Below are 144,179 nucleotides of genomic sequence, written 5' to 3'. Positions count from 1 at the left end.
ATATCATCAAGCACACCCTCCCAACAATAATAAAAAACTCCAGACAATGCAGGTACCCGGAGCTGGAAGGTCATTATACATATCACTGCCCCAGAAAGGTGCCGTTCCCCGCGACGTATACGGGGGGAGAGATAGAGAGAGAGCAAAACTTTTTTTTTTTAAAAAGACCCCAGAGGTGGCGCTCACCGAGACTGCGGGGAATAGGACTGTAACCCCCCCCCCCCCATATACTTAAAAAAAAACATAGGAGTTCCATTCCTCAGTGCTCGTGGCACCTTAAAAGCCCCCAATATGCCTAAAAATTGCCCCCGTAATTTGCCCCCCGGGACCTAACGAATAAAACAAACTTCTAGGTTTTTTTCACCTTTTCCACCGCGTACAAGTACTGCATGAGTACCCCGCCATGTTTTATTTAAAAAAAAAACAAATTGAGCCTAAAGATCCACATACCACCCCTTGACCAAGACTATAGGCTCAGAATGTTTCTACCCTGCCCCCTTTCCTTATTTCTCAACTTTGTTTTACTGTTTTCTCGTGACTCTACTCTCCCGTCAAACCACATGGCTGCCAACACTTCCTGGTTTGGAGTATTGATAGCCAATCAGCATGCAGCTCCTGCTCGTAATTGTAGGTATTTACATACGCGTACGCCGAGATTTTTCTTTAAAATAAATCAAATTAAAAATAGAACCTAAACATTCATGTACAACCCCCTGAGCAAGCCTAGAGGGTCAAAATGTCTCTACCCTACCCCCTTCCCTTATTTCTCATCTTTGTTTTACTGTTTTCTTGTGACTCAGTTATAGCGAGGCACAAGATGGCCGCCAACACTTCCTGGCTCGCGCTCCTATTTGAACATATTTCAGTATGCGTACTGAACTCCGACTCTAAATATCGCTATGATTTTACTTCCAATTTTCTCAGAAACTACTGAAGGGATTTACACCATTTAACAAAAAGCACAATCTGCGAACAGAACTCTACCTCTCTGCCGAATTTTGTGTAATTCCGTTCAGCCGTTTGGGTTGTAGCCCTGGCTAAAGGTCCCTATGGAAAATTGCATGGGGAAAACACGTTTTGGGACCCCCCTTTTTTCTCAGCCCCCTCTTGATGAATCACCCCCAAACTTTCAGGGAAGGAGCAAAACCAAGCATGCCATTTTCTTGGAGAAATTCACGAAGATTCGTAAACGGGGCCAAAGTTATTCCAAATAGAATGTTGTGGATTTCCTATGGAAACTAGGTCCTAACTATAACTACCAACTGGCGACCGCCAGTAGGTAATATATATATATATATATATATATATATATATATATATATATATATATATATATGTATATATATATATTACCTACTGGCGGTCGCCAGTAGGTATATATAGTTAGGATTTTTTCTCTATGGGTTTTTTGAAAATTCTATGTCTAATAACTTTGGCGTTTGTGGACGGAATCGGCTGAAATTTTCAGGAAAATGGCACATTTTGTTTCTGAGCAGCCCTTGAAAATTTGGGGGGGGTTCGTCCAGTGGGGGCCGAGAAAAAAGGGGGGTCCCAAAACGTGTTTTTAACATTGAGTTTTCCATAGGGCGGTTGGCCTCACTTTTAGCCCGAACGGCTGAATGGATTTGCACGAAACTTGGCAAAATTGTAGGGACTGGTAGCCCGATGTGCCTTTTGTAGGTCTCAATATATGTGCTCCAGTGGATTTTGAGAAATTAACGTTTAAAAAAAGATATATATCTGTAACAGCGGACCGGTTAGCGCTCTGGTTCGCGGACTTTTCGCGCAACGGAGCTTTGTGAAGCGAAGCTGATTGGTTCTCCGGCGTCTGTCAACATTCCAAACAGTCCGTAGCGGCCGCCATCTTGTCTCTCGGTAGGATCGAGAGACAAGAGGAGGTCAAAACAAAGGGGGAAATAACTATAAGGGGGCATAGTAGATCCTCGCTGACCCCCTAGGTTTGATGTGGAGGTTTTAAAAGGGCCCCGCGGGGCAAAAAAAAAACAAAATAATAATAATCGAACGGCTGAATGGATTTGCACGAAACTTGGCAAAATATTAGGGACTGGTAGCCCGATGTGCCTTTGCTAGGTCTCAATATATGTGCTCCAGTGGATTTTGAGAAATTAACGTTGAAAAAAAGATATATATCTGTAACAGCGCTCCGCTTCGCGTACTTTTCGCGTTACGGAGCTTTGCGAAGCTGATTGGTTCTCCGGCGTCTGTCAACATTCCAAACAGTCCGTAGCGGCCGCCATCTTGTCCCTCGGTAGGATTGAGAGACAAGAGGAGGCCAAAGCGAAGGGGGAAATGACCATAAGGGGGCATAGTAGATCATTCCTGACCTCTTAGGTTTGATGTACCATTTTGCCAAGTTTGGTGTAATTCCGTTCAGCCATTCAGGCTGTAGACGTATGTAAATGTCCTATGGAAAATTGCATGGGGAAAACACATTTGAAAGTGTTGAAATTTAGAACCAATTAAAATGTTACTTTGGTTTTGTATTTGTGTGTGATGAAAGTTAATTGGTTATGTATATATGTCAAATGAGAGGAAACCACAGCCATTTTGTGATACTACTGTCTGAGGTACATTTGTGAGGAATTTTTGGTGGTGAATTTCTGGTGTTTGATTTACACAGTACTAACACTTCTGCTACTTTTAAAAAGGTGAGTTGTTAATTTGTAAGGGGAACTATGTTGTACACTTGAAGATAATTTGAAAAATGTTTTCTGTTATTTATTTGCAGTCCTTCTGTTATACTAAATACTTGATGAAGTTAGTTTTATATTATGTATTACTAAAAACGATAAATGAAAGTGATTATTTTTTTCTGCAATTTACAGCAAGCAATTTCAAAATAAAATGGCTCACAATGAAGAGACCGTGGCAATTTCTTTTGAATTGTCCACTACATTGATTGAAATTGAGAGCACCAATAATGAAATATTGTCACAAGGAGGACATGACTTGTATGATTCCATTAGATTGATTGAAATGGACAGCACCAAGAATGAAATATTGTCACAAGGAGATGACTTGAATGATTCCACTACATTGATTGAAATTGAGAGCACCAATAATGAAATATTGTCACAAGGAGGAGATGGCTTGTATGATTCCATTAGATTGATTGAAATGGACAGCACCAATAATGAAATATTGTCACAAGGAGGAGATGACTTGAATGATTCCACTACATTGATTGAAATTGAGAGCACCAATAATGAAATATTGTCACGAGGAGATGACTTGAATGATTCCACTACATTGATTGAAATGGACAGCACCAATAATGAAATATTGTCAGAAGGAGGAGATGACTTGAATGATTTTTTTGATCAATCTCTTGATGGCGAATTTATCGAGTGTTTGGAGACCATAGAGTTACAAGAATCATCATTGCAGACTTTTAATGAGGAGATTCCAGATGAGATGATTGAAGAGGAAATTACTGATGAGGACATGTTACTAGTTGTTTCAAATTTAGAAAATTCTGAAGAATAAATTTATATTTAGAAATCAAAAATTGTTTGAGACATTATTTATTTTTATTTTTAATTTATGAGGTTGTAGCGAAGTGATTGTAGTATAAAATGAGACTTATAGTATAGAGTGCAACATTTTTATGTTACATGGTAAGTTTACTCATATTTACTTCCCTTCTGCCACTATATTATCTCCAATGTGTATTTGACATGTCTTCTTCATCTCCGGCCTCCTTTCTCTCACTGTGTGTCTCCGATGCATCTTATCGCTGGTATTTTGTGTAATTACAGAAGAGAGTAAAATAAAATAGTTCGGAACGTGAAAAGGGGGCAAAGTAGAGTACTCCTCACCCCCTAGGCCTTTTTAGGCGGTCCCAAAAGGATCAGTTTCTGCTTTCCTGAGAGATTATGGTATGAGTTCCATATACCACAATAACTTGCATTACAACATGCAAGATATCTATCTCCTATTACCAACTTTTGGAGATATTCGCGCTAAGCGCGAATATCTCCAAAAAGTAACACCTGCCCTGAGCAGTTCTTAGCCATGTTATCCAATGGGAGGTGGATAACATGGCTAAGAGTATTAGCTCGGTAATGCATGAATATCGCTGACTTTTTAGCGATATTCATGCATTGCGGCCGTTTATTATCGCATTTGCGATAAACCTTGATAATAGTAAGGTTTATCTTCGATAATTTCTGACGATGCTTAGTGGTAAAAAATTGGTTGGTAAGCATCGTTAGCGATAAATATCGCTTAACTTTGGTAATATGCCCCAACGTCTGTTAACGTTCGATTCGAAGGAAATGAGGAAGTGTTGAAAAACATTGTCTGCGCCATCTTGCCTTTTTTGAAATGCCACACTTTTGTCGTGCACGGCAGCCATTTTAGATGTCTTGACCAGACCCACTCTCTGCACGCTGTCGATTCGTAGCATGGCTCCTCACCCTCGTAAGCATCTCCCCCAGGCACTGGTCACCACCGCTCTCTGTCTTATGCATGGGCAATAAACCTTCCCCCATCTGCGCTGCTCTTCCCTGAGAATCACACTCTGTGCCCGCCCGACACCTCCCTTTCGCCCTATTCACTACCGCACCCTCTGACACTCCTCTTCCTCTGTGTCCGAATGTCCAGGCCGGTCCTAGGCTATCAGCTAGCCCTGCAGATGTAGTTTATGGCCCCAGCTGTAAAGAATCACCCCTCTTCAAAGGAGTTATAGTAGATCAAGGCCCACACCCGATGTGATCCGTCACAGCACACGCGTTCCTACTATCTGAAAACCATCCTGTATTGTGATTGGGGAGGGGACCGAGCCTGAAGCGGAAGATTCCAGGAATGACTCTTTGTACATCAAAGTTTTTACAATTATGTGTCACATTAAAAATATATAGCACTCCAACAAAGTAGTAGGAATATAAAACTTTAATAACATATAAATATATACAACAAAACAAAAACAGTAAAAACATTTAAACAACGAAGAGACCGTGGCAATTTCTTTTTAATTATCCAATAGATTTATTGAAATTGACAGCACCAATAATGAAATATTCTTGTCAGTAGCGGTCTGTTGTGCGAATAGTTCCAAGGCAGCAGAACGCGCTGAAATCTAGATGGCACGAAAGTGATGTCTAGTAAGTTGCCGCCCAGCAAAAAACGGCGTGGGGCGCCGCGGGGGTGAGTGAGTCCAGTAGGCACCACAGCTATTCTTACCGGCATTGCAGAATTACTGCTGGGGACAATGCCTGTGCTGTAGCAGGGTCACAGCAGAAACAAAAAGGATTCTGTTGAAGATGTTGTTGGTTTTCAATTTGAAAACAGTTCTGGTGTCAACTGCTATGCTAATGTAGTGGTTAATGTTTTGTTTTCTCTAGAAAATGTAAAAGAGGGGGAGGCAGTCCAAAGTTCCGTTAAAAGGGCAAAGGAAAGGATCGGTGGTTTGAACTATCAGTCAAAAAGGGGAGGGGGTGCAATAATTTTTCCTACCGGGTCACACTGTGCTTTCACCGGAAGTAAGGTCTGCAGGATTGTAGTAATTCAAAGTGAGGCTGGCGCCAGCATGGGAGCGCCGACGTCCCGCGGATACAGTTTCGTCACTCCACGGGCGATCATGGCAGTCATTCCCCATCGGGGGTCGGAGACTCCCGCGGCTCCTCTAGAATCTTCAAGGTCGTGGAGGACTACGGTGGTGGAGTCAACCAGTGACCGGGCCATTTCTTTATGTTGGGCCCGCTCTTGCCAGGTCGACCGCCATTTTGAGAGTTCGGCAGCTACCGGCGATCGCGGGGTCACATGAGCGGACGGGCTCCACCCTGCCGGGCGAGACGTTGCAGCATGGCCACAGTGGAAGAACCGTTATCTAGGTCGTTCCGAAACTGTGCAGCACTGTAGTTGTTAGGATGCCACCGCCTGGAGCGCTGAGGGTGCAGCTGGGAAGCCTCCACCTGGGGAGGCGGGAGAGGCCTGTTCGCACCGTCTCTCCCTCCCAGTGCACCCCACGGCGTCTCGCTTGAGATTTGTTATGGCCGGACCAGGCGATGAGGACGAGGGGGGGGTCGGAGGCATGTGCAAGACATCCCCCTCCAGTGTTGTCGCAGCCATTATAAAAGAAAGAAGTGTCCCGTCCGTCTTCGGGCCGGGCTTCCGGTGGATGTCGGCCGGACGCCCCTGGCTCTGGCCCCATGAACGGGTTTCTTGGTTTATCGGCTGCAGCCGGATCCCGTCGGCCTCGGCCCCCCGACCGTTGGTGGTCGGACCGGAAGAGCATGTGGCGGGACTACCTGCAACTCTCAAGGGCCACCGCGGCCGGACTGGGAGAGAGAGGGGAGGGTCGAGGAGACATTCCCCCCCCCTGCAACTGTTCAGCGTTGTAAAGGCAATCCCCTGGCCGGGTCCCGCTGGTCTCGGCCTCTCCTCCGGCTACACCCTACGTTAGGATCTCCTGGCCGAGGCGTGGCAGCAGGACCTGCCTTATATGGGCTGCTCCCGGCTGGGCGTAGCCGGAACCCTGCCCCACCTTGGAAGTTTCCAGAGTGGGGGTGGATGTTCTACTGACTTGCATTTTCCCTAGTCTATCGATTTTTTTGGCGTGGCAGGCGGTGGGACAGCGAGGGGTGATTTGGTTTCTCTTACTGTTTTTCTGGTCTCTCACCACTGGCATATTTTAACGTTTTCTTGTTTCTAGGACATTAATAGGTTTTATCATTACGTTATGTTATCGTTTCTTTGTTCGTTGTTTAATAAAAGTTCATGTTCATCAGTGGCCTACTGATTTTCGTTTTCCTATTTTTTTCTTTCCAGGTTGTTTCATGGTAAAGTTTCTGTTAACAGGATACAGTGATCACTTCGTTATTATTGCATATGTCCTTTTCACTAGGGGTGCTCTCTGGTCGGGCCAGATGACGTATCTCTAGTAAATGGTCCGGGTGAAAAAGGTGCATCAATCAGTGGGGAGTAGATAGGCATGACAGATTACAACGGGGGAGAACGGTCCGCATTACGTACCCTTTCACTACTTGCAAAGATTTTCCTACGTTTATTTGCAAACAGGGAATACCTCCAAAAAGAACTAATTCCCAAACAGTCAATGTTCGGACAATCAATCAATCAATGAGGAATGAAATAGGTACGACGTGTTAAAGGCTTGCGTTACCTACCCTTCACTATCTGCAAAGGGAGATAGAATATTCCTATTCTTCCTCGTTTGCAGGTAGAGAAGATCGTTAAGAGAATTAACTTCGAACAATTCAATGCTCGATTGAAACAATCAACAAGGGGTACTGTGAACACAAATGAACGCCGCTTATATACATACGCATTGCTATTTTCAACAGGTTGTTCCTAATGTTTCTATTTTAGCGAGGTCAAAAGAGATCCCATTAGTGGCCTACTGATTTTGCTCGATTCCTTTTGTTTTTTTACACGATTTTTCGCTATCTGCAAAGACTAAACAGAGTATTGCGACTCTGTGCTTGTTTGTAAATAGAGAATGAACCAAAGAGAACAATCAATCAAATGGAGAGAGAAGCAGGCACGACGGATTACAAAGGGGGAAAGGGCTGCGTTAACTACCCTTCACTATCTGCAAAGAGAGAGTACTCCTAATAGAAATGAGGGGTGGGGGGCAGCAATCAAAGCAGATCAGTGTGCATAAACATGAAAAAAAAAATTCTTACCACGTACTTGACATTCGACAGCTTATGATATTTGCTATTAAAAAACCATTGAAATTCACTGAAAAAACCATAGGTTATAGACCATATATAGTTAGGAATTAGCATTTACAAAACCTTGAAAATTCACTGAAAAAACCATAGGTTATAGACCATATATAGTTAGGAATTAGCATTTAAAAAACCTTATTTTACTCACACAAAACCATTGAAATTCCATATATAGTTAGTTGCACTAACTATATATTGCGCACCCGCAATCCACTGCTGATGATGTCACATATTACATCATTCATGACATGGTCAGTGACATCACTGATGACATCACTGATGACATCTCAAATGACATCACTGATGACATCACTGATGACAACATCCAGTGACTATGTTTCTGTAAAGTTAAAATATGTCTTACATATTGAAGAATGAGTGGATGTATAAGTGTCTGGACGAAGGATTTAGTAGGTGCATGACTGAATGTATGAGTGAGTGATTAAATGTGTCTCACTGAGTGCATGGGTTAGTGACTAAACTGTCTTAATTTGTGCATCATTATGTCTGTTGTTCTGTAAACTGCTGCATGTGTTGATCAGTAGCTATATGAGTAACTATATGGGTTATTGATTGATTGCCCAAGTATTTGCATGGGAGACTGAGTGTGTGTGTGGCTGGATGGGAGGTGTGTGACTCTGTACAGATCAATGTGTACTTGTATCAATGATTGTATAAGAGAGTAAGTATGTGTTAGTATATGGTTGAAAACGTAAGGTGCTCTATGTTTAACTGTATAGAGTAGAAAATGGAAGTGTGATTGATTCTTTACAGGACTGACTAGGTGTGTGAGTAACTCCATGGATGAGTGGCAGAGTGTGAGTGTCTGTATAGGTGTATGAGTGCATATGATTGTGTTGTAAACATGAGTGATTGTATGTATGAATGATTGTATGGGTGAATGAGTGAATGTGTGTGTAGACGTAGGAATCAGTGAGTACGTATGTAGTAACTAGTATTGGTGTGTCAATGGTTTCAAAAATTATACTCTGTTTTTAACACTGGGTGAAACAGAGGTTATATTAAAATGTGAGGAGATGCATTGTATTGTCACATGAATGATATCATCAGTGATGTGATCATTGATGTCAAGTGAGATGTCATCAGTGATGTCATTTGAGATGTCATCAGTGATGTCATCAGTGATGTCACTGACCATGTCATGAATGATGTAATATGTGACATCATCAGCAGTGGATTGCGGGTGCGCAATATATAGTTAGTGCAACTAACTATATATGGAATTTCAATGGTTTTGTGTGAGTAAAATAAGGTTTTTTAAATGCTAATTCCTAACTATATATGGTCTATAACCTATGGTTTTTTCAGTGAATTTTCAAGGTTTTGTAAATGCTAATTCCTAACTATATATGGTCTATAACCTATGGTTTTTTCAGTGAATATATATATATATATATATATATTCACAAATCCGGCTCAGTTTCCCAGTCCAATGGCGCACAATTTTAGGTTTTTTTCTCACCTTTTTTTGTTTTACTCCTATAATAGTGCACTAAGGGCTGACCACAACGCAAAGGGCAGTGTGGACGCAGTTGTCTCAGTACTATATACTAAAAAAGCCCACTTGGGCAGAATTGTAGCTACCACCTATAAACCCCCATCCTCTTGAAAACGTTTGCACTTATCCAAATGCGAATTTTGCACATAATTAGCAGATGTGCACAAATAATTAGTAGAATTTACAATATCAAACCAGGACTTTACATTTAAGGTACAATGAATATTTATTGGTTTTAATGATATTTATTTATTTATATGCGGATATTTGCACACTAACTGTTTTTGGTAACAGAGGAATCTACCAGGAAAAACTTATAATATGTTTTTGTATGAGGGAGATGGGATGGGTGATGAAAATTATACGACAGTGACAATTTTTTAACAACATTATGTGTATATATTATCAATGTGTCACCCTTTGGAGTCATCGATATTGAGACAAGGCAGCAGTATGTTTTTTATGTCTACATGCCCGGTAGTCAGATGACCTGTTTTTACACTATAAAAATTGTGGTGATTGGCTAACCATGTCATGTGATCAAGGGCTCAAGGGCCCGAAACGCGTCATGGCGGAGAGTGAAATGCACAAATAAATATTGCAAACTCACCTGAATGGGTCCGGTTCGTTCTTTATCCTGGTTGAAGCGGATGACATAACGAAGTTCCCGGAATATATATATATATATATATATATATATATATATATATATATATATATATATATCTATATCACCTACTGGCGGTCGCCAGTAGGTAGTTATAGTTAGGACCTATTTTCAATGGGAAATCCGCAACATTCTATTTGGAATAACTTTGGCGCCGATTGGCGAATCTTCACAAAACGTTTTAACTTGGTGGGGCGCTTTGGTCTGCTCCTATCCTGAAAGTCTTGGGGTGATTCGTGATGCAGGGGCTGAGAAAAAAGGGGGTCCCAAAACACGTTTTCCCCATGCAATTTCCCATAGGACCTTTAGCCGCAGCTACAGCCCGAACTGCAGAATGGAATTACTCCAAATTTGGCAAGGAGGTAGTCCTCAGTTCAGACTAGTGCCTTTTGCATAAATGGTATCAATTTGTTCAGTAGTTACTGAGAAAATGATAGTTAAATGTACATATATATCTATGGCCACGGTGAATCCATGCACCCTGCGCGCACCATGAGCGCACCCACCCGATCACGCGATGAATGCAAATTGGCTGTCAAGTGCTTGTCAACATTTGAAACCAGGAAGTGTTGGCAGCCATTTTGTGCCTCGGTAGAAGTGAGGCTGAAGAAGTCAGTGGACCAAGTGTGCAATACGTATAAAGGGGTCAGGGTAGAAATACCCTGACCCTCTAGACCTGCTTAGGTGGTCCCGGGAGGACTCCCTGGCCCCCCAAATGTTGTTGTTATTTTTAAATGCAAAGTGCGCGCAGGGTGCGCGGATCCTGCCATAAAAAATTATTAAATAGAATGGCGCTTCTTTTTTATTTAGCCCCCTCTCATAGCAAATGCCGGGGGCAAAATTATTAAACCCCGGGGACCGCCACCCCCGGGGCTATAAAATAAATATTTGGGAGGGGCTCAAAAGCCCCTCCCAGTATAATTTGTGTGGGGGCTGCATGGCCCTACTCCTGGATACCTCGAGGGCCCCGGGGACCACCGCCCCCGGGGCTTTCTGTATTGTGGGCAGGGGCTGCATGGCCCTACTCCTGGAGACCTCGAGAGCCCTGGGGATCACCACCCCCCAGGGCCGGCTCCTGCAGTGTCCTGTGGTGCCCACCCCCAGGACACAGTTGTTTGCTTTGAGATAGCGGGAGACTCCCACCCTCCCATAGCAAACATGGTTTGGATTTTGAAAGAGAGAGCAGGGAAACCTGCTGTCTCTTTCAAAAGCCAAACCATATTGCTTTTCCATACGGTGAGCTGCATGTTAGCAGCTCCCTATGTGGAAAAACAATGCCGGCTCCCGAAGGACGCGGGGAGCCTGCTAGGACCGTGGGGGCATTGGGGCTCCCCCCACGGTCCCCAACATTATTTATGAGCCCCAGGGGATGGGGTCCCTGGGGATAATAGTAATTAGTGATAGGGGTTTTGTTTTTTTTACGGTAAAATTAGGAGTCGCGCACCCAGCGTGGAGCCCAGTGCGGCCCCCTAGAGTGCACGCATTGGATGCACGACTACTAACGTGTAGGGTGCGCGACTCCAACGCGTTTGGTGCAGGACTTCTACGCGTTGGGTGCACGACTCCAAGCAAAAAAAAAAGATTTTTTCAGATATGCGTCAAGTTTATGTGTTTAGTACTCAGGTGTCTCTAAAAAGAGCCCTTGTGTTTATTGAGAGATTTCTGTACCTATGCAGAGTCTAAAGTTCAAGAGGAAGACTCTGTTACCTTCATCTGTAAAATGTACACCATCTCTCCTATAGAGGCCATCCATATTGAAACGCAGACTGTTGTGGTAAATGGACCCCATCCTATAATCTCGGAGAAAAGCAGAAACAGATTTATTCACATGTTTCATAGCTTTCTCAATCTGTGGACAAAATTGATTGGACCAGTTCCATTTCTGCCTTTGGCATATGTTAGAATAGACAAAGGCAGTTTGGGGGAAAAGTGACATCAATTCTTCAAAGGTGTCCTTCATAAACATTTACAGACCTACCCCAGTCAAAGTGCCTAGGTCATTGCCATCACAATGCACAATTATGAGGTCAGGGTGTTGGAGATGCAAAAAGGATGTAACCAATGGCATCAATTGGTGCCACTTTAACCCTCTCTGTCCAATCTATTAAATGTCTACATTTGGTAAACCTAGGTCTTTGTGAATTCCTTTGTTTTCTGCATACCTTTGGCTCCAGAAAATATAGCTGTGTCCCACAATCCACACTCTAAGCATTTGAAGGGAGATCTGGATGCAGTCAGATGGTCTCTGTAAATGAAATGGCAGTTTGAAAACTAAGATTTTTCTAGAATGGTGGATAGGATGCAGTTTTGAAAAAAGAAAAGAAATTATTGGTTGTTTGACAACATTCTACACTGAAAAGTAGGGTGTATTTTTCTGTTTTTTAAAAGGATGATTCTTATTAGTTAACAGAAACTGATTGAAAGGAATATTACATAATATAAGATGATATGTTTAAAAGTCAAGCACACTTGCTGTTTTGATTAGCAAAATTGTGTGCTCAGTTAAGTATTCCATGAACTGTTTCTATGGTAACCGGCAGTAAGCAGATTTGGGGGTAGGGTTCAAATTTATGTGAATTGGAAAGGGTTGAAATGTGTAACCAATAGAAATGTGTGTTTGCTTTTGAATTAATGTGGGAAGCAATGTGAGTTGATGTTTGGGTGTATATGTGTTCAAAATGAGATGGAAAATTTGCCATTCTTTGGTTCTGGTGAGAGGTGTACAGAACAGAGATTATGTATAAGAAAATCTTGTGTGTGACTGACATACTTCTTAATGTTCAAAACAATTTGAAAGGTGAGTTATTAATTTATTAGGGGATGTGTGTGGTGCATTTTCATTTTAATCAGACTAATGTGTTTCTTCTGCTAAAGTGCAGGGAATACTTTTTTTGGATGTATGACATTACAACGCATACTTTTACAATGCCTACCTTAACATCGCAAGTTTTACAACGCATACCTTTACAAAGCATTATGCTTTTAGGAGCTGGATAGTGAATAGTTTAATTTACTATTCCAACTCCAGTCCCAGTGGATAGTAGGGAAGGTGTTGGATAGTACATTAAACCTATCCCCTATCCTAGAGCGCCCCCCAGCGCTATGCGTTGTAATAGTTTGCGTTGTAAAAGTTGCGTCATAAAGGCACTGCGTGGTAAAAGTTGCGTTGTAAAGGATGTTTACCACTTTTTTCTCTAGAATCTTATTGTGAGTGTGTGTGCATTTAGAAAGCATTCTGAGATAAGCATTTGTGTATTTCATGTGTTTGCAGACAGATAACTGTGCTGTTCTCATGTTTTGGTAGAATTAGAAACCAGTCATTGTTTATGTATTTGCAAAATGAGTCAAGTTTCTACACTAACATGTAGTACTCCTTCTAGACTATGAAATGTGTTTTGGTAAAATGCAAGGGATAGTGTTGTTTGTCTAGAATCACACAGTGAGTCTTGTGTGCATTTCGGAATCATTCTGGCAGACGCACTGTATACTAATGTGTAGTAGAAAATGTTGTGCAATGTGTAAAGTCACCTTATGTTTTGTAGACTAGTAAATGTGTTTTGGTAAAATGCAAGGGATAGTCTTGCTTGTCTAGAATCTGTGTCTAGTCTGTGTGCATTCAGGAATCACTCTGAGAGAAGCATTTTGGTACTTCATGTGTTTGCTGACGTGTAACTGATTAAAAGCCTATTGTGCTCTCACATTTTGGTACAATTAGAAAATAGTCATTGGTTATGCATTTGCAAAATGAGTTTTGCTTTAATAGTAAAATGCAGTAATGAAATATGTGGAATGGATGCTTAATGTGTTTACTGTTATTTGTCTAGAATCACACTGTGAGTCGGTGTCCATTTGGGAAAATTGAGAGAGATATTGATTTGGTTTGTTGCTGTGTTTGCAGACATATAAGTACATGTACTGTTGCTGTGAGCCAGGCTTTAGGGCATGCAGTGCTTGAAACTCCTATGCATTATGCAAGTAGTAGTCTAAGCATCTTCACACTTGTTTTTCAGGCCTACATTTCCCCTGTCAGCATCTAGACACTCCATTTATAAAAAATACTGTTATTTGTCTAGAATCACACTGTGAGTCGGTGTCGATTTGGGAAAATTGAGAGAGAATAATTTGGTTGGTTGCTGTGTTTGCAAACATATAAGTACATGTGCTATTGCTGTGAGCCAGGCTTTAGGGCATGCAGTGCTTGAAACTCTTATGCACTATGCAAGTAGTAGTCTATGCATCTTCACACTTGTTTTCGGGCCTACATTTCCCCTGTCGGCATCTATACACTCCATTTATAAGAAATACTGGTATTTGCCTAGAATCACACTGTGAGTCAGTGTCCATTTGGGAAAATGGAGAGAGAATGATTTGGTTGGTTAATGTGTTTGCAGACTTATAAGTACATGTACTGTTGCAGTGAGCCAGGATTTAGGGCATGCAGTGCCTGAAACTCCTATGCACTATGCAAGTAGTAGTCTAAGCATCTTTACACTTGTGTTTCAGGCCTAATCCGTATCTATACACTCCATTTATAAGAAATACTGTTATTTGTTTAGAATCACACTGTGAGTCAGTGTCCATTTGGGAAAATTGAGAGAGAATGATTTGGTTGGTTGGTGTGTTTGCAGACATTAAAGTACATGTACTGTTGCAGTGAGCCAGGCTGTAGGTCATGCAGTGCTTGAAACTCCTATGCACTATGCAAGTAGTAGTCTAAGCATCTTCACATGTGTGCTTCAGGCCTACATTTACCCAGTGCTTAATTTGTAAAAAATTAAGTGCAGGGGCTATATATTTGCTCTGAAACTGCTGTCGCCAGCGCTGCAGAAAGTCGTGGTGCCGAGTACCAGGGCGAGGTAGGTTTGAGCACCCTTCATGCATCTTTAACACACCACCAGACACTCCCTGCCCCTCTATTTCACTCCTGTATGTTCTTTTCATCTTTGCTTCTAATAGCAGCACACCAGGAGTTAGCTACCATTTTCCTAACTCAAAACAACAACACAGTGGTATTGATTTTTTAAAGAGTTTTGGCAGAGAACAAGAAGAACAACAAAAACAAATTTGTCACCAGGCAGGCTGTGCAAAAAACACAAAAAAGAATTGCATTTCAACTTCCATGAAACTCAAGCATGATAGAATATGTAACGCAACGTCGTTTTTGGGAAACAGATCATTCATATCCGGTAATCAGTCAGTGATGCATAGTTATCAATTTCTACAAATGCACAAATGTTTGCAGTTGCTAAAATATTACAAAATGTTTTAATAGTGTTGTCTTGTCAGTTCACACCTTCACTTACTCTTTTAGGATTTTAGCGTTAAGCCTTATTATAAAAATCTCTGTGATTTCTCCCATTCTGTAATCTTAATATTTTAAATTGTTTCTTTCCCATGGGTCTGACGTGGACAAAGTAGTTGTGAAGCACTGCAAAGAAGTTCTCTCAAAATAACAGCGAATTATAGACCACTTCCATGCTAATGACAAGGTCAGCTCGTCATGCAGTGCCCATTCATTTGAATGGAAATTAGATTATATTGCTGGAATTGCCTTAGCACCAAAGGGGTTAATAACTGTGAATAGCTGGGATGTTTTTCAGAAGGGGCTCTGAATGACATGCTGGAGTTGTCACGATGCTTTGATGAAATTCAGAACCCAAAGGCTAACAACATCTCTTTCATTCACAGTTATCCATCTCCATTTCATCTCTCACTGCTCTCATCTGCTGTTCAGGAGCATAGGAGACATAGGAAGGCTTATACACAACATGGCCACATGTGTGCCCTCTCCTGCACAATAGTGAACGTGGTGTCTGTCACCCATCACTCTCTGACAATCTCTCCCCTACACCCTCCACATTTTAAAAACAGTATTTCTCTTCCTGCCACCCTCACACACAACCTTCGGCATTACTCACCTCTGTTCAGTTCCTCTCCACTGAAATGTTAAAATAAAATTATCCCTGGTTTTCTGCCACACCCCCTATCATCCTCTCCTGTTATCTTACCTCCTCTCCTAAATTGGAAATAAAACCTAGTGTCCTCGACCTGCCCATACTACCTCTCTTCAATCCACTCCTTCCACTGCTCAAACATGTAGAAATAAGCCCAGCACGCACCCTCTTTGAATCCCTCTCCAGCGCCCAGCCAGAAGATGTGTTCTCTACTATCAATGGCGCAGAGCCAGCCCAACACTGAAAGGTTGTCCCAGAGTCCAGTCAGTCCATCCTGGAATTCGTTTACAACATCACAGTGTGTGAGTCTTAACCCCGGCAGGTCCGTACTGCGAGACGAGAGTCTGACAGTACAGACAGACACACGGTAGTCAGGACTAGGATGGCATGGTGAGAGGGAGAATAGATGGAAGGGTGAAAGAATCAGTGGGTGGAAGGTTTAATAAATGGGAGGGTGGAAGAGTGGGCAGATGGGAGAAAGGATGGAGGAAGGGAGTGTGAAAGGATGATTAGGTGAAAAAATAGGTGGATGATGGGAAGGTGAAGGCATGGACAGATGGGTGTAGGAATAGGATGTATGCCTAGATAAAGGCTGAGAGGATGGAAGTATGGATTGATGGACGGAGCGCTTCTAATGAAGGTTGGGGTTGCTCTCTTCCTGTGCTCGTGTGATTAAGGTGGGCTTCATTTGGGGGATATTTTAATTTGATGGCTACTCCCTTACCTGTCAGTTTAAATCCCTGTCAATACTTCATGAGTAAGCCCAGGACATACCTGCAGCGAGGTGCCTCGGCTGAGCCCTCTGTCAGCCACCATAAATCCAGAAGTGAACGCACGCACAATAAACCTCCACTGAGGTTTTTTGCCCTCTGTCAGCCCTCATTAATTCGGAAGTGAAAGCAGAATCAACCTCCGACAGAGACAGGTACCTCCGCCGTGTCCTGAAGGAGCCCTCATTAATCCAGAAGTGAGCCCAGCACATACCTCCACCAAGGTACCTCAGCCGTGCCCCGCAGCATCCCTTGATATGCCAGCAGGTAAGCTTCGCTGTCTAATTCCCCCATCCCACCCTAGCGCCCCCAACCCAACCCTGCCATGCCACACTCTCTACTGTTACTGCAATGAATCCAGAGGCAGCACTTCCAATCCACAGCAATCCGCCTTTCCAGCATCCCAAATAAGTAAGCCCTGCATTTAGTTCTGCCAATGTGCCTCGGTCTGTATTCCAAAGCACCTCGATGATGTCTTGTATCCATTCAGCGCCAAACCTTTTCAAGGCACACAGCTCTCCAAATGCAGCTCCGGCCTGTGGCACCCACCTGCACTTAGAGAAGCCCCGCATACAGCTCTACCAATGCACCTCACCCACATCCTAGAAGTGACGGGTTTTTCTTTTTTGCACTTTTTATATGGCTTGAATTAGAACCAAAGGTAATAGGGCGCTTTGCACCAGCACAGTTTCATTACACATATGCTCACCCTGAACTACAGCGCTACGATGCATGCATGGGTGGGACGCACACAGTAGTGTGAGTTAAATTGAAAAACTTGATGTGCGCCTGGTGCGCACAGTGCAGCAGATGCGTGTCGAGTGTAGACCCGGCCTTGTCATATAAGTGCCAGTGCTAAGCACCGGAAAGCACCGGCACAAATTAAGCCCTGCATTTACCCTGTCAGCATCTAGACACTCCATTTGTAAGAAATACTGTTATTTGTCTAGAATCACACTGTGAGTCAGTGTCCATTTGGGAAAATTGAGAGAGAATGATTTGGTTGGTTGCTGTGTTTGCAGACATATGAGTATATGTACTGTTGCAGTGAGCCAGGCTTTAGGGCATGCAGTCCTTGAAACTCCTATGCACTATGCAAGTAGTAGTCTAAGCATCTTCACACTTGTGTTTCAGGCCTACATTTCACCAGTCAGTATGTCTACACTCCATATATAGGAAATACTGTTATTTGTCTAGAATCAGACTGTGAGTCAGTGTCCATTTGAGAAAATTGAGACAATTGGTTGATGGGTTTGCAGACAAATAAGTACATGTACTGTTGCAGTGAGCCAGGCTTTAGGGCATGTAGTACTTGAAACTCCTATGCACTATTCAAACAGCAGTCTAAGCATCTTTACACTTGTCTTTCAGGTCTATATTTTCCCAGTCAGTATCTATACGCTCAATTTATAAGAAATACTGTTTTTTGTCTAGAATCACACTGTGAGTCAGTGTCCATTTGGGAACATGGAGAGAGAATGATTTGGTTGGTTGCTGTGTTTGCAGACATTTAAGAACATTTTCTGTTGCAGTGAGCCAGGCTTTAGGCCATGCAGTGCTTGAAACTCCTCTGCACTATGCAAGTAGTAGTCTAAGCATCTTCACACTTGTGTTTCAGGCCTAAATTCCCCAGTCAGTATCTATACACTCCATGTATAAGAAATACTGTTATTTGTCTAGAATCACACTGTGAGTCTGTGTCCACTTGGGAAAATTGAGAGAGAAGGATTTGGTTGGTACATGTACTCCAGCAAAGAGCCAGGCTTTAGGGTATGCAGTATTTCAAACTCCTATGAACTATGCATGTAGTAGTAACTACTACCCCTACACTACACAAACACCAGTGCACTACCCTAAACCCTAAAATACTACCCCAGCATGACCCCCTACACTACACAAACACCACTGTACTACCCTATAACCCTAAATCTACCCTCAGCACAACCACCTACATCACCCATTGACCAGTGCATTACCCTAAACCCTAAAATACTACCCCAGCACGACCCCTATACTACCCAAACACCATTGCACTACCTTAACCCTTAAATCTACCCCAGCAGAACCTCCTTTACTACCTAAACACCACTACACTACCCTAGAACACTATCCCAGCATAACTCCATTCACTGCCCAAACACCATTGCACTACCCTAAATCTTAAGTCTACCCCAGCACGGCCTTCTATACTACCCAAAGCCCACTGCACTACGCTAGCACACTACCCCAGCACGCCTCCCTGCACTACTCAAACACCACTGCAGTACTCTAAACTCTAAAACACTACTCCCAGCATGACCCCCTACACTAGGCAAACACCACTGCACTAGCTAAACCCTAACACACTACCCCAGCACAACGTCCTACACTACACAAACCTCACTGTATTACCCTAAACCCTAAATCTACCCCAGCACGACCACCTACATTACCCATTGACCACTGCACTACCCTGAACCCTAAAACAGTAGCCCAGCAGGACCCCCTTCACTACCCAAACACCATTGCCCTACCTTAAACCTTAAATCAACCCCAACAGAACCTCCTACACTACGCAAAGACCACTGCACTACCCTAGAACGCTACCCCCAGCACGACCCCCTATACTACTCAAACACCACTGCAGTACTCTAAACTCTAAAACACTACTACCAGCATGACCCCCTACACTACACAAACACCACTGCACTACCCTAGACCCTAAAACTCTACCCCAGCACGACCCCCTACACTACACAAACACCACTGTAGTACCCTAAACCCTAAATCTACCCCCAGCACGACCATCTACATTACCCATTGACCACTGCACTGCCCTAAACCCTAAAACAGTACCCCAGAATGACCCCCTACACTACCCAAACACCATTACACTAAATTAAACCTTAAATCTACCACAGCATAACCTCCTACACTACCCAAACACCACTGCAGTACCCTGGAACACTACCCCCAGCACGACCCCCTACACTACTCAAACACCACTGCAGTACTCTAAACTCTAAAACACTACTCCCAGCACCACCCCCTACACAACGCAAACACCACTGCACTACCCTAAACCCTAAATCTATCCCCACCATGACCCCCTACAGTACCCATTCACCACTGCACTACCCAAAACCCTAAAGCACTACCCTGCCACGACCCCCTACACTAACAAAACACCATTGCATTACCCTAAACCTTAAATCTACCCCAGCACAATTCCCTACACTATCCAAACACCACTGCAGTACTTTAAAACAGTACCCCAGAATGACCCCCTACACTACATGAACACCATTGCACTACCCTAAACACTAAATCTACCCCCAGCACGACCCTCTACACTACACAAACACCATTGCACTACTCAACACCCTAAAACACAACTCCCAGCATGACCCTTACATTACAAAAACACCACTGCACTTCTCTAAACCCTAAAACAGTACCCAAAGCAAGACTCCCAACACTAGCCAACCCCTACTGCACTACCCTTACCCTTAACCCTAAAACACTACCCCAACACAACCCCCTACACTACCCAAACACCATTGCACTACCCTAAACGGTGAATATATCCCAGCACGATCCCAAACAGCACTGCACTACCCTAGAACACTACCTCAGTACAAACCCCTACACTACACAACCACCACTGCACTACCCTAAACTCTAAATATGTACTGTTTCAAAACCAAATGACTGTTTTTGTACCATGTACTAATCTATTCTCTAAAGTAAAGTGAACCAATTATGAATTCACTCAGTGTCTCTCCTTATAGTATTGTAATCATGTAGCTAATATGCATGTACTTATACAGTGAGCCAGGTTTTAGGGTTATGGAGTGCTTCAAACTGCTATACACTATGCACGTATTGGTCTAATCAATTTCACACTTGTGCTTGTGCTTCAGGCCTACAATTTCTTAGTCAGAATGTATATGAAATGTATTTGTACAATAATCAAAAAGTATAATTTATACAGTTATTAATATAGATATACAGTTATTTATGATTTTTTTCCACAGATACTGTTTATCATCATTAAAATAAAGTTATCATGCTGGAGAAAGAAAGAAGAAGAAAAGGTCAGAAAAAGGACACTTACTTGAAAAAAAACTCAACCACAAGTATTGAATGATCAACATAATGTGGCTAAAAATAGAAACATTCCTGGTAAGACCACAAAAGACTTTATTAAAAATATTACTAGATTCAGAAATAAAACTGAAAATGTTGAAAGTTCTGAAAATGTTCCAAGCAAAAAAAAGTGCAAAGAATAGGAAAGGAAAAAAAAGGCAATATACATACAAAGGATACAACTTGTAGTAAAAGAAGAGAAAATCAGTATGAAGAAATCCGCAAAAAAAAAAAATATAATAGAGTAGTACATAATTTGATGGGAGATACAAAGAAATATAAAAGAGAGCACTATTTTATAAAAAGAAGAAGCATATCGAATCCATTGTTGAAAAGACTTTTGAAGTAAAAAGGAAACTATTAATTTTAGTATTAAACAGAATTCAATCACTAGATAAACCAATCCATTTAACGAAAGCCAAAAATAGGAAGAAAAGAGTAATTAACAGAAGTCATTTTTGTGATTTATTTTGGGTGATTGGAAACACAGTTGAAGTTCAGAGCCTTTCTTTAATAAAGAGAGTTATTTACAGACCAATGATTTGTTGCATGCAGTTGACACCAGTGATCGAGCTTATGAGGTTAGAAATGGTTGTCCAATTGAGAAAGAGAAAAATGCCCCCCAGAAATGCATAAGAAGTAATAGCTGATGAAGTTCTAGGCAGACGTTCTAAAGCCCCAGTGTTCACTTGGGATTGCAGTAGTATGTTTAGTGTACGACAAGAATCTATTGATCATTTACGCAATTTCTTACGAGAATATACTAAAAAAAGTGTTAAACTAAAGATTAAGATTTTGCAAGGCCCAGACCCTTGTAGAGTAAGAAAAAATACTGGTTTGCAAGGTCATTCTCTGGCTTATCTTTCTAGGAAAGTTTGTCAAAGTGTTTTTCACCATTTCAGGATGTTGACAGTACATCATACTCAAATGCGGAAGTTAGTTAGAAGATCATATTATGCAAAAAGTTCCGCACTAAAATTAAATGGGTTGAACAGTGCTCTTTTGCGTGGGTCAGTATCAGATGTGAAAAAGGTTTGTGATGATATTGAGTTTTGTTACTTTGGTCCTGAACAAGAGAGTGAAGAAACTCAGACATTAATATTAGAAAATGTTGTAGAGAATGTTGAACATAGTTGTACAAACATTTTTGAAAGTGAACTTACAAAGTTTAAGGTGATTTCAGGTGAAATGCCACATTTTTTTGTTGTCAGTGAACTCACTATAAAAATCAGACTAGGAGTGTTGATCTGTATTTAAAAACTGAAAAAGAAAATAATGATAAGTGGAAGGAATTTACAACTTATTTGTTGGTAGAGAATTGTTTTGATTTGCGTTCTGACCAGCGTATTTGCAAATATTGTTATAACAAATTAGATGAGAATAAAATGCCCGCTAGAGCTGTGCATAATAATTTAGAGTTAGTTCCTATTCCTCCAGAATTGATAGATTTAAACACCTATGAGTCTATTCTAATTCAATGTGTGTACCCGTTTCAGGCTATTGTTCTTATGGAGCCTAAAACAGGTAAATGTTCTCATTCAGATTTACAAAGAGGATTAAAAGGAAGAGTTGTGTATTTACCGTTAGATTTAAAGAAAAATATTGAAAAACTACACTGTCTATCTAAAATGTGACAAAGGCTGGACACTACGTAATGATGCTCAGTTGGTTTTTAAACGTTTGCCTATCGAATTACCAAATTCCTACTTAATATTTGTAAAGCCAAAGTTTTAGGAAGATAATTCAGCCTCTGAGGAATTTATTATTATAATGTAATAGGATTACCATTGGACAATTTACATAAAATGGAGTGCAAAAATACGATTTGGCCTAAAGGAAAAGTATATCTTTGAATTATGGAGTTTTTCTTGCACATTGTCTCGGTGTATATTTTTAACCGACAACATTTACAGTGTTTATAAATTTAAGTTATAACATTTTCTTAGCAGTAACCATTTTATATATGTGTGATTTTTATTATCCGCTATTTTACTGAGGATGGATTGTTATTTTTTTTTAAACAATCTAATTGATTGTTTTTTTTTTGGCCCGCTGTTATGTGATGAGTACGATTGAAATCTCTGTTTCTAGTGAAATTCAATATATTCTGAGAACAGCAAAAAAGGCCAAGAAATTACTTTGTAAAACGTTCAAATTATGCTGTGCTGTTAAAAATGTATTATTATATGTTATAACTATTTTGTCTTTTCTTTTACAGATCCTAATTTTAAAATATGGAATTTACAATATTTTACATTATAAAAAAACAAGTGAATAAAATGTGTAGCGTTTTTTAGATGTGTTACTGCTGAGGTAAGTTTAAGTAAGTCCTAAAATGCACAATGGACTGTGTTTCCACACAGTTGCAAAAAAGGATGGATTAGATTTGTTCCACATAATTCTAATGCAGACAGGTATCAAATAGGAGACAGTTTCAGAGCACCTGTCTGCAAGATGCTTGGTCTAGTACACAATAGAGTCATATGGTGGTCTTGTAGGTCCTGGTAATTTTAGAATGATAAGAAATAAAACTATTTAACTCAAAGCACGTCACTAAGGGGCAGATTTAGAAGTCTCCACCACTACATCACTTTTCATGATGTACTGGTGGCGCAGGGGGCTCCTCCATATTTACAAGGAGAGAAAATGCCACCCTGCGTGACTTTTCCTCTCCTTGTAAATATCCCTTCACACGCAGCACAGTGCGTTGGAGGGGTGTTTCATGGGTGTTGCTGTGGGTGTTCCCATGCAACACCCATTGAACAAGACACATCTCCATATTTACAAAAAATCGTAAATCTGGAGATGCGTGTGAATGCTACGCCACAAATGCTACAAGAAATGTTTTCATTTCTCCTTGTTTTTTCCTCTTTCAATGCGGGCTGCATTCTACAGCATGCATTGAAAGAGGAAAAATCCTCTTGTGATTGTTTTTGTGCAGGAAGGTGTCCCTTCCTGCACAAAAAAAAATCTCCCCACAACGCAGGCATCCTTACACCATGGTGCAAGGATGCCTGCGCCAGCGCATGGCTGCAGTTTAAGCAGCTGTGCAGAGAGAAGCACAGACCTGCAACATATTTATATACATATGTTGCATCCCTTTGCTTCGGAAGTACCACGGCATGCTGTAGTTAAATAGTTTACAGTGCATTGCTGCAGCACTTCCTTATAGTTCTGCAGTTATCAATTTACCACACATCACAAATGCATTCTTAAAGTCAATTATACACTACACATACATTAATCTAAACTTTCACACACTAGCATACAAGTTTAGCTCTTTTTTTAACTAGAGTAGGTAGTTCTGAAAAGTTTTTTTTTTTTTTTTGTTTTGTATTTTTTTTGTTTGTTTTGAACAATGTATTTTATTTTTTTGGTTTTTTTTAAACAGGGAAACAGGATGAACAGAAACAAAAACTATGAGAAGAAAAACAAAACTAACGGTTGTCGATAGCCCAACAAAGGTAAACTGATTGTTCTCCATAAGCAATTAGATGTCCGTATTTTACGCAATTCATCCTGACTCGTGCAAATTGGGGACGTATATCTGGTGGTGAACTTGAAGTAGACCGTGCTGTCCCAGATGTGCTTGGAACAGCTGGTGGTGCAGGAGCATTTTGTTGTAGCCTTCTCATCTCCTCTTGTGCAATGTTGATAGGATGGCTTGTCTGCAAATGCTTCCTCGTGCTCGCTGTCCTACACAAATATTTTTTGTTGGGGTCTGCTCTAGAGAGTACTGCCTTGTAGATTTTTTCATGTTACCTTTGTCGCATTCACCTTTTTTAGTCCAGGTGGGAATGTGAAAAACTTCCACACAATAGATGAATATCTCTCTGGAGGGGGAGGTTCTGGAAGAAATTCCTCAGTGGTTGGATGTTCTGAGTCTGAGGAAGAAGGTGACTTTGTAGCCATTTTTAAAATGATCAGGACAATGAGGTCTTTAATAAAAAAAGACAGCAGTTCTTCTCAGCAGGTCTTTTCCTAAGAAAAGGTCTAAGAAGAGTGATTGAAATGGGTGGGGTCCTTCAATACTTAGAATAGGATGTCTAATGAACCAATCAAACTGTTTTTTTGTGGTCACATGGGGTACGCGTAGGGTGCGCGTACCCAGCACGCACCCAGCTCGCACCCAACACGACTTCGCAAACTTGCATTTAAAAGTAATGTAATTTTTTCGAAAGTTAAAGAATATTATTTTTATAATTACCTCAGATAATGTCTTGTCTTAATATGTATATTAAATACATATATACGTTTTTGAACATTAAAACATTTTGCGCGAGTCGGGCACCCACTGCGTCCAATATGCATATGACGTCATGCGCTACCGCGCGTCCGTCACGTCGCGTAATACGTACATCTCGCGTATGCGCCAGAAGTCATGTATCAGTCGCATAGCGTCTGCGTTGGAAAAGTCGTACTCATCGCACACCATATGTGGATCCTACACACCAATCCTAAAATGGCGGACACGTTCCACGCAGTGAACGGGCAGGGTGTGCTTTGGGTGCGCGACTCCCAAAAAAAAGGAAAAGAAATAATTGAAAAAATTATTTAAGCATATTTTATAGAATATAAAATAATTAAAAAAACATTTTTATTAAATAAATGTTTTAGAAAATATGTGTAATGTATTCTAAAAAATAAGATATCTAACAATAAAAGTAGTAAATCAGTATCAAAGAAATATTATAACAATTAATACATTTAAAAATTGACATTGAAAAAATCTTTCAAAATAACTGAAAAAACCATAGGTTTCAGGCAGGTTATACTAATGAAGTACCTTTAAAAAAAACTTCCAAATTCACTGAAAAAACAATAGGTTTCAGGCATGTTATAGTTAGGAAATAGCATTTAAAAAACCTTAGAAATTCACTGAGAAAACCATAAGTTTCAGAGGTGTTATAGTGAGCTGGACATTTCACTCGTACAAAACCACTGAAATTTCTCCATTATAGTTAGTTGTACTGACTATAACTCGCGCGCCCGCAATCCACTGCTGATGATGTCTCCTATTACATCATTCATAACATGGTCAGTGACATCACTGATGACATCACTGATGACATCTCAAATGACATCACTGATGATGACATCATCTATGTGACAATCTGATACACATCATCATACACTAGTATAACCTATCAACACTAATTATAAAATATGGAATACCATATTTCAAACCATTGACACACCAATGCAAGTCTCTAAAAATGTACTCACTGATTTCTACATCTACACACACATCTAAATACTTACCTGTAGATTCACTGATACATGCTAACAAAGATCAATATAAAACTATTAAATATACTTATACACGTACATCGACATTACACACCAGCACACATCCTATTCTCTTATGCAGTCATCCTACTCACTTATGCAAACAATAGATCATACTTACATTTACTCAGCTACACACTTATACAAACACCACTTTATTTGTTGACATAAATAGTAACTCATACTTAGTGTGTTATAAAATCACTGTTACAAGTATACAGTTTTCTATACGGTCACTGATACAATCACTGAGTCTTATATATAGTTATTTATAAACAACAAATGTCACATACAGTACCTTTTATCTTTCTACTTTGTTGGATATTTATCATTGAGAAGTATATTTAGTCATCACCACACCCATAAAGAGATTCAGTCAACCAAACAAGTGTTTCCACTTTCAGTCTTAGCCTCATATACCTACTAAATCAACTATTTACACATCTTTGGACAGTCACACATCTCCCAATTAACCACACCCACATTCACTTTGCCATACCAATACTCACTTAACTAATTAATACAAACATAAACTTTCAAACACCTAGTAATCAACGTATGTAGTAGTTTACACAACAACAGATCAAGTGAAACAGAGATCCACACAATTGAATCACTATCCCATATATTTAGTGAGACACTTTAAATTAGTCACCTAGACAGCAAATCACAGTACTACTAAATCCTCCTTCAAGACACTTGTACATCCACTCATTCTTCAATGCAGATTGTTATATATATAGTACTTATTTAAATATCGAACTATACCACATTCTTTGGATAATGTCATCAATGATATCATTAGTGATGTCGTTTAAGATGTCATCAGTGATGTCATCAGTGATGTCACTGACCATGTCATGAATGATGTAATATGTGACATCCTCAGCAGTGGATTGCGAGCGCACAAGTTATAGCTAGCAGAACTAACTCTAATGGAGGAATTTCATTAGTTTTGCATAAGTGAAATGTCCAGCTAACTATAACAGCCCTGAAACCTATGTTTTTTTCAGTGAATTTCTAAGGTTTTATAAATGCTAATTCCTAACTATAACATGTCTGAAACCTATGGTTTTTCAGTCAATTTCAAAGGTTTTTTAAATGATAATTTTTAAATGTAATAATAGTTATGTGTATATTTTATACTGATTTTGTACAATTTTTTACATTTTATTTTTTAAATTACATTATATATTTTTAATATAAATGGAAATAATAATGTTTTTTTAAATATTGAAACTGAAATATGTTTTTTTGTTGAATGTGTAAGTGCAGAACTATAAGTGTGTTGGTTAGTTAGGGGACTGCATGCATAGTGGAAAGGGGTTTGAAGCAGTCCATGTGCTAAGGCCTGGCTCAGTGCATGAGTACTTGGGTACTGACAGAATAATTAGAGTACTGCAAGGAGAATGCCTGGGTGAATTTATAAGTGTTCGGGTTTTGGCACAGTGAATGAATTAGTACATTCTACTGAATGGGTCACTAGAGGAGTGCAAGGCGAGCGACAAGGTGTTTGCTGGAAGTATATGGATACTGACTGGGGAATTGAAGGTGTGAAAAACAAGTGTGTAGGTCAGTGGTTCCCAAACTTTTGACTCCTGAGGACCCCCACTGAATCATTACTGGAAGCCGGGAACCCCAAGCAATTTGTATAATTAAAATTTCTTTAAAAAAATACCTTTTGAAGCAGAGGCAATTTCAAGATGGAGACAGCCTGAAGTGGGTCTATTGGCAAGGACATGTATGCATACAGCAATGTATTATTTAGTGGTACAAGTGTCCTGCTCTCAGCCATAGCAGCACCTCTACATTCTCATTCCAGAGCCTTGGAGTGGTGACCCTTCCTTACAGCAACAGGTTGAATGATTGTGAATTATTAGCATTTTTACCTATTCACAGTTTAAGAAGGTCTAAAATATTATACAGTTATGAAGCATTTTATAATAAAGACATGCCCCAAGGATCAACGAATATTGTGAAAATTCTAACAAGATAGTGCACAAAGCGATGAGTGCAGTGTACAGAGCGAATTCAAGGTCAATATTAGGAGTTCATCATGGAAGTGCAAGAGATGGCAAGAAGGTATCTGCACAGGAGGCATATTGTTTCAGCAAGATCATGGGACAATGCTAAGCCAATTGCCATTTCCCCCTGCTAGACATAATCTTTAGTCACAGACAGCAGAACGACATTTTACCACCAAGGTGTGAGCAGTGCAGTAAAGGCATATTCCAGAGAGGCCTCGCATGGCACGGCAACTGACATTACCCTCTCCTGTTAGGATGCCCACTGCCCCATCCCTTGCCAACAACAGACTGCAAAGACTACACAGAATAAGAGCTTGATATGTCTGAATATGAAAGCTTGACAGCACACATAATTCACCCAAAGGCTTGTGGAAAGTGAGCAATCAGACAACAGCACGAAAATCATACTGCTGATCCTGGCTGCATCTATTTTTACCAGCCTGCCAAGTTATGGTTACCTATACACATGTGCCTTTCAACGCTTTATTGCTTTTATTGTATTGCCTGTATTTTCATTGTTGTGTCTGTGACTGCTGTTGTCTGTCTTCCCCCGCTGCCTGTACATGGTCTGTGCCCCTTTTTCTTCCCTCTGTTCCCCTCACTGTCTGGTCTTTCCTTCTGTACCGCTCGCTGCCCTGTGTCTCTACCCGGTTTTCCCTTCTGTTCCCCTCACTGTTCTCTAGTTTTTGTGCCTTTCTACCCTCTGTTCCACTCGTTTTTCCATCGTTTTTTGTGCCTCTCTGCCCTCTGTTCCACTCGTTTTTCCCTCGTTTTTTGTGCCCTTCTGCCCTCTGTTCCACTCTTTTTTGTGCCTTCCTGCCCTCTGTTCCACTCGTTTTTTGTGCCTTTCTGCACTCTGTTCCAATCGTTTTTCCATAATTTTTGGGTGCCCTTCTGCCCTCTCATTTTTGTGCCTTTCTGCCCTCTGTGCCACTCATTTTTCCCTTGTTTTTTTACCTTTCTGCCCTCTGTTCCACTTGCTTTTCCCTCGTTTTTTGTGCCCTTCTGCCCTCTGTTCCACTCGTTTTTTGTGCCTTTCTGCCCTCTGTTCTACTCGTTTTTCCCTTGATTTTTGTGTCCTTCTGCCCTCTGTTCCACTCGTTTTGTGTGCCTTTCTGCTCTCTGTTCCACTTATTTTTCCCTCGTTTTATGTGCCCTTCTGCCCTCTGTTCCACTCATTTTTGTGTGCCCTTCTGCCTTCTGTGCCACTTGTCTTTTCCTTGCTTCTGTGCCCCTTTTGCCTTCTATTCCACTCGTTTCCCCAGACACTGTGCCCCCTGTGGCCCCGCCCACCTGACTGCTCACTGCCCATTCACTGCCCTGCCACCCCATTTTATTGTTGTGGTCTCGCCGCCCCTGCGCCAACATTCACAGCTCTTGTGTGCTGTGAGGAGGCATGGGCGTTTCATTTTTCACTACGACAACAGGCACTCGAGTCCTGCGGACCCCCTGTGAATGTCTCATGGACCACTGGGGGCCCGCGGACCAAAGGAAGGAAATTGAATTTGCAGGTAAAGTATGTTCAGGTTACTTTTGTAATCCAGTGCTGGACTCCTAGGTTCAGCACTGAGACCTCTATCTAAAATAGGCAAGTAATTACGTTTTTATCATTGTCACAATTTTTAGAGAATATTTGTAAGTTTAAAAAATCGACACTTAAAAACTTTTTCAACAAAAAGCAGCCAATGATATCCTATGGAATGAAATTCAAGTTACTGGTAAGTATGGTTAGAATTACATTTCAGGATCAGTACTGGGCTCAAAGATGCAGCACTGAGGTCTCTCCTGATAACAGGTGAGTAAATCTGAATTCGTAGTTCAGTTGATTTTAGAGGAATATTTGTAAGTTTCAAAACTCGACACTTAGAAACTTTTTCAGCAAAAAGTACGCAATGATATCCTATGGAAGGAAATTCAAGTTACTGGTAAGTACGGTTAGAATTACTTTTCAGGATCAGTACTGGGATCAAAGATGCAGCACTGATGTCTCTCCTGATAGCAGGTGAGTAAATTGGAATTCATAATTTGGCTGATTTTAGAGGAATATTTGTAAGTTCCAAAACTCCACACTTTGAAGAATTTCCAAGTGAAACCAGTCAATGTTAGCCTATGGAAGGAAATTCAAGTTATTGGTAAGTACAGTTAGAATTACTTTTCAGGGTCAGTACTGGGCTCAAAGATGCAGCACTGAGGTCTTTCCTGATAACAGGTGAGTAAATTGGAATTCTTCGTTTGGCTGATTTTACTTTGGTCCAGTATATATAAACGCGCCCTGTGTCTGTTTTAAGTAGGGCGATTAAGTCCCCTTCAATCCTGAGGGTCCCTGGGGGCCAACTAGCCCACCAGGTACCTCCAGTAAGCGCCACAGAGCTGCAATGTTGAGATGTGTAAAAAGGGGCGTGGCTTCTGAACACCTCTCTGCAACGCAGCTCCCTGGCGCATACTGGAAGTACCTGGTGGGCTAATTGGCCACCAGGGACCCCCAAGATTGAAGAGGAATTAATTTCTCAACTTAAAATGCACCACAGGGTGTGTTTGCACAATGGTAAAGGAAGGGGGCAGGGCGTGAGGTGACATGGCCGCAAACATGCCCTGTGGTGCATTTTAAGTTGGAAAATTAATTCCTCCTCAATCCCGAGGGTCCAACTAGCCCAGCAGGTACCTCCAGTACGCGCCAAAGAGCTGTGTTGCAGAGAGGTGTTCAGAGGCCACGCCCCTTCGTACAACACTCTGCAACGCATCTCCGTGGCACTTACTGGAGGTACCTGGTGGGCTAGTTAGCCCCCAGGGACTCTCAGGATTAAAGAGGAATTAGTTCCTGAACATAAAACTCGCCATAGGGCGTGTTTACACACATATAACCTCAGGCCCTGCCCCCTCCCTTCACAACTGTGCAAATGTGCCCTGTGGCATGTTTTAAGTTGGAGGATTACCTCCTCATGAATCCTGAGGGTCCCTGGGGTGCAACTAGCCCACCAGCTACCTCCATTAATCACCACAGAGCTGTGTTTCAGAGAGGTGTAAAAAGGGGAGCAGCCTCAGAACACCTCTCTATAACGCAGCCCCCTGGTGCATACTGGAGGTTCCTGGTGGGCTAGTTGGCCCCCAGTGACTCCCAGTATTCAGGGGGAATTTGTTCCCCATCTGCAAATGGGGGGCGCGTTTGCATAGTACTGCAGTAAGGGGGCGGGACTCCGTGCGATGCCGTTTTTTTCTGTTTTGTTTAAGAAGTAGGGCTGTGTGGCCCCCCTTCTTTTCCTATTTTTTGGGCCCTGGAGACACCATCCCCCAGGGCCTGACCCCTTTTTTAATAAAAAATATATATATATTGGAAGCGGGCTGCCTGGCCCCCCTCCCAATGCCTTAATCGGCCCTGGGGACCCCATTCCCCATGGCATGGCCTTAATTTTTTTTTTTATCTTTTGGAGGGGGGCTGTGTTGCCCCGCTCCTCAGGCCACTGATGGCCCTGGGGACCTCATCCCCCAGGGCCGGAAATATTTTATTGTTTTTTTAATTTAGTTTGGGGAGGGGGGCCACGTGGCCCCCCTCCCGGGCAACCTATGGCCCCGGGGAACTCATCCCCCGGGGCCTTGCCTCTCGTTGGACACTGTGGAGGGGTCTCAAATCCCCCCCCCCCCACAGTCCCAGCCGGCTCCAAACCTCCTGCGGGAGCCGGCAATGCTTTTCCACATGGGGAGCTGCTAAGATGCAGCTCGCCGTGTGGAAAAGCAATTTGGTTTGCATTTTGAAAGTGAGAGCAGGTTTTCGAGCTCTCTCTTTTAAAATGCAAACCAAGTTTGCTATGGCAGGGTGGGAGCCGCAAGGCGCACCCTGAAACACTGCAGGAGCCAGCCCTGGGGGAGGCGGTCACCTGGGCCACCACAAGGCTCCAGGAGGGGGGCCGCTCGGCCCGCCTCCCACAACCTACAAAGCCCAGGGGGTGGTGGTCCCCGGGGCTGGGGGGGTCCCCCAATTTACATATTTAGAACCCCGGGGAGGTGGCGGTCCCTGGGGTGTGTGGGGGGGCTTGAGCCCCCCACACAGGGTATTTAAAAAAAACATGGGTGGTGTTCCCAGGGGATGCGGGGGCATGAGCCCCCACCATTCTTTTCTAAAAGCCCCGGGGGTGGTGGCAGTGCTCGGGGCTAGGGGGCCTGAGAGCCCCCCACAACTAACTATGAGAAGCCCTGGGGGTGGTGGTCCCCGGGGCTGGGTGGGCAGAGAGCTCCCACCTAATTGAAAGAAGCCCCGGGGTGGCGGTCCCCGGGGTTAATTTTGCATGAGAGCCCCCAGCACATAATTAGAAAAAGCACCAGGGGTGGCGGTCTGTGGGGCTGGGGGGCCCCTCTGGGCCCCCTCCACCTAATTTAAAAAAGCCCTTCGTGGTGGCCGTCCCTGGGGCTGGGCGGCCTGAGAGCCCCCACCTAATTGAAAGAAGCCCTAGGTGGTGGTGGTTCCCAGGGCTGGGTGGGCCTGAGAGCCCCCCACACAATTAAAAGAAGCCGGGGGTGGCGGTCCCCGGGGCTAGGGGGCCTGAGAGCCCCCGAACATAATTAAAAAAAGCACTGGGGTGACGGTTCCTGGGGCTTGGGGGCGATTTAAAAAAAATAACATTTTTGTGGGCCTTGGGGGTCCTTGTGGGACCCCCTGAGCAGACCTAGGGGGTCAGGGTGTTTCTACCCTGCTCCTTTTTGTGTTTTGTGCTCAAGATGGCTGCCAACACTTTCGAGTGTTGACTGCCAATTAGAACACAGCTTGTGCTCTGCATGGTGCGCTTAGGGTGCTCGGCCACAGATAAATATGTGATTTTAATTTTGATTTTCCCAGGAACTATTGAACGGCGTTACACCATTTAATCAAAAGGCACGACTCTGAACGATGGGCTACCTTTTTGCCAAATTTGGTGTAATTCCGATCAGCAGTTCAGGCTGTAGCTGCGACTAAAGGTTCCTATGGAAAATTGCATGGGGAAAACACTATATGGGACCCCCCTTTTTTCTAGAAGTTGTTAAATGCACAACGCATTTCGGCTGCCCGCAGCCATGATCACGTGCATTGAAAAAATCAATCAGTTTCTCTTAAGTAAAGGGAAGTAGGACCAAAAGACAGTTTTTGAATCTGAAATCACAATGCTTGAATGATAAGTTAATGGTGGCCATCTTTGAATGTATATGCACTTAATCTAGTGAGGAGTTACCCTGGTGGTACAATCATAAGACATGCATATTAACAATTATATCATTGTAACATGTAACATGGGTAAAGATTGTGAAACACCTTATCATCAAAACAATGAGATAAAACATAGAAAATAAAAAATAAATATCGTTCATACTTCGTTCATGAAGTATCTTAACAAGGGAAACCGACATATCAGTGGGCATGACTGTAGGATCCAGGGAGAAGTAAGCGCGAGTGCGCTGAGACCTGTCCAAAATAGTAACTGAAAATGTACACAATTTTTAACACATGGTCAAGACCGTGTATGGCAGACCTAACATGGACGCTTAATACGAACCCGCACTGGTCATGATACTACATCCCAAAGGGGGGGAAACCTGCACCCGCCTGAGATAGTCCGCGCATGATGGTCTGTTGTAGAAGGGTTTCAACTCTGTGCATTCCGCAAAAAATTTGACACTGTGTTGCAGTTTACCGTGAGGCATGAAGATTGTTAGAAATATATGATCTGGGGTTGCTTCCAGTGACTGTCTTGTTCTGTTTCTGAGCCACAAAGACTGATCAGGCTCCTCACTGTCAGTAATACTGACACGGCAGAAAGAACCTGTTCACTGAGACATGGGAGTGAAGTACCCAGCGCATATCAGCCCATTTGGGGAAGTTGTTGTGCAAATATGGAGGAAGAAGCTGGATGGAGAGTGGCTGCTCTTACTCTGTTCAATAGGAAACCAGGACTCGGGACATCTAAGGAAACGAAGACCAACCGAATACAACCAGTAGAAGAAAAATTTAAAAAAATTGGAAAAACTTAAAAGAATGGAATTGCAAAATGGTGGGAAGCAATTTCTCTACAGATCTATGTAGATATCAACATAGTGCTAAGAGGCTTAAGAATTTTTACCACGCCATCTTACGAATCCAAGGATGCTTGAGGAGTGGTCCGATAATTCCTCCACCAGTTCGAGAATTATGTAAGAAATATTGGTTAAATATGCCAGAATCGATCGTGAAGCAGTATTGATTCAAATTAAGAGCATTCTAGAGGACCTCACTAGCAATGTGGAACCTGGCACCCTCAAGAGATCTCTTAATGCCATAAAAGAGAGGCTCAAAAAAACACGAAGAAGACATTAAAGATCGCAAACAGCATAAACTAGATTGCGACTACAGCGACTACGAGAGCGGAAGAATACTAATCTTCAGTAAAAAAATATGATCATTTATATAGAGATCAAAGCCTAAACAAATACCAGTGACAACAATAGAAAGTTCCATTTCGGACTTATCTGCTACTAGTGATATTAAATCAGAGACAACAGTAAGCAACATGTCGGACAATGAACGTAGTACATGCCCAGTCACTTTTTTAGATGACTACTGGCTGTTACACCGGCGACGTCAGACCACAAGAAACTCTACAACACCCAAGATATGAGGTCAGAGAGGTCGGGGTCGAGGAAAAGGACGAGGAACCACAGAAACAGAAGAAAGCAAATCCAACAGAGGTGGAAAAAGAGGCAGAGGACGGGCTCTATGGGAAGCAACAACGCTTGCTTCAAAAAGGCATACTGATGGATACACAAATGGTAAATAAAACTATTGTTAATCTTTCCAAAAGACCATTGAATGACACTGAAAAACAAACTCTTTTGTTGCAAGGATCCTGCTCATACTCAGAACTGTGCACAGAGACCTAGGACATCAGTGGATTGTGGTGTACCAGAAACTCACCTCAGTACCTAGAAAAACCCCAACCAGCTAGCATCAGTGTCACATTAGCTATTCGTACTATAGGAAAGCAACCAATGATTAGACAACCTAGAACATGCAACTTAGTACCAACTCAGGAATATACCAGTCCACAACAGGAGTAAATTAGAGACAAGCGTAAGCTTAAAATATTTATTTTAACGACGTGATCTCAGGTGCAGTATCTTAGCCAACATAAGCAGGCATATGATTAGAAATAATATGGTCATCCTTGTTACAATTCCATAAAATACAAAAGGAGAAATCATGTTACAATGTTGGTGAAAACAGGTCTTACAGCGCCTAGTTTTAACACCTTCCCTACATAGGAACTATGCATTATAAACTAAAGTAGGTCTCTTAGGCTTGTTTGGGGGACCCCATTACCTTTCCTCTCAGAGTAAATCACATCAGGATCAGCTAAAGCTCTCTGTATCCCTGGATACGGAAAATCTTTCAAGTGTGTGAAATCATGGCAACTGTGCAATATTAAGGGCGCCAGATTCTCAGTTGGCTCGCAGCTGCCTAATTGTTGTGTCTAAAAAGCGTTACTCGATCATGTCGAACAACAGCTACCATGTTATGATAACCTTGACGGCTTCAGCACTCACTGTGCAGACTAGGGGCAGGATGTAAGTCTAGAGATGTCGAAAACAAACCTTTTCTCATGTGTTGGCCTTCACGCAGCCCAACTTACAACAACAGCTACATGCAGTGTTGTGTGCAAAAGCTTCAAAAGGTAAAATGACGTTTAAACTTCTAATAAGCCATGCTAACAAAACATGCCTGCAAAGCAGGCCTTAGGCCACATTGCAGTTTGTCTAGGCCTATCCTTCTGTCCCTCCTTAACTTTTGATTACACCAACACTCGTATCGAAACTCAAAAAGTGGTAGAAACTGAAAAGTACAGGTCCTAAGAGAAGGGAGACAGATATGTATGCTAATAACGATAACAACATTGACATAGGTGATATAGATACCGTAGTCACCATGATAATACTCCAACAAGATCTAGATATAGGCAGAGGTGGGGATGATACACAGGGCATATTAGACAAGCTAGACACATGACGCAGCAGCCAATACCAATTTCAGACCCCACTCCACATTTTTCCCTACACTGCCACACAACAGTATTGACACGCTTCATGAGAATGTAACACGATCTCCCATAGATCATCGCCAAAAGCCTTACTACAGAAACAAAAAAAACTAGCAATCTGGCTTTTGGTCAAAGGCAAGCTCTGGTGTCCTTAGCTGAAGATAAAAAGATTGTCATCCAGTTAGCGGATAAGGGTGGTAATGTTGTGCTTCTAGACACGGATCTGTACATCATAGAAGCGATGAGACAATTACAAGATACGAAATTCTACACCCCTATCACCAGAGACACATACAACTACAGCATCACTGAGATCTGGGACCAATTGATTTTATGGAGAGACAACGGGTCTGTCGAATGGGAAGAGTATTGTGACGTAAATAATGACCACCCTAGACTCCCTGTCCTCTATTTACTGCCCAAAGCTCACCCTCTTTCCCCTCCTGGGCGTCCCATTGTGTCATCCAGGGGCCGAACATATTTCCAAAACTTTTGATCATTTCTGAGGGAATATGTTTCGAATCTTCTCTCTTATGTCTGTGACACCAAGGACTTCCTATGGAAGGTACAGGATATTGTACGGGAGGAGGATGATCTATTGATCACCTTGGATGTTCACTCCCTATACACTATCATAGACCACAAACAGGGATTAAAGGCGTGCAGACACTTTCTACTCAAAAGGCCTGGCAGGTTCAAAGAACACACGGGATGATCTTAGAGATTATGGAGTACTGTGTTGATAATAACATCTTTGTCTTTGATGGTACTCTTTACAAACAGATCACTGGGACTGTGATGGGTTCATGCTTCGCTCCCGGTTTTGTGAACCTATTCGTGGGTCTCTGGGAGGAGGAGGTATTCTCTGATGCTAGCTACATTCCAGATATTGGGCAGGTTAAAATATGACTCAGGTACATAGATGACCTGTTCATCATCTGGAGGGGCTCGGAGAATTCAGCCAAGGTGTTCATCAACAAATCAATGTTAATGATAACAATATTTTGCTCACAGGTAACATAGCAGCACCATGGCCGAGTATTTAGACTTGAGGCTCACTATCAAACAGAACAAGATTTGCACTGAACTATTTTGCAAAACCACAGCAGGTAACAGTGTTCTTCATGCCCTCAACAGCCATCCAGAAGTCCTTAAATGCAGCATCCCTTATGGAGAGCTGCTGAGGGCAAAAATAAACTGCAATAGTGAAACTGCTAATTAAACTGATGCAGGAACATGATTGAAAGGTTTAAGGAGAGGTTATCCCTCATGTGTGCTGACGAAAGCCAGTGATAGAGCCGAGGGTGTGGACAGACAGGACACTCTCTCCAACAATCAATCAATCAATCAATCAAATCATTTGTATAGCGCACTACTCACCCGGGGGGTCTCAAGTCGCTGGGGGGGGGGAGGGTCCGCTACTGCTCGAACAGCCAGGTCTTGAGCTGCTTCCTGAAGGCCAGGTGGTCTTGGGTCAGGCGGAGGTGGGTCGGGAGGGAGTTCCAAGTCTTGGCGGCCAGGTAGGAGAAGGACCTTCCTCCCGTGGTGGCTCTTCGGATGCGGGGGACGGCGGCGAGGGCGTGGCTGGTCGATCGAAGCTGGCGTTTGGGAGCGTAGAAGTTGAGGCGGCTGTTGAGGTATCCTGGGCCTTGGTTGTGTAGGGCTTTGTGTGCGTGGGTGAGGAGCCGGAAGGTGATTCTCTTGTTGACCGGGAGCCAGTGCAGGTCTCTCAGGTGTCCGGAGATGTGGCTGCGGCGGGGGATGTCCAGGATGAATCGTGCTGAGGTGTTCTGGATCCGCTGGAGTCTCTTCTGGAGTTTGGCGGTGGTTCCGGCATAGAGGGAGTTGCAGCAGAGGGACATGGACAACGAACCCACAAGAATGAGTCTCACATACAATAGTGATGCTGTCAACATCAAGAGGATCATAGTTAAAAACTGGGATATTCTCAAGAGTGATACCATCATAGGTCCCAGCCTTCAAGACAGACATAGCATCACTTATAGATGCAGCAGAAATATCAGAGACCACAGTGACTTCACTGAGCAATCCACCAGAAAAGACCTTGGGCTACCGGGATTCTTTCCTTGTGGTAACTCTAAGGCCTGTAAAAACAGCCGCCTAATCAAAGAAATCACCCATGGTAGGTACACCATGCAGTACCTCGTTTGTGATTTGCATTATCCAATGTCCTTGGAAACTGTCCTTGGAGATCCCTGATATCCTGTGGCTCGTCACTACCAAAATAAACACTTTTCAGACTCTACACAACTTAGCTGTTTCGCCTTAGAACAAATCACATGTGACCTGAGAGTAGCAGACAGAGTCCTGAAATTGAGACAGGGAGAGTCTAAATATATCATAGACTTTCAAACTAAGATTCCTGGGGTAATAAATCAGGACTAAGAGCTAGCAATCCATCTTAAAGATTCCTAAACACAGTTGTTCTCTTTTTTCAGTCCAACATGTGAAGTCTACCTCCATTACATAAGAATCTCATGTGCAACACATACTTTTATGACTTTCACTTTGATTGATTTTATTGGCATTCCATTGGCACTCTTTATATGTATTTATTTGTTCTGAACTTGACTTTTTCTATTTCCTTTTGCGATTGCGATTGAATAGCTTTATTTCGATATATTTGCATATCATAAAAGCATTACAATACAGAAATAGATAAAAATGCATAAAAAATTAACAATGTGCATTATATAAAATCTACAGAGTCAATAATAAAATCATAAGATAGAATATTTGCCCAGACATAAGAACAGGTTAGGGGCTGGTTCCACCAAAACATATTACTGGAGCAGGAGTTTCCTTGCAGATCTTATCCGCCATGCCCAGCCCAGAAATTTTGCCAGGCAACAGGCGAACAAGGGACGAGCATCAGATCGTAGTATACCTAGAGCCTCCAGATGCGATCTAGTGCCGAGGCTCCTGCATAATGGTTTCAGCCATCTAGACCTGGGCACTACATATGCGGGACACTCGAACAACAGGTGGGCGGTAGACTCAACCTTTAATTCACAGAAAGGGCAGTATGGTATCGTTTGCAACGGAGGCTTCCAACTAGAAGTTAACTGCCCTAAAGGAAGGACTCCCACTCTAAATCTAAAATACAACGATCTGTCCCACGAATTAGGGATCGAGTCCAGATAGGGTTCTCTATAAGGCAGCTCCTTAATTGATAGAAACTCTACAGCTGATCTACAAAGATTGGAGTTGCTCGTTCTCACATTAGACGCCCATGACCAATAAATTTTCTTGAGCATCTGTTTTGGTGGAGCTGTTCTATTAACCCAAGCATCTCCTAGACCTAATTCATAGAGAAGCCACTTGACTTCCCTAAACCAGCCGACCTTATGCCAGCCAGGTAAAGCAAGGAGTTCTCTTAGGGCATCAGCATAACTGCACAATTCTGGTACGTTCCATATCCGGGCCCATAGTAACAGGGGACGTAGCCTAACTTGCTCACTTATTGGGCGTATACCTGCATCAAGCAAGAGAGGGAGTGTAGGGGTGCTATGTGGCAACTTCATAAGATCTTTATGGAAGTTGTTTTCGAGGTAGGTTAAGGTATTAACTGTCTGTACTCCCCACAGTTCCGCACCATACAATGCCGCGCACACCGCCCTTGCCCTGTAGATATCTAATAATGCCCCAATAGGTTTAAGGGATGAGGCACGTTGTTCTTTTAGCAGGGCCCCTGTAACCCTCTTATGGATCAAAAAGACTTTTTGATGATGGGCCTTCCAATTCATGGAGTCACAGAGTCTTATGCCCAAATAGTCGAACTCCTTGACCCTTTCAAGTGGGACTAAGTCTAGAACAGGGGGAATTACAGTTTTCCTAGGGGGGTTTAGAACAAGGAATTTGGTTTTGCTTATATTAATAGCTAGGCACTTGGTGTCACAAAAGTCCTTAAAGCTAGAAAGCAACTTTTGAATGCCTACAGGCGTTTTTGAGATTAGGAGGGTGTCATCTGCAAATAGGAGCGTGGGTATTTTTCTGCCCGCCAGGGAAGGTGCATCTGTTGGTTGTTGGAGAAGATGCTCCACCACTCCGTTTACATAGAGTGAAAACAGAGTGGGGGCTAGCACACAACCCTGGCGGACGCCCCTATCTACAGGAATGCGAGATGTTTTTTGCCCCTGGTCACCCCACCTAATCTGAGCAAAGTTGCGTTCATGGAACTTGATAAGCAATCCCAGCAAGTATGGGGGGATGCCCAACCCTTCTAAGACATTCCACAGTTGGGCTCGTGGGACCAGGTCAAAGGCAGTCCGTAAATCTATGAAAACTAGATACAGACTGCCCTTGCCTAATACAACCACTTTCCAATACAGCATTAGTAGGCGGAATGTCTGTTCGATGGTGCCTATTCCTGATCTAAATCCAGCCTGGAAATCTGATAATACCTGGTTTTCTTCAGCCCAATGGAGGATCCTACCTAGGACTACTTTGCCCGCTACCTTTTGGGTTGAGTCGAGCAGACTGATTGGACGGTAGTTGGCTGGGTCGTCCCGACAGCCTTTCTTAAAGATCGGGACGACCTCAGCACCCCTCCAAGAGTCAGGTAGGCAGCCTCCTAAAACAGCCTCATTCAGGAGTGAGGCAATTAATCTACTCCACACACATACATTTTCCTTCAACAGATCGCCTGGAATGCCATCCGGGCCAGCAGCTTTGTTGGTAACAAGGCACCTAATTGCCCCTTCTACTTCCTTAACGCTAAAGGGGCAATCATTGATTGTGGTGGCAACCGGCAGTCTGAGTAGGAAATCCGTGTTAGATTAGATTTCCTTTTGCAGGAAGAAAGGAAGGGGCCCTTTTCTTCATCAGCACAGCGAGCATAACAACAAGCTAAGTACCTTTTTAGTTTTCTCTGAGATTTTTGTGGATATGCCATGGGACTTTCAGTGATATTTACACCTGGTATTCATTCTTTCTGTTAATTAAGGGGAACTGGTCACTTTTCCAGTTTTATTTTGGTCCATTTATCTGCTTAAGCAGGATCAGGCACCATGCCAAGCAGAGCCCCCGCAGACCTCCGTTCTCACTAGGTCAGGACCCCCTTTTTGAGAACAGACAAGCAACCATACATTGATCATCTCAGGCAGACGCAGGCCCCCAGAGAGATAATACCATGACCCACGGAGTGCTCGCATTTTGCGCTCATGTTAGCTCTGCCTTATCCTGGGCTCCAGTTTGTGTATATTTCCAGACACAATTCCAGACAGGTCCCAGCAAAGAGGAACTGGAAATTATCCAGTTCCACCTATGTCCAGCCATCTACTGCTGCAGGGTCAGGCACTATGCCAAGCAAACCCTCTTACAGGCCCATGGGCATACCAGGTCAGGACCCTTCTAAAACAGTCCATCATGCTCACTACCTTAGGTGGGTGCTGGTTTCACCCTCCCCCCGGAATGTAGTATCATGACCAGTGGCGCATTCGTATTTAGCGTCCATATTAGCTCTGCCATACACGGTCTTGACCATGTGTTATACATTGTGTAAATTTTCAGTTACTATTTTGGACAGGTCCCAGCACACTAGTGCTTACTTCTCCCTGGGTCCTACAGTCATTCCCACTGACATGTCAGTTTCCCTTGTTGCCGTACGTCATAAGGTGTTTGACAATCTTTACACATGTTACATGTTACAATTAGAGCTGGGCGTAGTTTGCGAAGTAGTGCTTCACGAAGCGACGCAAAGTGCACTTCGCACTACGCGAGCTACACGTAGCACTATGGTGTAGTACCCTGCTCGCACTGTGCAAGATGCCGTTTTCAATAATTGCACAGTGCAGACAGGCATCCGGCACTGTGCAATTATTGAAAACGGCATCTTGCACAGTGAGAGCTGTAGTTTTTTGCCGCTCGAGTAGATTTTAACTCGAGCAGCAGCTTTTTCAACGGGGACTTTTAGTTTCCTATCGCCAGCGGTCGCGAGCATACGCAAAGACTCGCAATCAGAAACCTGACCTCCCTGCGTAGAGAGTCTCACCGGGAGGGTTATTTTCCATGCTCGCGATCGACAACCTGATGTTGCTGACCGCGAACGAGGAAAAAGTCTCACCGGGATGTCATTTTGCTTGCTTGAGGTCGCCAACTTAACATTAAGGACCGCGAGCAAGCAAAAAATGACCGCTGCACTACGCTATGTGTGTTTGCACTGTGCTACGTGCAGTTCGCGTAGTACAAAGTAGCGCAAACTTCGGAAACTGAGTGAGCGTAGCGTAGTGCTTTTCCCAGGGTTAGTTACAATGATGTAATTGTTATCATGCATGTCTTATGGATTGTATCACCAGGGTTAACCCTCACTAGATTAAGTGCATATACATTCAATGGCCTTGTCATTCATGCATTGCATTTTCAGGCTTAAAAACGGTCTTTTCTTTCTACTTCCCTTTAGTTAGGAGAAAATGATTGTTTTTTTCAATGCACTTGATCAAGGCTGCATGCAACCGAAACACGCATTAAATAACTTCTGACACATCTACTTTGGACTGGTTTAGCTTCATTCTGAAAGCGCGCTGATGGTGGTTTGTTCTAAAGAATATATAGTGTTGGAAAGCAGAGGGTTATTACTTACTATTCCCACAACTCCAGTCAGTGCAACAGAAAAGAAAATGTTGGATAGCGTAGTGGTAAAAATTACTATTACCACTCCAGTGAGTGCAACAGTAGGGAAAGTGTTGGATAGCGGAGGGGTGAAACTTACTATTCCCACTCCAGTGAGTGCAAAAGTAGGGAAAGTGTTGGATAGAGGAGAGGTAAAACGTACTGTTCATGATCCAGTCAGTGCAACAGTAGGGAAAATGCTGGATTGCGTAGGGGTAAAAATTACTGTTCCGACTCCATTGAGTGCAACAGTAGGGAATGTGTTGGGCAGCAGAGGTGTAAAACTTACTACTCCTACTTCAATTAGAGCTATAATAGGGAAAGTGTTGGATTACGTGGGTGTAAAAATTACTATTCACACTCCAATCAGTGAAACAGTAGGAGAACGTTTTGGATAGTGGAGGGGTAGAATTTACTACTCCCTATTCTAGTGAGTGCAACAGTAGGCAAAGTGTTGGATAGTGCCAAGAAAGAAATTACTATTCCCACTCCAATCAGTGCAAAAGTAGGAACAATTTTGCATGACAAAGGGGTAACAATTCATATTTTCACTTCAGTCAGTTCAAAAGTAAAATAAAACACTATTAACAGCAATAATATTTAAAAAACAACAGAAATAAAAACATATATAAATATGTTAAAAATATAAATATATTTAATATTACAGACTTTAAGAAAAACATATGATATTGTTAAATCCATATGACAAATACCTACAAATGTTATACTAAATAAAAGAAAAAATAATTTTCAAACAAATAAAAAAAATCTTTTGAATCAAAAATATTAATTATTGCATACATTTACTTTTTTTATTTCCCACCCAATAGCACCACACAATTCACAACCCATATGTACATTTTATAAAAGGAGTATTTACATATTTAACATAATTACCAATTTGTTTATTAAAACATTTTTTTAACAAGAAAGTAGTAAGACAACAAATAGACATTCAAACCACATGGCACCATCTAAATTACACATAATAAACAGTAATAATATTTATCTGAGTAGTGGCACAACCAGTACTATATTGTAACCATAATACAAACAGAGAAAGTGAATATTGAGAGTGCAACACTCCTAACTTCTACCCTGAAAGATATAGACTAGCATGCTGTGCTTAAATTAGATAAAGACAAGAGCTATTTAAAGTGCATAATGCAAATAGCAACAGTTTGTTATTAAAATACCATACGGAGCTAGCATACAAGCCTTATATAGACTATATAGACCTTCAAATGATTAGCAGCAGTTCTTAAATAAATTGCTTATTAATTAGGCCTTAAGTAAAACAGGAAGTATCATGATTCTTGTATTTCATAAATAGAGGAGCATCACAGTATTTAATGTGCATAGTGCTAATAGCAGCAGCTCTTAGGAACAATGTCATGCAAAAGCTATTTAAAGTGGAAAATGCAAAATAGCAGCAGTTAAATATAGTGCATGATATTTAAGCTTTATTTTATTCGTCTTGCTCCTCTACTATCTCAAGCGGAATGCTAATATATATAATCTATCCCGCCTTATTTCAAAATAGGAGTGTTGGGGACTCTGGAATACCTTGCCTTTATGCTACTTCACCTTCCCTCTCATCATGATGGGAGTACTCATGCCAGATAGCTCTAAATCTTTTGGTTGCTCCTACCCGTCTTGCATAGGCCTTCTCAAACTTAAAAGTTCTGTTCATTTTATTAAGCCAGTGGTCAATACTTGGTTGTTTATCTGTTTTCCAATTTTGTAGGACTAGAGATCTTGTGTCAGATATGGCTATTAGTATGAAATACGGCTGATGTTTAGTTAACTCTTTCACCTCCCCCGAAGTGCCAAATAAAACCAGCATAACCGACGGTTGAATTCTCAGAGACAGAGATGAGGAGATCTTAGCAAAAACCTCATCCCAAAAAAGTCGTAGCTTATTGCATTCATAGAAAATATTTACCCATCCTCCCTCCTCCTGGGTATTACATCTAAAGCAACGGATGGGATTGTTGGATACATCTTATGCAATTTCAGGGGGGTATAGTAGGCAAGCCATCTAGATAAAAAAAAATCATCCTCTTGTAATTAACCCCGCTGAGTGCCTTTTTTTGCTAACTCATTAAGTTGTTGCCATTCCTTTATATTAAACTTACAACCGGTCTCTGCATAGATTTTTTTAACTCAGATTCTTTTCTAAATGTGCATTTTGATGCAATAGCCGGTACCAGCATCCTACCCCCACCATTTTTCTCGCCATTTGCCTGAAGATTTGCTCTGGCATCTTATTCAATGTTACAGAGGACTGTTGTTAAAGAATTAGCTTGTAATCTGACTGTCTCCCAAGTTATTAAAGTCTCATGATTAAAGAAATTTCCAAGCCCACTAAAGCCTAATTATTGCCACTGTTGATAAAGGCCTCTAGGTAATATAAGACCTACTACTGCACAGGAGTAAAAGCATGAAATACTGGAATATCTTGTCATTTAAAAAAAAGCTGCATTCTTTCTATTAATGTTAAGATGACTTTGTATCTGGTCCTTTTAGGCAACTTTGGCAGCCGTAAGAAATTCAAGAGCCTTATTGAACTCTCTTTAAGCATCTGCACCAAGATAAAATGATCAAATACTGAATTTTCCGCACCCAGTTGTGAAAACAAATTTACTAACGATTCCTGGTAATATGTTGGAAAATGTGGTAAAGCTAAACCGCCTGAAGCTACATCAAATTGTAGTGTGGTAAATTTCACTCTGGGATGTTTGTTTTTCCAGACAAATTTCTGAATTATTTGATCTATTTCCTCAAAATAAGAGCTCAGAATTTTCAAAGGAAGATTACTAAAAAGAAATAAAAACAGTGGGAGTATCGACATCTTAATCAGCAAGATCCGTCCTATTAGTGATAAATTAAGCAGAGTCCATTTATCCAATACATTTTTCACTTTTGTGAGCATTCTGTTATAGTTTAAGTGGAACAGTTGACTAAAATTCTGTGTAATGTATATCCCCAAGAATCTATTTGGATGTGGCGGTCTTATGGCGATAGATGCAGGAATATCTGCTAAAATGGAGTTAAATAAAATGATTTCGGTTTTTGCTTGATTTACTTAATACCCCCCCCACCTGCGTACATTTCTGTATTTCATCTAGTGCATTTTGCACATTGGAATCCCCAGCTTTAAGATATGAAGCAATATCATCTGCATAGATTTTGACTTTTGCCATCCCCTCAATTGGAGGCAAAATCATCAAACTCTTCTGTATCTTAACAGTAAAGGTTCAATAAATAAAGAAAACAAAAGGGGGGATAGAGACAACCTTGATGTGTACCTCGCTTAATTTTTTACCCTACCAGCCTCTTCTCCATTTACGACAACTTTGGCCTCCGCACAACTATAAAGTTCTTTTAACATTCGTAAAAAAAGTGACGGAAACCCAAATGTATCCAAAATAAAGAATAAAGAGATCCAATCTACTAGATCAAAGGCGTTTTCGGCATCCATCATCATGATCACCACATCCATCTTATTAGTGGAAAAATAGTCAATGGCTTGTGCTAAGAAACATGTATTAACTGCCATCGGGATAAAACCATTTTTGTCCTCATGTACCACCTGTTGTACACATGGAACTATTCTTTTTGCCCAGATCTTCATGAATAATTTATAATCCGTATTTAATAGACTAATTGGGCGGTAGGAATTAGGATCACAGGGATCTTTATCTTTTTTAAGAAAAATTACTAAAACCGATTCCTTAAAACTTTTCGGAATATCCAAACCCTCCTTTATCTGTTTAAACAATTTTCCCAGAAAACTGAGAATTTCTTCCTGAAATGCCTTAAAAACTTCCATTGGGATTCCATCTGCACCACTCGTCTTAGCATTGGGCATACATTTTAACACTGCTAAGATTTCTATAGTCCCAATTGCGCTATTCAATTTCTCGGAAGCTTGAGAGGGTATCTGGGGTAATTCCAAAAATTCAAAATAATCCACCAAATCTGCTACATCTACTCCCTAAGTTTCCGCAACAATTTGGTTAAAATGTGAAAGGAATATCTCGGAAACTACTTGTTGATCGTCAACTAATATACCAGTTGAGGGATTCTTAACTTGGGCAATTATTTGGGTTTCTTTCTGATTTTTTGTGGACCATGCCAAGAATCTCCCAATCTGTTGACTTTCTTCATAAAGTTTCTGTTGATAAGCCATACTCCCTGATATTTCTTCCAATAAAAAATAATCCTTCAACTGTTCCTTTACTTTAACTAATTCCTGAGGATGTATTCTAAAAGTGGACTCAGTAGTATTTTCTAAATCAACATTTCGTCTTGCTTTCTCTACTTCTGTCTGTAATTCTTGAATCTTTTCTTTTCTTCATTTATTTATTCTAGCCTTATATGATATTGTGTGACCTCTAAAGGTCGCATTAAAAGCCTCCCGTACCATAAACATGGATGCAAAATTTTCATTGCGCTGAAAAGACTCCTTTATAAATACTTTGGTCTCTGCTATCCAGGTAAAATCTTGTAGTGGGGATTTATCGAATTGCCATCTAGGCCTGTTTTTGGGAGTAATTCTCATCCTTAATATAAATGAGACTACCGAGTGGTCTGAAAAGGAGTTGGAAAGTATTTCTGTGAGTCCGTTAGCGAATAATTTATCTACTAAGAAAAAATCCAGTTGAGACACTGATCTAAATCTAGCTGAGTAGCAGGTACACTGCTGATGTCTGGGATTTCCCAACCTCCAGGGGTCTGATAAAGAAAAATCTTCTGTTAATCTACTTATTAATTTTGTGGTTTTGGGCTTTAACTGATGCTTTGCCTTATTTGATGTATCCAATACCAAATTCTGGATAAAGTCCCCACACAAAATTAGTATACCTTCCATTTGTGCTATCAGCTGATAGATCTGCTCTAACTCCACCGTGTCATCGTCTATTGGGCCGTAGTATTTAACCAGGTTCAAGACTGTTTTGTCTAACTTTACCCAGATCCATCTCCCTTTACCATCCCGTCATACCTCCTTAACCTGCCAATCCAGTGAATTAGAGAATAAAATCCCTACACCTCTTACTGCTAGACTGGCAGATGAGAAGTAAGCTTGCGTATATTCCTTAGGAAGGGATATTTTCTGGGTATCAGACCTAAAATGAGTTTCCTGTAGAAATATAATTTCTGGGGAAAGAGAATTAATCCAATTTAAATAAGCTGCACTTTTTCGTGGAGTCAATATTCCATTAACATCACATTAAACTATTTTTATATTCTGCAATTTTGGTTCCATTTTTCATTCCATTCTAGATTTTCTCCTAACTCATTGATAGTTATTTTCATCACCAGATTCATCCTGCCTTTTGTTACACCCCTCGGGCGGATATCTCCTAGGTGCCACAATACCCTTATCCAAATGACTATACTGTTGTTTTTGTTCATTTTTTCCCTTGCTAAACCCGTGCGCCCCCCCACCCTGAACTCCCACCCCAAAACTCCCAGCAAAGGGCGAATTGCCCACCATACCCCCTGCCTTCTCTCAGGGGCTGCCCCCCCAACTGGGTGCCATGTTGTTGCACCCTATATTGACCCTGGCAATAATTACCAATTAATGTAATATTATTAATTTAAAAAAATGAAAACTCTTCCCACACGTTACCCGAATAATCCCCACAAACCACTTTTAAAATTAAATTTAAAAAAAAATACAAACAATTAAAACTCATTTTCATTTAAAAAACTAATAATATATAAAAACCAATTATAAACTAAGTACAATAATGTATTTCCCACACTTTACCCCATAAAAAGTAAAACCCACACACAATAAAATATAACCAACTACCCTAATTGAATATCAAATGATCATTAATGATCAACCAATTATTAATTAAACATAAATTACTTCCCATCCTTGATCCCTATAAACACCACAACCCACACTTAAAATTAATTACACAATATCCATAATTAATTTTCAAACAATTAATTCATATAATTTAACAACTAATTATTAATAGAAAATACAATGCATTACTTCCCACCCTTTACCCTATTAACCCCACAACCCACACATAATTGTTTTTACACAATTATCATAATTCATTATCCATTACATAATTAATATTAAATAACAACTGATGAATAATTAATTACAATTAAATTACTTCCCACAGTTAAATCTATAAAATCGATAATAAATAAATACAAATAATCATTAATTTAATATAATTAAATTACTTCCCACTCTATTCCCTTATAAACCCACAACCTGCTTCGGAACTAAAAACACAAAATACAATTTAAAAAAAATTGATAACTAATAAAAATGTAACTCATTATATTTAAAAAATAAACAATACTTATACAAAAAAATACATCACATACATTTAAAATAGAAACTAAAATACATAATACTAATTAAAAAATCGATGTTTTAAGCAGCTACATATTTGCAAACAATAATAAGGGCTTCTATATTAAAAAAAACTATATTTCTTCCCTTAAATTTGATATTCTTGAGCACAATATTCTTGCTGTTGATATTTCTGAATCACAATATTTCCAACTCGATGTGGGTGTAAGTCACATTCCCAACTCGATATTCTGTCTCAACACCCTGCCGCGCATATAGAAAGCTGAAAATGCCTCTAAGGATTGTTTTTGTGCTGATTCAGCACAAAAATCAATTCTGCCCATAATGCAGGCACCCTTGTGCCTGCATTGGAACTAGGCTGCAACAAGTGTGTTAGTGTAAGGAGAAAGCATTTAGTCAATTGCTTGGTAGGGGTTCATGGAACCCTTCTGATTAGGTTTAGTGGCTTTCAAGGCAGGAGAATGTGGATTTACAGAAAGGAATCATAAATCTCTTCTTCACGACTTATAGGGAATCCTTAAGTCTTTACAAAATCCTATGTGTTATAGGACAATCTCAAATCCCATCAATGAGAAACTCTCAATCCCTAGGCATGAATATCTTACATACACCAAACTATATAATTATCAATGATTTTGTTGATGCATGTGAGCAAGCTCTCTAGACAGGTTCTGATTTGGAGTGCAGTTACTCTTTTAAGGTGTTGAAGTAACTCATTCCATCACAATGACGGCATAACCACACTTCAAATTTGGAGATGTCTGCTGTCCTAGTGGAAATCTATTCACATTGGCAGGAGCAACTGTCATGGTAGTTTCTGTCAATTCATTGAAAGTGTGATAGCATTAACAGCATGTGTTAAATGTTTTTGTTTTATTTTTAAAAAGAAAATCCCAACACAGGATTTTCTTTTGAAAAATAAACCAATTATGCCCACGCACCATGGGAATTTTCTCAAATGGTGTGGGGGAGGTCATTGAAATATCTTTACTTTCAGTTACTGCGACATTTTGAAGAGTTGTAAACAAAAGTAAAAGCTTAGTTTGTTCCTCTTTAAATCGGTCAGGTGGACAAACAGCAAAACAATCAGTAGGTCAGCGACAGAGATAAGAAGTCTCCGCCACTGACATAATGAAGGTCTGCCCACCTCTAAATAAGGATAACAGAGTACCCGTTCCACAGCGCTCTAAATCAGATCTAGAGTAGCTACTCTACAGATCAGCTCCTGATCCACTGTTAGGAATAGGTTGTTGGCTGACTGAGGTGTGAGCCCAGGACAAGCACCAGCCCCGCTCCTAATCTGGGTAAGGCAACTACAAATTAACCTGTGGGTAACCCTCTGGTAACTTTTCACAGAGCTGTGAGGCTTAGCTTTGAGGCAATGAGTAAAGTATTTGTGCAAACTTCAGACACTAAACAGTGAGAACACTACACCAATATATCCTGCACCAGGTTAGAACATTAGAGCTTAATTTAATAAATAAAATAAGACCAAAAGTATAAAGTTCCAATCAATAGAATTGGAGGTATGACTGTATAAAGAATATACTGCAATATAGCTCCTAAAACCATTAAGTGCCAACCGCAGCAATCTGGTTGCGCTGGACCAGGTCAAAGTTCAGATGAGCATGATGGAGCGCTGGTAGATAGAGTCCCAGTCCTGCTGAGGTTTTACCTTCCCAAGTTTTGTGCCAAGAGTCCCGTTCACATTGGAGAGTGTCACCAGAGCAAGCAGAGCATCACATGCGGTGGTTGACAAGGCATGAAGATTAGGCCGGGTGTTGCGGACAGTTGGCCTGGAGCTTTACCCTGCTGCTCCCCCATAGCTGTGAAGTGGGCTGTAGGTGCCTCACACTTATTTTCATAGTGAGTGGTACAGTTCTAATGATAACAGGCCTATTTGTGGTTACGAAGAGCCAAAAAGCTGGATTTCAAGAGCTTGAGAACCACACCATGGGTCGAGGACCAGAGAGGCAGCACCAGGGGTCATGAACTTGCTGAAGACAGGCCCAACAGTTGTTGGGCATCTTTTTATGTCCCTGATGCTTAGATCAGGAGGCAAGCAGACTAACCCTTTGGGTAACTCTGGGGTACTGAGTTCAAGATGAAATTGCAGGTCCAGTTATTCTTCTCCAGGCAAGAGGCCAGCAGCCTACCACAGCAGGGCAGCAGTTACTTTAGAGCAGTAGCCCAGCAGAGTATCAATCCATGTAGCAGCACAGCAGTCCTTCTTCCTGGCAGAGTACTCACAGGTCCAGAAGTGCACCGTGGAGTTGGTGCCTGAGGTCCTTCTTTTATGCACAGTTGTGCATTTGAAGTGGAGAGAAGCCTATAGAGCCAAGCCTTTCACAAATGCCCTCCCTTCCTGGCCCTTGCTCCAGACTATCTACAGGGTATATGCAGTCTTTCGTGTGAAGGTAAGATACAGTCTATTCAAGTGAAAGTGGGGCTGTGCCCTGATCCTCCCCCTCAACCTGCCAGATTGACATTTGCACGTAAGCTCCCCATTTTGTGCGTTGCCTAGAAGACATTCACAAAGCCCAACTGCAAGCTATGCTCAGTCATGTGACCCATAGACAGGCAACAGGCACCAAAGGGCCTTGGCAAAAAATGCCAGTTTTGCAAGTTACAATTCGACTTCACCATAAGTTAGGATTTTAAATTGTGAATCCCTGGGTCAGGACATTCCCCAGATCCTATCAATTTGAAATCCAGACAGCCAATCCACAACCAGGCAGAGACACACAGAAATGTTAGAGCTCAAAACCCAGCCACTTCTAAAAGAGTGGCTTATGAACACACAATGCAAAAACCACTTTCTTAAAAAGATGTGTTATTAGATTGTGAGTTCAGGCATATTAAACATCACCTCTCAATCTTAAGCCTTTGGGAAGATAGGCTGGAAAACATAGTACACAGCTTCCCCATTCTATCCAATGGGCAAGATGGCCTTTCAACAGCGAAAAATGAAATGGAGATTATTTCACTGTCAGGACATGGTACACACTTCATTATATGTCCTACCTTTCACATACACTGCACCCTGCCCAGAGGCTACCTTTGACCTACCATAGGGGTGTCTGATGTGCATAGAAAGGGAAGGGTAAGGTCTAGCAAGTGGTGCACTAGTCAGAACAACATGGCAGTTTACCAAACTGTGAGCAGGTACTGCAATGGCAGGCCTGAGTTATCTCTGTAAGGCTACATTGTGTGGGTGGCATAGTTAGTGCTGCAGGCACACTAGTAGTGTTTGCATTACCAGCCCTGGCACACATAGTGCACTTTACGAGGGACTGTACTAGTGAGGCAAACATACCAATCATGGACAACCAATTACGATTATACTTTACACAGGGGTCACTTGCACTTTGACACTGATCAGCAGTGGCAAAGTGCCCAAAGCATCTATTACAGCATCAAAAATAGGTAGAGGCAAAAAGTCAGGGGTAATCATGCCAAGAAATGCCAGGTCTAGCAAAGCTACTCCAATATTCCATGATCCTCCAGGTATACCTGACACCCAAAGGGCTACAAACCATAAATCTTGTGAGATCAACAGGCTGCCCCAGATGTGGGAAGCAGCCTGTAGACTTTCTGCACATGATATGGAAGTGCCAAGATATTGATGGCTTCTGGTAGTCCATCACACAGAGGCTCCGCTTGGTTACAGGACAAGAGGTAACCAGGGGGATAGCCCAATGCCTATTGGGGCACATCCTGCTCTGTGAGAAAAAAAAGCTGAGTAGAAAATATCCTATTTTGGGGTTGGTATTGGCTAAACGCAGAACTGTGATAGGGTGGATGTCCCATATATGCCCGAAGGTCGATGACTGGCTGAAAGATATCACTGAATGGATCAATGCTGAGGGATGTCATATGAAACTAACACGCAGGGATGATAAACTGGAGGATGACAAGAGGGCATGAACAGCGATGCTTGCAGAATTGTTGACACCACCAGATGAGTTACCCCCATAGACTACTGTGATATGAATGTTTGATACAACTAAAGAGTGGCCCTAAATTAATATACAGAATGCCGGCTGCACCTATATATGGACCATGAAGGGCCTTGGCCCGCCCAGCCCACATATTAGGTTCTCCTTGCAATTCTGTATGGAAATGCTAGTACCACTCACACTGAGACCAGAGCTGGGGGGAGGGACGGGAGGCATGGGAGAGCCAAACATTTGGAAAAATGTACTAATTAGATGTGATTTCTCATTCGACTTTAGATTACTGTATGTTGTTTTGTTATCTGAAAAGCCAGTAACAATTATACATAAAAAAGCAGAAAAAACTTTCATCAAGCATCAAAAACAGTGCCAACAACACCAAGGAACTTTTCAATATTGTTAAGAAATTCTCCAACCTGGCTGCCAGCAAAAACAGCATCAAAGCCTCACAGGAGCGGTCCAACAACCTCAACCACTTCTTCATTGACAAGACCGCAACCATATACACAATCTTCTAACCCCAAACCACACCTATGGACTTCCTCAACAGATACCCCTCCACTGTAACCTACAAAAGCCACACACTGACCACCTAGAACATCCTCTCCACCCAAAACACCACCTCCCCCATGAAATCCTTCCACTCAAGAGCTCCCACAGACACATTCCCGCATCACACCTTCAACCTCGGAAACCAAAGAATCGGCCAGGAACTCACCATCATATTCAACACTTCTATCACCACAGCAACATTTCCTGATGCCTGGAAACATGGCCAAGTCAGACTACTACTCAAACATCTCAACATAATTTCCTACGCACATGACATCCAACTTACCCTCTCACTCAATGACGATGCCACCACAACCAACTTCCACAAATGCATGACAAATGTCACTGTGTGCATGAATGTACAACTGCCTGCAGCTGAACACGGACAAGACCTAATTACGGATCTTTTGCAACAGAAGCAACACATGGAACAACTCCTGTTGACCATCAGACCTAGGACCTGCACTCACCTTCTCCAGTCATTTCAGCAACCTTGGAATCATCATTGATAAGTTCACCATAAAATCACACATCTGTAAAAAAATAAACTTGTAAATATCTCCTTGCTAGAAACACTGAGCAGAAGAAAGAAAAGTCACATTTAGTTCATTAAACAGTTGCATTAATTATGCTCTGTTTCATGTCCTGCCTTTCCCCGGCTGCTGATTCTGACAGCAGGCATTGTGATGTCAGAACTCAACTGTAATAAATTGTTACAGTTGAGCTGTTGTGTAATTTCTTATTAATAGGTGAGTGAGAATGCCATTAGTCGCCTATTATAAAGAAACTAGAGATGCGTTTTTAATACAAGAATTCAGAATCACGTGTATAATAGAGATATGGTAACAGTGCAGATTGATGCTTTTTTTTAGTACATGGGGAGTACAATTTATTGTAAGAGGTCGGATGACTATTAACCATCATTGGAGTTGAACATATCCTATTCCTATTCAGTAAATGCTCTACACGGTTAACAATGTCGGGAACCAGAGGTCTTCATGAATTTACTATTCTGTGCCCACTCAGTCCTTATTTCCTTCCAGGGTCAATGCTCATATTTCTACAATATGTTCTGCACAATGAATATCTTTTGTCAATTCAGGATTCAGTGCTATAAATGCAAGCAAATGTAATGGAAATTGTACAGCAGGCGAAGTGTTTATGTAACACTAATGGCATGCAACATATTTATCCTAGAGAAAAACTAGATACATCACTGTCAGGTTCCCGTAGAGCCTATTAATCATTGTGCACTCACAAAATCCAATATGATGTCAAAAAAATACTGTGCAGTAAATATTAATAATCTCTGACAAGCATTCCCAAGTAATGAAACTTTAAAAACAAGCAATCAGTTGAAAAATGTTAGCGTTCACAGTTGCCAAAATATCACCCATAATTGTAAGCTTTAATCGGTGCTTATGATGTTGCTTAACTTTAATTCTAGTTAACTTTAAGAAATCATAAAAAATAGGACAACCTGAATCAGGCCAACAATCAGGGAGTAGACTAAATTGAAAGAGTAAAAACAATCAAGCTTACAACGCACACATTTTCTCAAACAACGAGTAACATCCTCTAATCTTACAATAGAACCAGCCTCTTTATACATGTAAAACGTGCATTTTGGAAACGCGTACTTTGTACTTTGTCGTACCTTCAGATTATCCAATGCCTATTGCGTCCTTGATTCTCAAGGAAAATCAACGATTTACATTCACAGGTTGACACCTCTAAGGTATTGTAGATTTGTAAATATCTGGGATTTCCGATGATTTCCTAAAGTGCTCGTGAATTCAGTTTTACATTCATGCATAGTCAATTACAAATGAAGACATGCAAAAAAAGTTTTTACATTGTAATTCCACTTTTATTGTTTTTTCTGCTACGCCCACAGCAATTCTTAGTTGTTTTTTATCCACTTCAAACCTGGAAAAGAATTTTCAGTTGCAATTGACATTTGCAAATCTCTGCCCATATCCAGGAAGGGCATGAGCTTAGAAAAAGATTTTGAATGCTCATCGACCCATGGGGTTATATGCGTGCCTATCATTCAAGTGCAGTCTTACCTTGAAATGATAAACACATTCACATGGGAGGTGTTTTTTTCTCACTTAATATTATATCATACCCGTGTAATGTTCTACATGAGCAAATAACTTTATGAACGCAAATGTATCTCAAATGAATTAAATTTAAAAGTGGAACACAAACCAGTGATTTGTCAACAATATGTGGGGTTTTTGTGTGCATCCATCTGTGGAATAAAGCCAACTAAAATGTGGTCTCAAAATTCAAAATGCATCCTTAATTGTGTTGCAAATTGATATGTGTGCAGTACTATTGCTCTTTTGGAGCAATATGTCCTGTGTACTATTCATCTGTAAACAGAATTAGGGGTTCATTACTATGTTGGGCAGAAAGCCACCAGCCAACAGTCTCCTCAACTACATCGGAGCCCTTCCGACTGACTCAGTCGGTTTACAATCCAACTGCCCGATTACGATGTTTGCGTCGGAATGTAAACTGCACGGTCATTCCAAATTGGTTCCGATTGACTCGCTGATTATCTGTGTCAGTCGGAACTGCATCGTACATCCATATGGACAGCATTTCTGCCCTTAGGATTACGATATTGATTTCCAACAGCCTTCCCGTGTCGGCCTGTCCGACACAAAAAGGCTATCTAAAAGTGACTTTGGGGGCCCTAGTAGGGACCCCCAGCCCCCGTGGCCTATGGATGATGGGCGAGTGGGTACCTAAGGGACTCCCCTGTAAAACCCTTCACTATGTGTCAGGGACAGTGGGGTGCCTGCAACAGGGTGCAGGGGTTTCCACAAACAAAAAAACCTTTTCCCCGTGGGAGACTGTGATACGGCCGTTGTCCGGTGGAACACGAGCTCCCATAGGAAACAATAGGACCCTGACCGAACAGTGTTCCGCATTATAATCGGGCAGTCAGATACGCCAACCAAAAGTCAGTAGGTCCCGATTCCGAGTAGTGTTAGGCAGAGGCTTTCCGCTTGGCATCGTAATGAGCCCCAAAGTATCCATATCACCATCCTAAACACATTTCAGAATCATTTTCATACTTCATTCATTAAAATGTTTATGGAAACGAATTGTCCTGCAGATCTTTTGCATTTAACTGCCACTTGGAACATTTTCTGAGGGCATGAAGATTTCACTTATAATGAAATAAATAAAACAATATTTTATAATGGTGAATTCCCACCATGCGGCTACATCTAATGTTCACCACCATCCAGAATATGCAAATAAGACTTTGGTCCCCGGAGAATTAGACATACAGCTTGCTTGACATGGCACGACCTAGCATTGCTGATGAATTGCACATGGATGAAATACCAGCTACTGAACAGATATTTGATATCATGATGCTTTTTATGTGGCCTGTGCAGTCCAGGGCATAATGCTCTCTTAGGAATAGAACTCAACATACCAATGTCAGCCCGCATGTTCCTATTTATCATTGACTACGAATTGCATATGATTAATGATGCTGATAGAAAAACGAAAGGGAATTAAAATAGTGATGTTTTCTTGCCAACAACTTCATAGGCGCATGACTGATTTGAGCTCATACACTCTCTCTCTAATTTTAGGGTGACATATCTCTAAGAATGTTATTTCTCACTACCTCTTCACCTCAATTTCCAAAAAGTAAACCATTAGCTCTGAATGCTCCTTTTTCTCGCCGTATAGCTTGGCAGCAAAAAAGCAGCGCCATGTTCTGAAGGAGCCATTTTAGCAATCTTACATCGTGGTATCCTCCTGGCTTTCTGCAATACTTATATTGTGGATTGGAGTAAACTATGACAGAATGAAACTAGAGAAAATTATCGCCCCCCCATTTTTGCATCCACACCTTCTTCCTTTTCAAACAAGGGAGTAGCCAGAAAAATGAAATACTCAAAACTTTGGCACATACCCTAAATGGCACCAAGCGAGCAAGCAAAGCAGGGTGGCCCTAGCTCTCCTTATGAAGCTTCATAGGTTTATCCCACCACAAAGTCTTCAAGAAAAAGAATATAATTAATTTTACAGCATAATTTCCAAAGAACGTGGGCAAATAATGCTTTCCAGATAGGTATGCATGGTACTCGGGGAATAATTCGAAGGATAAAGAACTGCTTACTAAGCTTGACATTCCCTTTGTGTTTGGGTTGTACTTCTTAATAGAATATTGAAATATTAAAAACAACCAGGGGCTGGGGGGGGTGAGGGGCGTGAAACATCACCCATACCAAAGTCCCACCCCATAATCTGTATGCCATATATCACCATTAATGTCTGGTTACCTGGGGGGCGTGTCCAGCAACCCTTGCGTACAGCACAAACGGAAGGGTGCGCTGTATTGCAAATATAGCACATCCATGTTGGCGCAAGGGTTTCACATGGAGGCACAGGAAAACTGATGCATTTCTACCGATCAGTCAGTTTCTTGTAAATCTGCCCCATAGTTTTTAATATTATACCAGAATATTGTTACAAGAACATCGCAATTTTTTAGGTATGTTTTTAATTTCACTGTTAAATACATTATTATTATTTTTTTTTCTTGAATACTTTTTTGTTTCTTTTATGTTAAAGTAAACTTTTTTTTACTGTAGCATTTAATATGCAGATTTTAAATTTGTTTTCCATTTATGTAAAATTAGTTTTAAAACAAATATATAATTGTTGTGGTAAAATATTTTTTTTAGTAGTGGGACACTATGGGGCCGATGCCGATTCGGTAAAATCCCTTACAAATAGCCGTACGGAGCATATTTCCCATCCCAATCGTACCCATAAACGTTCTCGTATGTACGATGAAGTACGATCCAAAGCAGATCTCCGTACGAATCGTGCTAAACACTGTACGACAAAAAAATATGTGCAAATTGTATACAGAACACACAGTACACGGCGTCCGTACGTAAATAAGCAGCAGTTTCCAGCCCAGCAAGTACGATTCATCTCTGCGACACTCCGTACGATCCTTTTACTACGGGAGCTCAAAACATCCGTAAAAGCAGAGTCCAACCCAAACCGTATCCCCGGTACACGACATACACGCCATGAACCCCATTGTCCATGTCATCCCAGTCCTGTACGCCTATGACCTGGTGCACATAAACCGACGACGGCGCATACGGTGAGAACAACGTACCACAACAACGGAAGTGTACTTCTACGGGTCGTCTTACACGCTTGCGTTTGGCACCATTGCAATAGTGATACGATGCGCACACATTCCAGGAATGTTGGGGTACGGTGCATTTCACACGCTCACGTACGGCACCATAACATTAGTGATGCGAGGCACACACACGCCAGGAATGTAGGGGTACGGTGCATATCACGTGCTCGCCTATGGCACCATTACAATAGTGATACGAGGCACACACACGCCATCAACCCCATCGTCAGTGTCAGCCCAGTCCTGTACACCTGGGACCTGGTGTGAGAACAACAACCAGGGGCTAGGTGGGGGTGAGGGGTGGGAAACATCATCCATACAAAAGTCCCACCCCATAATCTGTATTCCATATATGACCACCAATGTCCGGTTACCTGGGGGGCGTGGACAGCAACCCTTGCGCACAGCACAAACGGAAGGGTACGAGTCGAGCTGGCCCTGCATATGACCTTCACATTGGTATGTGCAGGTCTGGGCCAGCAGTGTCCAGCTCCAAGGGGGGGTGGGTGTACATCACTACCACCAGTGGCCGGTCATATGGGGTTGGGTGCATAGGACTCCCAGCAGTGGTCAGACATATGAGGGGTGGGCGCATAGGACTCCCAGCAGTGGCCAACAGTATGGGGTGGGTAGATATGACTCCCAGCAGTGGCCAGACATATGAGGAGTGGGTGTATATGACTCCCAGCAGTGGCCAACAGTATGGGGGTGGGTGTATATGACTCCCAGCAGTGGCCAGACATATGAGGGGTGGGTGCATAGGACTCCCAGCAGTGGCCAGACATATGAGGGGTGGGTGCATAGGACTCCCAGAAGTGGCCAACAGTATGGGGGTGTGTGGATATGACTCCCGTCAGTGGCCAGACATATGAGTGGTGGGTGCATAGGACTCCCAGCAGTGGCCAACAGTATGGAGGTGGTGGATATGACTCCCAGCAGTGGCCACACATATGAGGGGTGGGTGCATAGTACTCCCACCAGTGGCCAATAGTATGGGGCTGGGTGGATATGACTCCCAGCAGTGGCCAACAGTATGGGGGTGGGTGCACAGGACTCCCAGCAGTGGCCAGACATATGAGGGGTGGGTGCATAGGACTCCCAGCAGTGGTCAGACATATGAGGGGTGGGTGCATAGGACTCCCAGCAGTGCTCAGATATAGGTGGGTACATCATCATCAGCATACCACAACTACATGGGGGTATGTGCACATCCCTAACTTGTGACTATAATGATAGAACCATAGCAACACATCACTTACAGCAGTGCCCCACTCCCTGGAGGATGGATTACTTTCACACACTGTGTGGCACACCACATGTGGGTGTGATGTCAAATTCCACATGCATTCCCACCCATGGAGGTTGCAGGCGAAATACACACCCTACCATCATAACACAATAGTGTATAGTGATGTTACAGCCTACCAAAAAGACAGAGAGAAATGGAACACACACTGTCACGCACATCCCAGGACTGATATGAATGTCCAGGTGGTGGTCAGACCACCGCGATGTAGTCTCTCATCGAAGGAATAGGGTTAAAACCCCTTAGATACAATGCACAAAATTGTGAGTCATGTGGCCAAATACCCTGCATAACAATACCCAACATAGGGGTAGGCTGTGGTTATACACCTGCATAGTGGTGAAACGGGCGAATGTGTCCCTGAAGGCATTTGTACATACTCAAAACACAAATACAGTTAGTTGCAAGGATGGCACAGACAAATGAGCAGTAGACTTCTGTGAGCAGGTTTGGCCCTTATTGAAGGGAACCGTCACCAAAAAAAGGAAATGTGCACACATGTCAGGACACCAATTGTGCAACTGTCTGCAGTGAAGATGTCAGGTGCCACAGAGGAAGGAACACTCCTTGGGACAATGTCTCTAGCCAAACTGAACACACACAACCAATGATTAATTGCAGAGACATTGTAATGGCACACAGATACCACGGTCCACCTCATGACCATCAAAAAAAAACATCTTTCAGAACCCCAAAACATTACCAGGACACCAACTCCAGGCCCCTCATCACCAACATCAAGCACCTGAAATGCAATATGGTTGAACGTAAAATAAAAGGCTTTATTCAGCTGGATAAAATAAGATGTGCAAAAATGAGTTCCTGCTCAAATAAGACCAATGGCCAGTCCACACAAATGTCCCTGCACATAAAGTAGCTAATGGGATGTTGACCCTTGGGGGCATCATCAGGGCCAGGACCATACACCGCAGGGACAGGAGTGGAAAGGGTAGGTGTGGTGGGTGCAGGGGTGGATGTATCCTCCTCAGTGGCTTGTGCAGCGCCAAAGGGGGACAGATACTCTGCGCTGCACACTGCTGCCAGTTCGTCCAGCCCAACCCCTGCACCCGTGGATACTATTGGAGTGGAGGAAGAGGGCTGTGAGGAGTGCGGACTGTGACTCTGGCTGCGTGTATGTGGTCTAACCCCAGCCCCTGTGGGTGTGCCTGCATCCCCCAGGAGGTGTGCGCTTCACCATATGTGGGGGTGTGCTGCCTGTGTCTGTTGGGGAGCGTGATCGTGTCTTCCTGCGTGTGCGTGGGACAGGTATGGGAGAGGGGAGTGTGGATGGGTCCGAAGGAGGGGGGCGGACCGCTGCAGGAGGGAAACTGCTGACATCAGTGATGAGTCCATGGACTGCATAATCTGACGTTGGTCAGACATCGTTGTTGACATGCCCTCCATGAAAGACAACAACGGTGTCAGGATTTGAGTGTGGTCATGGAGAACATTCAGCATCGATGTCTGACCAACCTGTAACTGGCAGAGTAAGTCCACAGACTCTATCACTGAGGGCAGCAGGGGTGACAGGGGCAGGCGCTGTGGTGCCGGGGCTGAAGGAGACATGGGGGCTGCACGGACAGAAGGGATGAGAACAACTGGGAGAGTGGAAATTGTGCTGGAGGGTGCGGGTACAGACTCAGTGCTGCTGCCCGGTGTTGCTGCAAATTCCCCCTCCTCATGGGAGTCAGAATCGGATCCATCGGTGTGGTAAGATGTGTCGCCTTCCAACAGGTCCCCAGACTGACTCCCCTCACCCTCCGTGCCACTGGCTCCCACTGACTCCTCCCCGCTGGTGGCACTGTGGCTGGGTCCCTCCTCCTGGTCCGTGCAGCTGTCTCCTCCAGTTTCGGTTGATGATGCTGTGGGCAAGGAGAAGAAACAGAAATGCATCAGTCATCTGTACACATCTGACACATGAGCACAAAATCAGTAGGTCACACTGCAAATCATGCCATGCATCATGAGTAACAGCCAGATAACTCTGCACATATTTTAGCCTTGTCCTGGCCAGTTGGTATAGACACAATGCTACTTGGACACAAGGATCCAAAAAACACACCAGGCCACAAATTGAATGAGAAATACATAGAGAAGCTAGCATTTGTTTACAGGATAGCAGATCAATACAATGAAGTGATGCCACCTCAAGTTCACAAAGAAAGAAACAGTAGTGGTGCCCCTCAGGGCTAACTAACCCACCTCACTCCCCAAGGTGTCACCACACTCAGACCCCTGTAAGTACATTGGGCAAAAATGAATTTTAAATAAATGTCGGTACCTTGGGACTCACGATACTTTACACAATTGACATGTATTGAATGTTCTAAATCGCCATTTTGTCAAAAGAACACTTATGTGCCTGCATGAAAGATGTCTCACAAGGAAATGCACAGTAAAAACACATTTACACATTCATTGAAAAAGCTGGCACCCATCAAAATAAAACACTGTTAGAAACAAATGGCGTTGCAGATTGTCCATATACATGGTGCAACGGAGGTCCTGATGTCTTGAAACTTATTAGTTTGAATAATTGACAACAAAGGAGTTTCAAGACCTCAAGACCACTGTGGGGACATGTATATGGAGATTAAGGCACACCATTAATCGCTAACACTGGCCTCTTTGAAAAGATGCCTGTGTCTTACATGAAAGTGGAAATGTCGTTTTGTGTGACATCTATCATGCAGGCACATAAGTGTGATTCACAAAATTCGTCATATTAACACATTCTAAACATGAACAACTTTTAACAAGTGTTGTGAGTGCCAAGATACAATCATTTATGTGACACAACTTGAAATATGTCAGTCCTCACATAGGCATCCAATCCCTGATGACACATTTGCTTGCATGTAAAGCCTACTGGCTGTCATGTGGAGTGGAACACATGTCCCAACTCTGGACAATGCTTAAGCTAATGGGCTTGCAATTGTGATGAACAAAATCATTGCTGCATTGTGGACACACCGTTATCCCCAAGCAAAATGTCAACACAGAAGTGTGCACACTAAGACAAAACAGCGTTGCATCTGAACTACATACATGTGGCAAAAATGTATGATGCTGAATCATGTCTGGAACAAAGTGACATAGGCTGCCAAGCTCCAACTGAAATCACTAGCCACCATCAAAGGGGCAGTGCATGTTGAATCATTGTTCAGCCAATTCTCACCCACAGGTCAGACCTGGCAAGGCTAAATCAGGCAGGCCGATGAAGACCTCTCTCGCACAACACCCCCATACCTTAGTCAATGTGATTGATACATCTCAAGTAGTGAGACCTCTGAATCGGGGTAACAAAATGTTAGACGGGGACCCAGAGGGTCGGCCGAATACTGGGGGAGAGGCCTCCGATGAGGGCCGTCTCCGGCGATCGTACAGACAAGTCACTTCCCTCCCCACAGATAGACACCACACAAGGATGCGATCAACACTCTTTATATAGGGTCCTTGCGGCAAGGTTATCAGCGGTACAGGAGATTCAGGACTCGAGGGTCCTCTCAATTCTAGTCTCTGTAGGGAAAGGGGGTAGCGGGACAGTCTCGGTACCGGATCGGTACAGGAGGTGGCAGGAGGGAAGCTCACAATCCTCGAGCTTAGGAGTCTGCGGGGTCGGGCCGCGGCAGCGCCAGCAGGCCGAGGCGATGGCTCAAGTTGCAGAGGGCCGCGGCAACGCCAGCAGACCAAGATGATGGTTCACGTAACAGAGGGGGCCGCGGCAGCGCCAGCAGGCCAAGATGATGGTTCACGTAACAGAGGGGGCCGCGGCAGCGCCAGCAGGCCACGATGATGGTTCACATTGCAGAGGGCCGCGGCAGCGCCAGCAGGCCAAGATGATGGTTCACGTTGCAGAGGGCCGCGGCAGCGCCAGCAGGCCAAGATGATGGTTCATGTTGCAGAGGACCGCGGCAGCGCCAGCAGGCCAAGATGTTGGTTCACGTTGCAGAGGGCCGCGGCAGCGCCAGCAGGCCAAGATGAGGGTTCATGTTGCAGAGGGCCGCGGCAGCGCCAGCAGGCCAAGACGAAGGGTTCACAGAGCAGGGCTGCGGCAGCGCCAGCAGTCCGCCAAGGATGAGTTCTTCTCGGGGTCTCTCGACTCCAGGATACAACTGCCCTCCTGGTCTGGGGCTGCCCCAGTTATAGGTCTGGTTCCCTTTGATGTCCGGACCCTCGCGCCTTGAGGTCGGGAGGTCCAGAATGAGGGAGTCCCAACACCCAGCAGGGGGTTGGAGCCAGCGCCCAGGGAGGCCGGGGGTGATCGACACCCGGCGGAGGAGAGCCGTTGACACCTTCTTCTTTCATTGACCTGCCAAGTGGTCTCTTTACCTCCTGTGTGGAGGTTGGTGCCTCGATGTCGGGGCCGGGCCGGGCCCAGGGTTGGGGTCGAGTCGAGGCCACGTGGCCTCGTGTTGTAGTGTCCAAAGATGGCTGCCGGGCCGGGGCCATGGGGCTGACGGGGACCCGGCCAGCCGGTACGGGAGGGTTCAGGAGCTGGAGTCCCGGTGTGGACGGGTTGTGGATTACCTCGGGGGGTTGCCGGGGTGGCTCTTGCTGGGGATTCAGGGAGAGCCGGGGTCCGGGCCCTGTTGTGCGTAGGGGGGATGGCCCGGCTACGAGGCCTGTCCAACATGCGTCCCCCCCAGCTGAAGGCAGGGAGAGTCAGCCATCCTCTTGGGGACTCTCCTCGCCGAGGCGGAAAAAGCGTGACAGGCCGTCTGCGTTGGCGTGGTCCTGGCCTGGACGATGCTCCACAGTGAAGTCCATCCCCTGTAAGGAGATGGACCAGCGCAACAGTTTCGGGTTCTCCCCCCGCATCTGCATCAGCCATTGCAGGGGTCGGTGGTCCGTCTGCACCCGAAAGGGGGTGCCGAAGAGGTAGGGCCGGAGCTTCTTGAGGGCCCATACTACGGCGAAGGCCTCCCTCTCGATGGTGCTCCAGCGCTGTTCCCGGGCCAGCAGGCGTCGGCTGATGAATGCCACTGGCTGATCGACTCCCTCGGTGTTGAGTTGGGAGAGGACGGCCCCCACGCCATGATCGGAGGCGTCCGTCTGTACGATGAATTCCCGGCCGTAGTCGGGAGCCTGGAGCACGGGGGCAGTGCACATGGCGGCCTTCAGCTTCTCGAAGGCCGATTGGCAGTCCGGAGTCCAGTTGATCGTTTTGGGGTTCTTCTTGGATGTGAGCTCCGTGAGGGGCCCCACAATGCTGCCATAGTTCTTCACAAACCGCCGGTAGTACCCGGTGAGCCCCAGGAAGGCCCGGACCTCGGTTTGGGTCGTAGGGGGTTGCCAGGCCTGGATGGCAGTGATCTTGAGCTGGAGGGGGGCCACCAGACCGCTTCCCACTTGGTGTCCTAGGTAGGTCACGGACCCTTGGCCCACCTGACATTTGCTGGCCTTGAGGGTGAGCCCGGCCTGCTGGAGGGCATGTAGAACTTCCCGCAGGTGGAGGAGGTGGTCGGTCCAGTGGTGACTGTACACAGCGATGTCGTCCAGGTAGGCGGCGCTGAATCCTTCGAGGCCCGCCAGTACCTGGTTCACGAGTCGTTGAAAGGTTGCCGGAGCGTTTTTCATGCCGAATGGCATCACCCTGAAGTGGTAGTGACCGTCCGGGGTAGAGAAGGCGGATCGTTCTTGGGCCCTGGGGGTGAGGCCGATTTGCCAGTAGCCCGCTGTTAAATCGAAGATGCTCAGGTAGCGGGCGGCCCCCATACGGTCAATTAGCTCATCTGCCCGGGGGATAGGGTGAGCGTCGGTCCTGGTAACGGCATTCAGTCCCCGGTAGTCCACACAGAACCGGAGCTCAGGGGCAACGCCCGGGGCGGCGGCCTTGGGGACCAGGATGACGGGGCTGGCCCAGGGGCTGTCCGAGGGTTCGATCACTCCCAGTGTCAGCATCTTGGACACCTCGGTCTGGATGCAGGCGCGCACCCGATCTGGTAAGCGGTACGCCCTGTGGCGAATAGGGGGGCTGTCCCCGGTGTCCACATCGTGAAGGCACCAGGGGGTGACCCCAGGGGTGAGAGAGAACAAGGATGCGAATCGTGTCAGGAGAGCTTGACAGTCTTGGCGTTGCTCCGGGGACAAGGCCTCGGAGAGCCTGACCCCTTCCACGGAGCCATCCTGCTCGAGGGTCCTCAGCAGGTCCGGAAGGGGCTCGGAGTCTTCTTCCGTCCCATTATCGGTAGCCATCAGGAGACTGAGTTCGGAGCGTACAAAATGGGGCTTGAGTCTGTTGGCGTGGAGGACCCGTGGGGGGTTCCGGAAAGTTTCCATGTCGATTAAGTAGGTGACGGGCCCCTTGCGTTCGATCACCTTGAAGGGTCCGGACCATTTGTCCTGTAGGGCACAGGGTTCAACCGGGGACATCACCCAGACCTGCTGTCCCGGCTCGAACTCGAGGGAGGAGGCGTGCTGATCATACCATTTCTTCATGTCTTCCTGACTGGCTTCAAGGTTGACTTTGGCGATCTCCCTGAATCGCCGGGTCTGGTTGCGAAGGGCCAAGAGGTATTTGTATACATCCGGGGGAGTTTTCTGGGGGGCCTCTCCCAACCTTCTTTGACTAGGCTGAGGAGACCCCGGACGGGGTGCCCGTACAGGAGTTCAAATGGGCTGAAGCCTAGGGATTTTTGAGGGACCTCTCGGTAGGCGAACAGGAGGCACGGGAGTAGCACGTCCCACTGGCGACGGAGGGGCTCTTCTAGGCCCATGATCATTCCTTTGAGAGTGCGGTTAAACCGCTCGACCAATACATTTCCTTGTGGGTGATAGGGGGTCGTGAATTTTGTAGGTGACCCCGCACTGTTGCCAGAGAGACTTCATGTATTTTGAGATGAAGTTCGTGCCCCTGTCGCTGACGACCTCCCGGGGAAAGCCCACCCGGGAGAAGATCCCCATCAGGGCTCGGCCTACCACAGGCGCCGTCACGGTTCGAAGAGGGATAGCCTGGGGATAGCGGGTGGCGTGGTCCACCAGGACCAGGATGAACCGGTGTCCTTGGGCGGTTCGGGGGTCCAGGGGCCCCACAATGTCTATTCCCACCCGTTCGAACGGGGTGGTGACGACGGGAAAAGGCTGCAAGGGTGCTTTGGTTTTTCGGCCACTTTTTCCGCTGGCCTGGCTGGTGGGGCAGGCCTTGCAGTGGTTGGTGACATCTTTCCGCATTCGGGGCCAGTAAAAGTGGGTCACCAGACGGTCGTACGTTTTGTCCTGTCCCAGGTGTCCGGCAAGGGGTATATCGTGGGCTAAGTTCAAGAGGAAATCTCTGAAGCGGAGGGGTACCACCAGCACCCGACTGGCCCCCAGTTCTGCAATCCTTTGCTCACTGTAGAGCAGGTCAGTGTCCCAGTAGATCCAGTGGGCCCCCGAGGTGTCCCCTGCGCTCTGGGCAAGGGCTTGCTGCCGGAGTCCCTCGAGGGAGGGACAGGTTCTTTGTTCTTGTTGGAATTGTTCTTGGGTGGGACCCCCCTCTTGACGCCACTGGGCCAGGTCGGGGAGGTCCGGGAGCCGACCGGGTCCTTCTTCGGTTTGGACCGGGAGACTTGCTTCTGGGGTGGCCTCCTCTGGGACAATCGCGGGAGGAGGCTCCGGCCACTCCGGTTCTTCTGGACTGGGGACGGCATGGGCGGTCATGGACCGGGTCGTGGCACAGACCCATTCGGGGAGGCCCAGCATCCCCAGGTGCTCTCTCCGTTCGACTGCTGCCCAGGGAGAACTTTCGAGATCGTTCCCCAGGATGCAATCCACGGGGGCATCATCGCGTACAGTCACTTTCAGCATCCCTGATACTCCTCCCCATTCGAAGGGGACGTAGGCCATTTGACATAGACTTTCCGAGTTGTCAGCCGACCGGACAGGGCAAAGAATGTTCGTCAAGATCTGGTCCGGGGCCACCAGATGACAGCGGACCGCGGTCACACTGGCCCCGGTGTCGGGGAGGGCTTCAGCCCGGCGGCCATTAATGTTGACCCACTGGCTGTACTGTGCGTGTTGGCGGGAAGGGGGGCCCGAGGGATCAGCTCTCGTTCCCCTAAGCAAACCAGAGACATGGCGGCCGGTTCCCACTCAGGCTGGTCGGTTTCGTACTCTTCTTGGTCTTCTGGGGTTTGCTCTTCCCCCAGGGCTGCAGCAGCGACCTGGCGGGGTAAAGGGTTCGGGTTCTTTGAGCAATTGGGATCATTTGCGTAGTGGCCGGGTCGCTGGCACCGGTGGCAAGTAATGTTGGCTCGGGAGCCGGGTCGCATTGGGAGGTTTCCCCTGCAGGCCGGGGGCGGGGGGTTGCTGGCGGGAGTCACCGGGCCGGTGTCCCTACCCCGACCCTGGCCTCCGCCTCCACGGGGGCGATGGGGCCCTTGGGCAGTTCTGTGCGCTTCGCTGGGTCCGTTTCGGCCAACTCGGGTGCTTTCCCATCGGTCAGCTTCGGTGGCGAGTTGCCGAGGTTCCGTTAGTTTACTGTCCAGGAGGTGCTGCCTGAGTTTGATGAAGCAGTTGTTAGAAAGGTGCTCCCACACAACAAGGTCAAAGAGCTGCTCGTAGGTGGTCACGTTGCTGCCCTTGATCCACCCCTCGAAGGCCCGGCTAAAGAAGTTCACGTACTCCACCCAAGTTGTACCCGGGATCCGTTTGCAGTCGCGGAACCGCTGGCGGTATATCTCGGGTGTGAGTCCGTATCGAGTGAGGAGGGCGGCTTTCATGTGGTCGTAGGATGTCATCAGATGGTCCGGGAGTTGCAGCAGGGCGTCTCGCCCTTCGTTGACAAACCTCCCCCATAACCCGGCTCCCCAGCGCTCCGGGGAATCCGGTGGGAGGTCATGGCTACCTCGTATGCTTTGAACCATTGCTGGATATCATCGTTCTTGTAGTACTCTCTGACGACATCTTTGGGTATGTGGACCTTGGGGTCTGTAGGGGCAGGAGTGTTCGTGCGCTCGGGGACCCCGAGTTCCTTGTTCTGCTTCCGAATCTCTAGTTCTTTGAGGTTGCGCTCATGTTCGTAGGTTAGCTTCTTCTCTTCTAGCTCTCTCTGCCTTTGTTTCTCTTCTCGCTCCTCTCGGAGCCGTAAGTGTTCCAACGTTATTTTTTGTTCCGCCAATTTGAGCTCTCCATCTAAGCGAAGTCGTGCCAGTTCTAATTCATGGAGCCTGCTTTTTTCCCGTTCCCGGACCTCTTCTGGGGAGAGACCCGATCTTCTTTCTTCCGTCGGCGTGGGGCTTGTTTCGGGTGTCTCGTGGCTTCGTGTTTGGGGTACGGTCGTACCCGTCTCTGCCCAAGATTCCAGGGCTCGTTTGACGTCCTCTTTCGTGCTCAGTCCTGTGGTTGAAATGCCTAATTCTATGCAAAATTGTTTCAGTTCTCTGTGGTTGTATTCTTCCAGCTTTTCCATCTGGAATTTTTCTGTTGCTCCGCTCTCTTTTGTTGTCATGGCGGTTGTGTGTCGTGGGGCGAGTGACCCTCTGTACGATTATGCGTAGGTTCGGATCGCGCCGCTGGCCACCAATGTTAGACGGGGACCCAGAGGGTCAGCCGAATACTGGGGAGAGGCCTCCGATGAGGGCCGTCTCCGGCGATCGTACAGACAAGTCACTTCCCTCCCCACAGATAGACACCACACAAGGATGCGATCAACACTCTTTATATAGGGTCCTTGCGGCAAGGTTATCAGTGGTACAGGAGATTCAGGACTCGAGGGTCCTCTCAATTCTAGTCTCTGTAGGGAAAGGGGGTAGCGGGACAGTCTCGGTACCGGATCGGTACAGGAGGTGGCAGGAGGGAAGCTCACAATCCTCGAGCTTAGGAGTCTGCGGGGTCGGGCCGCGGCAGCGCCAGCAGGCCGAGGCGATGGCTCAAGTTGCAGAGGGCCGCGGCAGTGCCAGCAGACCAAGATGATGGTTCACGTAACAGAGGGGGCCGCGGCAGCGCCAGCAGGCCAAGATGATGGTTCACGTAACAGAGGGGGCCGCGGCAGCGCCAGCAGGCCACGATGATGGTTCACGTTGCAGAGGGCCGCGGCAGCGCCAGCAGGCCAAGATGATGGTTCACGTTGCAGAGGGCCGCGGCAGCGCCAGCAGGCCAAGATGATGGTTCACGTTGCAGAGGACCGCGGCAGCGCCAGCAGGCCAAGATGTTGGTTCACGTTGCAGAGGGCCGCGGCAGCGCCAGCAGGCCAAGATGAGGGTTCACGTTGCAGAGGGCCGCGGCAGCGCCAGCAGGCCAAGACGAAGGGTTCACAGAGCAGGGCTGCGGCAGTGCCAGCAGTCCGCCAAGGATGAGTTCTTCTCGGGGTCTCTCGACTCCAGGATACAACTGCCCTCCTGGTCTGGGGCTGCCCCAGTTATAGGTCTGGTTCCCTTTGATGTCCGGACCCTCGCGCCTTGAGGTCGGAAGGTCCGGAATGAGGGAGTCCCGACACCCAGCAGGGGGTTGGAGCCAGCGCCCAGGGAGGCCGGGGGTGATCGACACCCGGCGGAGGAGAGCCGTTGACGCCTTCTTCTTTCATTGACCTGCCAAGTGGTCTCTTTACCTCCTGTGTGGAGGTTGGTGCCTCGATGTCGGGGCCGGGCCGGGCCCAGGGTTGGGGTCGAGTCGAGACCACGTGGCCTCGTGTTGTAGTGTCCAAAGATGGCTGCCGGGCCGGGGCCATGGGGCTCACAGGGACCCGGCCAGCCGGTACGGGAGGGTTCAGGAGCTGGAGTCCCGGTGTGGACGGGTTGTGGATTACCTCGGGGGGTTGCCGGGGTGGCTCTTGCTGGGGATTCAGGGAGAGCCGGGGTCCGGGCCCTGTTGTGCGTAGGGGGGGATGGCCCGGCTACGAGGCCTGTCCAACACAAAAAATGTGCAGCAACAATTCCAAAAGTAACCCTGTTTGCGTGTCCTCATGTAACGTAACTGGTGCTATGTAAATCGCTCTGTGACCCGATACAGTTCGGGTCTAGTTCGCGCTATATAAAACTCTGTAAAAAAAAAAAAAAAACAACCTTACCTCGTGGGGCCGGCAATCCATATTTGTGACAAACAACCATCAACAGATTGTTGTGAATAGGCACACAGGCACTGCCCAGTGTGAGTACGCACAAGCCAAATGTTGTATCCCTGTCCAGTGGACACATGTATCAGACACAGAAAAAATACAAACTATGCCAGGGACCAATGCCCCAGAGGCAGACCCATGCTGAACCCACATAGAATGGGCACAGTGTTGGATGACACACATGATTAGGAGGCCAGGGTGTCTCAGGGGACTGTAGTGGGCACACTTATCCGTGGGTCTGGAATGAGCTGACTGCACCATGAGCAACCGTCATGGCACTATGCATATCTCCCACTGATGTACATTATGTCTGAGGACACAACATAGGTCATGCATGCTACAAGGGTGTGCAGCTGAAACCACACACTCCTATGTTGAGACTCATGTGCCAACAAATATGAAGCACAAACACAGTGCACAGGTCATGGCACAGGCAAGGTCCCAACACATGTCACAGACCACCCTCCCACATGATGCGTAATTCAATGTGCAGTCTGAATTTCTTACACCCTAGATGAACTTGTGCAAATGTGATTACACACAGACCAGGGGACACATGTTAAGGAGGGGAAGGGATGCAAATGAGCACCAGGTGACTATGGGGAGCCGAAAAGGCACTGCACATATAGCCGGTCTGAGCTGACACCCCAACTGTGGGAGTGTAGCCAGGCTTCAGAGCACTTAAAAAGCAGGTGACACACAACACAACAAACAGCCATGTACCTACCCCCTCCTTGCTGCTGTCTCTCTTGCAACTGCCGTTCGAGGTCTGGGAACACCACCGCCAGGACACGGAGCATGTGGGGGGTCAGGCGATGACGTCCACCATGCCGGCGTGGAGGTGACATCTTCAGCTGGACCCGGGCGATACGCCGGGTCCAGTACCGCATGTCCTGCCACCTCTTTTGCACATTACGTAGGTGCCGGCGAGGGCCCCCCAGAGACCTGACGGCCCTGACGATGTCCTGCCAGATTTCCCCCTTCTTATATGGTGTTACCTGTCAGAAAGACACAGTGAGACAACATCACTACACCTGCTCCATGTCCCAGAGACACACACTTGCACATCTTTGATAATGTGAACAGGGCATAGGATGCTGACAGGACTTGCATCATTGTCCATGTGAATTTAGCCGGTGTGAAAGCTCCAATGCACTACATGGCATTGCAGGCCAACAGATGGCGTAAGGGGTGCAACACACTCACTGATCATGGCACACACTGGGCAGCACGTGCAACTGCAGAGTGTGGGACACCACGTGCCAAGCAGTCACATATCCCACTCCACTTAAGAACCCTCAGCAGACCATACAGACACAACCTGGCACAGATCACTCGCCTGTCACTGACAACAGTGGATACAACCCTCACTTTGCACATGTGCCTCCTCAGCGCCCGACATCGCCATCGCCATCCCGGAGGGCTACAAGATCATCCGGAGGGACCGCACCGCCAACCAGACGGGAGGAGGCATCGCCATCATCCACAGGGACACCATCCGCATCGCGACCAACACCGACGACACCCTAACCACCGCTGAACACCTGCACTTCCAGATCCACACCAACCCGAAGACCACCCTCAGAGGCACCCTGATCTACCGACCCCCGGGTCCACGCACACGATTCAGCGAGGACATCGCCGACTTCATCAGCCCGCATGCCCTCCCCTCCGCCGACTACATCCTCCTGGGGGACCTCAACTTCCACCTGGAGAACAACAACGACCGCAACACCATCAGCCTGATCGACAACCTCGCCAACCTCGGACTCAAGCAACTGGTGACCACCCCCACCCACCTCGCCGGACACACATTCGACGCCGTCTTCTCATCCAGCAAAGACGTCAGCTTCAGCCACGCAACAGGACTCCACTGGACGGACCACAGCTGCGTCCACTTCACCTTCAAAAGATCGACGATCCACCACCACCAGCAACAGGTTGCCCGAAGAAGCTGGAACAAGATCACAGCCGACCAGCTCACCGCTTCCCTGAGCCAGCACCCTCCCGCCAGCTCAGCGAACCCCAGCCAGGCCGCCGACAACCTCACGAAGTGGATCAACAACTGCGCGGACGAACTCGCCCCTCTGAGAACCCCACCCAGCAGACCCTGCAGCAGAAAAACACCATGGTTCACCGACGAACTCAAGAGCTCCAAGAAGAACTGTCGAGCCCTCGAGAAAGCCTGGAGAAGGGAGCCAACCACGGACAACATGACCACCCTCAAGCTCGCCACCCGTAAACACCACCAACTGATCCGCGCCACCAAGAAAAATACATACAAGGACCGGCTGGACAACAACGCACACAACTGCAAGGAACTCTTCAACATCGTGAAAGAGCTCTCCAACCCCAACGCCGGAAACAATGACATCACCCCGTCGCAAGACCTCTGCAACTCCCTCGCCTCCTACTTCCACAACAAGAACGCGGACATACACAACAGCTTCAGCAACCAACCAACGCAAGCCACAACCGCAACAACGCCACCCACCACCACCCTCCGCACCTGGACTCCGATCAGCACCGAAGACACCATCCAAACAATGAACTCCATCCATTCCGGATCTCCGACTGACCCCTGCCCTCACCACGTCTTCAACAAGGCCGACGCTGTCATCGCACCCCACCTGCGGGACATCATCAACACCTCCTTCGACACCGCCACCTTCCCTGAGAGCTGGAAGCACGCCGAACTCAGCGCTCTTCTCAAGAAACCCACAGCAGACCCCACCGACCTCAAGAACTACCGTCCCATCTCGCTCCTCCCGTTCCCGGCCAAAGTCATCGAGAAGACCGTCAACAAACAGCTGGCCGCCTTCCTCGAGACGAATGGATCCCTCGACCCCTCACAGTCTGGCTTCCGAGCGAACCACAGCACCGAGACCGCCCTCATCGCTGCCACCGATGACATACGAACTCTGATGGACAACGGAGAAACAGCGGCCCTCATCCTCCTGGACCTCTCCGCGGCCTTCGACACTGTCTGCCACCGCACCCTAGTACAGCGCCTTGGCAACATCGGAATCCAGGACAAGGCACTGGAATGGATCACCTCCTTCCTCGACGGAAGAACACAGAGAGTCCGCCTACCACCGTACAAGTCAGAGGCCACCAAAGTCATCTGCGGCGTCCCTCAAGGATCCTCACTGAGCCCCACCCTCTTCAACGTCTACATGAGCCCCCTCGCGGCCATCGCACGCCAACACAACCTCAACATAATCTCCTACGCCGACGACACCCAGCTGATCCTCTCCCTGACCAACGACCCCGCCACCGCCAGAGCCAACCTGCACGAAGGGATGAGAGAGGTAGCCGAATGGATGACGACCAGCCGCCTGAAACTGAACTCGGACAAGACGGAGGTCCTCATCCTGGGCTCCTCGCCCTCCGCCTGGGACGACTCCTGGTGGCCCCCCGCCCTGGGCACCGCACCCAAACCGACGGACCACGCACGTAACCTGGGCTTCATCCTGGACTCCTCCCTCTCCATGACCAGACAAGTAAACGCCGTCTCCTCGTCTTGCTTCAACATCCTGCGCATGCTACGAAACATCTTCCGGTGGATCCCCACCGAGACGAGGAAGACGGTCACCCAGGCCCTCGTCACCAGCCGACTGGACTACGGCAACGCCCTTTACGCCGGAACCACCGCCAAGCTCCAGAAGAGACTCCAGCGGATCCAGAACGCCTCGGCCAGACTCATCCTCGACATCCCCCGACGCAGCCACATCTCCGGACACCTGAGAGATCTGCATTGGCTCCCGGTCAACAAGAGAATCACCTTCCGTCTCCTCACCCACGCGCACAAAGCCATACACGACCAAGGCCCGAGCTACCTCAACAACCGGATCAACTTCTACACTCCCAAGCGCCTCCTCAGATCTACCAGCCACGCCCTCGCCGCCGTCCCCCGCATCCGAAGAGCGACAACAGGAGGAAGGTCCTTCTCCTACCTGGCCGCCAAGACCTGGAATTCACTCCCGACCGACCTACGCCTGACCCAAGACCACCTCTCCTTCAGGAAGAAGCTCAAGACCTGGCTGTTCGAGCAGTAACGGCACCCCCCCCCCCAACCCAGCGCCTGGAGACCCTACGGGTGAGTAGTGCGCTCTACAAATGACCTGATTGATTGATTGATTGAGTGCCACTTGCTTGTGGGATGTCACAGGTGTCGTGCTAGGTTTGCAAGTCACACACACAGCACTGCTTACTTGTCACATCAGATGGGGAGAGCTGCTGCATACGCCATGCAGCAGTGGTGCCACACATCACATACACACTCACCCACATGACAAGGCACATTCACACACACCAATGTCCATGAGGTTGTACACATCATTTGAGCAATCTCACCACAGGTCCCCTCAACTCATAAACATATGTGAGTACAGTCACCTGTCACTCCGGGGGGACCACTGATCCACCTCAGGACATTTGGAAATGAAGACACCAAGGCCTGGCATGAATGAATGTGTCATTCACTATGCAGTGAATGTCACAGTTTGCACAATGCAAGTGAGGACTGAACACACATGAACTACATCATGCTCTGCATGAGAGACATCAGGATGTACACCCCTTGGGACTCACTCCAAAACACATTGCATTTCTGTCCCACCAGGACACAATGCCTGTTGTGACACACACACAATAGGTGCACAGTCAAAGGTAGTGGAGTCAGCACTCACCTGCTCCTCTGGTCTCCCATACAGCTTTGGGTACTATGGGAGGAGGCTGTCCAGCAGGGCCTGGTTCTCCTTCTCAGTGAATGCTGGGGCCCTCTCCACAGTACATGCCATTGCAGGAGACAGAGGATGCAGAGACAGCAGCAGTGTGGTCCACTCCAATGTTGTGCAGGCAAGTGCCCTCTCAGGGGTTCATGCTGCCTTAAATCAGTGCTGCTGAGGGGCATTTAATACGAGGAGTACAGAGTGATAGGTCAGATTCGTTCGCATCGTACGTTTCCTCCAATCCCTTCAAACATACGGCTCTGACAGCATTCGCATCGTTCAAAATGTGAGCTTCAACTAAACAATCATTTTCCAACATTGTATTTTTTGGGCCAACTGACTTTTGCAGGTCACCTGTTGGACACATAGCTACTAAAAACTCAGTATCCATGACACCCAGGATGCATTCAAGACCTACTACTCGTGCCCTATGTGTCCCCTTATTAATGTTGAGATCCACACACGTGTATGGTGCGTTTCACGCGCTCGTGTATGGTACCATTACAATAGTGATACGATGGGCACACACGCCCAGAAAGTAGGGGTAGGGTGTGTTTCACGCGCTGAGCGAATGCCGGGGTATGGTGCGTTTCACATGCTGATGCGAACGCAAGGGTATGGTGCGTTTCACACGCTGATGTGAATGCAGGGTATGGTGCGCTTCACATGCTGATTTGAATGCAGGGGTATGGTGCGTTTCACACGCTGATGCGAATGCAGGGGTATGGGGCGTTTCACACGGTGGGTTTCACATGCTGATGTGAATGCAGGGGTACAGTGCATTTCACACGCTGATACGAATGCACGGGTATGGTGCGTTTCACACACTGATGTAATGCAGGGGTACGGTGTGTTTCACACGCTGATGCGAATGCAGGGGTATGGTGCGTTTCACACGGTGCATTTCACACGCTGATGTGAATGCAGGAGTATGGTGCATTTCACTCGTTGCGTTTCACACGCTGATGCGAATGCAGGGGTAAGGTGCCTTTCACTCGGTGCATTTCATACACTGATGCAAATGCAGGGGTATGGTGCCTTTCACTCAGTGCGTTTCACACACTGATGCGAATGCAGGGGTATGGTGCGTTTCACACACTCATGCATGGCATCATTACAATAGTGATACGAGGTGCACACACGGCAGGGATGTAGGGGTACTGTTCACACAAGGATGTCTATCAAGTACTTTTCATTGCATACTTTCATGTGCTGGCCATAGGTATGGCTGCAAGTGATATAGCACAGGGCATCTAATCTTGTTGCACAATCGAAGTGTGATGACCGCTGGACACATGTCATGTGTGATGGGGCACTATGTGGCACACAGTACCCTGACACTTGTCCCATGTGTATCATTAGGCAGATTTTGTCATGCACAGCAACACTGGGATGGCACAGTCATCACTACCGGCACCTGTCTCCTGAAGCCAGGGACTGGGGCACTTTGTCAACTGATATGTCATGCTAAGCATGATCCTATGTGACTATGTCAGGTATGTGAAAAAACGTAGAGGAGACTCATTTTCGGTCTCCACAGCTGCACAACCTATTGTAATGAATTTAATGAATTAAATTCGTAATCAAAATATTATTTGTTCCTTAATTTCAACCACATTTATCCTATCCTTTCTTTGCTCTGCTTTCTATTCAATTCATTCTATCCATTGTCCTTGGTTCTTTGACTTCGTAAAAAACACAGGAGAATTGTTGTTTCCTTGTGCCACATGTTTATTCAGTCACCCAATGCATTTCGGGAGAAACTCCCTTCTTCGGGGGTGTCTGAAGTACATAAAAGAGAAGTTTTACCTATCAGTTAAATGGCAAGCATGTTTAACAAAAACAATCGTTTTTAAGCAGCAACATTTTTGTACATGACAGAAAAACAGCATCTGCATTATTTTCTATCGCTCTCTCTAAACGCACTCAATTGCTACCATAATTTGTGTTACATAAAAAATGCTTTAAGCGTTCCCGATATTTAACTGTTTACACTCCCAATCTGGACTTTGTTTGACATCGCTGCATGCTCGTTCTTTCTTGAAATAATGCCCCCTGCCCTACAATCCTTAATTCAACTCATTCAAAAGCATCTGATATTTCGTGCTCACCGTGGCAATGTTTGTTAAAAAAGGGAAGCCTGCAACACCATCCTTGCTGCGCGTTTATTCCTCGACGGTACTGCTTTACATTCCCACTGTTTACTCGACGAAATAGCTTTGCTCAGTCAGGTATGTGTCATGTGTTAAATTGAGCTTGCTGTTTGTGTTCCGTAAACTGCATCTGCTGTTGGTGCATCTAACATGGGTCTGTGTTGAGATGGGAATGGTTTCACATCTATGCACATAATGCCACATGTGGATTCCCGCGGCTGTTGGATCTATGTGCATCAGACATAATATTTCCCCAGGCATACATGTCTGCGTCGTAACAATGGCTGTGTTGTTTTGTTGTCACATGTATACCTTAATGGTAATGTGTTTGATATGTACATTTGACATTCCATGTGACCTGTGTGTGTTGCTTGCAGTCAGCTGTCTGGATGGGATGACAACCTTCCACTGCAGGTAAGGTGACGTGTGTCACTCTGGTGATATCTCGGGCTGTTCACTCAGACCGGCCCAGCAGCTCATTTCAGGGCAAGTCATGTCGATTTGTCAATCAACAGGTGTGTCTGGCTTTTCGTAGGAGTGCCAGCTAGCTGGCATATGTGTCCTGGATGTATTACACATGCCAGATTCCATAGTGACCTGATGTCTAGTAGCAGTTTTTCATGTGCTATGTACATTGCCATTGATGTTGGCTGAGTGTCAATCTATATTATTCCCAAATATGTCCTGCAGGGCACCGCCTCTACCACGGCAATTCCCAGACTTGTCTACCATGAGGGAACGTGCCTGCATCTGACATTACAGATTCACTCAACAGTTGATTCAGGAGTTGACGAACAAGCTGGCACCACATCTCCAACCGCTACACAGGCATCCTACTGTGCTGACCCCCCAGATAAAGGTGATGGCAGCCCTACATTGTTTTGCTACAGGTACGTTTCAATTAACCATAGCTGATGTTGGTGGAATGTCATAGACGATGTTCAGCCGTGTCCTGCGTGATGTTTTGGCAGCCATGTTGGAGCACATTGATGAATTCATCAAATATCCTACTGCTGGAGAGTTGAGAGATGTTAAGGGTGATTTCTATGCCCTGGGAGGGATTCCACATGTAATTGGGTCCATTGATGGGACACATGTGGCTTTGGTGCCACCACAGGCACAGGAGCAGGCTTACCGCAACCGTAAACATTACCATTCAAGGATCGGCACATGATGCATTCATCATGAGGCATAGCAGGGTGCTACAAATGATGCTGCGGCTGCGCAACCAGCGGGCATGTCTTGTTGGTGGGTAAACTCTGTTTGTCCTGTGGGTTTCAGTATCTATTGCTCTTACGGCATCTCCTGACCCATTTATTTACATGACATATCTATGTAGGTGACTCGGGATATCCCAACATGCCGTGGCTAATGACACCTCTCCGCAACCCAAGAACAGCTGCAGATCAGTGGTACAATAATGCACACAGGCAGACCAGGCGAGTGTTTGAGAGGACGTTTGGCCTCCTGAAGAGCCGATTCCGGTGCCTCGATAAGACCGGCGGATCCCTCCCATATGCACCAGACAAGGTCTGTAAGATCTTCATCGTGTGCTGCATGTGGCACAACATGGCAGTTTAGAAGGCAGTGCCACTCATCCTGGATCCTGAGGAGCAGTAACATCCATCCGTTGAGGATCAAGAGCATGGTCAAGATGCAAGTGATGAGGAGGAGGAGGATGATATCTGGAGTCAGCTCATACGCAACTTCTTCTCATAATTGTGTGTCACTGGGAATGAGTGAGCAAGCTTGTAGCATTGAGTGGCATGTGTTGCAATGTGTGTGTCCAGCTGACTGTATGCAAAGTGACTTTGATGTGTGCTCTGATGTGTCACGTGAGTGCTGATGTCATGCCACACAGTAATGCGCAATGTTGTTCCTTGAAATTTGCATGTGTCCTACACTGTTCCTGTTTCGTAACTGCCCATGTCTTTTGAAAAGATTTTTAACAGTGCCCTCTTGTGTGTCTGTCATTCCTAGGTTGCTGTGCCTGTTGTCTGTTCGTGTCATCTTTGTCCTCATGCTATTCCTCATGATGATTGCAATGTGGGCTGAATCAGAGTTCCATGCACAGACATGTTTAAAGGTCAGTTCGGGTAAGAGATCCAAATAGGCTTTTTGGTGTTAGTATGGTTTGGGAATGTGTGGGAACTGTTTCCATGCATGTTGTAGTACCATGCATACATTTCTCAACACCATGGATCAAATTACATGTTGCACCACTACCATGACATGACAGTCACCCTTCTTGACTGCCATCTGTAGTAGAGTGTGGACTGTGGTGAAGGCATCAATGTGTGTAAACCTTGCCCCTGACACATTGCGGATGCCACGCGTTGACATTGTGTGTGACATCACAACAACAGGCTCTATGGGGAATTGCAGCCTCTCTAGGTGCAGCAGGATGTGTTTGGCTCATCCACTTAATTTTGTGTGCCAGTACATTTGGATTTTTAACAACCATGTTGTGAAGGTGGGGGCCAGCGTATGTCCCACATGTTCTGTCAACTGTCCTGTGAGTCTGTTCGTATGGATGCATTGCCCTTTGTGCCGGTATGTCATGTCACTGTCACCTGGCTTCCTAAGGGCTGGTGGAGAACCCTGCTTTGCAAGCCTTCTCGGTAAGTGGATGAGAAATGTCATTTGCCATGAAGCCAAGAACGTGGCGCTGATGATATCACAACGTTGCTCTGTAGCAAATGTAAACGCTTCTGTGGCACCAGTCGGGTGCCGTTACTTCCAGGATCCTCTTGTGGTGTGCTGCATATCCTGGTCACGGTAGGGGTGCTTTTGTGCCATCGCTCCTCATTACTCTCTGTAGAGTTCCGGCCCAGCAGCTTGTTCTGTTTGGCATTTCAAAGCCCAGTTGGATGATCCGATGACTGGCTCTTTTGAGGCTTCCTTGTGTTTACCTAATTCCCTCCCTCATTGGACGAGCTTCCTAAGGCTCCTGCGAGGGATGTGTAATTTCCCTTCTTGACCCTCAATGATTCCCTGGGGTACCTACGGATTATTGGCTTCGTGTGAGACGCGCAGCAGCGCATTTGAATTACTGTTTATTGGACTTTATTCATACACTGTTATTTTCTGGATTACCGCATGGATTTAATTGCCTTCAAGCAACCTGCACAGCGTTATAACCCCTTCATATCGCTGCAATACTCTGCTACCTTTTATGTGTCTTCTGTGACCCCCTGTGCTAGTTGCACAATCCTTGGAACAGGATCATAATATTGGCCATTTCTTTTGCAACTCGTACAACATAATCTTTGGTATGTTAAGGTGTTTCATCACCTTTAAATGTGCTATGAATTCATGTAGATTGTTCATCTCTGTTTTCACAGCAGGGGCTTGTAGAGCTCGTCCTGAAGTAAGCTCAAATTCCGCAGTTACGTGGCTGTTAAGACTTTTTTGGGTATGTTGATAACTGCTAGATAAATACATGGAAACGTATGGCACAGCCTTCTTTGTGAGTGTGTTGTAATGTCCTTGTTTGATCCTCAGATCTAGTAGCACTTTCATTACTGTGATCCCAACTAGGATACAGTGGCTGTTGTTTTCCTTTACAGGTGTTACTGTTACAGTATAGGTCCTGAGGTATTCTGTGATTCTGTGATAAGAAGTGTAAAATCCTTATGCTTGTGTACCTTTGTTTCAGATATCCTTCCCTGCTGTTCCCTTCCTTTCCTTCCCTCGCCTGGTCACCCTTTTGAATCTGTCATTTCTACTCAGACCAAGGGGCTATCGGGAGATGGACCACTTTGAGCATCGCATGTTTCTGAGGATTCAAGGCCCTGGCAGTCACAGGCAGTCCTGTGCACATTGTTTTACCAGCAGTACAGGTAGACTCATTACATGACTGTTATTTTCTGCAGAGCAATGGCACTGGCCATGGACATCGGCTCATGCAGCATGGCCTCAACACATACTTGATCCGTTTCTATAGTAAATGTGTTCACCACAGTACAATGTGCCTCATCTTTGTCACCGCAGATCTCTTGCCACTTTGCATGCGTCATCTATGGCATAATTGTCAAAGATTGTACATATGGGAGTATGTGTACTTTGGCAACATGCATGCAGTTCTTCATGGCTAATGATCCCATCCCTATTGTGGATGGAGTACTTGGTTGTGTATGTCTTTGTGCAGGTTGCTACCCACAACGGGCAGGCAACACCTGCTGAAGTTGTGTGTCCTGGGCGCAGCTTGGCCTTTTAGGAGCCTGATCCTGTGCCCGTAATTTTTGGTGATTGTTCATCCAATTTCTTTGAGTGACCCATGAGTAACCAGACACGCCTTCCTTTCCATACACCTGTTACACTGTGCCTTTCTAACCTCCTTGTCTTTGTGTGCTAGTTTTTGCCTAGTTTCTCACCCCTTCCGCCGTCAGGTGTTCACTCATTCCTGCTGCTGCCTCCCCTGCGGTATCGCTCCACCGAGTGCCATGATTCTACAACACACATGCCTCCCAGATGCTCCTACCTCCCTCCACCCATTCTTAATGCAGGCAGCAGCTTGTCAGTGCCACTGTGGTGCCACCTCCGTGCCAAAGGCAGGACTGTCAGCGCCCGCCAGCGCCTGCAACGTGCACAGTGCAAGACCCTATGGTCCTTGCATGACCCACGTAACACAACAGACTCATGCTCCAGCCACGCTCCAAGCAATGAACACCAGACAATCAACCACCTGCTAACTGGCAACCCCTAAGCGCACACATGACAGCTTCGCATGGTGTGTGTGCGACTCCTACTACCTACACCGCGCTGCCCCGCCGAACAGACCATGTCCGTACAACCAGGTCATGTGCCTCCTACTGGGCACCTGCTCCATCCACCAGCACACCATTGGACTCTGTTACCTCCTCAACACAACAGCCCCACACAACGCCTTCATTACAGTAACCTGGTTGAACACATCCTCAGCACACAACTTCAACATTGCCATCACAGACGGATACAAGATCACCCGCAGGGACCGCACCATCAATCCAAGAGGATGAACTGCAATTCATTCAGAAGTACACCCTCAGAGTCACATACAACACCAAGAACACACTCAGCATTGTCAAGCACCTGCACTTCAGGTTTCACACCAACCCCCTGACCACCCTCAGTCTAACACTCATCTACAGATCTCCAGGCCTATGACAACAATTCCGCTAAGCCATCAACAACTACATCAGCATGCAGGCCCTCACCTCCACAGACTACATGTGGCTGGGGGGCAGCAACTTCTGGCTGGAGGACAACCACACCACGATCCTTCATTGGTACATCAACATATGTATCCAGTTCTCCAACAAGCAACACACTGCCCCACACTCCGCTACAGATTCCCCAAAGATGCTTGATCTAATTCACCACAGAAGAGCTGTGTGGCACCCTCGCCCAGGACACTCCAACCAATGCTACCGCCATACCCTGCAACCTCACACACTGGAGCAGCGACTGATCCAACACTCTTGCCACATTGGCGTACTTTCCTGTGAAGCACAACAACAGTTAAGCCACCTGGGACAAGGCACACCTACTGGACTCATACAGGTCTAGCCGGACTCTCGAGCAAACCTTGCGAAACAAACAACCATCAGTTACCTTTCAGCCCTGAAACCCACTACACACAGACATCACCATATCATCCGCACGGACAAGAGGACATCCTTCACGTAGGGCATAGGCACCAACAAACACAAAATCAAGGAACTCATCAGCATCGTGAGTGAACTATCTAACCTCAGCTCTCCTTCGAAAAGACATCACACCCTTGCAAGGCCAAGGGAATCCCTTGCAACATTCTACCACTGCAAGCTTGTGGACGTACACGACAGCCTGACCACACAGAGGCAGAGAGCGCTATTATCCACAGGAAATACCCCCCTCAGGTCCTGGACTCCCGTCAGCAGCAAAGACACCACCCTGATCATGTACACCATCCACTCCGGCTCTCCATCTGGACCCTTCCCACACAACATCTCAATCACAGCATTACCCCATCCTTGAAGCCCACCTCCGTCACATCATGAATGTCTCCTTTGAGTACGCCACATTCCATGGGAGCTAGAGGCATGCAGAGACCCAGGCCCTTCGTTGACAATGGACGGCAGTACCACAGGATCACCTGGAACATCACCCTGCTTCACTACCCGTCAAATGTCATCAAGAAGACAGTCAATGAGCAACTGACCAACTCCCTCCAAGCAAAGACCTCCAGGCAACCCGCCCCAGTCCATCTTCCACAGTAATCACACAACTGCAACCGCCCTCCTTGCCACCACCAATGACATCTTGGACCCTACTCAACAATGGTAAGACCACCAGCCACACCCCCTCGACTTCTCAACGGCATTCTACACCATGTGCTACCACACTGTCAGATCACACATCTCCAACACGGGGATCCAGAGGAGGGCCCAGGATTAAATCGCCAAGTACCTCACCAGCAAGGCCCAGGAAGTCCGCCTCCCCCTTCAGCACCTAGTACACTGGGGTCATCGGACCCATGCCCCAGGGCTCATCTCTCAGCGTGACAATCTTCAATGTCTCCATGACCCCCTTCTCCACCATCACATGCGCACACGACCTCATCATCATGTCCTATGCCATTGACAGCCAACTGCTCCTCACCCTCACCAAAGACCCAGCCACTCCCAGATCCACCCATCAAGAAGGCATGAGGTCCGTTGACAAATGGATGAACATCAGCCACCTGAGGCTGGACTTGGACAAGACTGAGGTGGTCATCATCTGAGGATTGTCCCCTTATGGCTGGGACAAGCCCTTGTGTCACACCGGCCTGGGCATGCGCACCAGCACACAGTGGCCACGCCCGCAAGCAGGTGTTCATCGTACACTCCTCGCTCACAATAACCATGCACCTCAACACCATCTCTACCTCATGCTGCAACTCCCTCCGCATGCTGTAAATGATCCTCAGATAGATCCACTCCTAGGCAAGACAGACAGTCACCCTGGTCCACGACACCAGCCGGGTCAACTACTGCAACGCCCTCTACGCAGAAACAACAGCCAGACTCCAGGAGGACATCCACACACCTCATCCTCAACATCCCCTGCCACAGCCACATGACCGTCCACCTGAGATACCTACAATAGGCTCACTGTCAACTGCAGGATCACCTTCAGACTCCTCAGCCACACTCAAGAGGCCCTCCACAATCCCAGCTCCAAAGACGAAAATGGACGTCTCCCATCCAACACCCCATTGCCCCAACTCCGTCCAGCCAACCTTGCCCTGGGCACCATTTATCACATTCACAGTACACCTGCATGTGGGAGATAGTTCTCCCACCTCACCAAACAGACCTGGTACTCCCTCCCTGGGCACCTCCACATGACCCACGACCTCTACGCCTTCATGAAACTCTTCCACACCTGTCTGTCCGAGCAGTATGGCAAGCCCCCCCCCTCAGCAGCTTGAAACCATCACGGGTGAGTATTGCGCTTCATGTATGTATTTGATGATACATTGTGACCTATGTGTGTCCTCGACCGGACTCAGATCCCAGTGTATGGATGGCTTGAGTTTTGTTCCACACTCAGGCTTACTTTGACATATCTCCACACGTTAAGTATGGGAGAAATGCATGATTTCGCAGTACGCAAATTCACGCAAATTCGCATTCCGCATAATCCGTGAATTCATGCGAATTTGCGGATTTTTTTTGCGTATGCATGGGGCTTTTTGCGTGTTCACGGGCCGCTTGCAGCGCATGGACCGCGAAGTTACCCATGCGGTTGTACATGGGCACGGACATCTTCTCCGGGTTGCGTATTTCCGTTTCCGGGAGCTATTTGCAAGCTTGCGTTGTGCGCGGGGTGCGATTCCGTGTCCGTGTGCGTTTTTGCATGCTCGCGGGGAAAATATCGCGCAAACTTACCCACGTGGTCCTCAATGGGTGCGGCCATCTTGTTTTTCATTCATTGCTATGGTTCTGGGCATGCTTTTTCAATCCTCCCCTAATCTTTGCAATCCTTTGTTTCTTTTAATTTTTGTGGATCTTTTTTACTCATTATCTATCCCTCTCTTTTTCTATATTTTGTGATTTTTTTCTACTTTTGGTTACTTTAAAGCTACTTTTTTTAACTCTCCTTTTTTAAAACTTTTTTCCAATTCTTTCCTATTTTTTTTTCAGCTGTCCAGGATCATGGCACAGGGAGCTGGGAAGAGCAAGGGGAAGGGTCCCGCACCCCGTACCCGGCTCCCTTGCGGGCGATTGAGGGGGGAGGATGTAGTGGCCTGGGAGGTTTTCAGCGTGGTGGAGGTGGCCGCACTCATATTTTATGTTCAGCGCCACCTCCCGAAGACCGTGGCAGTAGGGTGCAGGCCCGGTCAAGGGTCTGGCCTCCGGGAGCGTCGCAAGCTGTGGGATAAGGTGTGCCGGGCAATGCGTAGGGAGTCGGGAGTCCGGCGCACCGATGACCAAGCGACGCACCGGTGGGCCGACGTCCTTGACCGGGAGCAGTACCTGGTCCACCTGCTAGGCGTGGAGATCCCTGGCCTTGGTGAGTAGCTATTTAATACCTACTTTGTCTTCCTCTGCTCTGTGTTATATTGCTAAGATATGTTTTTCCCGAAGAGCAAGAATGCTGCCGATTCGATTACATTGCAGGTAAAATAATGTTTAAATAGCTTCTGCGATTGCTGGTGCTCGCCTCCTAAGTGGCGTTGCTACTATGCTTACTTGTTTGCAACTTTGTGCTCATTTGGCCTGAATATGTATAAGTGTAGTACTTTACAGAACTGCGTAATGCTAGAGAGACTAGAGACTCAAGTCTAGTCCTTCCTTTGTACTCCTGCTGCCACTAAGAAGAAGAGATGGTGGTGGATTGATAGGTTGAGTATATTATGACTTGTTATTAGTAGTAGGACATATTTTAGTGGTCTGCAATCATGATGACGGACTGTGTCTGTCACGTCGGGTGCTGCTGAGTGCTGGCAGTCATAGTAGAACCTTTTTGTTGTTGGTTTAGTTAGTGAGTTACATAACTTTCCAAGTAGACGGTCTGCGAATCCAGCAATACTGTACTAGTATCCTCCTAGTTGACCAGATCAGATAGGCCAATACATGTAGTGCAATTGTTGGTAATTTGCTTCCCCGAGATAATTTTAGATTGTGGTAAACAAAAATCTAATATTTCAAAAAAACTATCATCCATGTTTGTGTTTATTTCATGTTCACATTCAGCACCTCCCAGGGGCAAGAAGAGTACACCCCAGACTGCGGCGGAAGAAAGTGGGTAGGAACGGTCCTCTGCAGGCTCTTCTGCTGGCCCCAGTAAGTTGTTCTGTTGTTAATATAATTATACTTCCCTAACTTTTACAGCTCCTATTCATTCCAAACTGTTTCTTTATTCTATTTTTTACAAAATAGTCTTTGATCCTCTTGTACACTGTTTCTACATTCTTATCCTGCCTCTCTACCATCACTCTCTGTGCTACTACTATTTACTATTATTATGAGTCGGTCTGTGTAGGAAGCTAAGCGTGCCCAGTCGGCAAACGGTATTAAACAAAACTCCGATCCAGCAATAGCTCTAGAGGCACTGAGTGCAGTCCTCTGGGTTGCCCTTGCTGTGTATTCCAGTCTTCTTAATGTTAGTGCTTTGACAATTTCCAACAACAAAATGTCAATGTCAACCACGAATAAGATAGTAGTTGGCTTTTTGATTTGATAGTAGCGCATACCATACCACTAGTGTTTCAGGGACTATTCTGCACATACAGAAGTATGGACAAGAGAAATAGGACATTGTTGATGATAGGTGCAGTTTGACTTTCCACATACATCATTCAGAAGTAACTGTGCAGGACTCAGGAGCCCTCACCTTGTTGGAACTTCTCCTTTTGGTGATGAGGAGTAGTTGGTTCTGTCTGTAATTAGAAAAATGTTGCACGTTAAAAAGCAAGCATTCATCAGTTGTGCCAAAAAGTGTTGCATGTGATGGCTAAGCATATTAGTTAACACCCTCCCCAAAACCGTGACTTTTCTTCAGTCCCAATAATTAAAAATTGTATATGTGTTAAAATGTTCTCCTCCATTACGAGACGAAATAGGGGGTGGTGTATGGCATCTAAAAATATGATATGGGGTCCACTCCAGGGGCGGAGTGGCGGCGCCACAAGTGCCACCAGAAGGAGCTGAGGGGGATGGCTCAGCAGCGGCGGACGGTGGTAAGTGATTATACTCCTTTCTTATTGATATTTTAGAGTAGGCCCGCAAAGGAGTGTATGATGTGCTGTACAGTAGACAGTACCCTAGTACAAGTACACTGTACTGTTAAGAACAGTTACTAATTGAGAACTACATTTTTGCCAATCACGGAGAAGACAATCAACCTTGACTTAGTAATTGCATTAGCGGCGGTAGTTCTCGGGTAAGTAATGACCCCCTCTATTTGACTTCAACTCAGCTGGGAAACTTTTATCCTGAAGGCAAGTCATATCAGATGATCTTGAGGGATGTGAACAACGAAAAGGGAAAGAAGGGTGAAAGGAAGGAAGAGCGAGTCGTAACATTTATGACTGTAAAGAATGATACGTGTTTTTAAATGCAGGCAGAGGTGGGGCAGAGGTGGCTGATAGGAAGGAATCAGATGCATGGCTGCTTGAAGCAAGGATGGTTGGAGGAGAAAGAAAAGATGACTGCCTGTGTGGGTGAATCAGAAAATTCATGTGTGGTGCATTGCAATATATCATTTGGGTCAAACTCAAATGCAAGTCAAGACAGTGGTTTACCGAATAAAATGAAAAGGGTGTTCGTTGCTTGTTGAGAAAAAGTAAACTTGGTACAAGTTGAGACATTAAGAAGAATGATAGACGTTTACTTTTGAAGCCTGGATTGTATCTTATTTTCCTCATAGATAGCAGAGGTGTATGTAGTAGAGCAGATGCTCAGCGGATGAGCAGTGTTATTTTGAACAGCATGTCCATGCCAGAGTAGCAAAGCTGAGGAAATCCAAATACTAGAAGTTGTGATTGTTCAGAAAATTTAAATACTCCCTTGACTAACAGTAAAGCAGTTTACTTTGCAAGTACAGCATATATTGTGTATGTATTGTATAGTTGACATTATATCAAGTCAAGTCCGTTCTCCGGCAATTATGGGCACCACACTCACTCCCTATGTTAATAATTTTCTTGCAGCTGTGTCATGGGTGGACCATTGCTGTTGTTCACTCAATCTATCAAAGCAAAGCACCTAAAGTCATCCATCATATAAGCAAAGATCATGTGAACGGCAGGATATATGATCAGAAATGAATAATCTTCATTTTCCTTTTGTAGTAGTCAAGGCCGGGGGGGGTGGGGCAGTGCGAAATATAAATTACATTGAGCAGTAGCCCTTGATGTAACCGAGTATGGCCTGTGCCACCCCTATAGAAAAGTAAGAGCTTCCTATTCCCACCTGCATATACTGCTTAAAGTAATGCGAGTCTGCGTCATCATGGCTTGTGTCTGTTTTTCTTAGGTGCAAGCTGAGTGAGCTGGCATTATGCCGGCTACCACAAGTTCACGTACAAAAAATTTATTTTGCAAAACAAGAAAAAAAAAGAAGAAGACTGGTGTAGTCTCTGACTCTATGACTATGTAGTAGTGAGTCCATAGTGCTGCTAGTAGAATTCCTGAAACTCCCACTAATGTCACAGGCCTACAAAGACTGTGGAAAGATACATGCCAAAATGTTATACTGTGCTTGCAAGTTGCTAGTGTTACTGTGAGATAACTTTCTGTTGATTTATTTTGACTTAATGTTAAAGACTATTGGCTACAGTATTTTTATTTCTTTCTTCATATAGATGCTCCAAAAAAGCTGACCCGCAAGGAGATGGCTGTCCGGGCCAGGGCACATACGCTGGAGGCCATTTGCGCCAAATATCGGCGGCTGTGGGCTCGGGAGCAGAAGGAAACGGCAACTACTGCATCCTCCTCCAGTGCCCCCGCGTCCACCAGCCAGCGAAACAGCGCCATGGCCCGCCAGCCTCCCGCCGCTGCCGCACAGCAGCAAAAACAACAGCTGCCCCCCAGAGCCTGCATGGCACGTCTGCGCCGCCTCCGGAAGCGAGTGGACTACCTGGAGCGATTGGCAGAGAAGCAACAGCGCCAGTTCCGGGACCTCCGCAAAGAGGTGCGGGACTTGTCCACAGGAAGACACCGCCGGAGGAAGTGACTTTCCCATGCCCTTTTTTTAAAGACTGTTGGGGGGGTGGGAATTGGGCGTTGGGGAAAGGGACTTGAAGGACATTTGGATATTGGTTAGGGTTATGTAGGGGGGTGAGTTGGGTTAGTTTATTTTTGTTATTGGAAATATATTAATTTATTTTACATACTTAAACATAGTATATGCATTCATATTATTTTGTGTGGTGGTGGGCGGGCGTTACTGTACATTTGCTTTCTTCAAACTTACCAGCATGAATTATCTAAACGTCCAAACATGTACAAAAGTGCCACTTACAAAGTTAGTGAATTCAATTGCCCTACTAGTACTTTCCTAGTACTATTGTGACACTGTCAGTCTCTCCTCTCCTTTATTCTACCTCCCCAAAATGCTTATCTTATCTGTGATTCATGTTTGAGAATAGGGCTAGGCACAGGGCTGGCTGCATGGCAAATGGCGATTAAGGTTGGGTGTTGACTTGAATCCTGGATTGTTGAAATATCATCGTTGTGCTGGCTGTAGTAATGGTACACACTGGCAGTAGCAGCATATGAAAAAAAAGGAAATGAAACATTTAGTGGCCTGAGCATAGCATTAGAAATAGTACGATAGATAGTACGGTAGAGAACAGTGGCATAAATTGTAGCCTAAGCAGTGCTAAAGTATTCAAAAGATAACTAAGTACTAGTTGTGTGGAGTATGGCTACTATAAGAAATAGTATTAAGGCAAAGTACAAAGCAACGTAAGCATTAGGCATTCGATTCATCACATGTAGGAGGAGGATGTTGTTGATGATCAATCCACGATGGCGCACAAGAAATTCTGATTAGAATGATTTTTCTGTTGCTTTGACCTTATCCTCCCCAGCAAGTGTGTGGAATTTATTGTTGTCATTTAGTCACACCTCAATGAAAAACCACACAGCCCCGGGGGAATTGGATGGGAATGTGGATTTTGGGGAACGTTTTGTTTAGAGAGGAAAAATAAACACAGCATGGACAAACAACAAATGAAGAAAAACAAATCTTTGGATTCGAAGATATCCATAAATATTTTAAGGGACATAAAGGAAGTGCACTATTGCATGCATGAAGTTGTTTGCTAAATGGATAGTTGGGTTACTGAAAAGTAGTACTTACTACAACTTACTAGTAACTATGAAGAAACAATTTGACAGTACAGGGCTGCAGTAATAATTATAATTACGCAATTTCACTTGTCTCTCTGCCCTCAGAGAGAATAAACACTTATTAGTACATTAAATTAGTTTTAAAAATAGCAAATAAACTTATCAAATAGCTGGAGGGATGAATTTGAAGCAGAGAGCAAACAAACTCACAGAGTCACACTCGTAGAAGTTCAAGTTCACAACAATAACATTTAAAAGATAAGGAGAAGTTAAGAGGAAACTGTAACTGTATGTTGTAGTTGTCCTGTTGAATTTGTGAAGTTGCATGCATCCAGCCATTCCTCTTCTTCGCGGTACTCCTCCATTCCATCTGACGCTCCGTAGATCAATCTTGGTGATCAGACACACTGTCCACTGCCTGCCTGATGCGGAATTGCGGATTGTTAATGGTAAGCCTGAGTTAATCGTTTGTTCCATGGCACAGGGTAAAAGCCGGCCTGTAATTGTTGATAGAAAAACAGGAAGTGATATTAAAACACTACAGTGAAAAAAATATAAAGTACGCTGTGTAGTGCAAAAATAACCCTTTCAGAGGTGACAGTATTACATAAAATCATCATTTCGAAAGTGCGTACTCTGAGTCTCCTTTTTAAGGATAGTAATTAGCAACTGTTGGCGATTTTTGCGGATCGTGCCAAAATGCTCTCTGCAACTAGGCCCAAACCCCTTTTCCACCATGGATTTTCTTCAAACCACTTGCAATCAAAATTAGACCCTCCCAGCAGTGCTCCCAGACCCCTCAACCCACCCCCAAAAGTCTACAAAACCCCCAAGCAGCCCCCCAAAAACATGCAATACGGCTAGGCCTCTGTTTAAATCGTGCGAAAACGCTGTCTGCAACTAGGCCCAAACCCCCCTTTCCCACCATGGATTTTATTCAAATAACTTGCAATCAAAATTAGACCTTCCCAGCAGTGCTCCCAGACCCATAAACCCACTCCCAAACATCTAGAACCCCCCAAACAGCCCCCAAAAAACATGCAATACGGCTAGGCCTAACTTAAAATCGTGCCAAAACGCTCTCTGCAACTAGGCCCAAACAGCCCTTTTCCAAAATGGATTTTCTTCAAACCACTTGCAATCAAAATTAGACCTTCCCAGCAGTGCTCCCAGACCTAGAAACCCACTCCCAAAAATCTAGAGCCCCCCAACAGCCCCCCCAAAACATGCAATACTGCTAAAAAAATTACTTTTCCAACGTGGATTTGCTTCAAACCACTTGCAATCAAAATTAGACCATCCCAACAGTGCTCCCAGACCACTCAACCCACCCCCCAAAATCTAGAACACCCCCAAGCAGCCCCCCAAAAACATGCAATACTGCTAGGCCTCAGTTTAAATAGTGCCGAAACGCTGTCTGCAACTAGCCCCAAATCCCCCTTTCCCACCATGGATTTTCTTCAAACCACTTGTAATCAAAATTAGACCTTCCCAGCAGTCCTCCAGACCCATAAGCCCACTCCCAAACATCTAGAATACCCCCAAGCAGCCCCCCAAAAACATGCAATACTGCTAGGCCTCAGTTTAAATCGTGCCAAAACGCTGTCTGCAACTAGGCCCAAACCTCCCTTTCCCAACCATGGAATTTCTTCAAACCACTTGCAATCAAAATTAGACCTTCCCAGCAGTGCTCCCAGACCCATAAACCCACTCCCAAACATCTAGACCACTCCAAACAGCCCCAAAAAACATGCAATACTGCTAGGCCTAACTTAAAATCGTGCCAAAATGTTCTCTGCAACTAGGCCCAAATCCCCCTTTTCCACCATGAATTTTCTTCAAATCACTTGCAATCACAATTAGACCTTCCAAGCAGTGCTCCCAGACCCATATGTCCACTCCCAAACATCTAGAACCCCTCCAAACAGCCCCCAAAAACATGCAATAATGCTAACAAAAAAACTTTTCCACCATGGATTTTCTTCAGCCACTTGCAATCAAAATTAGACCTTCCCAGCAGTGCTCCCAGACCCCTCATCACACCCCCAAAAATCTAGAACACCTCCAAGCAGCCCCCCAAAAACATGCAATACTGCTAGGCCTCATTTTAAATCGCTATCTGCAACTAGGCCCAAACCCCCCTTTCCCACCATGGATTTTCTTGAAACCACTAGAAATCAAAATTAGACCCTCGCAGCAGTGCTCCCAGACCCATATGTCCACTCCCAAACATCTAGAACCCCTCTAAACATCCCCGCAAAAACATGCAATACTACTAGGCCTAACTTAAAATCATGCCAAAATGCTCCCTGCCACTAGGCCCAACCCCCCTTTTCCACCATGGATTTTCTTCAAACCACTTGTAATCAAAATTAGACCTTCCCAGCGGTGCTCCCAGACCTCTCAACCCACCCCCAAAAATCAAGAACCCCCCAAGCAGCCCCCCAAAAACATGCAATACTGCTTAAAAAAAACTTTTCCACCATGGATTTTCTTCAAATCACTTGCAATCAAAATTAGACCTTCCCAGCAGTGCTCCCAGACCCCTCAACCCACCCCCAAAAATCTAGAACACCCCCAAGCAGCCCCCCAAAAACATGCAATACTGCTAGGCCTCAGTTTAAATCGCTATCTGCAACTAGGCCCAAACCCCCCTTTCCCACCATGGATTTTCTTCAAACCACTTGCAATCAAAATTAGACCTTCGCAGCAGTGCTCCCAGACCCATATATCCACTCCCAAACATCTATAACCCCTCCAAACAGCCCCCCAAAAACATGCAATACTGCTAGGCCTAACTGAAAATCATGCCAAAATGCTCTCAGCAACTAGGTCCAAACCCCCCTTTTCCACCATGGATTTTCTTCAAACCACTTGCAATCAAAATTAGACCTTCCCAGCAGTGCTCCCAGACCCATAAACCCACTCCCAAAAATCTAGAACCCCCCCAAACAGCCCCCCTAAACATGCAATACTGCAACAAAAAAAAACTTTTCCACCATGGATTTCCTTCAAACCAGTTGCAATCAAAATTAGACCTTCCCAGCAGTGCTCCCAGACCCCTCAACCCACCCCCAAAAATCTAGAACACCCCCAAGCAGCCCCCCAAAAACATGCAATACTGCTAGGCCTCAGTATAAATCGTGCCAAAACGCTGTCTGCAACTAGGCCCAAACCCCCCTTTCCCACCATGGATTTTCTTCAAACCACTTGCAATCAAAATTAGACCTTCCCAGCAGTGCTCCCAGACCCAAATTTATGAATTTTAGGCACTTTTGCGAGATTCGTGGATTGCGAATTAGCCGCTGAAAAACAGCAAATTTCGCGAGCGTAGCGGATTTTTGACCCATGCTTGCGGCAGGGCCATACAGACGGTCAAGGCAGGCACCACTGAGTGAAGCAACCTGATGTAGCATACCTAGGCTCTTTGTTACAGACAGACAAATCATATCTAATTGTATGCAGCAAGACACAGAGCCCCAATATTACATGAACTGCTGTCTGGACTCTGCCTGGCATAACAACACTACACTGCCTCGACCACTCCATACCACGACTAGACAGGCATGTAGTTCTGCTGTAGTAGTTGCTGAAGACTGGTTTACCTCTTTGCCACTCACGAATTGGCTATAGTTCTTCTGTAAACCGACGCTGATTATCCATCCATCCCAGTGAGTGACTGTAAAGAAAAAATATATATTATTTAATCAATCATCATGGTATATTGGCAAACAGTAAGTCCAAGGACATTTTGCATATTGGAAAATGCAACGTAGTGGCCCCTGCAGTTGTAGTACAATTTGAATTAAACAAGATAAAAAAAAGCAGAGTAGACTTGAGTTACATTTAGTGTGTAAAAATAATAACAGAAGACATATGATTCATTTCATGCACAACAAACAAACAGCAATTGCTTTCATCAGAGCCAGACAGCCATTGCTGTCCACTGCATGCCATCTTCTTCTCATTATTCATTACCTGTTCCACTTTTTGTCCGCATCTTCTTCTGAAAGTGAGGGCCCACAGGGCAGCCTCTCCTGTCAATTTCAGAAGTAACTGTCAGCAATCAGCAAGCATGTAGTCAGTAATTCCAGTCCCACTTGAGGGGACTTGTCTATGAAGACAAAGTTTCTTTATTCTGCGTAATACAGCCTTCTGCCTTGAGGGAAATGGATAAGGGGAGTCTGGAGGAGGAGGACAGAGGAGCATGATTGAGTTGTGAACTTGTGAACCTCAGAAATGCAGACTGTGGCACCTTCAAATCAATAAGGAAATAAGATGAAGACAGTGCTGCTGATGGACTTGTTGTGATTAGGTGATTAGAGTTTTGTTGTGGTAAAAGTTGCAAAACAAAGAAAGACACACAGGAATAAAAGTAAATAAGGACGAAAAAAAAGGAAGTCATTTTCAGGCCTCGGTGTCAGGGAAGTAGAGCACGTCCTCAAACTCTATGAATTGAGATGGGAGTAGGTCAGTTAACAGAGAAGAACTTCCGTCACCTAAGTCGGTGTCCTCTTCTTCCTGCATGCATACACGTATTTTGTAATCTGGTGGTATGAAGTGCTGATTCATTTTGATCAGTGTTAACCTCTCCACATTTTTGGGCGAGAGGCGGGGCCTTTTTGAAGTTACAATGGCACCAGCAGCACTGAAAACACGTTCAGGAGACACGCTTGCGAGTGGGCAAGACAAATAATTTAAAGCCAGGTTGGTGATCAGTCACCATAGAGGCCTTTTCTTATACCAATACAGCAATGGGTTCTGATTAACAAAGACCTCTTTTGGGTCATCTAGATAGGCTTACACAATCGACTCAAGGTTCTCCAGGGTTGCTCCACTTGGCGTACCATCTGTGACCTTTGCATCACTGGAACGAGCAAACCCTTGATGAGTTAGCCAATCCCCTTCCGACAATATTATGGCTGGGCCTGGTGCAGGTGAGAATGATGATACGGTTGCTGGTGTCGTTAACGGCTGAGAGGGAAAGTGACTCCCTTCGGCCACAGATTCAGAAGTGGAACTTGATGCCGGATGGCCTGCTGATTCAGTAGTACTTCTGATGGTTCCTTCAATGTACTGCGCTCTTTTTCGAACCAAGTGGCTGACAGAGCTAGCCAATGTTTGAAACATCTGCTTCATTAAAAGGAATGAATGCTTTGCTGGCCATGGCCTTTTTGTACCGTGGATCAAGAATAGTGGCACAAATGTAGTGTTGTTCTGTATGTATTTTTTTTAAGCCTTTCATTGTCAACTAGGCGGCTGAATAACCTCTCCGCCAATTGATTTTCAGCATCATCACGGAACGCCTTCAGTTGGTGCTCTAGCATGCGCAACAATGGGATAGCTTTGCCCAAAGATCAGTCCTCCCTGATGGCTTCACGCGTGAAGACCTCAAAAGAACGAAGCATGTCTGTCAGGCTTGCACCTAGCTTCCATTACTCCAACTCTAGCCTCATGTCTTTCATAGTAGAACCCAGTTCATAGATTACCCCCCATTGCTCAGACAGACGCTCAAGCATGTAGAAGGTTGAGTTCCAACGTATTGCCACTTCCTGGATGAGTCCTTTGACTGGCAGTCTACGTTCATGTTGCATGCTCCTCAGCTTCTTCCGGGCCTTAAAAGAATGGCTGAAATGTGTGCAGATTCTTCGGCAGGTGGTCAGTAACTTGCTGACTGTGATTTCTTTTTTCAAGAAATCCTGCACAACAATGTTATTACTGTGCGCAAAACACGGCACTCTGAAATAGCCACCTTGCTGCATGGCCTTAACTATATAACTGCCATTATCCGTGGAAACATAACCAATCATGCGATTTCTTGGATGCAGCCATTCATAGACCTTCCTGTCAAACTCCTCCAAAAGGTTAGGTGCAGTATGAGATTTCTCCATGGCAAACATGGCTACTGTTGCATGTTTCTGAGTAGCTTGAAAAAATGTGTCCGTGTCAACACCTGTTTTTAACTTGTTATTAACCCCTGTAAAAGAGACCCAGTGTGCAGTGATGTACATGTAATCAAGGGCTTGGCAACTGGTCCACATGTCTGTTGTCAGGTGGATAGTGTGAACAGCACTCTTCTGAATAGTTGCGCCAATCACCTCCAGCACATCTTGATGTAGTGCTGGAACAGCAACTCTGGCAAAATAGGACTGGTTAGGAACCTTCCATTTAGGGCAGACTGTTGCCACAAATTCTAGAAAACCTACCCCTTCTACCAAAGAAAAAGAGCGAAGGTCCAGCACTAGCATTTTAGACAGCTTTGCGTTATACAGACGTCCGTTGGGTGGTTGCGCTCAAATGGCGCACCCTACCAAAACATGCTTCTAATGGTGGGCTGGACCGTTTTACGTGCTGATGATGATGATGATGATGCAGACTTCTTAAAACCAGTCAGGCTCATTGATGTACTTTTTCGCATTGGTGTCTCTCCCAGACTGTTAGTGTGCCTCATACATGTTGTAGGGGTAGAGGGTGTGGGCGCTACCACTGCAGTGCTGCTGCCAGGGGTACTGGGTGTACCAGAAACAATGCCGGTCGGTTCTTGAATTCCCCCATGCACGATCAGCCCCTCGTCATCATCAGATGCAATGTGAATGGACACATTTGGATCAGTTCTACTTTTGGCTTCCCGGATGTTCCTTAGGTGCACCTCCCACTGGATAGTGTGGTGTTTTTGGAGATGACCTCTCTGGCCTCCGGTACCATAGTTGGTACCAAGCTTACCCTGACTAATTACTATTTTATAAATCGAACAAACAACCATGTTTTCCGCCTTTTTGCTAACACTAAAGAAGTCCCAAACTGGGGACTGAAAATGTCTGCTGGTGGTGCTACTTTCAGTTTCAATGCCAGATGAAGTGGAGGATGGGCGTGGCTGAATTTGACTCTGTTGTGCACTTACAGCACCACTACTTGAGGTAATGGAGGTCGAGCTGGATGGAGGTCCCTGCCGGCCCTTCTGACGAGAAAATATTGAAACTGTAGGTCGTGTTGGTGTAATAGTTTTCTGCGTTGGTGGTGGTACCAGTGCCACGCTGCCCACATCCCGCTCAGCAGCATTTCGGGATAGGGTCAAAATGTCTTGCTGCATGGCCGCTGGGGCTGGAGTGATGACTGTGATGCCTAGACTGTTCATCAGCAGCATACACCACTTCTTGTACGTCGTCCTCATCACCCATAATTGAAAGCCTTGCAGGAACCTTCCTTTTAGGCTTAGCTACCTTTTTTTGGCTCATGGCGTGCCTCCCTCTCAGACTCCATTGGTGGGTTCCAATCAACATCAAGATCATTGGGCAGTAGTGTAAATTGGCCAAGTAACTCTGCTATCGGTCACAAGAAATTTGGTGTGAGCTGGTTTAGGCCCCTTGTTGTTGAATAGACCAGGGGACCAAGCTGGGAGCAGCACCTCCGCTTCATTGGGCTCAGAGTTTGAGTGGGGGGCGGCCTTCCCCTTTGTTTCCCCCTTGGTAACCTCCTGATTGTATACGTAGTTTTTTTTCCCCAAAAAAGTTGTCTGTGGGCACACCAGTCTCCTTGGTAGGTGGTGCCACTTGCTTCTTCTGCTCCTTCTTACTGGCAGTGGCACTGGCAACTTTGTCCGTAGAGGCGCTACGGCCACCTTTCTTTGGGCCCATCTTCTTCAGATGTCAGAACAGCAGGCCGCAGTTGCACGAGTTGCAGAGTTGTCTGTGGCCACACGTGACGCGACATTGTGATGCACACACAGCTGCAGGACTTCTTACTGGCACTCTTGGTTCTCTTGTGCATCTAAAAGCAAAGGAAGCCAAAGGAACACCCCAAAAAGTCAGAAAACACACAAAAATCACCACAATCCAATGCTATCCATGCCCTCAGTGATGTTTAAATTCGAGATACCCCACAGAAAGACTAGGTCCATGGACCACTGAGTACCCCTGGGCATAAAGGATGAAAGCAAGGCAAACTGGGTGCAGGCCTGAGCACACTGCCTGGCTTCAAAACGGCCCCTTGACCCCCACCCACATGGCCTGGCCCTGCCTGGACCAGGCCTCAAAATGGCCCCCACCCACATGGCCGGGCCCGAACACCACCCCAAAAAGTCAAAAAATACAATAAAATCACCACAATCCAATGCCATCCATGCCCTCAATGATGTTTAAATTCAAGACACCCCACAGAAAGACTAGGCCCATGGACCACTGAGTACCCCTAGCCATAATGGATGAAAGTAAGGCAAACTGGATGCAGGCCTGAGCACACTGCCTGGCTTCAAAACGGCCCCATGACCCCCACCGACATGGCCTGGCACTGCCTGGACCAGGCCTCAAAATGGCCCCCACCCACATGGGCAGGCCCCAATACCACCCCAAAAAGTAACAAAAACACACAAAAATCACCACAATCCTATGCCAGCCATGCCCTCAATGATATTTAAATTCAAGACACCCTACAGAAAGACTTGGTCCATGCACCACTCACTACCCCTGGGCCTACTGGCTAGTGAGGCTTTACAGGCACCCCAAAATTTAAAAAAAATCCACATATAACAGTGAGCTAAAATCCCATGACATAAATGAGATTTAAGTTCATGTGAACTCACAGAAACAGTTGTATCATGCACCCATGACTAACCCAGGGCCTACTGGATACTGTGGCTATCCACAGTATATTTTTTTTAAGTTGTGAAAAAGTTTTAAAATTGTAGTTGCAGCAACTGCAATGCCCCAACAAACAACACCAACTTACTTGTAAAATCTCAAATCCAAAAGTGATCCAAACTCCAAAGTCCAAAAAGTCCTCAAATATAAATATCCAGCAGCCACAAAAAGTAATCCTTCAAGCTCCAGATCCAAATCAAAAGTGACCAGGACATGGACAAAGCACTGGGAGGAGCCTGCTGGACAGGAACAGGAAGTTGGAGACTCTGGGGCACTTCCTCCTCCCACCCCCTCTAAAATGGACTCCTTGCACCAAAAAGTGCAGCCAAATGTCAATCTGAGGAGATATTCTGATCAAAATCAACATTTTCAGAAGGTTTATGCTGCCTCGGGAAAGCGAGCTGTTCAAATCTCCCGCCAGAAGTCAGCTGCGCGCCGCATCTACGTGTTCGCAATTGTTTACTCCTGCAATGCGTGATCGCGGGCCCTTATGACGTACTCGCGTTGTCAAACTCTTGCTGTGCACGATGGCAGGCCGCGATGATGTAATCGCGGTCGAAAAACTCTCGCGCGATCACGCAGCAAGTTCCAAAATGGGGCAGCACACGCAAACCGAGAGAAAAACAACTCGGCGAACACAGAATCACGGTAAGTCAACGCCGCGCGCGCGATATTGTATTTTTCAAGCGCGACCAAGCAAAAAAGTCCGCCAGCTTGCGAATTTGCGTATTTGTGGTCATATTCGCGGGATTCGCGGACCGCGAAATTGCCAAAAAACCTGCAAATTCCACAAACTGAACAGATTTTACGCCCAACTTACCACACGTATACAGCAAGTCCATGTGGCAGAGTAGGACAGTCAATGAGGTGATGCTGTTGCACACATAGTCCAGGTACCAGACCAGGAGACCTGGGAGATGAGCATGGCCAGCTGCCTCTCACTGTCTTTTCTGTGGACGACCCACCTTCCTTGGGGGACCCTCATATGCAGGCCTTGATGATGCATGGGATGCTCCGTCGGACAATACCTCCTCCTCGCCCTCCCTGTGCCTGGTGGCGGTCTTCGCCTAGAATTGTCTTGCCTGGTGACACAGGGAGGGTGCTCCATGTTGTCTGCGATCCGACAGAGTGAATGGCTTATATCCCTTTGCACCGCCAGGAGCTCAGCCAGTCTTGCCTCCATCCGTCCTTCGTGTTCTTGTTGACTGGCGTGTTGCTCGGCCTGCAGGTTTTTGATCTATGTGAGGGTCCCCACTACCTGCATGATCTCCCTGGTGTCCCGCCGGTATGCCTCCATGATGTTGCGTAGTTCTGACATACCGGGCACTGCAGCTGGCTGGTCAGGTTCTCGCCTCCGCCTGCCACCACTCCCACCACCCCTGCCCACACAAGCCTGGCCTGCCGTTGTGGGCACATTGGGTCGACGGGACCCCTGAGGGATGGCAGTGGTGGTGTTGTCTGCCAACTCCTGGGTGCCCGGCGAAACTTGTCCCTCATTGTCAGACTGGCTCAGTTGTTCACTGTGGGCAGGGCTCCGAGATGTCTGCTGGGATGTGGCAGGAACGGTGGTGGTGGTTGGCGCAGATGTTCCTGTTCCAGGTGCTGCACGGGTTTGGCCACCAGAGGTGCCAGGTTGGTCGGTTTCATCTGTGGAGTGGTGAGAGGCGTCGCTGTCGGTGGGATCAGGGTCCTGCGTTGCCTGGGACTGTGATTCATCTCCCCCATTGTTGGGGGTAGATTCCGCACGTTGCCCTGTGGGTGTGAGAGACAGACAATGTTAATGTCATTTAATGCAACATCCATTTTTCATACACATTGTAGTTTGCACTGTTCTCCCTGGTAGTTGTCTATGCTTTGGATTGTCCTTATTGTTCACTTGTGGATGGGTATGTTGTGGGGTCAGATTGGTCTGTGCTCTGGAGTCATTGACATGTGTGGGCATATTTACAATAACTGGCACGGCCCTGCATATCAGCAGGGATTCGCCAGTCATTGTGCACCACAGCTATGCCAGCATGGATGCGACACGTTTACAATTCGGAGCACCATGGGGGAAACACGGCACAGCTGCGTTATGCATTTGTGCCGTAGATGTGGCGTATTGCTGGAGTTGCGTCACCAGCGCAACGCAGCTCCAGCAATGCTCTGTGAGGCCCTATCTGCACAATGCTGCATCAATCCTTACGCCTACTTCAAGCATGCACAGGGTTTTGACGCAGCATGTGTTTAAAAGTGACTGAGTGAAATCTTGTAGATTTCACATAGCCGCTTTTGGGAGACGTTGCTGCGTCGTAACGCCCACCCACCCCCCTCCTGTGCCACAACACCTACTTCTGGTGCAGGGCTTTAGAACGTGACACATCTCCCAGGTGCGTCACCTTGTAAATACCCAGCACCATGGCGGCACTTGAGTGCCGCTGCAGCGTCACAAAGGTGATGCAACGGTGGCATGAAAGAAGCGCAAGGGGCTTGTGAATCTGCACTGTGCATTTTTTGCTTGGATGCTTCAGCAGATCTGCATTGGTTTTGTTGTGTTACATGACCATTGTGACATTGGGCCACTACATTGCCTGTACCAGGAGGGTATGTTTGTGTAAGGGGTGTGTGTGACAGGCCGTGCTGGTAGTTGGAGTCTGAGTTCGTAATGAGCCTCCCTCGTGGTGTGCTGTCCCCCCATGGAGCATGCTGCTATGACAGTGGTTGTGAGTTCCTGTCCAAGATATCTGACCTTGTTGTCCTGGTGTTTGTGCTTGCACTGGTCACAGGAGGGCCTTGTGCTGCCTACACCAGGGCCCAGTGTCAGCTATCTGGTCAGTACTTTCCCACTCCCTGTGCATTGAGCATGGTGCATGGGTGTGTACTTGGGCCATATGGATTAAGGGCAATTGGGCATGTGCGTCCACAGAAATGTTTATAGGGGTCGGCATATTTTTAACTTCAACACCATGCCCCTTGCAGCCTTCTCCCCACTGCCTTGCACACTTCTCCCTACTGCCTTGCACCCTTCTCGCCCTCCCCCTTACATCCTTCTTACCCTGCCCCTTGCACCCTTCTCCACCTCCCCCTTGTACCCTGCCCATCTCCGCCATGCACCCTTCTCTACCTTGCACCCTTCTCCCCTTTGCCTTGCATCCTTCTCCCCACTGCCTTGCACCCTTCTCCCCTCTGCTTTGCACCCTTCTCGCCCACCCCCTTGCACCCTTCACACCCAATGGAGGGGGCTGCCCCATGGAATAATGGTACCATTTCAAGAGCTTGATGGACTAGGGCCGGCCCTGATTGGGCTCACACCAGGCGCACTGGTGATCCAGGGGGGCAAGAGCCCCCCTTGCCCCCCCTGCAGACGCCCATGCAATTGGGTCTGATTTGGAGTCCCACAATGCACTTTGTGACACCTACCCTCCCAGCATACCGGACGTATATTTTTGGGTCTGTGCTTCCTGTAACATGGGACATGCATTGGCCTTGCTTTCTCAATGGGGCATACACATGTTAGTGGCATTAGCGTTGTTTTTGGATGTAGTTGTGGGCGCTTGGGGGTTGGTGCGTGCATTTTTTGTACTTGGGGTGTGGATGCCATTACCCCCATGTTACAGGAGTTGTATGTGTGCTCACCAGGCTCTACGACTCCTTCAATTCCATGTACTCCCACCAGTGGTAGCAGGGCCATCACCTTCTCCTGCCAGGGCTGGTACTGTACTGGTCTGCGGGGACCACCACCTCCAGTGTACTGGCTCTGTGCGTACTCTTCGTCCATTTTCCGCTTGATCATCCTCTGCAGATCGTACCACCTGGCACTCCTTCATTGTGCATCTGATGGGTACAACAGCATTCACCCTATTGACTATCCTCTCCCACAGGCGTATTTTTTCAGCTATGCTGGTCTGTCTGACCAATGCGCCAAACAGCTTTGGTTTGACTCTGATGACTTCAACTACAAGGATCTCCATCTACTCCTTTGTGAACTTTGGATTCTTCTGTGCGGACATGGTGTGGGGTGACGGTGTGTATGGATGTGGGTGTGTGGGTCTGAATGGGAATGGGGGTATATGTGAAGGTGGATGTGTTCAGTTGGTGGTTTGTTGTCAGTGTCTCTTGCTAATTGGGTCTGTTGCAAAGGATCATGGTTTGTGTGTGTGGGCCCTTTTTATTTTATCCACTTGTGGGTGGGCTTAGTTTGAATTTTTGCTGGGTGTGTTATAAGGGGTGGTTCTGAGTTAGCCCCTCTGTTTGCCTGTTTGGATCTGCCCAGGATATTATTTTCCATGGTTTCAACACTGGAGATGTGTTTTGTGGTGTTGTGCGAGTTGTTTTCACCCTCCTTGTGCTGTTTTACAGTGTCCGCGTGGTTCAGTACTGCTCATTTACTTGTATTTGCTTCTATTTATGTGTGTGTCCAACGCGACGTTCTCGCGGTACGAGTCGTTTTCTACCTCCTTGTGCTGGCTTTAGGAGTTCGCGTGCGCTTCGTTCAGTGTGGGTCCGTCTCGTATTTGAATTTGTGGCTCGCATTTTGATTCCCCGGTCTGGATTGTAATTGTCGGGTCCTACAGCATGTTTCTGATTCGTACGGTTCACTTTCAGGGTCCGTATCATATGGATTTTTCCTTGCTTTTCATACGGTTCGCAAAGATTTGGACGTATTTTTTTCCTATGGATCGTACTACGCGATTCGGACGGATTTGTGTGATTCGTACGGAAAGGGCTACGAATTTGAATCGTCGTACGGATTTGTTTCCCGAATCGGAATCGATCCCTATATGTTAAACATTTAGGAATGTTTTTTCGTTAAAGATAGATGTATTATTTTTTTCCAATATTTTAAAATTTTAATTTTTTGATGAAAATTAATTTTGAGTGGGAATAGTACATTTGACCCCTCTAGTATTCATACCTTTGCAGTTGGAGTAGAATATTATAGATACTTGGGGAGTCATTTTGATGCTGGATGATCACGCCGCCCACTTTTATCACAGCGGTCAGCGGTCAGCAAACTACAAGACAAGTTTTGTTGCGGCCCAGGAAAAGGGATGCAGCACAAGCTGTTGTGCAAAGGAGTACTTCCTGTACTTCCATGCACTGAGTGCCATGCACCATGGGGTGCATGCCACACCGGGCATGGAGGTGTGTTGGGGCACTATATGCCTATCTGAGCCACCCAACATCCTTTTCAGAAATACTTAACAAGGTGGTGTTCCCACCTTAAAGTGTGGAGTGGTGTGGCTCACTGGTTAGAGGCGGCAGACCCGGAAGCAGAGGACTGCCCGGGACCAGGGTTCAATTGCTGACGCGGCAGGGTCTTGGACCAGGGTCAGCGGACATGATTATTCTCGCCTCGGTGCCTACTCTAACCAGGGATCACACTTGGCAACTCTGGGCATTAGCTTGCCTCATCTCCACAACGGCCCCCACATACGCCGGGGATGCCTGGTTTTACCTTGGAGATACCCAGTAGGGTCCATCTCACAGGGAAAGCCAGGACGGGTTCCCCAGCGGTCTACAGCGCAGAGATACTCCTTCGGGAGTCGATTCTAGCGCTTTTGAAACCCACAATTAAATTAAAGAGGCTGTGGAAAGGGATATCCAAATACCAACTTAGTTGTCAGACTCGGCACCGCTGTCATGATCAGATGTGGCCCCAACCGCCCGCCTTTTGGGATTTTAGACGGTCTTGCCTCCGACCGCTGTGGACCAACCATCATGAATTGAAATACAGCTGTCGGCTTGAAGGGCTGTTGGCGGTAGGACAACCACCGACAGGCTACCTGTGCCAGTCCAACCGCCATCATAATGAGGCTCTGTGGGCCTCATTTACTATATTTTGATGTATGGCAGTACAGCATGCCTTTATGCTGTGCTGCTGTGCATCAAAATAAAAGGGCTAAAATGTACAAGATACACCGTATTACTGTCTTTCTCCCCTGAGCCGGTGCACAAATAGCAGCCGTGCGCTATTGCAGAGACCCTTGATTCGTGATTCAAAAACACAAAAACAATAATTGATGGCATTATCCTCTTTTTTATGCATGTTGCAGAATGCAGAACACATAGAAAGAGGAAAAACAAGGAGAAAAGTATGTATTTCTCTTTGTATTGCAGTGCAGCTCGCATGCCTCCCCTGGGGAGGCATGGGATTCTTATGCCTTCCCAGCTTTATAAAACATTGTAAATCTGGGAATGTGTCAGGTTCCTAGAATGTTATGTGGGAACACCCACAGCCATGCCCATGGAATGCCCCGTTCTTGCATGAGAGGGACCCCTATTTACAAGGCTATGAAAAGTGGGTGACTTTAGGTGGCCATGTTATATGGGCAAGCCCATTGCCCTGCGGCGACTCAAAAAAAGTGATGCATCAGTGGCCACTGGGCTTGTTAGTGTGTAAGTGTTGAAATAATAAATTCCCCTGCATGGTAATTGAGATATCCCCCTGCCCTGATTACCCAGGTGTACTATTGATTGGTACCCTAATGCTCATGTTTGCTGTCATACACAGATCATGCATGTGCACCATCACATAGGCCTGTTTCAAGTATTCTAGTCTTTTGTAGTGCTAACCTCATAGTGGTGGTTGCCTACTGCCTTCACCATGATTTCACAGCGTGAGTGTGGTGGTGACAGCATACTGGGTAGGGATCAGAGGAAGTGAACATGACTTTTAAACCTGTGTCATTAAAGTGATGCCTCCAGACTCACTCACCTTTTATCATTTTTGCTGCTGTCTGCTTAACTCACCACTTGCCCTACATCAATTAGTTGCAGAGTGCTGCACAGCGCAAGAATGGTGATTCTCTGCTGGATGTATTTGTGCCTGGGAAGGGTATAGTACAGGACTAGAGCAGTGGAGTGCAGTGCATGGTGGGTGTGTGTGCTGGGTGTCTGTATATCTGAACAGGAATACATTACATGAGAGACTATGGGGGTCATTATGATGGTGGACGGACTTTAGTCAGTCCGCCATCATATTGTATTTGGGACTGCCTGCCTACAATGTGGTAGTCCCAGAGGCCAAATTATGAAGCGAACACAAACTCGGCAGTCACATGGGCCACCTTTTACATTGGGGCGGGAGCTACTGGCTGCAGCACCCACCAGAATGTCAGGCAGGGATGTTTTACATATCCCCATACTACATGTTAGGCACCATAAGGTGCCTATCACTCGCTTCAGGGATATGTAGGGGACACATAGGTGCCCCAAAGAAATGTGCCAGGGAGGAAGGTGGGCCCACTACAGCCCCCAATGTCCATCACCTCCAGCCTTTTCATGGCGAGTGAACCGCCATGGAAAGACTGGCAAGGAGGGACATCCTAATCCCTACGGCAGTGCCTGGTTTGCACTACCACCAATGTAGGGATTGGTAGGCCCTCCGATGAACCGGCGGGCTCAAGGAGCGGTCAAAATTTCCGACCACCATGAAACTGCCAGCCATTGTAATGTGGCAGGCGGGGAATGGCCTTCCGATGGCTGTGAAACCGCCACCGTCAGCCTGTTGGTGGCATTCTTGCCGTCATTGTAATGACCCCCTTATTTCAGTGAGATGTATGTGCTTTGGAAGCATGTGATGTTTATATATGTCCAACGAGAAGTACCATATATGATGAGTGAAGTGTTGTGTAGTGCTGTCATGGAGAGTGGGTTTGTGCTGGCAGTGTGTGTGTTTGCAAACAACACACCATGGTACAATTCAGAAAGGCTACAATAATGAGCAGTGCACACACAATACTGTCCAAGCTGAATCCATCATATGCATTTGTTTCTGTGTCACATTTGATGTGCAACGCCAGCTCAACTCCCCAGCGACGGCATGGCAACTTGATAAAATGCATTAAAATTACTTTTAAAATGTATTTCCTCTCAAATTATACTGCTACTGCTTTCATTTTTCTATTAGTGAACCTCTTCCCTTACACTAAACCTTAAAAGTCTCTATCAATGTGTTTTACAACTGTATTAAAAAACACCAGAGTTGAGTCCCCAGTGAGCTTCACAAAGTTTGCGCTGGCACAGGGCATGATGGCTTTGCGACTCCCCAGAAAGTATTAAAACAATCATTAAAATGTTTTTCATCTGTTATCGCAATACTTTCCTTACCATATTACTAAACATCTTAACTTAAACTAAATCTTTAAAGTGTCTATATATGTTTTACTATTACCAAAACTACGCCGGAGTTGCGTACCCAATGTTAAGGATTGCGATTGGTGTGTGACGACTAATTTAACCAACAGATTACTGTACATTCCTCACAACATTCATGTTTGGCAAGATGAAAACATCACTGTGTGCTTATTCTACAACGTTTGTTGATGTGTTCTTGATGAGGAACATGACCACAACTCCATCAAAGAAAGAAGCACTTACTATATACACTTAAAGGGACAAAACATTATTTGGTGCATATTTACATCTTTGTACTCTAGTCATCTTTTCTGAAGGAACACTCATATTATGATAATTTTCTACATAAATATGCACAAACAATACTCAAATTGCCATAACACCAGGGACATAGTTTCATGGTGGCAGTTGGGTACAGGTCCTTTCAGTCAGGTAATGTGAAATGTGAGTCAGAATTCAGCAGGAATATTTACAAATATACACAGAAAAAAACTCACACACACTCTCTCATGTCCAGTTTTGAAAGTCCTCAAAAGTATTTCTTATTTTAAAAAATATTGTATTTTGTCTCTTATCACTCCTACCGAACTGTATTTCTCTTGCTTTCCACTGCCCCTTATACCCTTCTCATGAAACCTGCTTGTTGTACAATGTATTTGTACATCATTTAACAGCCTGATTGTTGGAAAATCTGAAGCTCACACCACTACAATCTTAGAAACCAAGGTGCACCCCTGGAAAACGTACAGATTGTCACTAGGTACATTTCATCATGCCTCCTTACACAACTGTAGTACAGAATACATACTGGACATTTTGTCAGGTACCTGTAAGCAGAACTGAGTTTCCACAGGAGCAGACACATATTTCCTCAATCTCCTACTCCACTACTGTGAGCAAGTAGAATCTCAAAAATAGTAAAGAGGGGGAAAGGGGATTGGGATGAGAAGAGAGAGACTGACACTGGATGCGCTCTGGCAGTCGTTGGTACTACTCTTCTGGTAGGTGCCTGTAAAATATAACTTACTGTAACATCATCACAATAAATGACTCTATAACTCAACTACTTCTACTGTAAGTTACCTGTCTGTGTCCGAGTGGTTGCTAATCTCTGATTGAGTTATAATCTGTCTGAACTGTCACCTTCTATGTTATGTGGTGTCTTTTCTTTCAGGTAGGAGTTCTGCAACACAAAAGCTCACATAACATCTAACGTAATTCAGAAACAATGTAATAAGGTTATCTCTACCATATATACCTGTATTTTTTAAAAGTTTCCCCCTGACTGTTCATTTTCAGTTAGTGCCTCTTATAGTTTTAGTTGTCTAATTCTTTCCCTTGTATTCTCTTCCTTTATAGGAGCCAGACTGCAGTTCAAAAGGGTTGGTAAGTACAATTATATATATACATATATAATCATATCTACTTGATGCTCCTTAATTCTGTGTCTATATTCCTGTGAGGAAGTTTCCAAATGCTGTTCTCTGTTCACTCCCTTACTTTTGAAATGCTCAGTTTGTGTTGTCCACTAGTTTAAGTCTCTCAAACGCTGAACTTTTCTCCTACTCTCCTTGCGCTTAGTCACTCTGATAAGCTGGATAAACTCTTCTCTTAAATGAACTCCAAAATATTATTTAAACTCGACTCTAAACATTGCTACTGTCTTAATGACTATGGTATCTTACTTGTTGTTGCCAAAACAAGACTTGTCTCACTCAAATACTTTGACCGAAAACTACTCTCTGTAGACAGGGATAACAACAAATATCTCTCCAAACCAGACTTCTCAATAGGAAAAAGGCTTGTCGTAGAAGCGCCTTCAAAAAGGATATCGAATTCCAAGTGTGGGCCTGAAATTCCATAAGCGGCAGCCGGAATAACAGAAAAGCTGCCGTCTCACAGAATACTTCTGTTGAAGTGCGCTACGCTCACTGAACGCGAGAGCGAACACAGCTGAGACTGCAGCGCGGGAAAAACACTAGAACAAGAGAGCCCTGCAAATAGGGGAGGTCATCTTGGGTTATAGCGCTGCATTGGGAAAAACATTTGCAGCCACAGTGGGAGAAGGCTCAATGAGATGGCTCTTTGATGTGTTTGGTTTAGGAAACCAAACCTCTTACTATTTTCACAAGGCTTTTCCTGTACTTTAGAGACTCTGGCCTGACCATTTCTGACACATTTACCTAAGAAGGTAATACCTATTAATTAACCAGTAAAACGCCTCAACTTGGGTTTAAATTCCGTTGAAATATGTGCACTCTTTTTTGTTAAAGGAGCAGGGGGTTTTCTGCTGAAACAACTACTAACACTCCTGTACAGACACAAAAAGATTAAAAAACCTTAGAAATTCATTTAAATAACCAAAGGTTACAGGAACATTATAGTAAGGAAATAGTGTAAAAAAAAACTTAGAAATTCACTGAAAAAACAAAGGCTACAGGAATGTTATACTTAGAAAATAGAATTAAAAGTATCTTAGCTATTAACTGAAAAACCAAACTTTGCAGGGACATTATAGTGAGGCTCGCATTTTACTCATACAACAACATAGAAATTCAGATGTTATAGTTACTTGAGCTAACTATAACTCATGTCCCTGCAATGCACTGCTTATGACTCCACATATTACATCACTCATACCACAGTCAGTGACATAACTCATGACATCATTGATGACATTTTTAATGACACCACTGTTGACATTATCCACAGAACCACTCTTACCCCTATACAAGTTCTCATACACTCACTCAGATACCCATACAACCACTCACATACCCATACAAGTACTCATACAACCATTCACAACCACTTACTCACCCATACAGCCACTCATATAACTACTCACTCACCCATATGAACCCTCACACACTCACGCAGACACCCACACAACCTCTTACATACCAATTCATAAATCCATACAAGCACTCACATATACACTCACTCACCCATATGCACATTCTCATAGACACCCACTCTCCAATACAGCCAATCATACATAAACTCACTTAAACCAAACACCCACTTGAACAGCCCCTCACTTACCTATACAGCTGCTTCCAAACCCAGTCAATCACTCACACAGCCATTCAGACACCCACTCACTCACCCATACAGCCACTTACACACCCACTCACCCACCTACACAACCACTTACACACTCACTCACTAACCAATACAGCTACTCACAGAGTCACTTACACACCCATACAGCCATTCAGACACCCTCTCACACATGGATACAGACAATCACACAGCCACTCACATACTATATGTTAGAAGTAGTGTCACTCATTAGAAGTACACCTTGATTACTATTTTAACTTTTGTAGTAGCTTAGTATATATGTTTAACAATCATAAACTCTTAGAAAACATCACCCTCCCTGGATGACACCATCAGTGATGTCATCAGTGATATAATTTGAAATGTTATCACTGATGTCAACAGTGATGTCACTGACCATGTCATCAGAGATGTAATATGTGAGGGTATAACCAGTGCATTGCGGAGGTATAAGTTATAGTCAGCGAAAGTAACTATAACTGCTGAAATTGAACGAGTGAAATGTGAGACTAACTATAACGTCCCTGCAACCTTTGGTTTTTCAGTGAATTTTTATGTTTTTCAGTGCAAATATATATCTATCTACCTATGTATACATATAAATATATATTTTATTTATTTATTTTTCACATTGAGGTAGGCTATTGTGGCAAAACGTTTCTGTCCAGTGTTTTTTTAATGTGTGGCAATAAAAGAAATATAAACACTGCTGTGTGACTCTTCACGAATGCTCTGTTCAAAACCCCTCCCCTTCCCCTTCTCCACCAGCACCACTGGCTCCCAATCCGCTAGCGTGTGAAATTCAAAGTCTGCTATATTGTCCATAAAGCCTTGCATAACAAAGGCCCCCTCTACATCTTTAGGAAACTTAAGCCTTACGATCCCTCCAGCTTGATCTAAGCACAGCATTTGACAGTGTCACATGAAATACTACTCCAACGCCTGGAGGAAATTGGAATAAGAAATACTTCACTCGCCTGGTTTGCCTCTTTCATATCGGGGTGAACATTCCAAGTGACAGCTCCCCCTTTTGCCTCCCAGACCCACACACTTCGCTGCGGGTCCCTCTGGGCTTCACTCTAAGCCCCACACTCTTAAATATTTATGTGAGCCCTCTGGCCAGAATAACCAAAGCTAGAGGAATGTCCCTGGTGTCATACGCTGATGACACCCAATTGATGTTCACCTTCTCTAACAACCCCACCCAAGACAAACAAAAATTCAAAGAGGATATTTCCGCTATTGCGGAATGGATGACTATCAATTGTTTGCAACTTAATTCTTCCAAGTCAGAAATCCTCTGGTGGGTAGAGATTCCCATCTGTGGACTAATGAATGGTGGCCCCTGGCACTTGGGAACCCCCCGGACCCTAAAACCATGGTTAAAAACCTGGGCATCCTATTAGATAAAGATCTGAATTTTGAAACGCATGCAAAAACAGTGGCCGGAAAATCTTTTGCGATACTCCGTGGTCTGAGACCGATCCTGGGTCTCTTTGATGCTCAAACACGCCAGCTGATTGTTCAGGCGTCCATCCTGGCCTGTCTGGACTATTGCAACGCTCTTCTTCTTGGGGCTAACAAATCGGTGATGAATAGATTCCAACGAGTCCAGAACGCGGCAGCACGTGCTATCTTTGTTATACCGAAGTTCAGTCACACCGCCAAACTCCTCCATCGTCTTCACTGGCTACCGATTGAGCAGCGGATAAGCTTTAAGACACTCAGTATCATGCACAAGATACTGATAGGTATAGCCCCAGATATTCTCAATGGCCTGTGCACCCTATATGCACCAGCCGAACACTGCGCTCCTCAAACCAGTGCCTTGCACACACTCCGCGTATACGTAAGGCCAGATCGGATGGTCGGTCTTTCAGACGCCTGGCACCTAAATTATGGAACTTCCTCCCTTTTTACATCCGAGCTGAACCCAAACATACCACCTTCAGACGGCACGTAAAAACCTGACTCTTTTCTCAGACTTAGTTCCCTCCAAAGTTCTCCGCTCTGATCTGCTCTTAGCGCTGGGACGCCTTTTTGCCAAGGCAGCCATGTGCTCAATAAATACTCTAATCTGATCTAATCTAATCAGTGATGTCATATGAGATGTCATCAGTGATGTCATGAGTGATGTCACTGACCATTTCATGAGTGATGTAATATGTGACGTCATCAGCAGTGCATTGCGGGTGCACGAGCTATGGAAGGAAATTCAAGTTACTCTAACTATGATTAGAATTACTTTTCAGGATCAGTAGTCGGCTGAAAGATGCAGCACTGAGGTCTCTCCTGATAACAGGTGAGTAAATCAGAATTTGTTGTTCGGCTGATTTTTGAGGAATTTTTTAAACTTCCAAAACTCCACACTTAAAAGAATTTCCAAGTGAAACCAGTCAATGTTAGCCTATGGAAGGAAATTCAAGTTACTGTAACTACGATTAGAATTACTTTTCAGGATCAGTATTGGGATGAAAGATGCAGCACTGAGGTCTCTCCTGATAACAGGTGAATAAATCGGAATTCGTAGTTCGGCTGACTTTCTAGGAATTTTTTAAACTTCCAAAACTCCACACTAAGAAACATTTCCAAGTGAAACCAGTCAATGTTAGCCTATGGAAGTAAATTCAAGTTACTGTAACTACGATTAGAATTACTTTTCAGGATCAGTAGTGGGCTGAAAGATGCACCACTGAGGTCTCTCCTGATAGCAGGTGAGTAAATCTGAATATGTAGTTCGGGTGATTTTAGAGGAATATTTCGCTCAATAGTGAAGGAAGGGGGCTGGGCCTGAGGTGACATGTGTGCAAACACAGCCTGTGGCGCGTTTTAGGTTGGGGAATTAATTCCTCTTCAATCCTGACCCCCTTTTTCACAAATCACCCCGAAACTTTCAGGGAAGGAGCGGAGCAGAGCAGGCCATTTTCTTGGAGACTGGCGCCAGTTATTTCAAATAGAATGTTGCGGATTTCCTATGGAAACTAGGTCCTAACTATAACTACCTACTGGCGACCGCCAGTAGGTGATATATATACAGATTGTTCTTATTAGCAGGAACTCGCTTCCCGGGTGGTATGAACATGGATGAAGAACTACATTCCCATTTATAGGGAAATTAAATGGTACCCTGTTGGACAAAAGGATTGGAAGACACTAAACTGACTACCCATTAGATATTTTTTTAAAACATCTTTGTTTTTAATTTCCTATCCCGTATACCCTAACACTTTCACGAAACATACACCAGCTAATCAGTGTAGGGCTATCAACTACATACTTTTATGATAAGATCAAAAGTTATATCTCATATGTAAATAGTATTGTATGAAGTGTAAATTTTGTAGCATACCAAAACCTTGTCTTCTCCCGTTTCCATAGGTGGAGTATGAAGTGATTTCAAAAGACTGGTTATGAACCTTCAATTTTGAAAAATATGAACTGTATATCTAATACCGGCGTGTATTATGAGGGAGAAAGTATAGAAGGGTACTATACCGATACTTTGCATGATTTGCTTTGCAAAGAGGTTTTGGTTTATTGGGAAACATGAACTCTTTGGTACTAAACCTTAATCTGATGTGACAGATAGCCCACTGTATTGAAACAGAATGAAAATCATAAATATGAGCTGATTTATTTTTTGCACTTTATCACATGAATTTTTATAATAATCAATGACTATAATTGATGGTACTATTTTCTTCACGTTTTACTCTTCAGAGAAATCAGGTGGATTAATTTGCGCCTTGGGTAAATCCCTTTTTTTTTGTTTGTGCCATGGAGTAATAAAGCACAAATTGAGGAGAAAAAAAATGTGAATACACCTTTAAAAGGTGGTGTGTGAGGAACGCGGGTCATGTGACCAAGAACAACCAGGGTTGTTCGAAACCCGTTATCCTCGTCTGTTTGCTGTGCCGAAATAAATAATTGAAGAAAGGATTACGGGCTCGTCTGGATTCTTTTTCATTAGAATTCTGCTGTTTCATATATATATATATATATATATATATATATATATATATATATATATATACATATATTCTTGATTCCTCGCTTTCACTTCCACTCCTGCAGAACAAACGAGCGTGGACCCGGTAATTATCATGCTTTTCTTTATTTAGCCATTGCCGCCTGACAAAACCATAGGTTTCAGGCCTGATGTAGTTATGAATTAGCATTTAAAAAACCCTAGAAATTCAGTGATGATGTAGCTTCGGGTAGCAAGGGGGCAAGATGATCCGCTGACACTCCATAGAGCTCAGTCGCAGGTCTCCCTTCTCCCCCTCCTGTAGTTATATGATGGCCTAGGAGAATGCTCCTGCCCCACACAGTTCGAGATTTCGGTGCTCTTGTGAAGCAGCAAGACAGCACTAGGAAACGGTGGCTGTCTCACTCGGCAGCTCTGATACTGTCGGTAGCCTGGCATGGCTTTTCAAGAGCTGCAGCACTTCTCTCTAGACCCAGATCGAGAAGCGCTAGATTGGCACCACGGGGGCCGAAACCGGCAAAAGATCGTAAGGAGCTGAAAAGTTCTACCGCCCCCATTGACGACGCATCGAGGGATGGCCAGGGGATCTCAACCCTGCAAACAAGCGGTACAGGGCTCCGCTCCACTGGGGGAGCAAGGCGGCCTCCCGCAGCGCTGGGGAAGAAAGCGACAGACTCTCAGGCGGTCAGCAGCGGCGAAAGGCCGAGCAGTAAAACAATAGCTAAAAAGGGCACTGCCGATGGTGCACAGAAGGCTCTCGCCCAGAAAAACACAAAAGACCTTCTCAGTCAGAAAGATACTACCCTTCTTCAACCTACCTTTGATGAAGCCTTCGCGCTAAAAGCACAGGAGCCAAGCAGTACAAAAGGGGGTGGTGATGGACGGAGCATCTGAACCAATCAAACACTCACACCCAGTCAACAGATCTGGGTTTAATCCATCACCGTTCTTTAGCCCACTCTGCCACCCCAGTTCAGACATGGCCATATGCAAATCAGTCTGACCCTGTGCCTCATGGGAACAGTCCAGCCCGAACTGCCAAGCCATGCCTTTCCTGGACCATAAACAAGCTTCCGAGGACCGGTTTCTGTCATTTCAGCCATCTTCAGCCCGGCTTGCTTGAATCCAGTGGCAAAGTGAGCAAGGGACTCAGTTCTGAGCATACCCCGCCAACTTATGGCAAACAAAGCGGTACAAAAGGGTGTGGTGATGGACGGAGCATCGGAACCAATCAAACACTCACACCCAGTCAACAGATCTGGGTTTAATCAATCACCGTTCTTTAGCCCACTCTGCCACCCCAGTTCAGACATGGCCATATGCAAATCAGTCTGACCCTGTGCCTCATGGGAACAGTCCAGCACGAACTTCCAAGCCATGCCTTTCCTGGACCGGAAACAAGCTTCTGAAGACCGGTGTCTGGCATTACAGCCGTCTTCAGCCCGGCTTGCTTGAATCCAGTGGCAAAGTGAGCAAGGGACTCACGTCTGAGCATACCCTGCCAACTTATGGCGAACAAAGCGGTACAAAAGGGGGTGGTAATGGACGGAGCATCGGAACCAATCAAACACTCACACCTAGTCAACAGATCTGGGTTTAATGCATCACCGTTCTTTAGCCCACTCTGCCACCCCAGTTCAGACATGGCCATATGCAAATCAGTCTGACCCTGTGCCTCATGGGAACAGTCCAGCACGAACTTCCAAGCCATGCCTTTCCTGGACCGGAAACAAGCTTCCGAGGACCGGTGTCTGGCATTTCAGCCGTCTTCAGCCCGGCTTGCTTGAATCCAGTGGCAAAGTGAGCAAGGGACTCACGTCTGAGCATACCCTGCCAACTTATGGCGAACAAAGCGGTACAAAAGGGGGTTTGTGATGGACGGAGCATATGAACCAATAAAACACTCATACCCAGTCAACAGATCTGGGTTTATCCATCACCGTTCTTTAGCCCAAACTGCCACCCCAGTTCAGACATGGCCATATGCAAATCAGTCTGACCCTGTGCCTCATGGGAACACTCCAGCCCAACTGCCAAGCCATGCCTTTCTTGGACCGGAAACAAGCCTCCAAGGGCCGGTTTCTGGCATTTCAGCGGTCTTCAGCTAGGCTTGCTTGAATCCAGTGGCAAAGTGAGCAAGGGACTCACGTCTGAGCATACCCTGCCAACTTATGGCGAACAAAGCGGTACACATGGGGGTGGTGATGAACAGAGCATCTGAACCAATCAAACAGTCACACCCAGTCAACAGATCTGGGTTTAATCCATCACCGTTCTTTAGCCCACTCTGCCACCCCAGTTCAGACATGGCCATATGCAAATTAGTCTGACCCGGTGCATCATGGAAACAGTCCAGCCCGAACTGCCAAGCCATGCCTCTCCTGGACCGGAAACAAGCTTCCGAGGACCGGTTTCAGGCATATCAGCCGTCTTCAGCCCGGCTTGCTTGAATCCAGTAGCAAAGTGAGCAAGGGACTCACATCTGAGCATACCCTGCCAACTTAGAGCGAACAAAGCGGTACAAAAGGGGGTGGTGATGGACGAAGTATCTCAACCAATCAAACACTCACACCCAGTCAACAGAGCTGGGTTTAATCCATCACCGTTCTTTAGCCCACTCTGCCACCCCAGTTCAGACATGGCCATATGCAAATCAGTCTGACCATGTGCCTCATGGGAACAGTCCAGCCCAAACTGCCAAGCCATGCCTTTCCTGGACCGGAAACTAGCTTTCAAGGACCGGTTTCTGGCATTTCAGCAGTCTTCAGCCCGGCTGGCTTGAATCCAGTGGCAAAGTTAGCAAGGGACTCACGTCTGAGCATACCCTGCCAACTTAGAGCGAACAAAGCGGTACAAAAGGGGGTGGTGATGGACGAAGCATCTGAACCAATCAAACACTCACACCCAGTCAACAGATCTGGGTTTAATCCATCACCGTTCTTTAGCCCACTCTGCCACCCCAGTTCAGACATGGTCATATGCAAATCAGTCTGACCCTGTGCCTCATGGGAACAGTCCAGCCCAACTGCCAAGCCATGCCTTTCCTGGACCGGAATCAAGCTTCCGAGGACTGGTTTCTGGCATTTCAGCTGTCTTCAGCTCGGCTTGCTTGAATTCAGTGGCAAAGTGAGCAAGGGACTCACGTCTGAGCATACCCTGCCAACCTATGGCGAACAAAGTGGTACAAAAGGGGGTGGTGATGGACGGAGCATCTGAACCAATCAAACACTCACACCCAGTCTACAGATCTGGGTTTAATCCATCACCGTTCTTTAGCCCACTCTGCCACCCAAGTTCAGAAATGGCCATATGCAAATCAGTCCGACCCTATGCCTCATGGGAACAGTCCAGCCCGAACTGCCAAGCCATGCCTTTCCTGGACCGGAAACAAGCTTCCGAGGACTGGTTTCTGGCATTTCAGCCACCTTCAGCCCAGCTTGCTTGAATCCAGTGGCAAAGTGAGCAAGGGACTCACGTCTGAGCATACCCTGCCAACTTATGGCGAACAAAGCGGTACAAAAGGGGGTGGTGATGGACAGAGCATCTGAACCAATCAAACACTCACACCCAGTCAACAGATCTGGGTTTAATCCATCACCGTTCTTTAGCCCACTCTGCCACCCCAGTTCAGACATGGCCATATGCAAATCAGTCTGACCCTGTGCCTCATGGGAACAGTCCAGCCCGAACTGCCAAGCCATGCCTTTCTTGGACCGGAAACAAGCTTCCGAGGACCGGTTTCTGGCATTTCAGCCATCTTCAGCCCGGCTTGCTTGAATCCAGTGGCAAAGTGAGCAAGGGACTCACGTCTGAGCATACCCTGCCAACTTATGGCGAACAAAGTGGTACAAAAGGGGGTGGTGATGTACAGAGCATCTGAACCAATCAAACACACACACCCAGTCAACAGATCTGGGTTTAATCCATCACCGTTCTTTAGCCCACTCTGCCACCCCAGTTGAGGCATAGCCATATGCAAATCAGTCTGACCCTGTGCCTCATGGGAACAGTCCAGCCCGAACTGCCAAGCCATGCCTTTCCTGGACCGGAAACAAGCTTCCGAGGACCGGTTTCCGGCGCCATCAGCGCGGACTCCAGAGGCAACTCCAGGCAACGTCGTGATACGCTGAAGCAGCTACAGCCGCAGCCCGGGGAGGCTGCCAGGAGCACGAATCTGAATCCCAGGAGCTCTATGAGCACTACTGCAGGGAGGCCAGGACAACGGCATGAGGAGTTCCTGAGAGTACACCCTGATAAAACAGCGACCTGCCCAGCGCCGGTGCTGGAAAACCAAAGCTGTCCTTGAGGGGGGGAGAAGGACCCGTGAGTACTGTTCAAAATGAACTAATGCTACCTGACTTCACCAAACCATTCCGAGAAAAGGGGGGCCAGGTTCACCAGGTGGAGATTGCTTTTTTCAGTAAATGAGGAATGAGAATCTGTGTTTACAAGCGGGGGTAGCTCGTTGGAGGAGTCTGATTCAGGCTCAGTAAGTACATCTTCTGCCCAAAAAAACACACAACAAAAAAGAAGATCCAAAACAAGAGCGGTACAGAATTCTGCTAGCATGGCCAAAAAGTTAGCCTGGGATTATTCAGCCACGTCACAGCTGTATCAAGATGGTGACACTGGGTGCAAGATACAAGGCCAAACCGATCCCTCTCCTAAAGCCCAACCACAGGCTGACTCATTAGAGTTGCTGTTTGCTATTCTAAAGCAGATGCAAGGAGAAGCAAGGGTGGAGAGCCGTAGGGCTAAGCAAGCAACGACAAAAATCCATACCTCCCTTAGGAAGATGAATAAACTGTACAAGGTTTTAGCGGATAGAGTGGCTCATGTCGAGGAAAGGACTGGGAGGCTTGAGGATGATGTAATCAAATGGCAGACTTTTAAACAGGCGCAGGAGAAGGTAACTGACGACGTCCAGTGGAAGCTGGAGGATTTTGAAAACCGGCAGAGGCGGAACAATATAAGACTCCTCGGGGTGGCTGAAGGTGTTGAGGGGCAGGATACTAGAACATTTTTGATTAATATACTTAAAGGAGCGTTTCCTGAGCTAACCGCTTGGAACTGGGAGACCGAGGTGCAGAGGACTCACCGATATCCACTGACACTAAGAAGAGACAATGACACATCACAGTCAGATAAACCAAAGGCAATCCTGGTGTATGTGGGCAACTTTCTCTTGAGGCAGGAGGTGATGGATAAGGCAAAACCGGATGCAAAGCGCTCATTTAATCAAATCACGTTCTTTGCCCGCCCAGACTTCTGTCATGCCACCATCGAGAGGAGATGGAGGCTAAGGCAACTGATAGCTTCATTTCAGGGTCTGGGATCTGAGGCATATCTGTTGTATCCTGCCAGGTTTAAAGTGATCACGAAAGTGCAGGGTAAAATGTTTAACTCTGAGATGAAGGCGAGGTAGGAGAGTAGGGTCTGCTATCCTATGGTCACCCCAAATTTTAGCTTTTTGCTTCACTGGTTTATGGCTTAATGTGGCTGTGGGCCTGCCAATCAGACCCACAGCCTGCTGTTCTCTCTCTAAATTAATGCCAATGCACACTAGGTGCATTACGAATTGGAACTGGTTCACCTTATTGGCCCCTGTAACAGTGTAACCCAGGTACCCAGGGCATATGTGCTTCCAAGGCCTACCAGGGGCTGCAGCACGTATTATGCCACCCCTGGCCTGGCCTCCATATTTGACACAACTGGCTGATCACTCAGCTGGGGTAAGTCGGTGTAATCACCCCTTACTTAGGTATAGTATGCCTACATCTAACCTAAAATGGACACATATGTTCCTATCAGCCACTCCTATGGAAGGCCTCATCAATCCTGGAGGCAGAGTGCTTGAAAATATGTGAGATGGTGCTCTAGCATGAGCTGAGCCTGTCTGCAGCTTTTGGAACCACTTCCTATAGCTGTTCCATGATACTGCCATACCATATACTCTTAAGTGCATTATAATACTTGCGGTTATTTGCTAACTTTGGTTTGGCTTTATCAAAACATGTCGAGTAAGTGATCATACGAATTGGAATACCACCCCCTCGCCAGTTCTGGCAACGGTGGTAGCATTCCACCCTTCTAGAGGGACACGACATGTACATAACCTGAACCCCGGTTAAAGTTAAACTAGAGCCTCAGCATCACAAAATGGATGCTGCCACCACAGACACAAGTCTGACCTCCTGCTGCTGGGAGTCCTTCCAGCGAGGGAGGCTTGGACAAAAAGTTTCCTGCCTTGGGAGGTGCTAGCACCACCCCAGACAGGATTTTGTGTATTGGGTAGGACAGGGCTGAATAGAATGAGACATGCCTGGGGCACACAAGGTGTCCCTGTGCATAAGCCAGTCCAAACTGGTGCTGGGGCTTCCCAGCCCCAGTCTTGGTGCGGAGATGGACAAAGGAAAGGGGGTGTAGCCAACCCCCTTCCTGGTCCCACCCAGAGGAGGGACCTAGCAGGTAATCCGGCCCCTAGATTTAGAATAAGAGTAGGAGCTGTGTCCCAAGACTTCAGATCATCCTGAACTCGACTTGAAACTAAGAAGAAAACTGGACGTCGACATTCTGAAGACTGAAGAAAATCTCCCTTGTGGCCAAGGAGTGACCACCCTGTGAATACAGGCACCAACCAGCAATTTGACGTCTGCTTTGCCGCCACCTCCCACCAGAGCCCGAGACCAGAGCCCAACAAGACTTGGATTCCCAGACATCTCACAGCCCGATCCACAGTCCCTGAAAAGAAGAGACCCGTGGAGGCATCGAGAGACGTGGGACCGGCCATCTTGAAAGACCCCCGAGAAGCTGACTGCGCAGTACCCGAGGCTTCCTCAACACTGTGCTTTGGGGTTTGAGAAGCCCCACTACCGAGCAGAACCTGCACCGAAGATCAGCCCCCCCAGCATCTCCACGATCGGCATGGGGCCCTTTTGCACTTTGCCACTCGACGCGCCATCCCGGGCACTTGCCACGTGGCTAGTGGCCATCTTGGCGACAAAATCTACAATCTACACCACTGGTGTGGTTGCCCCAGACTGGCCCTTGTTTCCCTGAAAAGGAGCACTCGCTCTGACCTTGCTGGTCCGAGAAACAAGCTTTTTCCACTTCCTGCGTGGCTTGCATTAGCCAAGGCCTGTTTGCTCCAATCAAGTTGCCGACACCGCCATCAGCTAGAGCCTTTGTGGGACAACTCGTGATCAACTCCTGGACATCCTTGACCTCTTCGTGTCCACGTGGCTGCGGAGACAAGCTGCACCTCTTCACCTGTTTGCACCCGACATCGCCTGGTCCCATCCTGGTTCCACGGTGGTCACTGGCTAGTGGCTTTGAACATTGTCCCATCTGCTTTCAGGTCTTCACATCTTCAGATCCATCCTTGGATCCACCGGAACTCTCCTCGACGACCCACCTGCAGCATCTTCATCTCCAGGCACCATCGACCTGCGTGACGAAACCTGACACGACTTGGCACCTGTTCACCCGCTTCCTGTGGGTGAGGTAACTCAGCAACGCCGGAGTTCCTACACTGGTACACACCTCTAGTGCCTAGATCTAAAGTTTTGTCCTTCTAGGTCAGTCGGAAGGTTCCTAAAACACTAACTTTGTAACTTTTACGCACCATTGCCATTGCATTGGTGCATGCGTGTGCTTTAAGCGCTGCACCCGAGTCCCGCAGGCCTTTCCCGACTTCTTCACTGTTAGTCCCGAACAGCTCCAGCGATTCCCCAGGCCCTTGGCCTATTTCCTTTCAGATTGGTGGTTCTTATACCACTATTTTAGTATATGGTTTAAGTGGCCCCTAGGACTCATCCATATTGTGCAACTTTTGTATATTTAAACTGTGTTTTGTTTTAACGCATTTGCTTCTGTGCTCATAAAGAGTATAGGGGATATTTGTAGTAAATAAATATATATATATTTTCAATATATATCTGTGTGGTGTCCTTTCATTTGGTATTCAAGGGGATTGTGTATGGTAAAACAGCTTGCTTCACATGCCTTTACAGAGTTTAGCCTAAGACTGCTTTGTCCACGCTACTAGGATAGCTGGTCTATAAGGTTGACTTACAACCAACAATAAGGGTTGCTTGGCATGGTACAAGGTGATCACTAGAACTAGTGAGCATCATATACCATGCCAACTTCTCACATTGGTGAGCAGCGGTTGGGATTTGATCTTGCTGTTGTTTTACCATTACAATCTTTGAGAATATCATTTCAAAGATCATACAGGTACCTGTTAGGTACATATAAAACAAGACTAGTATACTTAAGTTCTACTGAACTTAGTTGTTGTAGAGGATAGGGAGTAGCACACCCTGACTACAACTACTAGATAGGTTTAGTAGGTAAACACCAGTGTAGGTAGATTGCAACATATCCACCCACACTAGAGCAATGTCTGGAGCACAGGGGTCCACTGGACCTACCCCTGTTAAGAGTGACCCTCCAAAGGCACCATCCAAATTTGCTATGCTTAATTTTAAAGAACTGAGGCAGCTGTGTACCTTAAGAGGTCTCAAGACGGGTCCAGCCCCTACCACAGTACACCTCAGAGAGCTTTTAGACCAGCTCTAAAAACCTCTAAAACAGACCCACAGGGAATGTTGAAGGAGGCTCTCCCACTGAAGATGATAATACTGACACCCCTGTCCCTGTTGTCGAGATAGATGAGGAAGACCTGAACACTGGAGATACTTAGCCTGAGGATGAGGAGGATGAAGAGGAGGAGGAAGAAAGTGATTCTGATGATGAGAGACTTAGTCAGGTGCCAGCCAGAGGGCTTATCCAGGCTAACTAAAGCCTATTTGGGACTGAGTCAGGGTCAAACCCACTCAGACCCCCAAGTGGACTTAACCAGGAGCAAAGGAGGAGGAGGAATCACTCAGGTGAATCCAATACTTCCCAAGCTTCTAGAGGTTCTCATGGTCACTCCAGAAGGGGGATGACTAACCCTCAGAGAAGGGAACATGAGGCCAGAATGAGAGAGGCTGAGCTTAGAATCCAGAAGCAAGAATTAGAAGTTGCCCTGGCCCAAGAGAAGCTTGCTAAAGCAAGACAGCCTAGAGAGAGTGGATTAGGATCCACTGGTGGCAGCACTATCCCTAAGGATAAAGACAGGTCCTATGACAAAAGAAACCTGAGTAAGATTGTGCCCCCCTACAAAGCTGGGGATGACATCCACAAATGGATAACTGCACTTGAGAGAGCCTGCAGAGTACAGCAGATCCCTCAGGGGCAGTGGGCAGCAATCTTGTGGCTCTCCTTTGAAGGTAGAGGCCGAGACAGACTCCTCACAGTTAGTGATGGGGATTCTAGAAACTACCTGGTCCTGAAGAGTGCTCTGATAGATGGGTTAGGCTTAACCACTGAACAGTACAGGTTAATGTTCAGAGAAACCCAGAAGACACAGACTCAGGACTGGTCTGAATTTGTTGAATGTGCCACTAAAGCTCTGGAGGGATGGTTGCTGGGAAGTAAGGTTACAGACTATGAAGGATTGTACAATTTGCTTATGAGAGAACACATTTTAAATAATTGTCAGAACCAGCAGTTGCATCAACATTTGGTTGACTCAGATCTGACCTCTCCCCAAGAATTGGGAAAGAGGGCAGACAAATGGGTTAGAACCAGAGTTAAGCAAAAGAACCAGAACCAGAACAAGGGTGGTGACCAAAAGAAAACAGACCAGAAGGGTGGCAGCAGAAAGCTAAAGACCAGAAGTCTTCAACAGGGCCCCAAACTAATACTGAGGGTGGGTCCCAAACTTCCAAGAAGAAGAAGAAAGAAGGTCAAAGAAAACCCTGGTGTAGTAACTGTAAAAACACTTCTCACTGGACCAGTGAGTGTAAAAAGGGTGGAGCCCCCAACACTGCAGCCCCTAAGGCACCTGCACCCAATAGTACAGTCAGCAGTGTTGGTCCACAAACTAAGGGGGTAGTAGGTATCACCTTGGGAACTGAGGGAGAGTCTGGCCTAGTCAGAACCCCTACACAGGCTGTTCTGATTTGTGATGTGGAAATAGATTTGTCCACTACTGTCAGCCCCAGTAATCTGGGCAAGTACAGGCAGACACCTTTGATTAATGAAAAAGTGGCTCAAGCATACAGGGACACATGTGCCAGTGTCACTATGGTGACACCTAACTTTGTGGACCCTGGACAATACATACCAGGTGATAATTACCTGGTGACCAATGCCAGCAATGTCACTACTACACATAGTGTGGCAATTGTTAACTTTTCCTGGGGAGGGGTAACTGGCCTAAAAAGAGTTGTGGTTAGTGCTGATCTCCTAGTTGAATGTTTGTTGGGCAATGACCTGGAGAGCTCTCTATGGTCAGAAGTTGAGTACAGGACTCATGCAGAGATGTTAGGGATATCATCACATGTCCTTGCTGTGACCAGGTCACAGGCCAAAAAGTGCCTCTCTGAACCTCAGGTCTTGGATCCTGGAACAATGGACCAAGCACATTCCAAGAAGAAGAACAGGAGGGTAAAGGCTGTGCCTTCCTAACTACCTACAAGTGAGGATCAGCCTTCACAGGAAGATGATCTTGAGACCCCTGAAGGAACTGTCCCAGAAGACCTTGAACCTGATCAGGTTGAGTTTCTAGGGACAGGGGGACCTTCTAGGGAAGACTTGGGGCAGGCTCAGTTAACCTGTCCTTCTCTTGAACCCCTCAGACAGCAGGCTGCTGCTGAGGCTGCTGGGAATGCTCAAGGTACCCATAAAGTGTATTGGGATGATGGGCTCCTTTATTCAGAGGGTAGAGACCCCAAGCCTGGTACAACCAGGAGGTTGGTTATACCTCTGCAATTTAGGGGCTTCCTTCTGACCTTGGCCCATGATATTCCTTTAGCCGGACACCTAGGCCAGAACAAGACGTGGGACAGGCTTGTCCTCACTTTCACTGGCCTCACATGTCTGAAGATACAAAGGAGTGTTGTCGCTCCTGTGTAACCTGCCAAGCCAGTGGCAACGCAGGTAGAACAACAAAGGCCCCCCGGATACCACTACCTGTGGTGGGGGTCCCCTTTGAAAGATTGGGGATTGATATTGTAGAGCCAATGGATCCCCCTACAGCATCTGGGCACAGATTCATACTGGTGGTGGTGGACCATGCCACCAGGTACCCAGAGGCAATTCCCCTTAGGACCACAACAGCTCCTGTTGTGGCCAGGGCCTTACTTGGAGTTTTCTCCAGAGTGGGGTTTCCTAAGGAGGTAGTATCTGATAGAGGTGCCAACTTCATGTCAGGATACTTAACAGCTATGTGGAAGGAATGTGGTGTCAACTACAAGTTCACCACTCCTTATCATCCACAATGCAATGGGCTTGTTGAAAGGTTCAACAAGACCCTAAAGGGTAGGATCAAAGGATTACCAGAAAAGCTCAGGCGGAGATGGGACATCCTTCTACCCTACATAAGAGGAGTACCATCAGAAACTGCTTAGTAAAAGCGGTCTGAGTGGGATGATTATAGAAAGAAGAGAGTCCTTCTTTTATTTGTAAATCCCCTCACTCACCAACCTAGTTGGTGACATGCTTCATCATCGGGGTCCACCCTGATAGCCGAGTGCCATCAGGGTGTGCTGCGACACCTGAATTACAGTGGAGCTGGTATTTGTGTGTGTGAAGTGAACAATTGGGTGCTTTTTTCCACTACGACAGATATTTGTCAGTAGTTTGAAGGAATCTAGGATTGGCAGGACGTTAGTGTGCCCTGACCACCCATTTTCCTATGGTCCTGACAAAAACCCGGTACTTCCCACCAGACGGGTTGAAACATGTAGACCTTACACATAGTGATGCACACGGTCATAATACACCTCATTGTATCCACACACTTAATTTTAATATTGTCCAGTAACTTGCAAATAAAATTATTTTTCACACAAGTATACCAGGACAATTTTTAACATTTTTTTGTTCACTTCACACACACAAATACCAGCTCCACTGTAATTCAGGTGTCGCAGCACACCCTGATGGCACTCGGCTATCAGGGTGGACTCCGATGATGAAGCATGTCACCAACTAGGTTGGTGAGTGAGGGGTTTTACAAATAAAAGAAGGACTCTCTTCTTTCTACAATCATCCCACTCAGACCGCTTTTACTAAGCAGTTTCTGATGGTACTCCTCTTATGTTTGTTTGATATTGATACCCAGGGGACTAGGAGTACTCTCCGTTCACCTTTGTGAATCTATTCCCTTACTCTCTTTATTGTTTAATTACATCCTTCTACCCTGCCTTCTGTTCACTTACAAAGAGGTCCCACAAAAGGTGGTTGGCTTCAGCCCCTTTGAATTGTTGTTTGGGCACCCTGTAAGATGGCCCCTGTGTTTAGTGAGGGAAGGATGGGAGTTACCTCTCAGAAAACCCAAGCAAGACATAGTGGACTATGTACTTGGTCTCTGCTCCAGGATGGCTGAGTATATGGAGAAGGCATCCAAAAACCTGGAGGCCAGCCAAGAATTACAGAAAGCTTGGCATGACCAAAAGGCTGTCTTGACTGAGTACCAGCCTGGACAGAAAGTATGGGTGTTGGAGCCAGTGGCCCCAGCAGCACTCCAAGACAAATGGTCTGGGCCCCATACTATCATTGAAAAGAAGGGAGAGGTTACCTACTTGGTGGACCTAGGAACTCCCAGGAGCCCCCACAGGGTGCTCCATGTTAACAGATTGAAGGCATATGTTGACAGGGCAGACATGGGCTTGCTCATGGCTACAGATGAGGGGCAGGAGGAAGAGAGTGACCCTCTCCCAGACCTGCTGACTCAGAACCCTGAAGATGGCTCAGTTGATGGTGTGGCTTTAGATGGCAGCCTCACTGAACATCAGCAAAATGACTGTAGACAAGTTTTGCAGTCATACAGACATATGTTCTCATTTACACCCAGTCAGACTAAATGGTGTACCCATGTGGTGGACACTGGTGACAGTCTTCCTGTGAAAAACAAGATTTACAGGCAACCTGACCATGTCAGGGACTGTATAAAGACTGAGGTGCAAAAGATGCTGGAATTATGTGTTATTGAGCCTTCAGAGAGCCCCTGGGCTAGCCCAGTGGTTCTGGTCCCCAAACCTCACACCAAAGATGGCAAGAGAGAGATGAGGTTCTGTGTGGATTACAGAGGACTCAATGCTGTCACCAGGACAGATGCACACCCTATTCCAAGGGCAGATGAGCTCATAGACAAATTGGCTTCTGCCAAGTATTTGAGCACATTTGACTTGACAGCTGGCTATTGGCAAATCAGGTTAGCTGAGGAGTCTAAAGCCAAAACTGCATTTTCTACCCCAGGTGGGCATTACCAATTTGTGGTGATGCCCTTTGGTTTGAAAAATGCACCTGCCACCTTCCAAAGGTTGGTGAATCAAGTCCTTACTGGGTTGGATACCTTTTGCGCAGCATATCTGGATGATATTGCTGTCTTCAGCTCCACCTGGGAGGATCTCCTGGTCCACCTGAAGGAAGTGCTAGAGGCTCTGCAGAAGGCAGGCCTCACTATTAAGGCCACAAAGTGCCAGATAGGGCAGAGTAAAGTTGTATACTTGGGCCACCTTGTAGGTGGAGGCCAAGTTCAACCCCTGGAGAGTAAGATCCAGACCATAAAGGACTGGTCCCCTCCAACTACCCAGACTCAGGTCAGAGCTTTCTTGGGCCTGACTGGGTACTACAGGAAGTTTGTTAAGAACTATGGGTCCATTGTGACTCCTCTTAATGATCTGACATCAAAGAAGATGCCCAAAATGGTTCAGTGGACAGTAAACTGTCAAAAGGCATTTGATGACCTGAAGAAGGCCAAGTGCTCTACACCTATCCTGAAGAGTCCTGACTACTCAAGAGAGTTCATTGTCCAAACAGACGCTTCTGAGTTGGGAGTGGGAGCTGTGCTTTCACAACTTAATGTAGATGGTCAAGACCAGCCCATTGCTTTTATTAGCAGAAGGCTGACCCCCAGAGAGAAACGTTGGTCAGCCATTGAGAGGGAGGCCTTTGCTGTGGTGTGGGCCCTGAAGAAGTTGAGACCATACTTGTTTGGCACTCACTTCAAGATTCAGACCGACCATAAGCCCCTCTTATGGCTTAATCAGATGAAGGGTGAAAACCCCAAACTACTCAGGTGGTCCATTTCCCTACAGGGGATGGACTTTACAGTGGAGCACCGCCCAGGGACTGACCATGGTAATGAAGATGGTCTCTCCAGGTACTTCCACTTAGAACATGAAGACACAACTGGTCAAGGTTAGTCTAATGGCCCTGCGTTTGGGGGGGGGGTTGTGTAGGAGAGTAGGGTCTGCTATCCTATGGTCACCCCAAATGTTTGCTTTTTGCTTCACTGGTTTATGACTTAATGTGGCTGTGGGCCTGCCAATCAGATCCACAGCCTGCTGTCTGTTCTCTCTCTAAATTAATGCCAATGCACACTAGGTGCATTACGAATTGGAACTGGTTCACCTTATTGGCCCCTGTAACAGTGTACCCCAGGTACCCAGGGCATAGGTGCTTCCAAGGCCTACCAGGGGCTGCAGCACGTATTGTGCCACCCCTGGCCTGGCCTCCATATTTGGCACAACTGGCAGATCACTCACCTGGGGTAAGTCGGTGTAATCACCCCTTACTTAGGTATAGTATGCCTATATCTAACCTAAAATGGACACATATGTTCCTATCAGCCACTCCTATGGAAGGCCTCATCAATCCTGGAGGCAGAGTGCTTGGAAATATGTGAGATGGTGCCCTAGCATGAGCTGAGCCTGTATGCAGCTTTCGGAACCACTTCCTGTAGCTGTTCCATGATACTGCCATACCATATACTCTTAAGTGCATTATAATCCTCGCGGTTATTTGCTAACTTTGGTTTGGCTTTATCAAAACATGTCGAGTAAAGTGTCATACGAATTGGAATACCACCCCCTCACCAGTTCTGGTGACGGTGGTAGCATTCCACCCTTCTAGAGGGACACGACATGTACATGACCTGAACCCCGGTTAAAGTTAAACTAGAGCCTCAGCATCACAAAATGGATGCTGCCACCACAGACATAAGTCTGACCTCCTGCTGCTGGGAGTCCTTCCAGCAAGGGAGGCTTGGACAAAGGGTTTCCTGCCTTGGGAGGTGCTAGCACCACCCCAGACAGGATTTTGTGTATTGGGTAGGACAGGTCTGAATAGAATGAGACATGCCTGGGGCACACAAGGTGTCCCTGTACATAAGCCAGTCCAAACCGGTGCTGGGGCTTCCCAGCCCCAGTCTTGGCGCGGAGATGGACAAAGGAAAGGGGGTGTAGCCACCCCCCTTTCTGGTCCCACCCAGAGGAGGGACCTAGCAGGTAATCCGGCCCCTAGATTTAGAATAAGAGTAGCAGCTGTGTCCCAAGACTTCAGATCATCCTGAACTCGACTTGAAACTAAGAAGAAAACTGGACTTCGACATTCTGCTGCACATAAGACTGAAGAGAATCTCCCTTGTGGCCAAGGAGTGACCACCCTGTGAATACAGGCACCAACCAGCAACTCGACATCTGCTTTGCTGCCGCCTCCCGCCGGAGCCCGAGCCCAGATCCCAACAAAACCTAGATTCCCAGACATCCCACAGCCCGATCCACAGTCCCTGAAAAGAAGAGACCCGTGGAGGCATCGAGAGACGTGGGACTGGCCATCTTGAAAGGCCCCTGAGAAGCTGACTGCGCAGCACCCGAGGCACCCTCGACACTGTGTTTTGGGGATTGAGAAGCCCCAACACCGAGCAACATTTGCACCGAAGATCAGCCCCCCAGCATCTCCATGATCGGCGTGGGGCGCTTTTGCACTTTACCACTCGACACGCCATCCCGGCCACTTGCCACATGGCTAGCGGCCATCTTGGCAACGACATCTACAATCTACACTGCTGGTCTGGTTGCTCCAGACAGGTCCTTGCTCCCCTGAAAAGGAGCACTCGCTCTGTCCTAGCTGGTCTGAGTAACAAGCTTTTTCCACTTCCTGCGTGGCTTGCATTAGCCAAGGCCTGTTTGTTCCAATCAAGTTGCCGACACTGCCATCAGCTAGAGCCTTTGTGGGACAGCTCGTGATCAACTCCTGGACGTCCTTGACCTCTTCGTGTCCACGTGGCTGCGGAGACAAGCTGCACCTCTTCACCTGTTTGCACCCGACCTCGCCTGGTCCCATCCTGGTTCCACGGTGGTCACTGGCTAGTGGCTTTGAACATTGTCCCCTCTGCTTTCAGGTCTTCACATCTTCAGATCCATCTTTGGATCCACCAGAACTCTCCTCGACGACCCGCCTGCAGCATCTTCATCTCCAGGCACCATCGACCTGCGTGACGAAACCCGACACGACTTGGCACCTGTGCACCCGCTTCCTGTGGGTGAGGTAACTCAGCAACGCCGGTGTTCCTACACTGGTACACACCTCTAGTGCCTAGATCTAAAAATGTGTCCTTCTAGGTCAGTTGGAAGGTTCCTAAAACACTAACTTTGTAACTTTTACGCACCATTGACATTGCATTGGTGCATGCGTGTGCTTTAAGCGCTGCACCCGAGTCCCGCGGGCCTTTCCCGACTTCTTCACTGTTAGTCCCGAACATCTCCAGCGATTCCCCAGGCCCTAGGCCTATTTCCTTTCAGATTGGTGGTTCTTATACCACTATTTTAGTATATGGTTTAAGTGGCCCCTAGGACTCATCCATATTGTGCAACTTTTGTATATTTAAACTGTGTTTTGTTTTAACGCATTTGCTTCTGTGCTCATAAAGAGTATAGGGGATATTTGTAGTAAATAAATATATATATATTTTCAATATATATCTGTGTGGTGTCCTTTCATTTGGTATTCAAGGGGATTGTGTATGGTAAAACAGCTTGCTTCACATGCCTTTTACAGAGTTTAGCCTAAGACTGCTTTGTCCACGCTACTAGGATAGCTGGTCTAGAAGGTTGACTTACAACCAATCATCATAAGGGTTGCTTGGCATGGTACAAGGTGATCACTAGAACTAGTGAGCATCATATACCAGGCCAACTTCTCACAGGCGCAACAGTTTCTAGAGGAGTTGAGAGGTAGGGCATGAGGATATGAATGACACAAACACAGGAAACGGTATGAGCTGGCTCCCCAAGAAGAATATTGTTTAGGTACGACCTGGGTGCCGAAATCATTGACAAATTATGGACAAACGTCCAATTAGGCTACTGGTTTAATCTGCGATGCTGCTGTGCTGTGGGGCATACAACTTGGACATGGATTTTGCATGGGACACATCATGGCACCGGGGGGGGGGGGAGGAGGCTTAGTAGCCACACATAGGTCATGACTGACCTATTTGCCTGTAAAGGGGGGGTGGGGTCTCTGAGGGAGGGTTATGAGAGGGGTCGGATAGGGGTGAGCGGGCTGGGGGCAAGGGGGGACACAAAGGGGAGCACATACAGCACAGCACAGTAAAGATTAACATGTTGTTCAAAACTTGCCAACTTGTTGGTGAAACAATATGGTTTCTCATTTGACGTATTCCAATGAGTGTCCGAATTGTGTCAATCAATGTGTGCGGTCTCAACGATCAAGTTAAAAGGCAGCAAGTTGCCAGTGTGTTAAGGGCACTATGACTCGACCTGGTATGCTTACAGGAGACCCACATTGAAGGGACGAAGGGCTACCTGTTTGAGCAGCTAGGCTTTTCATTGTTGGCACATACTAAACAAGGTACAAAGGCCCACATGCATCAACAATGCCATTTGCGATTCCTTATTAGCGAAAAATAAGGATTCGCTAATAAGGAATAGCAAAAGGCTATGCATGAAGAAATCGCAAACAAAATTGCGATTTCTTAATATTCCTTAATAGCGACTCGCAAATTGCGAATTGCAACTAAGGAATACCTCCCCATTCATTCCCATGGGCCTAGAGGCCCATAGGAATGAATGGGAAGACATTCTCAATTTGTGAATCGCAATTAGCGAATCGCAAATTGAGAATGCAATTTCAAGGGTGCAGGGGTGTCCAAAGGACACCCTGTTGCACCCCTGAAATTGATCTGTGCACATATGTTGCGCACACACATGCCCTTAGGGCCCCTTAGGGCATGTGTGTGCGCAACATGAAACTTTGAAAAATGCACAAAAGTGCATTTCTCAAAGTTTTTGCAAATTACCATGAAGTTGAACTTCATGGTAATTTGCTACTCCTATTAGCGAAATCGCTTATTTTTTTACTGTGATGCATTGCATTTAAGGAATCTCAATTTGGAATTCCTTAAATGCAATCGCAATTTAAGGAATCTCTAAATTGAGATTCCTTAATTTGCGATTGCATTTAAGGAATTTTTGCATTTAGGATGATGCATCCCAAGTGCAAAAATACCGGTCGCAAAGGGGAAGATTCTAAAAAGACCAGGGGGGTTGCGATATTAGCCAAAAGGAGTGATATAAAAGTAATTAGGAAAGTGGAAGACCAATGGGGTAGATGGATTATTCTTGAGTGCACAATGCATGGGGAGGTATTTACAATAATCTCTGCATATGGGTCAACAGACGATGATCCTGGCCTCTTTGAATTTTTGTATACAGAATTAGCTCTGTGGCCCAAACCAATAATCTGCTGCGGAGACTTTCATGTTAATGGTTTGACGGGGTCAGGGATCATGGGAAGGCAGGTGTATACGGGCCATCAGAAAAAGACATGTGGTGCAATTGTTAATATGGCCCAACATAACTCTCTAGTGGATGCCTGGGCACACTTTAATCCCTTAGGCACTGGAAGCACTTATTATTCAGCACCTCAATAGATCTGCGTAAGGCTGGATTAATTCTTAGTCTCTAACTCTTTAATGGAAAGAATCCAGATAGAGAAACTTACTCTGATTATCTTGGATCATAACCCGCTGGTTATCACCCTCAAGATTGACAGATTAGTCAGGAAGGAGAATTCCTGGTTGTTTGATAGAGCACTATTAAAGGATGCTCAGTATATAGAGGATATGAGCAGCTGGATTAATGCCTTTGGGATATCAATAGGGGGAGTGCTTCCCCAAGGATGGTATGGGATGCATTCAAGGCAGCTATAAGAGGCGAGACCTTGAGCTATAGCCCACACAAGCAAAAACAGGAAGGTATGACTGTGAAAGAACTCTTTAAGGCGGTAGCCGTTGCGGAAGAGGAATTAATCTTAGCTATACAGCAAGGAATATCCCTAGAACAAATACTCCTAAAAATGTTAGCGGCTAGAGCAGAAGCAGTGGAGGACATCGCTAGGAAAGCAGCAACCAGTTACTTACTGAGGAAAGAGCTGTGTCATGAGTTAAGCGAGAGGGTGGGACACACATTGGCTGTACGCATGAGACACAATGCTGCAGCAGGAGAAATAAGGGATATTTTGGATAGTAGTGGCACTATTATAACAGATTCTAACAGGATTTGCAAGGTTTTTAGGGAATATTATGCTGAGCTCTATAAAGAAGACCAGTTAAGGGATGCAAGCGTAATCGAGGCTTACCTTAGAGATGTATCAGCCACCAGCTTTTCTGAAGACGAGAATTCAGCAATGGAGCTCCCTATATCTTCTGAAGAACTACAAGCGGCATTGAAGAATCTTCCTGTAGGCAAGGCTGCGGGTCCCGATCAAGTGCCCCTAGAATTCTATAAAACTTTTCAAGCAAGTATAGGCGAGGATATGAGGGAAATTATGCATCGGGCCCAAACGGGGGAAGATGCACCGAACTCTTGGGCAGGAGCAGAGATAATGGTAATATTAAAAAAGGATAAAACATCGGTACAGCCAGGATCCTATAGACTCATAACCCATGTGAATGCAGATGCCAAAGTTTATTCCAAGATACTAGCTTTAAGATTAACCAGAGTTATAGAGGGATTGGTAAGTCCCACCCAGCATAGTTTTATACCAGGAAAGGACACGGTGCAGCATTTAAGACAGGTTATCACCCTCTTCGATGCAGCGGAGGTCTCAGGGATCCTATGGCGGTCTTATTTTTAGATGCATAGAAGGCTTTCGATAAGGTCTCCTAGGACTAGCTCTAGGCAATTATGAAGTGGAACGGCATTGAGGAGGGATTTATAAAAGCTCTTCGGGCACTATATAGGGGTCCTATAGCCCGGCTTAGAATTAATAGAGGATTTACTGCACCCTTGCCAATTAAACATGGGATTCGCCAAGGGTGTCCGTGCTCGCCACTCCTCTTCACCCTCTATATTGACCCAATGTTACAAAGACTAGAACTAAACAACAGGATAGTAGAATTCAAAACGAAGGGGCGAGACTTTACAATATTTGCATATGCCGACGATGTCGCAATTGTAACCCCAACTCCAGCTAGAGCTGTGGCAGAGATCGAGAGCGAGGCCCAGGCCTTCGGGCAATTTTCAGGCTATGCCCTTAACAAGGCCAAAACGCAGATAATTAAGAACAGCAGGGCAGTATGTGAGGACGAGAGGGTGAATAACTCAGCCGTCTACCTTGGGGTCAAAATAGCGGCAGATTTACAAGATAGTGGAAATAAACATCGAGCCTATGATTGCTAAAACCAAGCACGACCTCAATAGAATGCATAATTTACATTTGTCACTCGTAGGATGCGCAAATGGGATCAAAATTATCATTTTGCCTAAATTCCTGTACCTACTCAGGACGATTGCACTTTGAGTCATTAGAACGAATAGTCAATAGTTTCATATGGGCTCAAGGCAAGACAAGGAGAGCACTGTGGTTCATGACTCTCCCTCGGGTCAGAGGGGGCTGGGCAATTCCGGATTTTAAAATGTATTACTGGGCAGCGGCACTTCAATACATGTAGGGGTTGGTAGGAGGACCAGTAGGGAACACAAGAATAAAGGTTGGCTCTACAGAGGTATATGCAGTGCTTTTAGGCGAGGAAGCGGTGAACTGCCTTCTTAAATGTGCCGATCATAGCTACTGCAAAAGAACAAGACTCAAAACGCTCCAGGCGGTTGGTAAAGTCTGGACAGCATTTTGCAAAAAATATAGATTAGGCAGGTTTACTTATTATACACGTATGTTTAGAAATGTGTCAATCCCAGGAGTAATATTTGCAGATACAGTAATGGCTGATTGGGGAAGGAGGGGAATCCTGAAGCTGGGAGATATCATTGGGACTGAGGGGATCCTCCAACTTACTGAGCTGCAGATGACCTATGGGATTGATAGAAGGACTTTTTTCAAATACTTGCAGGTTCGTAGTTTCTTTTGGAATAAACAGAGATGCCCGGCAGGGTTCTCTAAAAATAAAATTCTTGACTCTATAGAGAGGGGGGTGGATTGTTCCATTCTCAGTTTTTACGCAGAGCTCTTGGACGCAAAAACGGACGACCTAGAAAAATATAGCGTTAAATGGGTAGAAAAGCTGAGGGTAGAGCAGGAATGTTTCCAGAAATCGCTCAATCTAGGTCAGATCTAATTGAGTTTGACCGGGCTGCAAGCTCAACACTATAAGACAATATATTGTTTATACCATACACCAGCAAGGTTAGCCCAATGGGGGGGAACCACGGGGATTACCTACCCGCGGTGTGACTCCCTGGAAGCAGATATTGTGCATATATTCATAGACTGCCCCCAGCTCTACACACTCAAAAGCAACATGGAAAATGTCCTATTGCGATCCCTGGGTATCAAGAATACACTTACGCCGGCCTGGATCTTACTGGGGGTCAGTGGGGACTCTGAGCAAACACCTGATGTTTATTTTTTATTTATGGCAATGGCCGTCTTGCGGATGTGTATAGCAAGAGCTTGGTTGGACAGAGCCCCTCCAACCCTACATCAGTGGTTACTTGCTACATTTAACCTAGAAAAGGTAATATATGCTAAAAAAAAGGTAAAAGGGGGAGATTGCTAGGGAGGCGAATCTGGGAGCCTATTCAGAAATGGAAAGAACATGTTAAAAATTCCCTGTAGAACGTTGCCATGAATGTTCATAAATGTTTATGAAGTTTATAAATGTTTATTCTTGATCCGTCTCCCACCCCCTCTCTCTCTTCTATTGCTTTCTTTGCCCTCTGCTCTCCCTTCTCTTCTAGGTAATTGTTGTGTTTTTCTTTTTTTCCCTTCCACTAGTTATGATTAAGGGATGCTGTTTGTATATGTTAGCAACATGAAGAAGAATGTCCTGAATTAACGGAAATTTGAATATGGCTGTGCTGTAACACCAAAAAACTTCTAATAAAATATATTTAAAAAAAAAAAAATCAGTCATTGGACTTTCTATATACCTTTTTACAATTTGTTGTCTATGTTGCTGGTCATTCATGAAAGTTACTATTGATAATTAGCCCTGAGGAAGTCCATTGCTTACAGCATACAGGACGAAACACGTGTTGACGGCTATATCATTGCTTTGAAGAAACGTTACAAAATAAAACAGAAGATTGAGAAGATAAACTTGCATTGGAGGACTTTTTTTTAAAAATTTAGCTCAGGATATATTATCTGTTTGGTTTAATGGTATGGTTTTCCACACCATTTGGTAAAAGGTGGAGGGTTCCCTTATACTTTGAGCTTTAATCACATGAATACTTTGTACTGTTTCACAACTGTGCGCAATTGTCACAGTTTGGCTAGTCCACCCCCATCCTGCATTTTTCTCTACAACTTGTAGTTCTTCTCCCAACAGGAAATCCTGTTTCTCTATTCAGGCCACTTCACACCTCATTAAGACAGCTTGGCTCAGTCTGGCAGAGACTGACCAATCAGAGCAAAGCTGCTAAAAGGCTGGATTTTGGCTTACGGAAAAGAAAGTTATATAACTTCTTTTGTGTGATAGTTATAATAGTTATAATAGATGTAATAGTGGAAAGTTGTTTAGTTTATTCTAACTGTCATTGTGATTGTCTCAGTTCTTTTATTTCAACATTTACACTTTAATAAAGTATTCCCATTTTAGCTCTTGGACCTATTGTGCTACATTGGGGGGAAATAAAATTGGCTGTTTTTCCCTTACCAAGGCACATAACATGTATTCTATCATGTTCCTGCTTACAGTTACAAGGCACCCTAACCCTGGGGCACCTATGGAAGACATTAAGGCTAACTTACATGTAAAAATAGGGTGGTATGAGACTTTAGACGAACCTTTAATTCCAAAGTCGCATTTGCATATGATTTAAGTTTAAAATTAGCCTGAAAGGCAGGGCTTTTTTTACAACAGCGGGCAGCGGGCACCACAGTAGTGCACGCTTAACTGCATTAAATCTTCTGGGCCTCTAAACCTACATGCCCTACAATATACTAGGAACTTAGAGGTAGGTTTTCAGTAACAATTGTAATTATACCTAAGTACTATGTACTTTTATTAAGAGCACAGACCCTGGGTCTGGTTAGCGGGTCACAGGGAACAATCAGAGTCAGAAAACCATCATCTAGTAGTCAAAATGGGGGCAAAGAGTGTGGGTGCACAGCAAACAGGTCCTGGCTTCTCACATCTACCCTAATTTGTGATTAACCTGGCCCCTTCATACAACAATTATTTCTTCAATGATTGTTAGCACGCTTTACTGTTATCTGATCGAATGTGATATCTCTGCCTGTTCATACAAGTGAATATTAATTCATAGTCGTAAAATTATCCTTCCTATCTCTAAAGTGCTCTTACATCCGTCCAGAGTATCCCTGCGGTATTGAAAAAAACACCTGAAATAAATAAATAAACAATAATATAACGACTTACCAAATACCTACTTTTAAAAATACACAGTTACGGGTGCGTGGCTTGAACACTGCTTGCGATGGCGGCTTGACAGCGGAGCCTGCCCAGACGCTGCTACACAAATCGGAAGATGAGGTGAGCAACATGTATCGCTCCTTAGCCTCATGCCTTGCCTTTAAGCCCTAAAATCATCTGAAAATCGGCCCGTTTTTATCGCGGCCGCCATTTTGTTTTTTGTTTGCTCGCACTGGTTTTCTCAGCGCAATGGCCTTCAAATGATTTCCAGATGAACTCTCTGCTACTTTCTCCTCTTCTTACATGTAGGCCCATAATACAGTTGTTGTCTTCTGGTTTTTCTTCGATTTTTCTGAACCTTTCTTCTCTTCAGGATCTGCAGTGCCGCCATTTTGTCTCCGGAGACAGTTAGAGCTCTTTTTATTCACAAATGTGTTCTTGAAGATTTTTGATGCTCCTTTGCTACCAGTATTGAGGTCCTTTTCCTTATGTGCGTTTACTTGCCATACATTTTTCTGGAGTACTATAAATTGTCTGCAAGGTCTGCTGCATTCAGTTTCTTTCCCGTTTTTTTCCTTATGGGGAAACTGCGCACCCTTTAGCTCTCCACCTCCATTCCTGCTCGCACTTGCTCAGACTCTGTTTCTACTCCCCCTTACATGGAGGAAGGTGCGTTACACAAACCTGATTTGACTTCTGGGGCTATTCCTAAATCGCAATCTTCAAGTAAGCTCCCACAGTCAGCATCAACTAAAAGACTCAAAAAAAATCCGCCATCTCCAGGCACTTTGTCAAATACCGCTGCCATGGATCTTATACTAGAGGAAATTCGTGGACTGAAACCATTTATGGCTGAAACTACGAAAACATTGCAATTTTTACAAGACAAATGGTCCTCTTTGGAATCTTGTGTTCTTCTTGTGGAACAGTCGACAGAATCTCTTCACACTTCCTGTTCTCGGATTACAACTTTGGAAAAGGACATTTCCCCCCTCAAGAGACAAGTGGAAGATTTAGAAAATCAAAACCGTAGGAATAATCTCCGTCTTTATGGATTGCCTGAGCACACAGAAGGTTCCAACCTGACCGAGTTTTTTCATTCAATTTTACCAAAACTTTTGGACCTTCTGACCTCCACTACTTTTAATATTCAACGAGCACATAGATTGGGCCCGAAAATTTCCACGAAGTCCCGAGGCGTCATCATGTTGTTCCTACAATATACTGACCTCCTTCAGGTTTTGTCCGCTGCTAAATCTAAAAAGCAGATTGTAGGAGGGTCACCGCCTATATCTTTCCCAAGATGTGGCTAAGGTAACAGCAGACCGACGTAAACAGTTCTTGGATTTGCACCCACAGCTACGTGCTCTCAGCGCCAGATATGGCCTACTCCATCCTTGCCTCTTCAAGGTTACCTTTAGAAATTAAGAAACAGCTTTATACATAGTGCTGTGGGTCAACTTAATTACTATTGACCTTTCATTGTATTTGATCGTGGAGCTAGTGCATGATAAAATAAATAAGTTCTTCTTGCTGTCTATTATCCTGCTGGATTTAATCCAGGTCTGAGGATGCTGCAGCTCTGCCACACCACTACTTCCAGTGCACCTCAAATGACCTTTTTTAAAAGAAGACCTCAGTCATTTAAAATAATTCACATCCTTAATTTATATTTAAACTGCAGTCACAAACCTTAAAGGCCTCATCCATGAGGTATAGGTGAAGGCATGTACAGCTAATCACCTTGCTGTGCTGCCCTAAGTTAAAGTGAAAGGACAGGAATGCATCATATTTATCCAATAAATCCTTTTGACCCTGCGCTGGCGGCTTTTAGGCAGCCTAGCGTCAACTCAGACAACCTTGGATCTTGGTGCAAGGGTGTCTGTGGTGTCTGCAGGATAGTGTTTGTGCAGCAAAGGGCACCTTGCTGCACACAATAAATCCTGGGAGGCTTTTTCCTCTTACGCGAATAGAGATAAGAATGAGGGCAAATGAAGATATTTCTCCTCGTCGCACCTCCCCTGGGGAGACATAAGGTTTTGGGGTATCTCCAAGTTTACATTTGTTTTGTAAATCTGTGGAAGCGTCAAAATTCATTGGTGTTGCATGGGAACACCTCCCTAATGCAGAGTAAGGAAATGCAGTGATTTGCACTGCCTCCCCTTACTCCATATCTATGAGGCCATCATAAATATGATTTTGTAGCTTGATCCGGCGAAGCGTCACAAAAAGTGGTGCTCCAGCAGCACAAGGTGTTCATAAATATGCCCTAAATTATATATAACAAAGGCAACAGTCAAAGGCATTCATTACAATCCCACAAGAATGCACTTTATTAGGCAACCGATAACACAGCTTTTATTTCAATGGAACTAGGACTCTGGACCAATGTCTTCCAAAAAAAATAGATTTCCCTCATAAATTGAAATACTATATTGTGTGAAACTTACTGTTATTGCATCGGCATACACAAAGGCTGAATTGACAGTCTTCATTTAGAATAATGTTTATAACAGTTATAGTCCAAAACGCAGCAGCTATTTAGTATGAGAGTATCTTCCAGTTCCAAATGCTCTGTTCAGATCAATTCCGAAGTGATCTCTTTTGGGTATTCTTTTAAAACACACAACTGGTTTGGCACAATTCCAAATATCCACTCACATTTTCGAAAACATCATTGACAAGAGCAACATCAATGTTCTCCATAAAAAGATATTCTTGATTTGCTAAATGACTATAACACATCAAAGATGGAAAATACCATGGATCTCATTAATGCGGCTTAGTTTATTTTCGGTACAGAAATATCAGACTTCTATAAAAGTATTACCCAGACTATCCGCAACTCAGTCACTTATGTCCTCCAATGTTAAATTGGAAGACTTCACTTTACATTGAAGAGGCATCAGGGACAAAACTGTGCCTGAACCGTCCTCATTACACACCAACTTGCTCCTTCTCCTATTGTGCCAACAACTCACACATAATAAAGATGACATACTACAGCTTATAGCTAAGGAGACAGTTTTCCAAGCCCTGACCCCAAATCCTGAGCCCCTTAAGAAAATTGCATTCTCAAAAATAGTAATCAATGGTCAACACAGAAGACCAAGCACTGGGTCAGAGACACAAAACAGATTAATGTCTCTATTTTAGAAGCAACGGTCTCCTCCGGTTTACTTACTCTTCCAGGTGACCAAGAGATCAACAGTAGGACAACACGGCCCAATGAGATTGTCAGAAATACTGGACAATTTTGCTCCTCAAAAACAATAAAGAAAGAAAATCCCAAGAAATCTAGTATTTGGTACACTCAAGATCTTTGAACGTTTCTGCAACCAAAGGCCCTCCTTTAAAAACCTTGAAAATCTCTATAGAGAATGCAGAAATTGAAAACAAAATAACTTTTGAGGCAAAATAATTGTTCTTTGCCCCACAAATATATAAAGTCAAAACAGGCTTACTGAACTATTTGATATTGCCAGGCAGGCCAACGAGCCCTCTCTTTTTTGAACAGCAGTCCAAAAGAAAAGATTGAAGAAATGTTAACATTTGATGAGGAGAAAATCAAAGAGACTGATATTTTCATCTCATTCACTGAGGAGGACATATACCTAAAATCTCCAGCATATAGACTTTGTAATCGTTCAAAGAGATCATGTTGAACAAACTAATCAAAACAAGAACTAACAGTAAACATTCATAATGCTTCACAGAACTACCTCTTTTAAAGAAATGACTCCTGGAAATCATCTGAAAGGCATGTGGACCTCTGTGGCTCTCTAAGGGATTAACTAAATAAGGGTTTATTTGAGACAGGGTAGACTTTCTGATTGCTTAATACCAAGTCTCATACCTTCATCAGCTCATATTGAGAATTTATCTTTTCAATAAATTCCAATCAGATTATATAGTTGGATATAGCGAAGAGACAGCCAGGCTGCAAATAATCGGTCATACTCTATGAGTCCTCCATAATAAAAACCTTTGCCCCTCATCTAGCAAATCTTTCAATAGTATTTGACAAAGTTAATCTAAACTCTCTCCGAATGTCCTTATTAAAGACGGCATTACGAGTGGATAGAATTTCTCCTAATTGGTCATCCTCGTAGAAATAATTACATACCATCCTTTCTGAATTAGGTGTCCAGAAGGGATCGACCTTCTCCCCACACCATACACTCTTTGCACCGAATCCCTTGGATGTCAATCAGTCACACCACCATTTCTAACAACCAATACAGTAATGATACTCAGCTCTACCTAAAGTTTTTACCCTTCACAACTCATCTCTGACTGTAATTTTCAGTGATATCCAATCATGGATGACCTCCCACCTCAAGAAATAGAATTATATACAAATGCAGTTTTTCCTAAATTTACCTTGCCTTCGATTATGATTTTAGACCGCAATTCATTCACTGCATGAAACTCCTTTAGTTTCACCCTTGACAAACAATTCAGCATCCAAGCACACATTAATACACAAGAAAAGACAAGCAGCACCCGCTCAGACTACTACAAAGGATTACATTTTACATTACTGAATGGGAGTGGGGGGGAGTGAGTGAGAGTGAGTGAGTGGGAGGGAGTGAGTGAGAGTGAGAGGGAGTGAGAGGGAGTGAGAGTGAGTGAGGGAGTGAGTTAGGGAGTGAGAGTGAGGGAGTGAGAGGGAGGGAGTGAGAGGGAGTGAGCGAGTGAGAATGAGTGAGAGGGAGTGAGTGAGAGGGAGATAGTGAGATTGAATGAGTGAGTGGGAGTGAGTGGGAGAGGGAGGGAGAGGGAGTGAGTGAGGCAGAGGGGGAGTGAGACGGACAGGGAGGGAGAGGGAGTGAGACGGAGACAGAGAGGGAGGGAAAGGAAGGGATAGGGAGGGAGACGGAGAGGGAGGGAAAGGGAAGGAGAGGGAGGAAAAGGGAGGGAGACGGAAAGGGAGGGAGTCGGAGAGGGAGTGAGAGGGAGGGAAAGGGAGGGAAAGGGAGGGAGACTGATGGGGAATGACATGGAGGGACAGGGAGGGGGGCTGATGGGAAGTGATATGGAGGGAAAGGGAGGGAGACTGATGGGGAGTGAGATGGAGGGAAAGGGAGGGAGACTGATGGGGCGTGAGATGGAGGGAAAGGGAGGGAAATGGAGACGAGAGGGAGGGAAAGGGAGGGAAATGGAGTGAGAGGGAGGGAAAGGGAGGGAGACGAAGAGGGAGTGAGAGGGAGGGAAAGGGAGGGAGACAGAGAGGAAGTGAAAGGGAGGGAGATGGAGAGGGAGTGAGAGGGAGGGAGAGGGAGGGAAAGGAAAGGAGACGGAGAGGGAGTGAGAGGGAGGGAGAGGGAGGG

The sequence above is a fragment of the Lissotriton helveticus genome, chromosome 3_1, assembly GCF_964261635.1.
Source record: "Lissotriton helveticus chromosome 3_1, aLisHel1.1, whole genome shotgun sequence".
Lineage (NCBI taxonomy): Eukaryota > Metazoa > Chordata > Amphibia > Caudata > Salamandridae > Lissotriton > Lissotriton helveticus.
Note: the sequence above shows the minus strand (reverse complement) of the source record.